This window comes from Mobula hypostoma, chromosome 14 (assembly GCF_963921235.1).
Source record: "Mobula hypostoma chromosome 14, sMobHyp1.1, whole genome shotgun sequence".
Classification (NCBI taxonomy): Eukaryota; Metazoa; Chordata; class Chondrichthyes; order Myliobatiformes; family Myliobatidae; genus Mobula; species Mobula hypostoma.
This window is the reverse complement of record NC_086110.1, coordinates 14,474,441-14,618,619: the sequence shown is the minus strand read 5'-3', so window position 1 is coordinate 14,618,619 and position 144,179 is coordinate 14,474,441. Positions and strand designations below refer to the sequence as shown.

Genomic DNA, 144,179 nt, shown 5'->3' with positions numbered 1-144,179 from the left:
GTGCAGAGTTGTGCATCATTGCATTTGGGATGGGATAAATATTTCAAGTAAGATGTTCAAAGATCAAAGTAAATTTATTATTGAAGCACATAATATGTCACCAAATATAGCACTGAAATTCATTTTGTTGTGGGCATTCACATAAGTGCAAAGAAACACCATAGAATCAATGAAAAACCACACACAACAAGATGGACATACAGTCAATGTGCAAAAGACAACAGACTGTGCAAATACAAAAAAAAGAATAAATAAGCAATAAATATCAAGAACATGAGATGAAGAGCCTTGGAAGTGAGTTGTGTAGGTTGTGGGAACAGTTCAGTGTTGGGGTGAGTGAAGTTATCCCTTCTGGTTCAAGAGCCTGATGGTTGAGGAGTAATAACTGTTCCTGAACCTGGTGGTGTGTGTCCTGAGGTTCCTGTACCTCATTCATGATGGCAGCAGCAAGAAGAGAGCATGGCCTGGATGGTGGGGATCCTTGATGATGGATGCTGCTTTCCTGTGATACCGCTGCTTGTATACGTATGTGGAGAGAGTTTTACCTGTGATGGACTGGGCTGTATCCACCACTTTTGTAGGCTTTCTGTTCAAGGGCATTGGTATTCCCATACCAAGCTGGGATACAACCAGTCAATATACTCTCCAACACACATCTATAGAAGCTTGTCAAACTCTTAGATCTCACGCTGAATCTTAGCAAAGTTCCAAGGAAGTAGAGGTACTGTCATGCTTTCTTTGTAATTACGTTATGTGCTGGGCCCAGGACAGATGCTTTGAAATGATAACACCATCTCCATCTCTGATTCCGTGATGAGGAACGCCCCATCTTCTCCTTCTGCAGTAAATAATCAACTCCTTGGTCTTGCCGGCATTGACTGAGAGATTATTGTTGTGGCACCACTCAGCCAGGTTTTCAATCTTCCTCCTATATGCAGAATCATTGCCACCTTTCATTCCACCAACGACAGTGGTGTTGTCAGCAAACTTAAGTATGGCATTCGAGCTGTACTTAGACTCACAATCAAAAGTACAAAGATTACTTCATTGATTAGTTTTGAAGGGATGATAGTGTTGAATACAGAGTTGTAGTCAATGAAAAGCATCCAGATGTTTGCATCTTCACTGTCTAGATGATCCAGGGTTGAGTGAAGAGCTAATGAAATAGCATCTGCTGTTGACCTGTTGTGACATTAACCAAGTTTTTTTGTCATTGTTAAGTGGTTTGTATCAAATATTGTTGGGCAATCACATGAAATAGTTCAGGATATTTTGCTTTGTTAAAGGTAATAAATGGATGCAGATGTTTGGTAATATTTTCAGATTTTGTTAGAATATTTCAAGTTGCATGATCATGCAACTTCATGCAATAAAATTAACTTTATTTTGAAGGGGAAGACGTGCGGGAAAATTAGAAATTTAAGATTTTCATTTATAAAGAGAAACCGAGACCAAATTCCCAATGTTATCTATTGAGGATGATGGGCATTTCTATTTTAACAGTTTTGCTTTCAGAGTTTGCATTACAAAATAGAAAGTGTGAGTGAAAATTTAGTTCAAAGCAATATTATAAATAATCTACTGAACTGCTTTTTCCCTCAATAACTGCCCAATTAAGAATTGGCAGTCACTTATTAAGTCTGATTTTTGGCCTTTCCTGTATCAAACCTCTGAATCTTTGATCAACCATCTGTGCTGCAATGACAAAAAATAATCCATCCTGGTGCAGTGTGAGCAAGATATCATTAACGTAGAATAGGCCATACCTGCTGAGCTTATAAATAATCCTATTTGCCATAATGTGCTATAAACCCAACAGAAAACCTTCCTCTGCAACTGATCCTCATCTTCCAAACCAGAAGACCTCTTTCTGTGTGGATTGGAAATAATATCTCCTCTTTGCTGACGATCGGCACTGTGCACCACAGGGATGTGTGCTTAGCCCACTGCTCTACTCTCTCTACATCCATGTCTGCATGGCTAGGAATAGCTCAAACAGCATCTATAAGTTTGCTGATGATACAACCATTGCAAGATCTCAGATGGTGACGAGAGGGCGTACAGGAGCAGTTAGTTGAGTGGTGCTGCAGCAACAATCTTACACTCAATGTCAGCGAGACCAAAGAGCTGATTGTGGACTTCAGAGATGGTAAGACGAAGGAACACAAACCAACCCTCATCAGGGGATCAGCAGTGCAGAGAGTGAGCAATTTCAAGTTCCTGGGTGTCAATATTTCTGAGGATTTAACCTGATCTCAACATATTGTTGCAGCTATGAAGGGTACAAGACAGCGGATATATTTCATTAGCAGTTTGAGAGGATTTAGTTTGTCAGCTAAAACACTCGAAAACTTCCACAAATGTACTGTGGACAGCATTCTGACTGGCTGTATCACCATTTGGTATTGGGGGGGAACTACTGCACAAGATCAAAATAAGTTGCAGAAACTTGTAAAATTCCATCATAGGTTCCAGCCTCCGTAGTATCCAAGACATCTTCAAGGAGCGGTGCCTTAGGAAGGCGACGTCCATTACTTAGGATCCCCACCACCCAGGACATGCTCTCTTCTCATTGTTACCGTTAGGTAGGAGCTACAGAAGCCTGAAGGCACACACTCAGCGATTCAGGAACAGCTTCTTCCCCTCTGCCATCTGATCTCTAAATGGACATTGGACAATGTAACTCAGTTTTATTTTCTCTATATTTATTAATGATGTACTTCAATGTTCTGCTGCCGTAAAGTTAACAAATTTCATGACGTGGGCCGGTGATATTAAACCTGATTCTGATTCTGATCCTGAGACTTGTTTGAGGGCCAGGCCTCCCAGCCTGTGAATTGTGCCATTCATCTGAGGAGACCTGAGTCAGTGTCTTGGGATCGAGGATGATTTGCTTCCACTCTCCTCTCTGGTGTTCATAAGGTCAATGGAAGAATTGATGACCAACAGATGGGGCTGCTGATAGCTAAGCAGATAGGTAATTTTGTAAGGTGGTGCACTCCTGCATTTTGAATGGGACCAGTACATTGAAAGGTACCATGGTTGTAATGCTTCGATTGTGATTTGAAGTGGACTGAATTAAAGTTTGATATTGGCAGGGGCATTTGGAAGAATGTCTCCTTGAATAGGTCTGTGGAACCTCTTGTCTCCACCTGAAAGATCCCTGTAGGTTATTGATATTTTTACCCACTGAGGTAATTAGGGATTCATTCATTTATTCATTTCCGCTGATGATGAAGTGGAATAAAAGAGCCGAAGATAACATTATCTATCAAGATACATTTGCACATTGCTATGGGAAAGTTGAGCAACCAAATATAAAATTTAGTAAGTTGCATGGGTTTTTTCTTGTTTTGTCTTAATTTTGCATGTTTAGTTTAAATTAATTAAGCTGCTTCTATCAAAGCTATGTCTTTTGATGTTAAGTAATCATTAGCCAGCAAGCTTTGTGGCATTAGAGTGCAATTTAAGTAATTAAACAGAGTATGAACATTGTTCCTGATAACATTTGTAACATAAAGTGCTATACTCATTATTTTAAAATGTTATCACAATTTGCTAAATGTTAAGCGCACAAGACATTCCCATATTCAGTCAGCCAACACTTATCCAAAACAGGATGCTGAACTTTATTACACTCTGCATGCATTGCTGACATTCCAAAGTGCCCTGGAAAATGTGGTGGCAAGCGCATTTTTTTAGTCTCAAGTCTTACTGGCGACAGTATTATTATACTCCAATTGGGTAGTGAATTCAAGGATTTAGTCCACCGGTAATGACCAAAACAGTATTATTTTTAAGTCAGGATAACATATGATTTAAAGGAGAATCTGTAAGTACTTGTGTTCCTACGCATCTGTTGCCCTTAGAAGTTGAGTGTGCGGGAGGTGCTGTCATTATTTATATCATACATACCTGTGCTGTGCTGGAGGGTCTGAATGTTTAGGAATATCAATCAAATAGTATACTTCGTATTGAATTCTGTTGTAGCTGGACCTACCAAGGCAGGAGGAGAGTGTTACATCACTTTTGTGCTTGTAGGTGGTGATAAGGCATTGAAGAGTCAGGGAAAGGCAGATGTAGGTTCAGTAACTCGCTACAGTATAGCAACATCAAAAGTTTACAGTAATTTATTATTAGAGCACATATATGTTACCATATACTAGCTTGAGATTCATTTTCTTGCAGGCATTTGCAGGAAAAAGACACAATAGAATTTTATATTGTTACGAGAATACACATGAAATTAAGATGTTTGCTGGCCTGGGCTAGCATCAGTGGCATCAGCAGTTGGTCTGCCACCTGCCCTCAGGGGAAGGAGAGATAAGGAACAATGGAGCAGCGTCTGGAGATGTGTAATGAAGGGATGTGGGAGGAAGAGCTGTCTGGAGCGGCTCCCCCCTTTGAAGCCTGAACTGTTTGAAGTGATGGACAGGCGATACCCCAGCAGGGGGATAAAAAGGGACAGGTTCGCTAAGACAGACACACACGCCACCCGAGGTAACGAGACCCTGGAAGCGGTGCGCTTCTCATGAGTGGGTGGAAAGGTACGATCAGCGGGAACCCGGTGTGTGTCCGCCCTTGCCTGGGTGCCGGGTTCACTGCAGAGGATCGACCGCATCTGGAGGAGGGGTCACAGTCGGTGACCTCAGGTGACATCACCAAGGACCCGCCCAAAAGCTGTTTGTGAACCATCTCGCTGGTCTGTGAGCCATCTTGCTGGTCTGTGAGTGAAGCCGTTCTGAATGATGAGTTGTTCCTATTCTATCTCTCTCTTCCCCCACGTTGTCCACCGCCATGGCAACGATTACTGCGAACTGAACTACAAACTGGACTGAACTTTGAGTCATTTTGAAATTGGTCATTTACCCCTAGACAACGATAGAGCTTGATTGATGCTGTTATCTTAATTCTGTGCACATGTGTGGTTATCATTGTTGAATTGTTGCATTTATTATCCTTTCGATTACTGTGTTGCTTGTTTCTTTAATAAAACTTTCTTAGTTCTAGTACTCCAGACTCCAACTGAGTGATCCATTTCTGCTGGTTTGGCAACCCAGTTACGGGGTAGGTAACATAAGTGGGGTTCTCGTCCGCGATTTTGAACGCTAAATTTGGGACGGAGTAAATTGATTGGGTTAAAATTCCCGAAAGAAAGAAAAGACAAACAGCAGAAATGGAGGTTGAGGAATTTATAAAGGCGCCGACCTTGGAGGCATTAGAGGATGCCAGGAAATCGGAATTGATAGCTGTGGCAAAACGGGTGAATCTTGCTAAGGTGAAGTCGACAATGAGGAGAGAGGAGATACACAGAGCTATTGTAGAGCACTATGTATCTAAAGGTGTGTTTCCCCAAGGTGAGCTGGGGGAGGTGTCTATTGAAAAACCTGCTGGAGACGCGGTACACAGGTACAGCTTGAAAAACTGAGACTCGAGCACGAGTTCCGGGTACGGCAGTTAGAAAGGCAGGAGAAAGAGAGAGAGTTAGAAAGGCAGGAGAAAGAGAGAGAGTTAGAAAGGCAGGAGAAAGAGAGAGAGTTAGAAAGGCAGGAGAAAGAGAGAGAGTTAGAAAGGCGGGAGAGAGAGAAAGAGGTAGAAAGGCAAGAGAGAGAAAGACAGTTGGAGAGAGAAGAGAGAGAGAGGGACAGACAGTTGGAGAGAGAGGAGAAACAGAGGGAAAGGGAATTTGAGCTGGAGAAGTTAAAGATAAGGGCCGAGCAGGGGCTCGTGCCGAACCAAGGTGGAGGGTTCCGGGCGACCCAGGAGGTTAGGCTGGTTCCCCCATTTGACGATACCGATGTGGATCGGTACTTTCTCCACTTCGAAAAAGTAGCTATAAGTCAGGACTGGCCGAGGGATAAGTGGGTTGTTTTACTTCAGAGTGTACTGAAAGGGAAAGCCCAACAAGCTTACTCCGCTTTATCCCCGGAAGATGCCCAGAAGTATGAGGTGGTGAAGGAGGCCATCCTCAGGATTTATGAGTTGGTCCCGGAGGCATACCGGCAGAGGTTCCGGAATGCGAGGAAGCGGTGGGACCGCACGTATTTGGAGTTTGCTCGTGAGATGCAAACATATTGTGAGCGTTGGTGCGCCTCGAAAGGGGTAGAGGGGGATTATGACAGACTGCTGCAACTGGTTCTGATTGAGCAGTTTAAAGGTTGTGTCCCTGAGGGTATGAGACCCTACCTCGATGAGAAAGAGGCAGCCACGTTAGCCGCAACTGCTAAGTTAGCGGATGAGTATGCGTTGACGCATAAAATGAAGGTTGCCCCGAGTAAAGGCTACCAGAAGGGTAGTCAGGACGGCGGGGAGAGTCCACCGGAAAAGTCAGAAAGTAAGCCGGGGACTAGTGAAAAGGATAAGGTAGACCGGGAGCAGTCTGGTAGGAAGTCTCCTGGAGTCGTCTGTTATAATTGTGGGAAAGTCGGACACTTTGCGTCCAGGTGCTTTGCCCCAAGGAAGGAGACGGGGAAAGGAAAAGCGGAAATTTTGAATGGCTGTATTGAGCTGTTAAGCGAACCGCTAGGGAAGGACAGGTCTGAAAAAGTCCAGGAAGGGCGCGAGAGGTTTATCTCGGCCGGACTGGTGTCAGTGAAAAAGAGGTTAAGACCAGTTCCAGTGCGGATCTGGAGAGACACGGGAGCGTGTCAGTCATTGATATTGAAGAGTGTATTAGAGTTTAGCTCAGAGACCCAGACTGGGGAGGTAGAGGTCAAAGGTGTTGGGGAAGGGACAGAGTCAGTCCCTTTGCACCAGATACATTTACAGAGCAACCTGGTCTCTGGACTAGTCACGATCGGGGTGAGGTCCGAATTACCGATGAAAGACGTGGAAGTCTTGCTCGGTAATGACATCGCCGGAGGAATCGTGTTCCCAGTCGTGAGATTGACGGGTCAGCCTGCCAGCATGGAGGCCCCGCCCGCGATGGTGAATTTGGCTGAAACATTTCTGCCAACCTTGTATGAGACAGGGTGTAGTGAGATAAGAGGTAGTGAGGGAGCTGGGACGGACGTAGCAGTAGCCAGGAAAGAATTTGTGCAGACGCAAGAGCGAGACGAGGGGCTGATGGTTTTGGCCGAGACCGCTCTCTCTGACACAGCCTTGACAAGCTATTGTGCGGATGAGGAAGTGCTAAGGAAGAAAGGGAAATCAAGTACAGCATCCGCAGATGAGGAGTGGGGGGTGGTGCAAAAGAGTTATGGGGATGAGGTTTTTAACATGGCCCACGAGGTACCCCCCGGTGGACATTTTGCGGTGCTGGAGGAAACAGTTGGTGGAATCATGAAAGAGAGTTACCGGCTGCCCAGGGGGAAAAATGTTATTGATCATGACCGACGCGAACTGAGACGGTCACCGGCTTTTGATATGCTAACAAACCTAGTCGGTGTTAGCGTGGAAATCAATGAAGCGAGGGGCCCCCTGCTAAGAGGAAAAAACCATTTTGAAAAGATTAGGATGGGATCGGTCAGATGGGAGAAGGCTATTGTTTTGGCCAGGTCTACTGATAAGGTCTCTCCCTTAATCCCCGAAGGAGTAATTAAACGACTCGCACCCATGTGTTTGATTGTCCCGAGGAAATGCAAAGAACTGGGACGTTGGGTTATGTCGGTTACAATAGGGCGGCCAAGCAAACAACACCCATATTTTTCGAGTAATTCAGTGACTAAAGGGCTGATGAACACAGAGGTGTGTATTGGCAATTTAATACGGCTGTCTGAAGCCAGCGTGATAGTGAGCCTTGGAAAAAATGAATTCGGCCACACGAATGTCACTTACCTGGGAATTGTGGTGACACAGGGGCAGCTGGCAGTGATGCAAGCTACAGTGCAGGCTATCGCTGACCTCCCAACCCCGACAGACAAGAGGGCCCTCAGAAGGCTTTTGGAGATGGTGGGGTACTGCAGGAAGTTTTGCAATAACTGCGGTCAATACCCGTCCCCCTCCTACTAAGCCCTTGCGAGAGAAAATTGAGTCGGAATGGGACGACCCTTGTTGTTGTGGTCCGGGACAAAAACCAAATGAGAGGTTACATTGGTCGCAATTCATCAGTGTTTTTGGCCACTATGAAGTTTGCTGAGTTGGAGCCTGGTCTAAGGGATTATTAATAACACGTGTAAAAGGAACAGAAAATGTGATGACTGTCTGTCAAGGTGTTGACAGCTTCAAATTCTCTGTATTAGCTAAATAACTGTTAAAGATGTATATTGTGTAGGTATCAGATAATGTAGTCATGTTTGTAATTTTTACCTCCCGGTAAAAATCCTTAAAGGGGGGAAGTGTTACGAGAATACACATGAAATTAAGATGTTTGCTGGCCTGGGCTAGCATCAGTGGCATCAGCAGTTGGTCTGCCACCTGCCCTCAGGGGAAGGAGAGATAAGGAACAATGGAGCAGCGTCTGGAGATGTGTAATGAAGGGATGTGGGAGGAAGAGCTGTCTGGAGCGGCTCCCCCCTTTGAAGCCTGAACTGTTTGAAGTGATGGACAGGCGATACCCCAGCAGGGGGATAAAAAGGGACAGGTTCGCTAAGACAGACACACACGCCACCCGAGGTAACGAGACCCTGGAAGCGGTGCGCTTCTCATGAGTGGGTGGAAAGGTACGATCAGCGGGAACCCGGTGTGTGTCCGCCCTTGCCTGGGTGCCGGGTTCACTGCAGAGGATCGACCGCATCTGGAGGAGGGGTCACAGTCGGTGACCTCAGGTGACATCACCAAGGACCCGCCCAAAAGCTGTTTGTGAACCATCTCGCTGGTCTGTGAGCCATCTTGCTGGTCTGTGAGTGAAGCCGTTCTGAATGATGAGTTGTTCCTATTCTATCTCTCTCTTCCCCCACGTTGTCCACCGCCATGGCAACGATTACTGCGAACTGAACTACAAACTGGACTGAACTTTGAGTCATTTTGAAATTGGTCATTTACCCCTAGACAACGATAGAGCTTGATTGATGCTGTTATCTTAATTCTGTGCACATGTGTGGTTATCATTGTTGAATTGTTGCATTTATTATCCTTTCGATTACTGTGTTGCTTGTTTCTTTAATAAAACTTTCTTAGTTCTAGTACTCCAGACTCCAACTGAGTGATCCATTTCTGCTGGTTTGGCAACCCAGTTACGGGGTACGTAACAATATTAAAAAATACATAGACCAACTGTTATGCAAATAAAAATACTGAGAAAGTGAGTTGTAGAATCAGTTTAGTGTAGTGATGGCATGAACATCAGTTTCTCAAACCTGGTAATGCCCCCCACCCCACCATTCCCCATTCCCATTTCCCTCTCTCATCTTATCTGCCTATCAGCTTCTTCTGGGGCTCCCCCTTCCCTTTCTTCCATGGCTTCTGCCCTCTCCTATCAGATCCCCTCTTCTCCAGCCCTGTATCTCGTTCACCAATCAATTTCCCAGCTCTTTATTCACCCCCTCCCCCTCCCCCTCCCGGTTTCACCTGTCACTTTGTGTCTCTTCCTCCCCTCCCCCCACCTTCTAACTCTGCCTCCTCATCATTTTTCCAGTCCTGATGAAGGGTCTCAGCCTGAAACGTCGACTGTGCTCTTCTCCATAGATGCTGCCTGGTCTGCTGAGTTCCTCCTGCATTGTGTGTGGATAATTACACTCACCTGCCCATCCATTGAGATGTTCCCACAACCAATGATCTCACTTTGAGGACTCTTTACCCGGTTATTTCATGTCCTCGTTAATTTATTTATATTTGCATTTGCACAGTTTGTTGTCTTCTGCACTCTGGTTGATCTTTTATTGATCCTATTATAATTACTATTCTATAGATTTGCTGAGTATGCCCTCAGTATGTGGTGACATACTGTATATGTACTCTGGTAATAAAATTTACTTGGAACTTTGAACTTGGAGCCTGAATGTTATTCTGGGCCTTGCTGCATGCCTGGGCTGTTTAATTTATTGATGAGTGCTTCTCCATAGTACATTAACATTTTACCTTTTATTATTTTGTTCATGGTTGAGAGTGATTAGCTCTCTTAAATTTGTCCTTCTGCTTAAGGTCAGTGTGTGCCTGGGCAATTTCATGTTGTTAAATGCTTTTGTTCTGGTGTTATAACTGCAGAGGTACATTGGTGAGCTTTTGTAATTTTTTTTTTGCTTTTCTTTTTAAAAGTGAAGTTGTACATTTGTTATTCACTCACAGCTCTATTTGTTCTGATCTCTAATGCACATTCTGTGTGACTGATTCATGCTATTAATAAGCCATGGGAATTTCTATATAGTCTAAATAGCAATGCCGATCCTCCCTGTATTAGTTTGTCTGTCTTCAAAGATTCAAAGTAGATTTATTATCAAAGTACGTATGCAGTACGCAGCCCTGAGTTCGTCTTTCTGCAGACAGCCACGAAACAAAGGAACACCATGGAACCTATTCAAAGAAAGCATCAAACACCCAACATGCAAAAAAAATGAACAAATCGCGCAAATGGTACAAAAGGAGCAAATAACTCAAGAGAATACTAAGCATCGAACTGCAGAGTCCTTAGTGCTGTTGCAATGATATAGCAAGTGAAAGAGCAGCAATTCTCCTCTGAAGTACCTCCTCTCAGTTTTCTGTATATAAACACAGCACCTTTTAAATACTGTGTATGCTCTGTTAATTGTATCTGTATATAAACTCAGCACCTTTTAAATACTGTGGATGCTCTGTTAATTGTATCTCATTTTAACTGGAAGACAAGCATGAGAAGCAATTTAAAGGAGGAACATTTGAAATGAAACATTTATTGAGCTGATTACAGAAACACTGTCAATAGCAAAATGAAAAATGGTACTCAACTTTAATAAAATAATAGGAAGGAGGCCAAAATAGTTATCATTATAACTTACGTCTGCTCTGAATAAGGGCTTTAAATATTTATGTGCATTTTATTGAGGACTGGACAGATTGCAGAACTGGGGTGCAATTCTGAAGACAATTAATCTTGGAAAATTAGTTGCGTCCTTAATCCACAATCCATTTATATGCAATGGATTGTTGGATTAAGGACACAACCAAATAATGTACAGCAACGTCCATTTCAGAACATTAACCTGGCCTGTCCTTTAATGTGATTATGAATAATGCTCTTTGAAAAACATTTCTGAATAACTAATGTCTAATTATGTCTATTTTGCGGAACGGTATAGATTAAGGCAAGACTGGGAATTAAACATGGCCATGTCTATTATTCCAGAATAGTCTGTTTAGGTAGCAATTGGCTATAGCAAGCGTAATAGATTAGTTTTTATTTAGTGGTGAAGAAAAGTACAGGGCAAAGAAATTGTGGGTAAAAATGATTTAATTTATTGTGACCTGTGTTGACTACAACAATTGTTTTACTCAACGAGTAACAGAGATTAAATAAGGGCAAGTGTTTTGGACAGATTAGGGGTGAGCTAATGGTCATGAAGTGGAAAGAAATATTGGACAAATCACAAACAAGAGAGAATCTGCAGATGCTGGAAATCCGAGCAACACACACAAAATGCTGGGGGAACTCAGCAGGCCAGCCAGTATCTATGGAAAAAAGTACAGTCGATGTTTCAGGCTGAGACCCTTCAGCACGACTGGAGAAAAAGAGATGAGTAGATTTAAAAGGTGGTGGAGGGGAGAGAGAAACACTGGAAATTCCAAAGAATTGTGTGCTGGACACAGAGGTTGGTGGGGTGGCAGGTGAAATATTGAACGCTGTGGTTCATCTCCAGGACTGTGGAATAATAGCAGGATTTTTAGAATTTAAAATGGTAATTGTAATGCCACTGTAACTAAACATATTTTTAAAATGTAAAGCAAAGTTGCACATTCAGTATGCCATGATTTAGCACAGAGATAAGAACCTATTCCTCTGTGCTGATATTTAATGAGTACACAGTTGTTAAAATAAGCCTTAAATTGTTCAAAAGACCCTAAACTTGAAACTGAGAAGAGTAACGTTATGACAAATAAAAGGAAATGTTGAATTAAGTTAGGCTAAAGGAAGACCCAGCACTAGGGCTACAATTTGAGATTCTAAGCAAATTTCCCATAAATAACATGTGAGTGCTTTTGAGGTCAGATGTGTGTGTGTGACAGCAAGAGAATGAAATTCTGAAAGCTAAAAGATTGCAGTCTTCTGAATTTTCTTGTTACCTGACTAACAGTGTATGTGTGAATACTGTACTCACACCTCCGTTGCACTTTCAAGGATCAGGGGCATGTGTAATTCCTGCCTCAACTAAACAGAATCTTGCTCTGCTTTCATTTCAAATGTTCTCTTTTGATCATGACATTGTAAATGTTCTGCTAGTAAAAGATAAAATGTATTAATAATAGAACATAGTTCCTTTGATTTTTTTTATATTCTAAGCCTATCCCCAAAAATACAGTAAATTAGAACCCTTCTATTTTTAAATTTATCACACTACAAATGTAATTATATTGTCTTTCCAACCTCCAAATGTTTAATGATAGTAGGAAAACATCTGTTTTAAAGCTTTTATTAAGACATGTTAGTTTGCAAAGCATGCTTATCCCAGAGCTATTTAAACACAATATACACTGGTTTGCAGCCTGCCTAGGACCTTGAGGTACACTGGTTTGCCCAGACTCTCTTCCTCTCATGTGAACGATCCAACACAGCACTAGTTAACTGTGTACAATACTGAATTCAATAAAATCTTGAAATAAGTGATGAATTAAAAACAATTAAATCAGAAACCAGTGGTGAGAAATAAGGAGCTATCTGGATGCAAGATTAAAGTAGAGAATAAAATGAAAATAATTAAATAGGATAAGAGTTCAATGTAGCTGAAATTTCCAATTAGTGTTGGTATGAATTTTGTTTCCCACACCCATGTTTAATTTATCAGGTGGTTTAGTTTAACCCATTATTTTGTCGGTCCATAAATGGATTCACTCAAGACATGAATGGCAGGTCTGGGAAATGGAATTTCATACATTGGTAGAGATGGTATTAGATTGTGGAGAGGTTTGTCCTACATGTAATACGTGTGCTGTCTGGTAACAGTTTATACAGAATAAATGTATTCAGTGAAGGGACGTTAACCTTCTTCAAATAGATAAGAACACATTTGTTTGTGCTGATCAAAAATTCGCAGATGTTTAAACATGAATTTTTGTGTACCCCACCCCCATGACTGTAAAACTGAAATTTGTACAGTTTTTTCTGCCATATATACAAAGGCAGCAAAAACTGTACAAAGAGTCAGAGTAATGTACCATGTTTAAAGAAATAAAACTAATTAAAAATTATCATTTGCAAAATTGACTATGTATTACCGCAGTGGAGCAGCTTTTAAGTCTGCTGTAATAATAGAGAGAGCATGTCCAAGTTTAGCCAGAAAGGCTGTACAGTTTACTAATCCAGTGCTCCTACAAAATATACATCTGTCCTCAATTAAATGAAATTAACTTAAATTAAAAAGCAACAGTAGAGTGGATGAAGAACTATCTTCCAAAGATTTGAGGCTTTCAGCAGTCTGTTCAATTCCAAACAATCTTAGAGGGATTGGACTTTGATTCGGGATGGATGAGCCTCTCTGTCTTTGCTTTTTATCAGGTAATTTAAGGTATGAGGAGGTAGCACTGACTCACTCTCTTGCAGGGAGCTTCTGGATACTGGGCCATCTGATAGAGAACCGTAAGGTCCAAAACGAAGCCTAAAATGGAACAGTCAGAAACAGTGCCAATCATATGAAGATTTATTTGTAAAATCGAATACATGATTCTTTGTAAACTGGTATCTTTCAGTTTGCTTCAAGGCCCCATATGAAGCAAAGGGATTATCCTGTATGGATTTACTGGTATTTTATCTGCTATGTTACAGTTGCACACAATTCTTTTTAAAGGTAATTTCAAGTTTAATATGCTCCAAAATTGGATCTAAGTTCTGTTTAATATTTTAAAAGTTACTTAAAATTACTTCCTGATTTCCATTCTGCATTTTTTTAAAATGGGATTCGTTATTCAGCCAGCTTGATGATATTCCCAAAAGAGCAGACTACAGGTAAGTGGCTCAAAATTCCCATTGGACCAGCACCTGACAGTTGCAAGTAAAAGCAAGGTTACAAGGGATCTTTATGAGATGATTCTTCTAACTACTAGCAGAGCCCAGCGTACTGTTGCCTTGCAATTCAGCTTGAAAAAAACAATGTTTAAAATCTTAAACCACTGTTTCAACTGTGTGAAAATTTGATTCCTTATTTAAGTAAAGACATAGTAGCATGGAGGCAGTCCAGAAGAGAATAGCTAGGCTAATTATTCAGAAGAAGGGTTTGCCCAAATACAAATGGCTAAAGATATTAAATATTTATTTTGGAGTTCCCAAGAATGAGTGGTGGTCATACTGAAACTTAAAATATTCAGGATGCATAACTTAGAGATATTTCCACTCGTAGAAGAGTCTTCAACAAATGTATGTCGTTGCAAGATTAATAGGCAGTTACTTCAAACAGAGATACATAGAAATTTTTCTTGGAAACAGTGATGAATTTCTTGAATATTCTTGCCCACAGTGTAGTGAAGGTCATTTCACTGGGTATTAATACTCTATCCCACAGTGTAGTGAGGGTCATTTCACTGGGTGGTAAAACTCAACCCAACAGTGTAGTGAGGGTCATTTCACTTGGTGTTAATACTCTACCCCACAGTGTAGTGAGGGTCAGTTCACTGGGTGTTAATACTCTACCCCACAGTGTAGTGAGGGTCAGTTCACTGGGTTTTAATACTCTTCCCCACAGTGTAGTGAGGGTAATTTCACTGGGTGGTAAAACTCTACCCAACAGTGTAGTGAGGGTCAGTTCACTGGGTGGTAAAACTCAACCCAACAGTGTAGTGAGGGTCATTTCACTTGGTGTTAATACTCTACCCCACAGTGTAGTGAGGGTCAGTTCACTGGGTGTTAATACTCTACCCCACAGTGTAGTGAGGGTCATTTCACTGGGTGTTAGTACTCTACCTCACAGTGTAGTGAAAGTCATTTCACTGGGTGTTGATACTCTACCCCACAGTATAGTGAAGGTCATTTCACTGAGTGTTAATACTCTACCCCACAGTGTAGTGAGGGTCAGTTCACTGGGTTTTAATACTCTTCCCCACAGTGTAGTGAGGGTAATTTCACTGGGTGGTAAAACTCTACCCAACAGTGTAGTGAGGGTCAGTTCACTGGGTGGTAAAACTCAACCCAACAGTGTAGTGAGGGTCATTTCACTTGGTGTTAATACTCTACCCCACAGTGTAGTGAGGGTCATTTCACTGGGTGGTAAAACTCTACCCAACAGTGTAGTGAGAGTCAGTTCACTGGGTGTTAATACTCTTCCCCACAGTGTAGTGAGGGTAATTTCACTGGGTATTAATACTCTACCCTACAGTGTAGTGAGGGTCAGTTCACTGGGTGTTAATACTCTACCTCACAGTGTAGTGAGGGTAATTTCACTGGGTATTAATACTCTACCCCACAGTGTCGTGAAGGTCAGTTCACTGGGTATGAATACTCTACCACACAGTGTAGTGAGGGTCATTTCACTGGCTGTTAATACTCTACTTCACAGTGTAGTGAGGGTCATTTCACTGGGTGTTAATACTCTACCTCACAGTGTAATGAGGGTCATTTCACTGGGTGTTAATACTCTACCCAACAGTGTAGTGAGGGTCATTTCACTGGGTGTTAATACTCTACCTCACAGTGTAATGAGGGTCATTTCACTGGGTGTTAATACTCTACCCAACAGTGTAGTGAGGGTCAGTTCACTGGGTGTTAATACTCTTCCTCACATAACCAGAAGTTCGAGAAATTGGCATTCATGCCATCAAGTTGGAGGCTATCCAGAAGGAATATAAGGTGTTGCTCTCCAACCTGAGTGCAGCCTCACTGTGACAGTATTGGAGGCCATGGATGGACATATCGGAATGGGAATGGGAAGTGGAATTAAAATGGGTGGCCACTGGGAGATCCCTCTTTTTCCGATGGACAAAGTGTAGGTGCTCAGTGAAGCAGTCTCCAAATCCATGTCAGGTCTCACCGATATACAGGAGGCCACACCAGGAGCACCAGACACAGTATGTGACCCCAATAGACCCCTTCAGTGTAGTGTTTGTGCTGTCTTCACATGTCGACTTTGCAGCTGTCCAGTTTTTTCTGGTAGCTGTGGGAAACTCCCGAGAGGAGCGAGGTGGGGTCGCTGATCAGATGTCCGCCGGAGGGCGTGTTGGTGTGCCAATATTGGTGGCATTTGGTGTGTTTGTCATAGGAGACGAGATTTTTCAAGTTGTAGAAAGGTTTTTGGGATTAGATCAAGAAGCTGAAGGAGCATTTTCACTAAGTTTATGAATTGGAATGTTGTTGGGGCATACATTGGATACACTTGTAGAATTTTGCTGAAGCTGTTTTTCTACAGATCTCCGGGGGTGCTATTGCATTCATTGTTGGGAGCCTTTGGACAGGTGTGGATTTTAGGCCTCTTGAGATTATTCTCACAGAAGTATGGAGCTGTGTATTGATGATATTTGTGTGAGTGCTTCTCTCTCAGATGGGTGTGCAATATTCAGCGACTGAGAAACATAGTGCTAGGCTAGATGTTCGTAGGACTGACTGGTTAGTACCCATTTGGTTCCTGTTATCTTCCTGATCATGGCCATTCTGGATTTTAGTTTCTTTGCGACATTTTGAAGGTGGATCTTGTATGAAAGAGTTTGATCTAGTGTGACTCCCAAGTACTTTTTGCTCATTAAACTTGTTGGAATGGAAAATGTATTTCGTATTCAAAGTATGTGGTTGGACTACTTAAGGTTCTTTCAGATAACTTCCCTTCTCATTTGAATCATAAAAATATATGCATGGAAACGTCTGTTCAAGAATCTATTCTGTACCAAGAGTAGGGTATAGCTCTACATGATTGTAAGGTTCACGGTGACCACATTCTGTTTGAGGCTATAATTTTCTGTGTTTCCAACATATAATCCATCTTGACCTTTCTATTTACAATCTGCATTCTGTCTCTTTAGTTTTATCCTCCTAGTCTGATTTAGATTTCTTCATAACTCACAATGGTATTTATTTGGCCATAGGTATTTTGGGATCTTGTGTAAGTGACATAAGAAGTGTCAGAGAATTTTAGTTTTTGCTGTTTTATACAGATCCATCAATGAATGTACGTTCATTAAATGTTAAGTTACTAGAGCACTTATTGATGTCAACCAACAGGTTGCGATATAGATACAACATGGAGCTATAGCTCTTGCTTTGAACTGCCAATCTATCTTGTTGTGTGCCTTGCACTTTGTGTTTAACTGCAACACTGTATTCTACAAAGAAGACAGAGGCTGAAGATGCTGGAAATCAAAGGAATGCTCGAAGAATTCAGAAGGCCAGGCAGCACATATGGAAAAGAGTGAACAGTCAATGTTTCAGGCTGAAACCCTTCATCAGGAATGATGAAGTGCCTAGATGGCTGTCTTTCAGTAAATCAATAAAATATTAGTGACAAGAGCTGGACAGGTGATTGGCAAAGGGGATATGAGAGGATCATGGGACAGGAGACCCAGGGAGAAGGAAAAGGGTGGGGGGAACCCAGAGGATGGGCAAGGGGTATAGTCAGAGAGACACCAGCTCTTGGCTCCATCCCTCCCCCTCCTGTCTTCTCCTATCATTTTGGATCTCCCCCTCCCCCTCCCACTTTCAAATCTCTTACTAACTCTTCCTTCAGTTAGTCCTGACGAAGGGTCTCGGCCTGAAAATTCGACTGTACCTCTTCCTAGAGATGCTGCCTGGCCTGCTGCATTCACCAGCAACTTTGATAAAGTGTGTTGCTTGAATATCCAGCAGCTGCAGAATTCCTCTTGTTTGCGTATGATTCCAAATTGCATTCCTATCCCTCTGACCAAATCCCGACCTTGGATGTTCCAGTTTCATGGATGTATCTCAGTGAGTTCCCTTTCCTACCTGTATCAGGTTGCTATATCACTACAACAGCTGCCACACATCAGCTGCCCTTGAACCTCTGTCAAATTTTGTTTCATGTTTTCTATCAATTGTGTTTTCTATTCAGTTTAATTAATTTGTTAATACAACATAGATCTTAACTTATAAATATTAATTAGTCTGTTTTACTTGCATCTCCCTCTACATTTAGAAATTACATGAACGCATTCAAGCAGACTAAATTTTGAATGGTGACTGTCTGGGGCTATGTGAATCAAGCCAACATACAGTGTAACTGGGACTATTTGTGTGGATTTAAAACTGGGAACATAGTACTAATTTTTATACACTTGTCAGATGTTCTTTCTTAACTTGCGATATTGGAACAGTATCTTTATAATAAAATTATCATTTCCTTTAGGAAACTAAACATTTGAGAAGTGAACAAAATCACATTCATCTCAGTGAAGGTAAAGCCTTCTGGATTTATATTTAAAAATATATGTACATTAGTACTGGTACAGCTTGAATTCTAACTGGCAGCTGGAGGGTTAACTCCGCAGCAACACCCAGGAGCAGTGTTCCTTTTTTCATTCAGCTGAGATATGAAGCACACCGGAGGCAAAGATTTTCAATAAAGAAATGGTCACTGAGATCTGCCTGTCTGTTACAGGTCAAATGCTTATGCCTGGAGTGTGCCACTGACAATGTGTAAACCGCGAGCTAAATTACTAAAACTGCTGTCCGTTTCTGCATCTACAAATAGTACCTAACATCTCCCAAAACATTCTCCTGCATTTGCAAATATGCATATGTTGTTGTGGTGGTTCCTTTTTACGCCTTGTGGCACATTGGGTGACATTGCTTGCTGTTTCCTCAGCACTTGTCGTCTTTTTATGAGTCCAAATTGCTAGCTGGACATTCAACCCAATAGGGATGGAAACTGTGCAAGCAGCCGGCCATATTGAATCCCGGGAACATTCGCCTCGAAGTCCAGTGCTGATGTCATTTCACCAACAACCGGAAAATATGCTTATAACTATCACCAACATATCCTCCCTGACAAAACCTTGCACTGTGTTTTCAAGACCCATTCATTCAGAAATAGTCCTGTGCTGTAATATTTCAGTCACCATACTGAAGCAGCATATGGCTCCTTGCAGACAAATGCTGTCACTGAATTCATAACTCTTCTCTACTGAAAGTCTAAAGGACACACTTAAACCAAAGCCTCTTGGCAATTATGGAAGCAACCATCAAAGCGCTGTCAGATGTTTCTTCACTAGAGCCAGCGCAAACTCCATGGAGCATCGCCACACAACAACTCCTGGGAAAGGACGAGGAGGAGGAGAGGAAGAAACATGAAGAACAAAGCAAGTGGTAGCAAGGATCTTTCTGCTCAATTTGGGAAGTGTTTTTAATTCCTGCACCTCAAGTATTTTTTCCACTTCACTGAATAAGGGTTCCAAAAATTTACTCCACGGCCACTGATGATGTGCCAAATACATCATCCAGAAATATGAATTCATGATGATCTCTTCTTGAATGTGAATGTATAAACAAAGTAGTGTTATCCTCATTGACAGAAACAAATGGATGATAAATGTCGAAGCTGTACCTCGCTAATGAAAAAGAACCTCTGTAATACTTGGATCCCAAAGTTCTGGCCTGTAAAGCACAAGATCCATTATAACTGAGTATCCATCCTCTGCCCCCATCAGCATGAAATGTGAAAGTAATGAAGGGTCTGAGTAAATAGTACAAGAACAGTATCACTTCCAATTATTTTAATTGTATGTCCATGTGGCACTGACTATATATTAGGTATATTTGCACTGTCAAAACATATATACTCTATTCAACCTTGAGATTCATATTTTAACAGGCAGCCATGAAAGGAAAGAAATCTCCCCCCCAAAAATTTTAAGACTGTCAAACACTGTACAGAGATAAAAGAAAATCATGCAAACAGTAAATGTGAGCAAATAGTGATCTGAACTGAAGTCCACAACAAGAGCCTGTCCATTGAGCCTTCGTTCAACACAGAGCAGAACAGTGAGCTGAATCGGCCCGTCCCTTGTCTCCGGTCCTGCACCCTGACCTTTTCAATCTGGCCCAGAGACTAAATCATCATCCAAACGTCAGGTTCTGTTGCTCCGGAACCTGAATCCAGGATCCGATAGCCGGCCACCTTGATGAGGCCAGTACCCGACTTTTCCGATTTGGCACAGAGCTTAAATCGATCGAACTTCAGTCCTTTCTTGCCCTCGGTGATCAGCCCACTGCCTCACCTCGCTTCAGTTCTGTTGCATGAAAAGTCTCCAAATCCAAAGGGAAGTTTCTATCTTTCGTAGCTTTGAAACATTAAACTCATTGAAGGAAAAACATGGAATCCGAAAATACGGGTGTAACTTTGAGTTTACTTTGAGTGAGGTGTGTGTATATCATGCAGCGTGATGAGGTCTGCATAGTTTTTCATATAAATTAATTACTTAAATAAACAGGAATACTTAACAATGTATATACAAGGTCACTGAAATATTATTGAGATATTAAATACATAACAGAAGTTACACATTATGCTTGTGAAGATCCTTTATCAGAAAAAATGATGAAGTTTTATAGTTAAACACAATATTCCTTTGCAGTTTCAGTTACATTTTTAAAGACAATATTAAAGATAAATATCCAATTAACCTACTTAATCATTCTCAGGAGTTAGACATTGAACAAAGTGTGTTTACTTTCAACACAACTATTTTGTAACATATTTGCCTTTCAGGTGATTACAGAATTTACCAATCCTCTTTCTGTTCTGTTGGGAAGAATGTTTGTAATCGATCCAGGGGAGGATCAGGAGTATCATTTTCAGATGAAATTCCGATTAAAAATAATAACCTAAGCAGTAGAAGTATCCCTGAAGACGATAGTGCCAGCTGTCACAAATTGAGAATGCCTTCCACCAGCCAAATGCCGCACCAAGAAACATCATCTTGTGACCAACATAACATAGCATCAGCCGGCTTTACTGAGCACATCAATACAGAAATTATGGGGAATAAGAATTCAGAAAGACAATCAAAATTAACCAGAGCCACAAGGAATATATTGACTATAAATTAGAAGTGACAAAAACAAGCAGTTTAAATTCCTTGCAGCCAAGTCATAATTGAAAAGTAACAAACACAGTTTATTTAACAAAGTTAATTTTTCAAAAGTCCAGTTGTCTTCAGCCTATACTAGACAATAAGGTTGTCTTCAACATTAGAAGACTGATGTGGTGTTGTGTAAATGAGAAATACTCCAAGATTTGATTGTATTCATGTTCATACCCCAGTCCCTCAATTCAGACAATGTGAGACACTACACTTCTCATCATGTTTTTACAATAACTTGGAGAGTTTTTGAAACCAGGAGGTAACCTGTGTACATCACATAACCAAAGCCACAGGTTGGACTGATTCTAGTGATTTTTGTTTTCAACAAAACTTCAAAGGTGACTTTAGGCAAAATCTTGATTGGCTGATATTCATTGGCACTTTTTGATGTCATGAAAAATTCCTTAAACTCCCTTTTGTGAAAACAAGAAATGTTGAAAATTCACATGACATCACCAGAGCAAATATGATGGATTCTGAGGAACTGGGAGAATGGATTATAGTCCTTATAGGAGACGGGGTAGGTGAAGAATCATCAAAGTAGCTGTTGGAGTCAGGAGGCTTCTGATTGATGTTAGTAGATGGTTTTTCTCCAGAAATTGAGACAGAAAGACTCAGAAAAGGAAGAAAGAGTTAAATGTTGATCTTGTGAAGTTGAACCTGTGGTGGTAAATGGCAATAAGAAGAAAGTCTGTGGCAAGTATAGAGAACTAAAAATCAGAGGCTTTTCAAAGAGTAAGAAAAGTATTGGGGGTTTCATAAAGGAAGCAGAGGGTAAGAAGAGGCCATGAAATGTCATTCATAGGTGAGATCCTCAAGCACTTTATTTGTATATGAAAGGCAGAGGGCTTGTTAGAGTGATGTCTGGGGTTAGCACATGTGGTAAAGAACTTTAAATGACTTCAGCAAACAGCCTTCATTACACAATACTGATCCCATTATACTTTAACATGCTTTTCACAGCTTTCTGTACACTTGTAATTTCTGTTGTTTCTTCTCTCTGAATTGCCACATGCAACTTCCAGTGAGTGCAACTTTTGACAAAATGCGCTATTTCTCCCCGGGGGTGATGGGTTCATGAATGGTTGTAGTCACGGTTGAGGATTGGCTTGGGTCTCCAGGGTTCATGACCTGATGTTGCCTGACCTCAACAGCTGCCCTCTGGACAGATACATCTCTGTAAAACCTCACCCTGAAATATCTCCTCTCTAATTCCCACACAACATGAAACATAAGTGACGGCTACAAGTTAAACAGTACACACTTAAAACCGCAGAGTAAGTACAATGCAATGTGCATCTAAGCTCATAATGCCTACTGAATTCCTTTGCCTGTAACTGTTACACTAAGGTACACACACTCGCAAATGCGTATGCTAAATTACAGTTCTTGGATTCAATATACACAACCCCAGTAGCCTCTTGAACCTTCAGAAACCACCCTCCGTAACTGGTGGTCCCACCTTACCAAATTACCACACAAAGTTTAGTTTCTTACATTAACACACAAGCACACACTCAAACATTACTTTAATATCTACCAGTTCACCTCTTCGGCGTGTTCATGATACCTAGCGATTCCATAACCACTGATCTGAACAGCTCCAAGTGTGAGTGCTAATTTTAAAATTACTCACCCACTTCAACTGCAGAGATTGCTGGTCCACATGATGGATTGCAAGAACGAATCCTTCTCCTGACACCAAATGTTGCGTAAATGTCGTCACCAGAGGGAAGTACTGGTCGGTATGAAGCAGTTGCTTTATTTGATAAACTATCACAAGTAGGCTGACAGCTTTTGGAGTCACAAGAGAGAGAGGAGAGAGAAAGAGAGAGACCCTTTCGGAGCAAGAGATTTGCTTGACCCAGTAATACACAACATTTTATGTGCCAAACATCACAGAAATTTCTGGACAATTCTAACAAATCGCTATTTACAATGCTTCCTTTGAACTACATTTAACAGTTTCAAATAGCTGGATCTTCCCACCAACATACTCCCTGCTCACAACTGTATTACACACACCCAAATGCACATCAGTCACAAATTTAAATTAGCATGTCCGTTCTTCCAATTAACTTGGTTCACGAACCTCTGTGTGAAGCTTTAGTGGATTACTGTACATGGGTCTGATTCCCACAACTAAGGAAGGATGTGATTGTACTGGAGAAGGTGCAAAGGAAATCCATTGGGATATTGTCGGACGGAATCGGCTAGGTTTGCTTTCTTAAGAGGGCAAGGGCTGGGCTGAAGGAGTAGGTTGCTGGTAAGCGTATACAAAATTAAAAGACTATAGCTCATATGAAGAACTTTTAATCTTTGGAGAGGTGTGAGGGCATTGATTTAAGAACAAGGATAACAGGTTTGAGGAAGAACTTTTACCCGAAATCTGGAACACACCACCTGAGAGGATGATAGAGGCAAGTACAATCATAGCGTATAAGAGGTATTTTGATAGGCACTTGAGCCATCAAAGGGCACTGAATGGTACGGCTGGATGCTAGGAAATGGGTTTAGTAAAGATGGGAAAGTAATGACTGGCATAGACATGATGAGTGAAGGGGCTTATTTCCATGCTGTGTGACAGTATATTGTCAAACAGACTGCCTCTTGCTTAAAAATTAACAGTTCATGGAGAAATTCTTTTCTTCATTTTGGAGAATTTTAAAAATCAACTGAAAATGTATTTCATTTCCTTTTCTAAATTCATTCTGTACTTGATTTTGCAATGACTTCACTATTCTGACTTACTCTTCCTGAGATGTTTATTTAACTATTTTTTCAGTGCGATTGGTTCAGGAGTTAAACAATGTTTGATCTGTTGACATAAATCCCAAGAATCCATATTGTGCTGGATTTTCCCCCTTTTAAAATATCTTACTGTGCATGAGCTCATGGGAACAAAGTGAATATTCGATATTGCGGCTAAAGATAGGCTTTTCTTCACAGTGGTCATATAAATTAAAATTTGCCATGTTTCAAAACTGATATTATTTGAATATATCTGGCAAACTAAGTATACTTGATCTATATTGTGAACACCACTCACAGTGTTATTATTTTGATTTGAATGGGTAATTTACAACTAGAAAAAAAAACACAAATTGAATTTGGCACAGGATACACTAGAGGAAATTTTTTAAAATTAGGAATGAAATTAATAGTTTGGCTACACAGAAATTAGAAAAAAATTAATGTTTCTGAAACAGAGACACTATGAAAGTGGATCTTAATCTATGAAAATACTGGTGTGGAAACTGAAAAAAATTAACAGAAAATACGATTCATAGAATTAGGGATCCAAGAACAAAAGTGATTTAAAAAAAATAAGCTAAGTGAAATTCAAGAAGCTTTTGAAATGTTTTACAAAACTCTGTATTCCAAAGTTCCGGAGGAAGCATAACCCAAGTTGACACCTTCTTGAATTCTTTACAGTTACCCACTTTAAGCAAAGAACAAAATAGAACGATGACTGCTGACATAATTGAAGCTGAACTAAAAACTGCAATTAGTAGGCTTAAATTAAGCAAGTCACCAGGATCAGATGGATATACAGCAGAGTGATACAGGTGTCCCCCGCTTTTCGAATGTTCGCTTTACGAAACCTCACTGTTACGAAAGACCTACATTAGTACCCTGTTTTCGCTTTCAGAAGATGTTTTCACTGTTACGAAAAAAAAGCAGCGCGCACCCCAAGCAGCCACTCTCCCCCGGATTCGGAACGGCATTGCCTAAACACGTGCCTGTGAGCAGCCATTTGCAAGATGAGTTCTATGGTATCGGAAAAGCTTAAAAGAGCTCGTAAGGGTGTTACACTTAGCGTAAAACTAGACATAATTAAGCATTTTGATCGTGGTGAACGAAGTAAGGACAAAGTGAGTTTGACTTGTGGAAGCTGACGAAGATGATGTTGAAGGGGTTTTGGCATCCCATGACCAAGAACTGATAGATGAAGAGCTGATGCAATTGGAAGAGGAAAGGATCACAATCAAAACCGAATGCAGTAGCGAACGGACCGAAAGTGAAGTCGTCCAGGAACTGAACGCGAAGCAACTGCATGAGATTTTCGCTGCAATGATAAAGTACGACTTTAATTTTGAAAGGGTACGTAGGTCTAGGGGATATTTGCAGGATGGTTTGAGTGCTTACAAAGAACTGTGTGATAGAAAAATGTGCGAGGCTGAGCAGTCAAGCAAGCTTTCCACATCAGCCACAGCGGACGACGAACCTCAACCTTCGACATTGAGGCAGGCAGAGATAGAAGATGACCTACCTGCCCTAATGGAAACAGACGATGACGAGATGACACCCCAGCGTCCCACCACCCCAACCCCCAGGCCACGGACAGATACCGATTCGCAGAAAATGCAGCTGTAGCCAGGAGGCACACAGCACATCTTTAAGAAAAAAGCCGAAATAAACATGCTAATTAATTAGTTGCCGCCCAACACATAATTCTCGGCCCAGATCAGAGACGACGCAATCAGAAATCGGCACTGATCTGGGCCGACAATTACTTGTTGGGCGGCACCTAATTAATTAGCATGTTTGTTTCGGCTTTTTTCTTAAAGATGTGCTGTGTGCCTCCTGGCTACCTCTGGACCCCTGCGTGCTTCGCGGCAATGTATCAGTCGGCGGCCCGGAGGGAGGGGGCCACTGCACCACCTCAACCTGCGACGACTCAGTCTAACACACCATCATCAGCGTGCTCGGCGCTGCCCCAATTCTGGTAAGTGATGCTACACTGTACATACATTATTTCTACTTTATATCGGCTGTGTATTTTTACGTGTTATTTGATATGATTTGGCAGCTTCATAGCTTAAAGGTTACTGGAGAGAGTGTTTTTGCCAACAGCGCTTGCGTGAGATTTTCGCTACGGAGAACAGTGCAGTAATGATTGTGGAAAAATATTTCTACTTTATATAGGCTGTGTATTTATCATATCATTCCTGCTTTTGCTATATATTACTGTTGTTTTAGGTTTTATGTGTTATTTGGCATGATTTTGTAGGTTATTTTTGGGTCTGCGAATGCTCACAAAATTTTCCAATATAAATAAATGGTAATTGCTTCTTCGCTTTACGACATTTCGGCTTACGAACCGTTTCATAGGAACGCTCTACCTTCGGATGGCGGGGGAAACCTGTATAGGGAATTTAGAAATGAGTTAATCCCTGTTTTACTCCCCACACTGAACTGGGCTCTAAGAAAGGCACAAATGCCACCCAGCTGGAAGGAGGCGATAATCTCAGCTATACCGAAAGGTAAGGATAAAATGGAATGTGGGTCATTTAGACCAGTATCTGTTCTTAATGTGGATTATAGAATATTTACCTCCATCATGGCCAAATGTTTAGAAGAGTTTCTACCCACACTGATACATAATGATCAGACAGGTTTTACACAACAAAGCCAAACACAAGACAATATACGAAGGACACTTCACATTATGGATCATATAAAAAAAATGAAATTGAAGCAATAGTGATAAGCGTGGACGCTGAAAAGGCATTTGATTCAGTTAATTGGAATTTTCTTTACAGAGTTTTACATAGAATTGGTCTACATGACACAATTATTAAAACTATACAGACACTATATGACAGTCCTACTGCCAGGATTAAAATCAATGGATATTTATCTAAGAGTTTTACCCTAGGAAGGGGCAGGAGACAGGGTTGTGCATGGTCACCACTACTCTTTGCATTATATCTGGAACCATTAGCTCAACACATCAGACAAAATAAAGATATCAGGGGAATTACTATTAAAGGGACAGAGCATAAATTGGCCTGTCATGCGGATGTGTCATAAGGAGGAGGCTGGGAATGGACCCGAGTGCAAGACACAGACACTGAAGTACTAGGGACAGGACCAGGATACAGGGTGAGGGCTAGGACATGGACACAAAAACCGGGAACCCGGAACAGGACTGGACAAGAGGGCTAGGAGCCAGGGTTTGGACTCCAAGCCAGAGACTGGACAAGGACCCAGAACCTGGGTCTTGCCTCTGGCTTGGACCCCAGAACTAGGCAAGGATGACACTGGGCTGGCAGGCAGGATGAGGCTGGAGTCTTCAGACTTGAGGCGAAGCTTGAGACAAGATACTTGAGGCGAGGCTGGAGACCAGAGACTTGAGGCTTGGGGTCTTGAAGCTTGGCTTGGGTCAAGGCTCAGCAAGTGACTTGAGACGAGGCTTGGCTAGAGGCTTGGGGGCTTGAAGCTCCTCCTGGGCAGGGAGCGGATCTCCACCTGACAGAGGCAAGGGGCAGAACCCGCCGCAGGGTAATGGCAATCTGGCCTGGCTTACCCGACGGAGGCAAGGGACAGGAAGGGACAGGACCTACTGCAGGGTAACGGCAATCTGGCCTGGCTTACCCGACGGAGGCAAGGGCAGGAAGGAACAGAACCCACCGCAGGGTAACGGCAATCTGGCCTGGCTTACCCAACAGAGGCACGGGACAGGAAGGGAGCTAGGTATAGGGTGGCTCCAAGACGAGACTTCAGGCGAGGCGAGGCGAGAGTTACCGGCAAGACAAGGCAAGGCTTCAGTCAAGGAAACAGAAGACAGGGGAAGGGATACAAGGAGTAAGGACAAGAACAATCCAGCAGCCACACCCTGGTCTCTGGAGGTATTCATGCAGCCAGCCCCGAGAATCAGCTGCCTCAATTAGTGCTCAACAGGAACAGAAGCAGGGTAGACAGGAAAACCTAGAGCAAGGGTCCATGGACCAGACCGTGAACCGGAATGCTGACTTCACGGACCAGACCATGACAGGATGACATTTTGATCTAACTAGGGCAACCAACATACTCTTTACCTAAATTGATGCAATCCTTTGAACATTATGGCCAATTATCAGGATACAAAATCAACACAGATAAAACCCAACTGCTTTCATATAACTATAGCCCACCAAGAGAGGTTGAAAGTAGATATCCTTGGGCATGGCAAACAGAGTCCGTCAAATACTTGGGCATCATTATGCCAAAAGATTTGGCAAAATTATCAGAATGCAATTATCAGCCTATATATAAAAAATTAACAAAGATATAACAAGATGGAACCTAATTCCTTTTCTTGGTCTCAGTTCAAGGATTGAATCTATTAAAATGAATATACTGCTCAACTATACCAATAGAGATTAAACAAAATCAATTAAATGAATGGAACAAGATGCTATCAAGATATATATGGCAAGGTAAAAGGCCTAGGGTTCATCTCAAAACTTTGCAATTAGCCAAGGAAAAGGGGGGATGGGGCTACCTTGTCTTAGATATTATTATTTTGCAGCACAGTTGAGAGCCGTGATATGCTGGTGCAACCCATGTTATGATGCTCAATGGAAAAACATTGAGGAGAGGATACTTTCCATCCGCATACAGGCAATTTTGGCTGATAACCACCTACAAAGTTATATAAATAATATTAGCAACCCGTGGGTGAAATGGACTCTTAAAATACGGAAAACTATTATAAAAGAATATAAACTAGAGAGAGACATTGCAATTCTTAAATGGTGTGCATATGACTCAGATCTTACGCCAAACAAACTGGATGCTAGATTTAAGGATTGGACAGCTAAAGGAATAACAGCTATTTGCAATATAATGAAAGAAGGAACACTGTTCAGTTTTGAAATACTCAAAGAGAAACACTTGTTAGAAAAACAAGACTTTTGCCGGTATTTACAGATGCGACAGTATGTTAATAGGACAGTTAAAAATGTAACCAAGGCAAGTACATGTCTGATAGAGCTATTTAGAAAAGCATATAATTCAGACAACGGTAGTAGAATAATTTCAAGCGTGTATAAAGGTTTGTCAAATCTTAAAACACATTCAACTTCATACATTAAAACAAAATGGGAGAAGGAAGGAGGGATAATAATATCTGAGGAAGACTGGACAATAACATGGAGGTATCAATGGAAGTGTACCAGTTCACAGAAATGGAGGGAGTTCGGGTGGAAAAACTTGATAAGATATTTTATTACACCCTCTCAGAAATCCCATTGTGATAGTAACCCCACTGTCTGCTGGAGAAATTGTGGAAATCAAAATGCAAACCATTATCATATTTTCTGGGAATACTCCGTTATCAAAGACTATTGGAGTGGGATACATGATGCCCTACAAGACATCTTTAAAAGTGAAATACCCTTAGAAAGACAGACCATATATTTTGGGTTTATACCTCAAGAATGTTTGCAAAGAGATAAATCTTTAATGTATGTACTGCTAGTGGCTGGTAAAAAGACCCTTACCAGGAAATGGTTATCACAGGACAGCCCAACTTTAAATGCATGGATGGAAATTACAATGGACATTTATGAAAAGGAGAAGACAACAGCATCTGTTAATCATAAGTTGGAACAATTTTATTCATACTGGAAAAATGGTTTAACTACATAACACCTCATAGGCCTGAGTTTATTCTCACAAGTCAATGAATATGTTGTAAAAAAAATCACTCCCTACTCTGTACATAGTTTTCTTCTTTCGATTGTTCTTTCTTTCCTCTCCTTTCTATAAGTGTATACCTCAGATAAATATTATGCAGAGATTTGTGACAAATATGTTTATATGATATATATGTACAGTATCTGAAATACATCTTACGGAAATGTTTGTTTGATGATGAAATTCAATAAAAAATAAATTACAATAAAAAATGAATGGGTAATTTCCATCAGATGACAGGCTTATCAACTGTGGCTATTCCTCACATTTGCAAAAAAGGTCCAAATGATCTAACATAAATTGGAAATGGTGATTTTTAAATGAACTCTGAATCTGTTGTACATGTAAACACATTGTAACTATATTTCTCCTTTTACCAGCAGGCAACTTTGGATAAATTGCCTGAAGTAATCAATGTGGTGATTATCATCCTCGAATTCCATTGGGTCTCAGATCTGGCAGTTCTGCAAACGTTTCCCCACACTTGCAGAATTTACTTGATCTGGTGGACCGATACTGGAGTGATTCAAATTCACTGCACACAAACCAGAGGTTTCTTAGTAAGTTGTCTTCCTTAATGAACCATGAGGCAATCCCCCAGGGTTGAGATCAAGAGATAAAATTCACAAATTATCAATTCTGGGTAATATTGATTAGACCTTAAATGAAGCATGATTTTGAGGCAACAAATTTTTATTGAATATTTGAATAAAAATAGCTTGTAAAGTTCATTCAGCAAACTAAAACTAGGTAAGCAGATGATAAGGAGAAACCAGAGATGACCAGAAGTTTGTTCATGGTTGTTTTTTTGAAGAACTTATAAAAGGAGAAAAAAAGAAAATGCTAGGTTTAGGGTTAGAGTTACAATTGTCTTGCCTCATCGATGCAACTAAGTAACATTTATAATGCTACTCCATATCTTATTTATCAGCTAATCTTAAAAGATACTGGATGTATCGAATGACAACTGAAGTGCTATCCCAGAACTTCCAAACCACTGCAAGTTTATGTTGGACCAGTGATTCATTTTTTCTTTGTTGCAACAAACTCTCCTATAGATTCTGTTGAAGAACTGTTCTTCAATGCGCTGGACACAATGGCCGTTACAAAAATTCAAAGCCTGGAAGAAAAGGTTAAAGTGTTAACAGAAGAGAACAGATCTCTGCTGACCAGAACAGTGTCTGGCCTAGATTCTGCAGTTACTTCATATTAAACATCAATTGACTCAGAAAGATGATGATTTGGTGAGCATCATTTAATCTTGCGTCTACCACTTCCATTGCCACAAATCAATTTGTAAAATATAATCTGATGTTACAGAAACTTGTTAACTCATCTTATTTAAAACAAATGTGCAATAAATCCAAGAGTGGTTCTGTGGAAAAAACAATGGATAATTTTTAAGGAGAGATTTTTCAGTCAACCTCTAAAATTCTTCAGCTCTTTCTCCACACTGAGATGCCTGTGTTGTGGTAATTCTGATCCTTGTGCAATATCTTCTTCATTCATTCCATTAGTAGTTTTCAGCTCCCTGTTACAAAAATGCAGGAACTCCCTCGCTAAGCTTGTCAGCACCTTTAACTTTTTATTTCTTTCGTAACCACATTCTCTAAAATCTACCTTTTGACCTAGCTTTTGGTCTGTTGTCAAACATCTACAGATTAAATTTTGTTTGATAATTCTCCTTTTAAGAGGCTTGGGATGTGTTATTGTGGTGTAGTTTCAACTTGTTATGAAACAAATGTTTCAACTTTGGAACTACTTTATTTCATAAAAGCTTAAACTTCCCAAGAAGCATGCTAATTTCAAATCTTCTTTCAGAAATCTCCTTTGCAATCTGAGGCACAGTGGTAAAGCAAATTATATAGGATTTGCACCAAAATTTTAAAGGGTAGTGGAGGTATAATTTGTCCATCTGTGCCGATCACCCCATCCTTGACTAAGCTGTTCCACCGTGAACATGATCTGTTATGAGTCAACATGATGCTTTCAGATCAGGTCATGCATAGTACATACCTCTGCCACACCGCTCAGGTGTGTTTCTGGGGTACAGGGGCTAGCGACCCTTGTGCCTGTTTTATGTTCTATCGCTGAGCAGCAGTGAACCATCTGTTTGGTTCTCTTCGGGAACTAGTTGACTTGATCAGCATTTCCGATCTGGCTATTGTTCACAATTGCACTTATTAAAAAAAATCTATTTGATGTTTAAAATATTGATAACGTATGTATGTCATTGAGAAGAATGAAAATATATATTTTTCTGCACTGCAAAAAGGTGTTTCTTTTCATATCTCAAGCTTGTCCAATCACATTAGAAAAAATTCTAAAGATTGATTTGACATTTGCTGTTGATGAAGGGAATGGTGACATCTTGTTTTAATACCTTTTGAAGGAATCTTTAAATGGAAAGTTTGAGAAACTGATAGGGGAAAACGACAAGCTGCACTCTCAGTTAAAGAGTTTAGAACCTGTGAATTGTGCTGGACATCAACAACGTAACGGTAGGTTTCTTCTTAACATGTTTCCGTAGATGTGTTATGAAATGAAAATAGAAAATGCAGGAAATATCTCAGCAAGTTAAGCAGCTTCAATGGATAGAGAGAAGGAGTCATACTGGCTAATGATTCATCATTATAATTGGAAAATTGTGGAATCATATGTTTTAAGTTGTGGAGCAAGTGAATGGGTGGAGCTAAAGGACGTGTTTGTGATCGGGTGGAGTTGGAAAGTGTCTGAAGTGACACAATTATTAGTGATGTCATCTGAGAAAAGGCAGTAAAAACTCATTAATAACAGATCTGGCTGCCGGACAATAAATATTCCAGTAACAATGGAAAATGAGGAAAAGTGAAGGACAGTTGAGGAAAACAATGCTGCAAATACACATCACTCAGATAGTATTTGTGGAGGGTTTATGGTTGTACACAGAATGAATGATTCCATTTGATGACTAGTAATGAAAAATTCTCTTTTGAATTCAGTGTTAATCCTAAGGTTGCAATATACCAAGTTGCAAAATGGTATGATTTGTTTTTAAAGCTTTCAATTGGCATTGTTGGCAAGTTGTGAGAGGTTGAATACAGGACCCCATCCTATCATACAAATTATTCTCACCACCTGCCTTTCTATGCAGCATAAAATATATTTGATGCAGGTGATATGTGTTGCTTATTTAAAATGTCATTAAGATTTGAGTAATATTGTACATATATTGTTTAATTAAGCATTCTTTGTTGTTTACATAATGCATTGCAAATTATCAGTAAGAGTACGTAAATAGCATACATCTTCACACCATCACATGATAGGTGCGCGATGGAAGAGCATGAAGATTGAATATTAAGAGATTATTCAATTATGCAAAGTTGATATTCTAACAGTTTGTGTTGTAATGAAATCAGAAAATGGTGAAAATATGCAGGTCAGGTTCCATCTCTGGAGGTAAAACAAGTTAAACTTACAGGTGATTACCTGATTTGATTAAATATTTACCTTTTTTCCACCTTCCACAGATGTTTCGTACAAGCAGATTTTTCTATTCTGTTTTTATATCAGCTTTCAAACATCGGCAATGTTTCGCTTGCAAAAGTTTGCCAACTTACATATTAGAAGAAGAAGAAAGCCCTTAACTCTCAGTGGAGTTATCGGGATGCCGTCATGATGGCGTTTTTTTTCAGCAGGCTTTCTTATTTTTACGAGGCTGAGTTGCTGTCTCGACGCTCAACCCAGCATGGATGGAAAGCGAGCAAGGGAGCCGGCTGGATTCGAACTCGGGAGCCTTCGCTTCGAAGGCTGGTGCCACCACGCCACCAGTTGGCAGAACTTACATATTATATCCCTGTATTTTGATGATCTTATATATAAATCCAGATATCCCATTTGGTTTTGTCAACCACCTACTCAGGAATTGGAATATTCAGGGAAAAATTTAAAATATTAAGGATTTAGGAGCTAATTATTGCAGAGAAAATGTTAATGTATAATAACCCTGTCACTTCAAAACCTTTGATGCTGTTTGTTATTTTAATGTTTACCCACCAAATATCAAAGTTGCTTGACAGAGATTTAACCTGAATATAAACCAAAATATTCAATAATTCTTGTAAAATGATGAAGCATTTTCTGTTTATCTGTTTTCTTAGAGGAACCTCACAGAGAAAATGACAGACTAAATTTGCAAGTGGAATATTTGAATCAGCAAATTAAACAACGCAACAAATTAAAGGACACTATCATGATGTTACAAGAGAGTCATAGGTAATAAAAACATAGAAAACTATTGTGGTATGTCAGCAAAACCATCTTATTTGAAAATCGGAAGATATATTAATATCTAATATTTCATTCAGAATCCAGTGTATCAAATTTAGCAAGCAATGTAATGGCATGTCAATATATATTACCTTATGTTTTCTTAACCTCTCTGCTACTTAAAATACCGCACCTAAAAACTATTCAAATTCCTATATTTCAAAATTTCCTGGTAATATTTTTGTTACCTGCAATGTTGTGAAAATAATTTAAAACTGCTCTTTCATACTGCAGCAGAAAATCGCCCCAAAATGGTATAATTTGCTTGTTTAAAAAGTTGAAATCAACAATGTGAAGACATCACTGCTATTTAAATTCTAATCAGAGGTGCTATTCTATTTTGAAACACCTTTCTCCTCAAAGCATTTACTTTACAGAAACCAGCAGTCCCACCAGAGTAATTTTTAAGGCAGGTTGAGTACAATAAACGGTAGAAATGAAAATGAAAATAAGACAGGAGCAGGAGAACAAGCAAATAGAATATTCCAGTTTAAAAGGGAACCAAAAATCTAATCTCATCTCATTTGCCATTACATCGCTGGCATTTAGAGCAGCAATGAATGTCCTTCATCTCTGGGGTGCTCATGGCTTCCTTCATCACAGAGAAGCTTCCTTCTGGTTTTCACTACTGACAGTCATTCAAGTCCCTGGTGGAGACTCAGGAATACCTTCACACTCAGATGGAGGATTCTTCATTGCTGTTTCCATAATAATTATGTTTTACCAGTCAGGGTGTTAGATCTGAGTGGAATTCCTCACCCTGGAGGACCAGTGGACCATTCTTAGTCTGGACTCTGTCCTTTGACCTGTCTGGCCTGGACAATCCTGCCAAAAGCCAAAGCTTAACTCTCCAACCCCAGCCAACATACTGTAGCCCTCAGGGTAATTGAGGTTGTGGTCTTCTTCGAGGAAAATCTAGCAGGCTCAGGGATAAAGAGGGAACATTTGCTTGGAGAATGTGAGTGAAAGATTTAATGAGTACTTTGCTTCAGTATTTACCAAGGAAAAGCATATGGAGGACCAGGAGATCAGTGCTGAGTGTATCAGCACGTTAGGCTGTTTAGAGGTCAAGGAGGAGAAAGTGTTGTTCCTCCAAATGAGTATAAACGTGGAAATGTCCCCAGGGTCTGGTGGGTTTTTCACCAGTTTATTGAAGTAAGCAAGGGATGAGATTGCTGGAGCCTTAACCACTATCTTCGTGTCCTCTGTAGCCACAGGAGAGGTCCCGGAGGACTGGCTTACGTTGTCCCTCTATTTAAGGAAACAAGGGAAAATCCTGGGAACTATAGGTCAGTCTCAGGTCAGTTGTTGGGAAATTGCTGGAGAATATTCTTTGTGATAGGGTATATGAGTATTTGGAAATCCATGCTTAGATCAGGAGAGCCAGCATGACAGAGGGAAATGGATCAGCCATGATGAAATTGTGGGGCAAACTCTTTGGGCCAAATTCCCTATATCTGCTCCAAAATCTTGTGGTTATATGTGGAATATTTGAGTGTTTCATTCTCCATCATGGAGGTCTTGGATGACAGCAGATAGGAGAGTCTGGACTAGCAACTGATCCTGGAGGAACTGACTGACTCCATCTCATCCTACAATTTGAGCAAAACTCTCGGAAGCGATGGCTGACTGGCTGAGTTATGTTGGGCTCAGAGGCACTGGATGACTCCAGAGCTGCTGGAAGTGTACGATGTTATGTGTTTGACTGGCAGTGTATCAGACTCCATTTCCCTCATTTACAAGCAGAAGGGGGGCAGGGATAGCATCAGGAATTGGAGACCCATCCTGTTGTTATATGTAGACTGCAAGATGCAGTTGAAGAGCATCGTCAACAGGGTCAAGCCCATTGATTCCAGAGGACTGGAATAAAGGATGGGAGATTCGGATAAATCGGATTGCTGTTCTGTAGAACCACCACTGAACATGACGAATCAAATAGCAGCTGGTGTTGTTACCCTTTTGTGATCAGCTTCAGCTTTTCTGATTAAAGTAAACTTTATATTTGGAACTACAGTTATAAGTTTCTCATAAGCTCTTTCTGCTTTGTTATTCTGTTCATTTATTTGTTATCTGTTTTTTAGAGCCATCATATCCTCCAATAATTACTTACAAGAGCTGCTGAACGCAACTCGCCAGAAGATAGGCATGTCAAATCTTGGCTCTCAGCACACTGCAGCATGGAACAAACTGTCAGCTTCAGGAATCTCAGATCAACTCTCATCGTTCAAATACAGCCATCATAGTAATAGAGATATAGTGTAATGAAAGTGCATTTAGTACAGGAACTCATTTTAGTAGTGTAACTTCATCAAAAATACCCAATGCTAAATAAATTAATTTTTGTTGGAAATAGTACATGAGCAAATCCTAAGTTATTTTTTGTACAAATAAACGCTTAGTTTGACAAAATTAAGAGTTGGTCTGGAATAAATATGCTGTGTTAATGCTAGACCACCTGGATCTAAATACATTGAATTGGACAATAGGCAGGGTTAACATTGGAATCAGTTTGTCATGCGGAGAGACCTCAACTGATCTGTGTGTGTTCATAACCTTTTTAAAATCAGAAGTATTATGTGTAATGCTTACAACATGAAGCCTTAGTTTGCTTTTTATGTGTAAACTGTTGGTAATGTGCAATGAGTTGGCGATAAGTTTCTGGAATGTAATAAATGTTTCTATCTGGTTTGCTAAAATAGGCAGTTTTTCATGCACATGAACAAGCTTGTAATCTAGTTTCCAATCTTTACATGTAGCTTGCGATATACAGAAGTGGAGTTTACACCAAATTGTATTCCACGTAGTAATATTGTCTCAGGAATTATAAAACTGTAATAATAGCTTTGAGAATAAGCTCGGAATGACAATTGAAATGAGAACCAGTGTCGGTGGAATCACTTAACAGGGCCGCCAGTATCATCGACCTGAACCTGGGCGGCAGTGTTAGCTGTGAGAAGGATGCTAAGAGGGTGCAGGGTGACTTGGATAGGTTAGGTGAGTGTGCAAATTCATGGCAGATGCAATTTAATGTGGATAAATGTGAGGTTATCCAGTTTGGTGGCAAAAACAGGAAAACAGATTATTATTTGAATGGTGGCCGATTAGGAAAAGGGGAGGTGCCACGAGACTTGGGCGTCATTGTACACCAGTCATTGAAAGTGGGCATGCAGGTACAGCAGGCGGTGAAAAAGGCGAATGGTATGCTGGCATTCATAGCAAGAGGATTCGAGTACAGGAGCAGGGAGGTACTACTGCGGTTGTACAAGGCCTTGGTGAGACCACACCTGCAGTATTGTGTGCAGTTTTGGTCCCCTAATCTGAGGAAAGACATCCTTTTAGGACCGAGATGAGGAAAAATTTCTTCACACAGAGAGTGGTGAATCTGTGGAATTCTCTGCCACAGGAAACAGTTGAGGTCAGTTCATTGGCTATATTTAAGAGGGAGTTAGATATGGCCCTTGTGGCTAAAGGGATCGGGGTTACGGAGAGAAGGCTGGTACAGGGTTCTGAGTTGGATGATCAGCCATGATCATACTGAATGGCGGTGCAGGCTCGAAGGGCTGAGTGGCCTAGTCCTGCACCTATTTTCTATGTTTCTATGAATCATTAACACTTCTTTTTAGTTTACCAACCTGCTGAGCGCTTCAGTGTTTTTCATTTTAGCTTTCCAGCATCTGAAGTACTTTAGAAAAACATAAAAATACAGGTGCTGGAAATGTAAAATTTAATAAGCAGTTACAGCACCAGTTTTACAGCATCAGTGAATACTGATGGGATTCGATCCCTACCACATTCTCCCTGCGACTGTGTGGGTTTCCTCTGCATGTTCCACTTTCTGTCCACATTCCTAAGCTGTACGGTGAGGGTGAGGAAGTTGTGGCCATGCAATGTTGGGACTGGAAGAATGCTGACATTTGTGGGCTGTCACCAGCAGAACCCTCGCTGATTTCCTTTGACACAAATGACACAGTTCACTAAGTACATGTGACAAATAAAGCTAACCTTTAAACTTTAAGTATTGAAGCACCTTAAAACAAAACAGTAAAATTGTGGAAGTGTACAGCAGGGGTCAGGCAGTATCTACAGGACAAAAGCAGAGTTGATGCTCACTCAGGTAGATAAGTTTTCATAAACTTTTAGAATGTTCTGGAACTGATCCTTTTATTCTCTTTACAGGAAGCGCTGACCTATTTTCTGTTTCTGTGTCAGTTGTGTTTTTGTAGCCCTTATTTTGACTATCTATTTAGAAAGATTAGGTGTTGATCATGTTCCTAGTGGTTTCAATTGCCATTCCGTACTCAGGGAATGGAATGGAAGGTGTTTAAGAGAATGTGTTTTGATCATTATGCATTTTGACAGATATACATTTAATTTATGAATCTGTCTCGTCACAAAACATGGTGGTACATAGCTACAAATTTAAATTTACATTTCGATCTACCTTATCTTCATAGTATTACCTACAATGGAAATGTTGAAATATGATGAAGTGTACTTTTACAATGGTGTTTGTTGGTATCCCACAGGATTCGTTTTGGGACTGTTGGTATTCCCTCTATATATTGATGATGAAACCCCGAGATTTAATAATTGGAAAAAGACACATAAATAATAAGAGGATTGTTGTGTTCTTGTGCAGCGTGTTGAAACTCTGACTAAACATCTAGTTAAACCAGAGCCAATGAAGAGAGAGTCGTAGTAAGGTTAACCATTTACTGTGCACTCTTCCACATTAACATCGTATGGTGAAAACTGTTGATAACAAAAATACAAAAATATACAGGGTCTGTTTCATTCTGGAGATCACCCACGCTCTCTTCTTTTAGCGAGTGTCTCCAGCCGCCCCGAGTAGGGAGGGAGGGGTCGCGTCAAACCACCGCCGGGCCCGAGCCCACCCCGCGTTTGAAAATGAAAACCCAACACACGTGCCACCCGGACTGCCCCTACCGTGTTAATATTTTTACTTCAAATACTTTCATAGGAACTTACGGCGTTGCTTCTATAACATTTCTTTCTGGGTAGACACAGAGCTCTTCATGATCCCGCTGCACGCATGGCACCCACCTTCTCACCTTCTCCGAACCGGAAGTTCCACACCAGACGCGGCAAAACCGGAGGTGACGTCATCACTTGCCGCGATGTGCCATAGACAATGAATTTACCTTTGTTATACTGTAACTTAATAATCAACCTTTAACTTTCACTAGAAAATAGTTACAAGCAAATAATTTAAAGCATAGACCCAACAAAGTCGAATAAATGCCTTAAGGGCAACACGAGGATAATTAGTTTCCAACTTACTGTGAACTAGATTACATCGACTGAAAGTTACATGAAAGCAGATTCACTTGATCTTTCAAAACCAGAACAAATGAAATAATAGAATGTCTAAATATGAATATTTCAAGTTCTATGCACAATGTAAATAGAATTAAGATTGCCGTGCTGATGAATCGGCTGGGGTGATATACTGCGTCCGGTGCTCCCGATGTGGCCTTCTATATATTGGCGAGACCCAACGCAGACTGGGAGACCGCTTTGCTGAACACCTACGCTCTGTCCGCCAGAGAAAGCAGGATCTCCCAGTGGCCACACATTTTAATTCCACATCCCATTCCCATTCTGACATGTCTATCCATGGCCTCCTCTACTGTAAAGATGAAGCCACACTCAGGTTGGAGGAACAACACCTTATATTCCATCTGGGTAGCCTCCAACCTGATGGCATGAACATCGACTTCTCTAACTTCCGCTAATACCCCACCTCCCCCTCGTACCCCATCCGTTACTTATTTTTATACACACATTCTTTCTTTCACTCTCCTTTTTCTCCCTCTGTTCCTCTGACTATACCCCTTGCCCAATCTGGGTTCCCCCCCTCTTGTCTTTCTCCCCGGACCTCCTGTCCCATGGTCCTCTCATATCCCCTTTACCAATCACCTGTACAGCTCTTGGCTCCATCCCTCCCCCTCCTGTCTTCTCCTATCATTTTGAATCTCCCCCTCCCCCTCCCACTTTCAAATCCCTTACTAACTCTTCCTTCAGTTAGTCCTGACGAAGGGTCTCGGCCTGAAACGTCGACTGTACCTCTTCCTAGAGATGCTGCCTGGCCTGCTGCATTCACCAGCGACTTTGATGTGCTTTGCTTGAATTTCCAGCATCTGCAGAATTCCTGTTGTTTGCTACTTTAAGATATTTTTTAGTTTTGAATTTGACTTATACTTTGTGTTGCCATTACATGTAAGCGTAACATCTTACAACATTGATATTGCTGCTTCATCTACTTTTTATAAAGCATTATGCTTTTCAAGAATACCTTCTAGAACCAACGAGGGAATGTTTTTGGCTAATAATGTGATGAGCTAACTTTAATTAGCAGCTTAGTGTGACGTGGTGTGAATCTTTACCTATTACAGATCAAACTATAGTCATCTTCACTGCAGATTTTGCAGGGAAGAAACATTTGTTGAATGTTTATATTCAAATAAGACTGATGAGAGATTGAAGCTGTGATTGTAATCTGGGGAAACTAGAAATGGCACATCAACAGAAACTCTTGCATATTACTGTGAACAGTCTTGTTCATAGAACTTTTTTTTACCAAATCCTGTATGAACTTGATCAAAAGTATATCGAGAAAAGGATCTTGTATACTATATAGATGATGGCATAATCTGCTATGTGTTATGTTGAATACAGTAAAATGTGGATTCTTCATGACCTAAAAATTGATTTGTGGAATATTACATTCACTTTGTGATTACTTTACATTTAAACATCAATATTAATCAAATTATTTTAACAAAGCCATATTTGAATTAAGTTTGTAAACCACTATTTTCAAACTTAAAATATCTTATTTTCACAGAAGGAATTATATTTTCCCTGGAAACCTGAATTACATTTAGATTTTGAAAACTGTACCAAATAGAATAAAAAATCAATTTTTTTCCATGAGAATGTGCATGGAGATAATTTCCTTTTAGAACATTTATAAATAGTGTATTATTTAGTGCCAGTGTTGGAAGATTGAAAAGATGAGTTCAATTTATTTTAGTAGGAATTGGTTAAAAAGAGAGACATCTGTATATGCAACTTAATGATTAACAGTAAACAAAACAGCAAGTAGGAAATAAATTAAATTTTCCAATTTAAAAGTTCAGCATTCAAAGACAGTCAAAAATGGGTTATAATTTCCAAAAGAGATGAATGTAAAGAGAGGCCAGGCAGCATCTCTAGGAAGAGGTGCAGTCGAACTTTCAGGCCGAGACCCTTCGTCAGGACTAACTGAAGGAAGAGTGAGTAAGGGATTTGAAAGTTGGAGGGGGAGGGGGAGATCCAAAATGATAGCAGAAGACAGGAGGGGGAGGGATGGAGCCAAGAGCTGGACAGGTGATAGGCAAAAGGGATACGAGAGGATCATGGGACAGGAGGTCCGGGAAGAAAGACAAGGTGGGGGGACCCAGAGGATGGGCAAGGGGTATATTCAGAGGGACAGAGGGAGAAAAAGGAGAGTGAGAGAAAGAATGTGTGTAAAAAAAAGGTAACAGATAGGGTACGAGGGGGAGGTGGGGCTTTAGCGGAAGTTAGAGAAGTCGATGTTCATGCCATCAGGTTGGAGGCTACCCTAATCATTTACACGTCTGTACATTATCCTCAATTCTGTCATTTTAATTTTGCACATGAACTCTTACATAGCAGTTATATCAAGTTTTGACAGGAGATTTGAATTTGCCCTACAGAGACGTTCATTAGTCCACTCAAGATTCTACATCAAGGCTGAAGGTTCAGAGGGGAGATAGCCATATAAAGAGGTGTGAGAGACAGTATAGCAAAGTTTGGCAGGCAATAGGTAGTAATGATAGCCAAATGGAGCCAAGTAGAGATGGAGAGGTGTGAAGCAGCTGGTGGGTCAGAGTTCAAAACAAACGAGAAAAAGGAGCAAATGGAGCTAGGTGGTGGTGGGGGGGGGAGATCAGAAGGGGAGATGGAGACAGAGGCTGGAAGGTGATCATTAGAAACAGGAGAGGATGTAGTTACTGAAGGTGAAAGTGGAACCAGATATGGGAGGGGTTGCAAGCAGATGAAATGATTTGGGGGTAGTATAAGATCAAAAAATATAGGAATGGAATTAGGCTATTTGGCCTACTCAGTTTGCTCCACCATTTCATCATGGTTGATCCATTTTCTTGTCTTTACCCTGTATCCCATCAAGCCCTGAACAATCAAGAATCTATCTACCTCTGCCTAAAATATACATAAAGACTTGGTCTCCACAACTGCCATTGCAAACAAACCAAAAGCAGTCACTTTACACTGACGTCATTACGTCAGACACCGTCTCATAAAAACGAGTACAACTCAATGGCGGTGTTTCATTATTATTTAGTACAGCATGAACAGTATGTGCCATTTGTCACCTATTTCATCACCCTACAAGATATTTTATCTTTAATTATTGATGTTCAGCATCACAAATGCTTCACAGCCCCAGCTCCACCAACTGTATCTGCAGACATTTCCTACAGACAAAGTCAACACCAACACTGGAAGTTTCACTAGTTCCCATGCAGCGCAGGAGGATTGCAAACAGAACAATTGGAAGGCCAAAGCTTTGGTTTTCCAGCATCTACAGTTTTTTTTTGTGTTTGGGAATAATTGGAATAATTGGATGCCTACCGTTCCATCCCACGACCTCACTTCAGAAAATCGGACCATCAGGCTGTACGCCTCCTCCCGGCTTACAAGCAGAAACTGAAGCAGGAGGTCACGGTGTCAAAAGTAGTGTCACGTTGGACGGAGGAAACGGATGAGGTCCTCTGTGACTGCATCGAATCAGTGGACTGGTTAGTATTCAAGGACTCGACAGCTAACCTCGACGAGTATGCCTCAGCTGTCACAGACTTTATTTGGAAATGTACAGAGGGCTGTGTGTCTCGCAAGATGATCCAGGTATTCCCAAACCGGAAACCTTGGATGAATTATGAGGTCAAGTCCCTTTTAAAAGCTAGAGTTGCGGTTTTTAGGTGTGAGGATACTAATCATGCATGGAATCCAGGCGTGAACTCTGGAAAGCTATTAAGGGTGCCAAGAAGCAATATTGAGCCAAGTTGGAAACCCAGGCTAACCAGAGGGATGCCAGTAGACTATGGGAGGGTCTAAATGAGATCACTGGATGCACAGAAAAGGCTGGGAATATCAATAACTGTGGCGCTTCTCTTCCTGACAAACTTAACGTATTCTACGTAAGATTCGAACAGAAGAGGAGCTCCCTCCGGATGAATCGGACCTGGTGGCATCGAGATTCATCGTCACTGAGGAGGACGTTAGAAGGGCCTTCTTGAAGATAAATCCAAGGAAGGCAACGGGCCCAGATGGCGTCCCAGGACGGGTTCTCCGGACCTGTGAAAGCGAGCTAGCTGGAGTGTTTGCTGACATCTTCAACTGCTCCTTGCTTCAGTCTAAGATCCCCTCGTGTTTTAAGAAGGCAACGATAATCCCAGTGCCGAAGAAGAGCAAGGTGGCATGCCTGAATGACTATCGACCTGTGGCTCTGACATCAATTGCAATGAAGTGCTTCGAGAGACTGGTTTTGGCACACATCAACCACAGCCTACCGGTCAACCTCGACGCTTTGCAATTCGCCTACCGGAGCAACAGGTCAACGGCAGATGCCATCTCTCTGGCCCTATATTCCTCCTTAGAACACCTGGAGAATAAAGATGCATACGTAAGGCTCCTTTTCATTGACTACAGCTCTGCCTTTAATACCATCATTCCAAATAAACTGACTCCTAAGCTTTGGAACCTGGGCTTAGCACTCAGATCTGCAGCTGGATCTTCAACTTCCTCACAGACAGGACCCAGGCTGTTAAAACAAGGGACAAGCTCTCCTCTACAATCACTCTGAGCACCGGTGCCCCACAAGGCTGTGTACTCAGCCCCCTGCTGTACTCACTGTACACCCATGATTCTGTAGCCAAGTTTCCGTCAAACTCCATATATAAGTTTGCTGATGACACAACAATTGTAGGCCGTATCTCGGGTAATGATGAGTTTGAGTATAGAGAGGAAATTAAGAACCTGGTGGCATGGTGCTAAGACCATAACCTATCCCTCAACGTCAGCAAGACGAAGGAATTGATTGTTGACTTCAGAAGGAGTAGCGGACCGCACGACCCAAATTACATCGGTGGTGCGTAAGTGGAACAGGTCAAAAGCTTTAAGTTCCTCGGGGTCAATATCACAAATGACCTGACTTGGTCCAACCAAGCAGAGTTCACTGCCAAGAAGGCCCACCAGCGCCTTTACTTCCTGTGAAAACTAAAGAAATTTGGCCTGTCAAGCATTCTTCTAGGGTGCATCACAACCTAGTATGGAAGTTGTCCTGTCCAAGACCGAAAGAAGCTGCAGAAGATCGTGAACACGGCACAGCACATCACACAAACCAATCTTCCGTCCGTGGACTCACTTTACACTGCACACTGTTGGAGCAGTGCTGCCAGGATAATCAAGGACACGACCCACCCAGCCAACACAGTTTTCGTCCATCTTCCTTCCGGGAGAAGGCTCAGGAGCTTGAAGACTCGTATGGCCAGATTTGGGAACAGCTTCTTTCCAACTGTGATAAGACTGCTGAACGGATCCTGACCCGAATCTGGGCCATACCCTCCAAATATCCGGACCTGCCTCTCGGTTTTTTTGCACTACCTTACTTTCTATTTTTCTATTTTCTATTTATGATTTGTAATTTAAATTTTTATATTTACTAATTTTAAACTATTTTTAATATTTAATATTTGTAATCCAGGGAGCGGGAAGCGCAGAGTCAAATATTGCTGTGATGATTTACGTTCTAGCATCAATTGTTTGGCGACAATAAAGTATAAAGTAAAGTCAAGTCACGGGAGAAAGCCTGCCATTTCCTTGCCTACCTGTCTCAATGTTTGTTTCAGTAACACATATAGAACTGCAGAGCATAAGAGGGAACTTATTTTGCCATGCCATGCAAACCCTACAGTAACATCCATTTGCCCTATTCTTAACCCATGACCCCCTTCAGGCAACAGTTATACCAGTGCCCAAGAAAAGCAGTGGGAGCTGCCTTCATGACTATCATCCAGTTGCACTCCTATCTATGATGAAGAAATGCTTTGAGAGGTTGGTCCTGGCTAGAATCAACTCCTCCCTCAGCAAAGACCTGAATCCACTTCAGTTTGCCTAGCACCACAATAGGTCTACAGCAGACGCAATCTCAATGGCTCTTCGCGCGGCCTTAGATCATGGACAAACCTATGTCTGAGAGCTGTTCTTTGACTATAAGCTCAGTGTTCAACACCATTATTCCTGCAGTCCTGATCGAAAAGCTCCAGCAGCTGGGCCTCTACAGTTGGATCCTCCACTTCCTAACTGTAAGACCACTATCTGTGCGACTGGTATAACATCGCCTCCTCGCTGACAATCAACACTGGTGCACCTCAGGGATGTGTGCTTAGCCCACTGGTCAACTCATTCTATAACCATGACTGTGTGGCTAGGCATAGCTAAAATGCCGTCTATAAATTTGCTGACGATGCAATCGTTGTTGGCAGAATTTCGGATGGTGACGAGAGGGCATTCAGGAGCGAGATATACCAGCTATCGAGCGCTGTTGCAGCAACAACCTGGCACTCAACGTCAGCAAGACCAAAGAGCTGATTGTGGACTTCAGGAAGGGTAAGACAAGGGAACACGAACCAATCCCCAAAGAGGGATCAGAAGTGGAGAGAGTGAGCAATTTCAAGCTCCTGAGTGTCAATATCTCTGAGGATTTAACCTGATCCCAACATAATGATGCAGTTATAAAGACGGCAAGGCAGCAGCTATATTTCATTATGAGTTTGAGGAGATTTAGTAGGGGAGGGGAGGGGGGCAGGCGTGAGGGCAGAACTGGGACTCCTAATCGCACAAGCGTCAGGAGTGGAAAGCGGTTGCAAGAAACGGCGCGCGCAACTCAGGGGCGGCCATTGCGTAGATTAGATTAGATCAGATTCAACTTTATTGTCATTGTGCCGAGTACAGATACAAAGCCAATGAAATGCATTTAGCATCTGACCGGAATTGCTAGAAAAGAATAGTGTTATTTACAAAATAACCGTGAGTAAAAATAGTGCTACAGCACACAAATATAAAAGTACTGAGACAGTACAATACGGATGCAATACTGCTTAGCGCTGTGATGAGAGGTTCAGCAGTGTCACAGCCTCAGGGAAGAAGCCCTTCCTGTGCCTGCTGGTGTGGGAGCGGAGGCTCCTGTAGAGCCTACCGGATGGAAGGAGAGTAAAAAGTCCATGGTTAAGGAGAGATGCATCCCTGATGCACGCGCGTAGCGAGAGAGGTCGGTATTCCAAGGTGCACGTGCAGGGCGGGAGGCCGGTGGGCGAAGGGTGTGCGCGCAGGGCGGGAGTCCGGAGGGTCATGGGTGCACGCGCAGGGCAGGAGGCCGGTGGGCGAAGGGTGTGCGCGCAGGGCGGGAGCTCGGTGGGTCAAGGGTGCGCGCGCAGGGCGGGAGCTCAGTGGGTCAAGGGTGCGCGCGCAGGGCGGGAGTCCGGTGGGTCAAGGGTGCGGGCGCAGGGCGGGAGGCCGTTGGGTCATGGGTGCGCGCGCAGGGCGGGAGGCCGGTGGGCGAAGGGTGTGCGCGCAGGGCGGGAGGCCGGAGGGTCATGGTTGCGCGCGCAGGGCGGGAGTCCGGTGGGTCAAGGGTGCGCGCGCAGGGCGGGAGGCCGGTGGGTCAAGGGTGCGCGCGCAGGGCGGGAGTCCGGTGGGTCAAGGGTGCGCGCGCAGGGCGGGAGTCCGGTGGGTCAAGGGTGCGCGCGCAGGGCGGGAGTCCGGTGGGTCAAGGGTGCGCGCGCAGGGCGGCAGCTCGGTGGGTCAAGGGTGCGCGCGCAGGGCGGGAGCTCGGTGGGTCAAGGGTGCGCGCGCAGGGCGGCAGCTCGGTGGTCATGGGTGCACGCGCAGGGCGGGAGTCCGGTGGGTCAAGGGTGCGCGCGCAGGGCGGGAGTCCAGTGGGTCAAGGGTGCGCGCGCAGGGCGGCAGCTCGGTGGGTCAAGGGTGCGCGCGCAGGGCGGGAGCTCGGTGGGTCAAGGGTGCGCGCGCAGGGCGGGAGGCCGGAGGGTCATGGGTGCACGCGCAGGGCGGGAGTCCGGTGGGTCAAGGGTGCGCGCGCAGGGCGGGAGCCCGGTGGGTCAAGGGTGCGCGCGCAGGGCGGGAGCCCGGTGGGTCAAGGGTGCGCGCGCAGGGCGGGAGCTCAGTGGGTGCAGGGTGCGCGCGTATCTTCGAGATGGTTTTGTTCAAAATGTTTGGCGGGGTCGCGGGAGGGAAAATCAAACGGACATGGGACGTGAATTGATTCGGGCTGCGACGCTGAAGTAACCGGAGACTGAGGTAAAATAGCGGACCAAGGTGCGACTAGCATGATATAAAAGTGTTGTTCTAATTTTGTTTTAGGCACTGCTGATTAACACCTTGTCTGGTAGTGAATGATTCAAAAATCTCCTTCTTAAGCCTACCCTCCGCCACCTCCAGTTTAAATTCCATGCGGAATATTTTGGAGGATCAAGAACCAAGAACCAAGATTCTACAAAACTATTTTTGTCCATTCCAACCCGGGCTTAAACAAGGATATTCTTTAGGGAGAGAGATTGGTTGAGATCGTCTCTCAGTGGAGGAGCTCAGAAAAGCTGAAATGGAGATTGGTTCTTGGTTCTTGATCCTCCAAAATATTCCGCATGGAACTTAAACTGGAGGTGACGGGGGGGGGGGGGGTGAGTTTAAGAAGGAGATTTTTAAAGAAGAAAAGAGATCACTGACTTTTGGCAAAGAAAGATTTTCAGATGAATTCTCGAGTTTATAAAGGGGAGTAAGTAGGTGAGAAAGGTCCTCAATTCTACCATGAATATACAGAATTTCCACACAGGTCTTTGTGAAGTGCAGGCTATTATCAATGGTCCTTTGATCCTAGTCATCGGAAAGCATTAATGCCCAACCATCTGTTGCTTCTGAAGGCTTCATCGTCCTTACCACCACGAGATTTCCAAAAGGAAAATGTTTATGTTCTTTGTAGACGAAAGCAAGTCCAATATATGTCAAACTTGGGTAACCTTAAGGTTCAGCTAGCGGCGTTAGTCTAGGGGAAGACAGTCTCTGGCCCCGCCAAACTTGTGAAATCTAAAGCAACACACATAAAAGTTGCTGGTGAACGCAGCAGGCCAGGCAGCATCTCTAGGAAGAGGTGCAGTCGACGTTTCAGACCGAGACCCTTTGTCAGGACTCTCAGCCTGAAACGTCGACTGTACCTCTTCCTAGAGATGCTGCCTGGCCTGCTGCGTTTACCAGCAACTTTTATGTGTGTTGCTTGAATTTCCAGCATCTGCAGAATTCCTGTTGTTTGTGAAATCTCGTTTGTTTGGATGCTGCGTGGTGTGTTACCCTTGGTTCTTGATCCTTCAAAATATTCCGCATGGAATTTAAACTGGAGGTGGTGGAGGATGGGGTTAAGAAACAGGGCTTAACCCTGTTACAAATCAGTGCCATGAAATATCAGATATATGCAATTAAACGATTGAACTTTATAATTTGTAATAGGGTTAGTAAAGAAAACAAAAAAGAAAAAGGGGCCCATTTTAATGGAACAGTCTAATGTTCATGTTGGAGCTCACGGTTTTCCCGTCCGTTAATTCTCCATCGATTTCCTTTGAGCGTCGTTGACTCCTGATCCCATTCCAAGTCCACTCCTTCCTGCTGTTTACAACCTCTCAGTTCTGACATCTTCTCTCTCCATCTTCCGCCAAACAAAAGATCTCAAACAACTTGCTTCTCAGGCACACAACAAGAAAAAAACAATCCCTTCATTGGATGGCAGAACATTCCACAGCCCCAGTTATCTCTGATCATAACCCAAACACTGCTGCTGCAGAACAACCCTTACGTTAGCAGTGAAACCTTTCCCAGGGCGTTACACTTGTTTTGGAAATGGTGGGTCAAGGAGTAACTAAGTAACCAAAAGGCAGAGGTTTGAGGAGCTACAGTTCTGGAAGCTTCGTAATTTTGATTTGACTTACTGACTTGACAGAGTAGTGGTAAAGATCACTCTGTACTGGGCTAAATACTGGTACCATCTGGCCTAGATGACTGTTGCAGGACTTATCTGGAAGAAGAAAGAGGACACTTGTATGAATGTTAGCATTTCATGGCGTAATTTACATATTACTATTTAACTCCTGGCATAATTTACATATTACTATTTAACTATTTATGGTTTTATTACTATTTATTATTTATGGTGCAACTGTAACGAAAGCCAATTTCCCCCGGGATCAATAAAGTATGACTATGACTATGTCTCCTATTTTTCAGTAGTATATAGTTGTAATTATTATAGTTTAATAAAACTAAACAACAAAGATTTTGCTTCCTGAATATCTTTGGGTGTATCTTATTGATTTGGGGCTGCTCATCATGAAAATCACCATGAAATTTCCCTTTTGCACACCATTGTTTTGAAATCGTCTATGTATGTTATTTCAATTCATAACGCAAATCAATTAAATTGTTGCCTACAATGTAAGCTGAAAAGTTGAGGCAGGATGTATGCTGCATGTTAGGGCAGGTTTTCAAAAACAGGACATGGAGTCAAGAGGAGGCAGACAAAGATGCCACGATGCTTGAACAGGAATGGAAACTGACACTGATACACAGATTTTGAATGTCTAGTGAGACTCAGGTAACTTAATCTGAGTTAAGTGACCTGGTCAGAGACTTGAGTTTTTCAATGGCAAAAGCAGAATTACTGGGTTCAAGGCTGCAGGGATGGAATCTGCTGTCACCAGGCACAAAAATCTCCATGAAGGATTTTATTTATGACTTATGTATCCCAGAATAACTAATGCTAAGATTAAGGAAGGATTTTTTGTTGGTCTACAAATCAAACAGGTCATCAATAACAGGCAATTCAAAGAACTTCTAGTAGGACTGGAGTAAATTGTATGGAAGGCATTCAAGGATGTTGTTGAAAATTTTCTTGACAATGACGGAGCACCAAACTACATGTAGCTGGTTGACAATATGCTTCAAACATACAAAACCATGAAGTGCAACTTGTCACTAAAAATTAATTTTCTGTATTCCATTTAGACTTCTTCCCTGCAAATCTTTATGCTGTCAGTGATGAGAATGGTGAAAGGTTTCACCAGGAGATTGCGATCATGTAAAAGCAGTATCAGGGCATCTGGAATCCAAGAGTGCTGGCAGATTATTGTTGGACACTTAAGTGAGAAGCCTCAGACACTGAATACAAATAAAAATCATCAACAAAACATTTTAGCTTAGTTGAACTATTGCAAAGCGTCAGCAACGTCATGCAATTAAAATCATTATATTCATCAAAAGTTAATTTATTCTTTCTCCAAATTCCTATATGATATAAGTAGTCTGAAATTTTGTACTTGTGTTCAGCTCCAAGCAGTCTACCATAAACAGAAAACAAAATTCTGATGAAGCAACACTTTCAAAAATATCTGTTACCCTGTGTAATTAAGGACTAGGGTATAGGGGCCATGTATCTATTTTCTGTCTGTCCATATTGTATTTTGTATTGCACATTTTTTGAGTGAAGAGTATAGTTACATATTTGTGCTTTGTCTTTCAGTTTTAGTCTGGTTAGAGTAGGGAGTAAAGGGAATTATAATTTTTTTATTGACTGCTTATCATTTAAATATGTTTAAGAATGCTTAAGTACATTTGAAGAAACTTAGAATGTTTATTTTGTTATATCATTAGTGTTATTGTTACAAAACAATTTGTTTTTGCTGGTTTTCTTATTAAAGAAATGAGCCTAATTTCTTCAAGTTAGAATTTCGTTTTTGGAGCGCATCATACAGTGTCAACCCGCACCCCCCTCCCACCCCCCATGCTTAGTCGCTGAGTGGTTTTGAATTGTTTTTAAATTACCTGCTACTGGAGAATTAAAGCGTTAACATCTCTGCATTATGTGGGAGCAATCTTGATTATGTTTAGGTATTTTGCGCTGAAGGGACAAGGGGCTATAAGACATTTGAATGGTTCTTAGTGCAATAAGATGAATTCTTGACCTTATAATCCACCTAATTTTGATTTTGCATCTGCACTGCACTTTCTCTGTAGCTGTTGCACTTTATTCTGTATTCTGTAATTGTTTTTATCTTGTACTATCTCAATGCTCTGTATAATTGGTCTCTATGAATCGTATGCAGGACAAGTTTTGCACTGTACCTCAGTACATGACGATAATAACCCAGTTCCAATTCTAAACAAATATTCATCTGTCTATCATGAGTAAACTGTTTCTAAGTTCTGTTTGTTTAATCTAGAGTATATGTGGTACAAAGTACTTAAATAATTTGATACAGGAGCTAACTGTAATGTGCTTCAGAAGAATAACTAAACATTATTTTCTGTTTAATTTTAAAGCAATTCCACAAAAGGGAAGAAATATAATGGCACCAGGAGACTATCAAGAAGAAGATTCTGTGTATTTCAATGTAGGAGGCTGGTTCTTTTCAAATCTAAAGTCAAAACTTTTACAGTTCCGTGACTCAGTATTGTGGCAAGAAGCTTCCAGCCTTCTTCATTCTGAAGATGCCAGACTTTTTATTGACCAAGATGGATGTTCCGCCATGTTCACTATTATTTGCATACATCAAAGCTGTCTTCTTCTTGCCTTTCTGAAATTGGTTTCTTGTCATAGTCATACTTTATTAATCCGGGGGGAAATTAGTTTTCGTTACAGTTGCTCCATAAATAATAAATAGTAATAGAACCATAAATAGTTAAATAGTAATATGTAAATTATGCCAGTAAATTATGAAATAAGTCCAGGACCAGCCTATCGGCTCAGGGTGTCTGACCCTCCAAGGGAGGAGTTGTAAAGTTTGATAGCCGCAGGCAGGAATGACTTCCTGTGATGCTCAGTGCTGCATCTCAGTTGTATGAACAAGCTACAGCAATGTGTCTAACACCTTTGCAACAAGTATTAGTAACAGATAATATGTAGAGCAGTGCATGATTGCAAGCCCAATAGAACAATGTTTGTATCCTTGTGGACAGTAATATCTCTACCCTGTAAAGGTCATCCCCAGGTTAAGAACTCCCAACTTACAGGTTCCCTTGCACTCAAGTAAGATCCAATGATATTAAGTTCAAAAGTCTGACTTGCGTATGTACGTTTGTTCCTATGAGAACCAAAATTACTGTTATTTCCCATTTCTTTCCACTCTTAGAAATGTTTTCTCAACAGTCATGTGCTTTTCATGCCATTCATTACAATATTGTAGAGCTATGGTTATCATAATGAATTTTTTTTGTGCATTTTCTGACTTATGAACATAATTGGTTAAAAATGGAACCTGTGGTTACCTGGGGACATCTTGTATTGTGCTTTGTTGCAGAAGGCATGATCAAAAAATAGTTGAGTTGGTTCATCAGACATCTAATATTCCCATCAATATGGTGAGCAACTAAAATATGGTAATTATGAAATCATTCATATACAAGTCTGTAGATGTGGATTTGAACAAACAAAGATGGTCCAAAAATTTAGCAAGATTTATAGCGATATTAATTGATTTGTCATAGAAAATATGTTCAACCTGAATTTGGATTTAATTACTAAAAATTCCTTAGAATTGGAAAGGCTGGTTTAGTTTCTTTGGATTTGCTTGGGAGCAACAGGTATTTTATAATAAACAACATAGCCCTACAAACATGTGAACTCCACAAATTTCAGGAGTTTAGATTTTATTGTTCAGATTAACATTAAAAACCAGCTGTTTATACGTTCCACGTACAATTAAAAGTGATAAGGTTGAATGGTGTAATTTTCACATTCATTAATAATTCACGTTAGTCAGCACCATTTTTATTTATTTTTAAAATAACATTCTCACGTTTGGTAACAGGGACATTGAGTTCATTGCCATGCCTAATTTCCTGAAACAAATGGTGAATAGTACAATTTTGTGTTTTTTTTACAAAAAGATTGAATCAGTTTGTGATAAGATGTACTAAATTAGAGGTAGTCCTGCACATTGTGGTTTGGCTGCATCAAACCATACCAGTGCACCTGGATGAAAGAAAACTGCCTGAGATCCTTTGTAAAAGGACGGGTATTTGCAGTGTTTGGTGGTACCCTTGATAATTTGCATTGTAACGTAGTACAGCTGCTAGCACTTTGCTTAGTTACTTGACATTGGAACTCCAGCCCTCAAAATCAATACTCTACTAAGTCAATAGAACAGTGGTGCGAATACTTACAGGGAAGAGAATATACACACTTTCCTTGACATGGGCCTCCTTAACAGGGATGTGTTGGAGCACAAATTATTTATCCTCTTTACCAAAACAGAATTGAAAAGGAGGTGGCAGAGAATTTCAGCTGGAGTGTCCTCTGGAATTTTAAGAGTAATGGCTCAAGAAATTCCATGATTTTCCAAGATATGCCAAGTTAAGTGCTGCAACATTTTGAACCTGCGCCATATTTATACTGATTTCAAATACAATGAGGTTACATAGAAACATAGAAAACCTACAGCATAATATAGCCCCTTTGGCTCACAATGCTGTGCCGAACATGTACTTACTTTAGAAATTACTTGGGGTTACCCATAGCCCTCTATTTTTCTAAGCTCCATGTACCTATCCTAGAGCCTCTTAAAAGACCCTATTGTATCCACCTCCATCACCGTCACCAGCAGCCCATTCCATGCACTCACCACTCTCTGCATTTAAAAACGAACCTAACCCTAATATCTCCTCTGTACCTACTTCCAAGTACCTTAAAACTGTTCCCTCTCGTGTTAGCCATCTCAGCCCTGGGAAAAGTCTCCGACTATTCACACAATCAATGCCTCTCATCATCTTATACACCTCTATCAGGTCACCTCTAATCCTCAGTTGCTCCAAGGAGAAAAGGCCAAGTTCACTCAACCTATTATCATAAGACATGCTCCCTAATCCAGGCTACATCCTTGTAAATTTCCTCTGCACCCTTTCTATAGTTTCCACAACCTTCCTGCAGTGAGGTGACCAGAACTGAGCACAGTACATAGTTACTTGAAAGTTGCAACAGAGGGATGAAGGTTTGCTTTTCCGGTGAAAATATTGGGGTGGCAGGGTGGAGATTCATCTCTACCAAAGGAGGTGTAAGGTGCTCATTCCCTCCGCTGGCCTGCAGGTCACCTTTGGGGGGGGTGCAGCAGCTGCTTAGCCACCTGATCATGTTCATGTAAAGCCATGGGAGCAGGTGGTGGATGGTTATATGGGTAGCTGGAGCATATCAGAAGTCCTGGTTATGTGATCCACTGATGCCAGGTGATCTCTGAAGTGTATTGATAATAGCTGGGCCGCCTGTCTTGTAAGAGCACTGCCTAGAAGATGATGATGCCCAAAAAATTCCTTTGGAAAAATTTGACAAGAACAATCATGATCATGAAAAGACCATGATCACCTATGTCATACAAGATGATATATAACAAATGAATGAGTCAGGATATTGAGTACAGGAGTTGGGACATGGTGTTGCAGCTGTACAAGACATTGGTAAGGCCACATTTGGAGTCTATCTGCATTTGTGGTCACCTGTTATAGGAAGGATGTCATTAAACTGGAGAGGGTATAAACAGGATGTTTCTGGGACTGGAAGGCTTGGGTTTATGAGAAGAGTCTGGATAGGCTCAGACTGTTTCCTCTGGAGTGTGAAAGGCTGTGGGGTGACCAAACAGAGGTTCATAAAGTCATTAAGGGTGTTGGCACGTTTATATATAGGATGCTTAAAACCTCTGCACGATACTGCAGTAATTCTTAAAGATTAAAGTATGTCACGATACTTGTGGCGCATCAGGCCGGTGCTTATGCGGGTTTCCGTGGCGTGAAGTGACTGAAAGTACAATACTCTTCCCTCCCCCCCCCCACCCCGATAGGACGCCACTCTATCACAAGGTTAACACCCAGCATTTTTGCCGGTACCCATTCACAGCTGGGTAGACTGGAGCATTGTGTGGTAAGTGCCTTGCTCAAGGACACACACGCTACCTTGGCCGAGGCTCAAACCCACGACCTTCAGATCACTAGTCCAACGCCCTAACCACTTGGCCACGCACCACATACTGCAGTAATTTAATGTATTTCAATGTACTGTTGTCGGAAAAAGAAGCAAATGTCATGACGTGTGAGTGACGATAAATCTGATTCTGATATGGGTCTCTATTGTGGACTGAGAGTGGGAAATGAGCAGCGAGAGGGGAGTCATAGTTGGGAAAAGGAGAAGGGAGTGGGGAGTGAGTGGGAGGCACCAGAGAGACATTCTGTAATGATCAATAAACCAATTGTTTGGCCTGGTATCTCAGGGCCGGGTGTAACTGCACCTGCACCACCCCCTGAGATGGCACTCCTCTATCAGTTTTCCTGCACCCCTTCTGCAGTGCTCCATTCTCACCATTCCCAAAGTCCTTTGCTCTCTCGCGATTTACCTGTGCAAGTACAGTACTGGGCAACAGTCTTAAGCACCCTAGCTATAAATATGTACCCAAGGCTTTTGCATAAAACAGATGGTGTTGTGTGAAATAAGCTGCCAGAGAAAATGATAGAGGTGGGTACCATTACAGCATTTAAAAGGCATTTAGACAGGTGCGCAGATCGGAAAGGCTTAAGAGGGATAAGGCCAAAGGCAGGCAAATAGGATTAGTTCAGTTTGGCAACTTGTCTGTGCAGGTGTGTTGTGTCCATTTCTCTGCATCCAACTCTATGATAACCAGTGGCAAACTCAAATTTTGCATAGGCTGCCATCTTTCTTCTCTGGCAGTCAGTATCCTGCGTTTGGTAAGTCAAGGTTTAAGCTCTCCTTGGTGTTTTTACAGCAACACTGCATGTAGAAATGTTTTTTAAGTTTACTAATTAGTATATTCTTGTACTTCTGTGGCAGGCAATGCTTTCTGCATTTTTTTATGCTTTGTAAATATCAGCATTTTGGTTTTTAAATTCCTCATGCGTCTCACTGTGTGAATTAATACTTGATGCCTACCTAATAATGGCTATCCAACTGCAGAATCTGTTGTACTGTAGATCTGGGTCACAGAATTATAACTTCCCTGGCTTTGTCAGTAGTGATATTGAGAGAATTATGAATATCATTGTTTTCATAAAGTATCACAGGTTAGTGCAGCTCATAGAATTTCATCCTGAGGATGCTGATAGTGTTCTCTTGTTGGATCTTTGGTGATCCCTTTGCAATAATTAAATTGGCACTCTGATTAACATGGATTGGAAGTGGATGGCAAGGAAGAAGCCTTTGTCCACAAAACTCTCAAGTATTCTCATGGGCAACTGCAAATTGTATATTCAAAGTATGTAAGCCTCTGAAATTCATAAAGAGTTCCTGATTCATAGTTGTAATGTATTTTAAGTAAACAGTGAGGTCTGATTTACCTCACCTTGAAAATCAGCAGAAATGTTTACTTGTGCCCGAACTCTGGATATGTTGTTGCCTAATATAGAATATGCCATTCTTGTAGAAATAACAGTCTGACTGTAGAACATGAAAGAACCATCACAATCTCCCACATCCCCTGATGATCTCATGATTTCAGTGTCTGAAGCTGACGTGCGAGCTGCCTTCAGGAAGGTCCGTCCACGGAAATCATCCAGGCTGGGTGGAGTACCTGGCCACGTAATACAGACATTCTGATCAAATGGCTGGTGTATTCACTGAGATATTTAACTTCGCATTTTATCAGTGTGTGGTATTCACCTGCTTGAAGCAAGCTTCAATTATACTGGTGCTCAAGATGAGTGTTGTGACCTGCCTTAACGACTATTGCCCAGTTGCACTTACATACACGGTGATAAAGTGTTTTGCCTGAGAGGCAACTTAGGTCTACTCCAAATTGTCTACCGGAGTAACAGGCCCACATAAGATACCATCTCCTTGGTTCTTCACTGAATCCTGGAACATTTAGTCAGCAAAAATGCAAACATCAGGAGGCTCTTTATTGACTACAGCTCAGCATTCAATGCTATTATCCTCAAAATGAATCAATAAGCTCCAAGACTTGACCTCAATACCCCCTTGACCAATTGGATCCTGGATTTCCTCACCTGTAGATCCCAGTCTCTTCGAATTGACAACAACATAGCCTCTATATTCTCCATCAGCACATGTATGCCTAAGGCTGTTTGCTTAGCCCCCTACTCTACTGGATTTACACATATGACATTGTGGCCAAGTACAGCTCCAATGCCATATTCCAAATTTGCTGAGAAAACCACTGTTGGTTAAATCAAAAGTAGTGATGAATAAGCATATAGATGGGAGATTGAAAATCTGGCTGAATGGTATCAGCACAACAACCTCTGACTCAATGTCAGACCAAGGAACTGATTATAGACTCCAGGAGAGGGAAACCAGAGGTCCATGAACCAGTCCTCATCAGAGAATCAGAAGTGGAGAGGGTTAACAACTTTAAATTCCTGGTGTTACTATTTCAGAGGACCTATCCTGTGCCCGGCACATAAGTGCAATTGTGAACAAAGCACTGCAGTGCCTCCACTTCATTAGGATTTTGTGAAGATTTCGGGCTGACATTTAAAACTTTGATAAACTTCTGTATCTGTGTAGTGGTGAGTATATTGATTGGCTGCATCACAGCCTGATATGGAAACAACAGTGCCTTTGAACAGAAGATCCGAGAAAAACTTGTGGATTTGGCCCGGTACATTATAAGTAAAGCCTTCCAGACCATTGAGCACATTGACTTGAAAGGCTGTCACAGGAAAACAGCATTCATCATCAGAGATCCCCACCACCCAGGTCATGCTCTCCTTGCACTGCTGCCATCAGGAAGAAGGTACAAGAGCCTCATGACTTACACCAACAAGTTCAAGAATAGTTACTACCCCTCAACCATCAGGCTCTTGAACAAAAGGAGATAATGACACGCAACTTCACTTGCCAGAGCATTGAAATGTTCCCACAGCCAATGAACTCACTTTCAAGGACTGTTCATCTCATGTTCTCATTATTTTTTGCTATTTATTTATATTTATATTTACAGAGTTTGTTGTCTTCTGCACTCTGCTCAATCTTTTGTTGATCCTGTTATAGTTAATATTCTATAGATTGTTGAATATGCCCATAAAAAATGAATCCCAGGGTTGTATATAGTGACATGTATGTACTTTGATAATAAAATTAACTTTGAAATAATGTGAATATGATAAAAGAGTACAGAAAGATAAAATTTGCATTTGACATTTAGAAATTGTGTTTTGCAAAATGTATTTCCAATTTTTCCTATTTTCTCAACCATTGGTGTATTTTTGGTGACATATTTTGACAAGCAGAAAACTATACAACGATGCAGCAAAAGCTATAAAAATTAGCTTTACTGTTAATAAAGATTAACGACCTTGTATGAAAATATCTGTAAATATGTGGTAATATATCAAATTGCAAGTAGTTCTGTTATAATGCAAGAATTTTATTCCAAAGAAACTTTGCATTATAGCAAGTCAAGTTATTGGCAGAACAAAGCACAAACCTTAAACTAGTTTTCCCAATCATGATGGTGCTGTAATCAATTCAGTCCCACATAATGCTGTAACAGTTGTCCCAAATCCATCAATCACCTTATAACTAATTTGCATTATGGAAATGGACATTAGCAGAACTATGTATGCTAATACATAGCAGCTGAATGTCAAGGTGTGTTCTTTAAATTGGCACTCGAAGTGCTCAAGTATTAAGATTTCACATATTGTGATCCTGATGAAGGGTCTCGGCCCAGAAGTCAACTGTTTACTCTTTTCTATTGATACTGCCTGACCTGCTGAGGTCCTTCAGCATTTTATGTGTTTTGCTTTGGATTTCCAACATCTGCAGATTTTCCTCTTGTTTGTCATATAGTCATAGTTATAGTCATACTTTATTGATCCCAAGGGAAATTGGTTTTCGTTACAGTTGCACCAATCAAGAATAGAGTATAAATATAGCAATATAAAACCATAAATAATTAAATAGTAATATGTAAATTATGGCAGGAAATAAGTCCAGGACCAGCCCATTGGCTCAGGGTGTCTGACCCTCCAAGGGAGGAGCTGTAAAGTTTGATGGCCACAGGCAGGAATGACTTCCTATCATGCTCAGTGTTGCATCTCGGTGGATTGGTCTCTGGCTGAATGTACTCCTGTGCCCAACCATATATTTTAGATGTTGCTTTAAGGATGAGCTTTACATGTGTCACTTGATATGAGTCATTTGTTGCCAGATCAGGAAGAAAATGTATGCCAAGTTACTAGCTCCCCAGAAAGCTGAAGTTGCAATGTGTTTTGTTGCTGAGGACCTGAATGAGGGCTTCAGTGGAGGAGCCAGAGGTACAAGCCCAGTAAGTGCACAGAAGATGTATGCTGTAGTATTGAGCCTCTGTGACAAGAAGCATGGATGATCCAGCTCCAAATTTATAACTGGCTTTACACAGTGTAAGTGTTGGCTGGTCTTTTTCAACACTTGCAGATGAGCAAATCATACAGTTGCTATGATGAAGGATTTGGCTTTCATTGCAGTATAAATGGAAAACTGTAGAAGAACCTGTGTTCATGCCTCAATTCATTATGCCTCCCGGAAGGTTAACCTGCAGGTTGAGTTGGTGGTGAGGAAGGCAAATGCCATGTTAGCATTCATTTCAAGAGGTCTAGAATACAATGTGATGTTGAGGCTTTATAAGGCAGTGCTGAGGCCTCACCTTGAGTATTGTGAACAGTCTTGGGCCCCTCATCTTAGAAAAGATGTGCTGGCGTTTGTGAGGGTCCAGAGGAGATTCACAAAGATGATTCCAGGAATGAAAGGGTTATCATACGAGAAACGTTTGATGGCTCTGGGTCTGTACTCACTGGAATTCAGAAGGATGAGTGGGGAATCTCATCAAAACCTTTCGAATGTTGAAAATCCAAGACAGAGTAGATGTGGAAAGGATGTTTCCCATGGTGGGAGAGTCCAGGACAAGAGGGCACAGCCTCAGGACAGAGCGGTGCCCTTTCTAAACAGAGATGCTGAGAAATTTCTTCAGCCAAAGGGTGGTGAATTTGTGGAATTTGTTGCCATGTGTAGCTGTGGAGGCCAGGTCATTGGATGTACTTAAGGCAGAGATTGATGGGTTCTTGATTGGACATGGCACGGGAAGAAGGCCGGGAACTGGGGTTGAGGAGGAGATAAAAAAGAGGATCAGGCATGATTGAATGGTGGAGCAGACTTGATGGACCAGATGGCCTAATTCTGCTCCTATGTCTTATGGTTTTATTATGTGCTGCATTGTAGGATGTGGATGATCATGGTCTTTCCATGACCATGATTGTTCTTGGCAAATCTTTTTACATAAGTGGTTTGCCATTACCTTCTACTGTGGACTATGTTTACAAAACAAAGTAACCCAGCCATTATCAATAGTCTTCAGAGATTGTTTATAACTGGAACTTATGGTATACACCAGCTGCTCATGCGACCAGCCAAAATCTCTTCCCATAGCTTCATATGACCCTGATCGGTGGGGGGGGGGGGGGGAGGGGCGAAACAGCTGCTACACTTTGTCCAAGGGTGACCTGCAGGCTAGTAGATGGAAGGAGCACCGTGCACCTCTTTTGAGATGTATCTTCACCCCACCACCCTCATGCTTCTAATACTAGTGTTTAAATGTGACTTGGCATTTCCAGAGGGATCTGGCAATGCAGTGCACTGGCTTCATATACTGGTAGTATATGTTGGAAAACTGAGCATACTTCCCACAGTTTATTTATCTTGCATTTATGTATGAGTAAGCTGCCTAGTGTCCAGCAAGTACTCAGAAATACCTCAGCGGTAATCAACCTCACCAAGCAGACTGTTTTGCAGATAAAAGCAATCCACTGCTTTCAATAATATTGAAACATCAGGCTATAGAGGGACACCTAGCTAGCAAAAATTCTAATCTTCAATTTTTAGTAATGGAAGAAAGAGCTAACTGATTTGTGCTACTTGCATAATTTTAGTTTGATTACTAAGCAGCAAGCACTGTATGGTGTTACTAGAATCAATCACTTGCTTGATTTCTTGGCTCAAGAATGATGTAATTGGTTGCAAAAGTCAAAGCAGGAAAAGTGTTCACACAAAATGCTGGAGGAACTCAGCATGCCAGGTAGCATCTCTGGAAAAGAGTACAGTTGATGTTTTGGGCTGAGACCCTTCAGCAGGACAGTTTCGGCCCAAAACGTCAACTGTAATCTTTTCCGTAGACGCTGCCTAGCCTGCTGATTTCCTCCAGCATTTTGTGTGTGTTGCTGGGATTCCCAGCATCTGCAGATTTTCTCCTCTTTGTGGAAGGAAAAATGTTAACTGTTAATTTGCAAGGTTTTATTGCAGGGAAAAGTGTTCTGAGAATGTATAGAAATATCTGTTACAAATAGCAACTTGTGTAAGATGTACTGATCTGCAAATATATTAATAGGCTTTGGATAATTTGAAAGAAAGTAAACATCATTTGCCTGTACGACATGAAGATGTACCAGTCACTCAAAGAGCCTATAGGAATTACTGGAGAACAAAATGTAACAGTAAGCCTTCAGATTTTCAAACTAAAAGTCCAGCAGGTAGATAAAACCAGTAAATTTTTCAAGATATTTGTTGTCAACAGTTAGATCATTGTTGACTTTTGATAATTGTGAAGAAAATTATTTGTAATGCCTTGGGTAAGATTTCTACTGCTATGCTGTGAGGTATTTTTATTTTAGCAGTTTTCTTTAAAAGCAGTGTGTCTTGCTTTAAAAGAGTGTTTTGGCTTCGGCTAAGCATAAGGAGCCATGTTGCTCAACTTAAGAAAGTTGTGTCAGCCAATTAGGACTGTCTGTGTACATGTTGTAACTTTCTGCCCAGTGGGATATGAGAGAAGATTCTAGAGAACTGGGTGGGATGAGATTTCTGAAGGACAGTAGTCTGGTTTGGGTTTTTTTGGGTGGGAGATGTAGAGAACACCAGGGAAGATGCCTGGAGGATCCTATCCAAAGGGGACACCATAATGTAAGAAGTGCTTTGAGAATCGAAGGATTCCAAGAAAGGAAGTTCTACCTGTGGTTGGTGATGGGAATTCAGCGCCGTGAGTAAAGCGATACACCTATCTTCTATGGAAATGAGCTGCAATGTTTATGTGCACATTTAGACTGGTTTAATTGTCATGGGCCCCTTTATCTTTCTTTTCTTTCCTGTTAACCATTTGATAAAGTTGAAAAATTGGTGAATATATTTTCTTTATAATTTTATACTGCTGTACAATCTGTCATTTCTTGGCAACTGATAATTGTGTGTGAGCAGTATTTGCACAGCATTTGCTACAATCAATGTTCCTTGGTTGGAACATCCTAACTTTCCTATTTGGTTGAACCCCAAATCATACCAACCCTAGACATAGGTTGTTTATGAAAGGTGGCCTTCTCACCACTGAGTCACGTGGCTGTTAGCAGAATTAGTTAATGAGCCAAGTTTGTATATGAGTCCGGTGAGAGAGTTGCATTGGTGGGGTGGTCATTCAGGTTTTGGATGCTGTGTGAATGCTTTATAAGGATTCATTAAGTACTTTATTTGTGTGTTTATTTAAGTCAAAGTTTAAACTAGTGTTTATGGAAGATAAGGTGTGTTGTAATTAAGGTACTTCATTATGAATGCTGCAGGGATAAAGGTTTGGTGCGATTCAAAGAGGTTATCCATAAGTAATGCTTGTGTTGTGAGTGGGGTGAGTATTTGAACACCCGACGAACTGCTACTTAGAGTGCTGAATTCTGTAAAAGTATTGAGGAAAGTTACCCTTGTTGAACAATGTTTTGACTAATCAGCTGGTGAGAATGTCATGTTAGTCCAGGCTACCCATGATATGACTGAAGTTGTGCTGTCTGATAGATGGGCAGGGCCATGGGAAGTCCATATTTTTTAAAGGGAGAGGGGAATAGCTGAGGGTGAAGAATTTAAAGTGAAGTGTTCTTGTTTCTGTGAAGTCAAGGAAAAGAATTGTCTGATGTGAAAGATCTAAAAGAGTCCTTCAGCGATTGATTTAAATTCTGAGCTGATTTCAGCTACTATATCACCAGTTGATAAATGCCAAAGTGTACCTGTGGAGAGCCAAACTTATTGAAGACTGAGAGTGTTCTGTACAGGAAGAAGAATATGAGGCTTTGGCGGAGCAGACAATTCAGTTACTGGATGAGTGATGGTGCTCAGTTAATATGAAAAAACAATGACTGTAGAGAGTTTCAAAAGTTAAACTGCTGAGGTGGTGAGGTCCTTAAAACAGAAAACTCGTTGGCCGCGTCTGTGGACTACATGCATGCATTAGAAAATGTTTTTGGCACGATGGCCCAACTGATCTTATGGTGAGGTTTAGACACACGTTCCAGGAGAAAGGAGAGAAACCTTCACCTATCTTTTCAGGTTAGAGATTCAGCTGCATTGCTTGTGCTGTAAAGGGGGCCATGCAACTGGCTGAGATAAATCAATTAAGGATGGAGCAAGTTGTGAAGGGTGCACAGTCACATGAGGTGATTGCTTTAAGTATTCAAATATCTCATAAGATGTGCCCCTCTCTTGTTTGTTGAACTGTTCAGAAAAGTAAAAGAGGAGGAAAATATGTTGGAGGAGTGGAAGGCCATCACTAGTCGGGCAATGTCCTCAGTGGTAGCCCCTGTTGCTGAAGCAACTCCTGATGCCACACAAGTGGAGATTTTGTAAGATGAAGTGGAAAAACCTGCAAGTCAAGGTATCTCGGCTGACGTCAGCTAATGCTGCAACCAAGTGTGACAAGTCCGATAGGAAACCTGACCCAACCGTAGGACGTGCAAAACAAAGGAGTGGTGCTGAAAGGAGTCTTTTGATGGGGGAAATGACCAGTATTTTCTGTTACATCTGTGGAGAGGACGGACACTTCAAGTGGGTATTTATGCCAGAGCTATACTTGGCACAGGTTCTCAAGTTACTTTACAAATCCTTTTACAACTGGTATTTGATGTATTTACCATTGACTCCACTCAGTGCCCTAGAAATTTGGGGCCTTGGTACTGATGATTATCCATATAAAGGTTACTTGTAGTTAGAACTGGAGTTTTTGGAAGCAGATGTTAGAGTAGCTGAGACCCTTGATACACTAGTGTTGGTCTGTCTGGATCCAGTTGAAAAAGGGGAAGCTTCCATTCTTGTGGGAACAGATGCCTCCATCGTGAGAACGCTCTTGTGAGCATGCAAAAAGAGAGAGGGAGGAAATTTTTTGAAAACCATTCACTCGATGAGCTGTTTTTGAGAAGGTCCAAGTTCCTTCTAAGCAGGATGATGAGTATAGACGAGGAACTGTGTGGTTCACCTAGTCCAAACCCATCATGTTATGTCCAGGGGAAGTAGCTAGAGTGATGGGAATCCCCAAGTTCCCTGGAATGCCCAACACCGAGTCCCTCCTGGTGAATACTCCAGAGAATCACGAAGAAGAGTTGTATTTACCTGTTGGAGTGCTGGTGAGACCTGAACCGCAGAAACCTTTGGCTGTCCGTCAAAACAGGATGACAGTGATTGTCAGGAATACCTGAGAGAGAGAATTTGCCCTCAGACAGAAGATGCTGATGGCAGATCTTTTCCCTGTGATGGTAATGTTTTGTTTTCCGGTGAGAAAACAGGGAGAGAGACAGTGTTTTGGATTGGGAAGGTTAATAGTAAAGTTATTCAACTTTAGTGTCTCCCTGGTAGCAAGGAATGGAAAAGGAGACTGTCTGAGAAGCTGCTGAAGCTCGAAGATGTCCTTTCTACTGACAAGTTTTATGGTGGGTGCTCCAAGAGTACTTGCCACACTATTAGAGTGACAGAGGACTCCCCTTTCAGAGAAACGTCTCGATGGTTATTACCAGTGGAGATTGAAGGTGCTCAGCAGCACCTGCTGAAACTGAAGGAAGCTGGCATTATCACTGAGTCCAGAAGTCCCTATTGGTCACCCATAGTGGTGAGGAAGAAGAATGGGAAGGAACGGATGTGTGTTGACTATTGGACACTGAACAGACGTACAGTCCTTGACCAATATACTGTTTCATGGATCAAGGATGCTCTGGCCTGCCTGAGTGTGTTGGATCTAAGGAGTAGGTACGCATGAGTGAAGCTGATAAAGAGAAGACTGCATTCATATGTCCACTTGGATTCTTTCAGTTGAAAGAATGCCCCAGGGCATATCAGGAGCACCAGCTACTTTTCAATGTGTTATTAAGAAGACTGTTGGAGATATGAACCTGTTTAAGGTACTCATGTACTTGGATGGTCTCATAGTGTTCAGGACCACACTGGAGGAGCATGAAGTGAAGCTACTGAAGCTATTAGACCATCTGAAAGCTGAAGGTTTAAATCTGTCACTGGACAAGTGCCAGTTCTGTAAAACGTCAGTTATGCAGACACATAGTCTCTCAGGATGGAGTGGCTATGGATCTGTCCAAGATAGAGGTGGTAACCACATGGCCAAGGCCCAAGAATGTGAGTGTCCTATGTTCATTTCCTCTTTGTGTACTACCTGAGATTTGGGAAGAGCTACTCCAGAGTAAACCACCCTTTGAATCAGCTTCTGTGTGGTTACTCTCCCTTGGGAAAGAAAGGGAGAAGAAGGTAAGGTTTATCTTAGACCTTCGGAGCCTTTTGGGGAAAGATGGGATGCCAGTTTTCCACAGTGGGGAAATCAGAGGCAAGGCTATGGCCTGATAGAGCTGTGGATCATTTGGGGGCTTCTAGTCATGCCATTCCTGAAGCTTATTGCAATTTGACTGTTCTGAATACAAAGCAGTTGTCCACAATGATGTGCCAACCCAGCTAAAAAGCAAATCAAAAATACCCAAACACTAATCCCTCCAAATACACAATGTCGATATTCCTCCATCTCCCTTACATCCATATGCATATCCAGACGTCTCTTAAAATCCTCTAACGTATTTGCAAATGTCAATAATCAAACTTCAGTAAACATGAACATATGAACAGATTCAATAATTATCAACAGAACAAGGAGAGCAGGGAAGACCATTTATTTAACAGATGTTGGGTTGGGACATTTGGGATTTTATACCTGAGTGAGATTTGTTGAGAAGCTGGATAGCTACAGGAAAGAAGCCTCGGAGATGATGTGTAGTGCTGGTGGTGATGGACTTGTAGCATCTTCATGATGGCAGATTGGTGAATGTATGACCGGTGAATGGAGTCAGCAGTATTTTTTTAGCTCCTCTCTTTGCTCGGTCGAGGAACAGGTTTTTAACTGTCAATAAAGTTCAACGTAAAATTTATTATCAGAACCATATGATTAGGAATAGTCAGCATGGCTTTGTCAAAGGCAGGTCGTGTCTTAGGAGCTCAATTGAATTTTTTAAGGATGTGACAAAACACATTGATAAAGGTAGAGCAGTAGATGTATATGGGTTTCAGCAAGGCATTTGATAAGGTACCCCATGCAAGTCTTATTGAGAAAGTAAGAAGGCATGGGATCCAGGGGGACATTACAATGTGGATCCACAATTGATTTACTCACAGGAGGCAAAGTAAAGAGTGGTTGTAGATGGGTCATATTCTGCATGGAGGTCGGTGACCAGTGGTGTGCCTTAGGGATCTGTTCTGGGACTGTCTCTCTTCGAGATTTTTATAAACTACCTAGATGAGGAAGTGGAGGGATGGGTTAGTAAATTTTCTGACACAAAGGTCAGGGTGTTGTGGATAGTGTGGAGGGCTGTCAGAGGTTACAGCAGGGCATCGATAGGATGCAAAACTGGGCAGAGAAGTGGCAGATAAAGTTCAACCCAGATAAGTGTGAGGTGGTTCACTTTGGTGGTCAAATATGATGGCAGAATATAGTATTAATGGTAAGAATCTTGGGAGTGTGAAGGATCAGAAGAATCTTGAGGTCTGAGTCCATAGGACACTCAAAGCTGCTGAGCAGGTTGACTCCGTGGCATTGGCCTTCATCAACCGTGGAATTGAGTATAAGAGCCAAGAGGTAATGTTACAGCTATATAGGACCCTAGTCAGACCCCACTTGGAGTACTGTGCTCAGTTCTCGTCACCTCACTACAGGATGGATGTGGAAACTCTAGAAAGGGTGCAGAGGAGATTTACAAGGATGTTGCCTGGATTAGGGAGCATGCCTTACGAGAATAGGTTGAGTGAACTTGGCCTTTACTCCTTGGAGTGACAGAGGATGAGTAGTCCTCAGGAATTGGAATGACTTGTTCAGACACCGCCTGGACATTAATTTCCAAGGTGAGAGTAGGGTGTTGTCGACGTCCTCTGTCTTTATACATGAGGCTCTGAGTTGTTACGAGCACACCATGCAGCAAAGTGGTCTACCTCTCTTTGATAGCCAACTACAGTCCTGTCATCAGCAGACTTCAGAATTTTAATGGATTTGTGTGTGGAGGTACAATCACTTGTATAAAGTGAGAACAGGAGGGGTAAAGAACACAGCCCTGGGGACAGCCTGTGCTTACAGACATTGGATTGGACAAGTTGGACCTCAGCTTTTCTAATTGCTTACTTTCTGTCAGTATGTTTGCAATCTACTGACAGATGCTGTAGGGTTAGCTTGGTGTGGAGCCGCTCCGGGATAATAGAATAAAATAGACACTAGACAATAGGTGCAGGAGTAGGACATTCACCCCTTTGAGCCAGCACTGTCATTCACTGTGATCATGGCTGATCATCCACAATCAGTACCCTGTTCCTGCCTTCCTCCCATATCCCTATCGCTATCTTTAAGAGCTCTATCTAACTCTTTCTTGAAAGAATCCAGAGAATTGGCCTCCACTGCCTTCTGAGGCAGAGCATTCCACAGATCCACAACCCTCTGTGTGAAAAAGTTTTTCCTCAACTTCGTTCTAAATGGTCTACCCCTTATTCTTAAACTGTGGCCTCTGGTTCTGGACTCCCCCAACATCGGGAACATGTTTCCTGCCTCTAGCGTGTCCAATCCCTTAATAATCTTATATGTTTCAATCAGATCCCCTCTCATCCTTCTAAATTCTAGTGTATACAAGCCCAGTCGCTCCAATCTTTCAACATATGAGATTCCCACCATCCCTAGAATTAACCCAGTGAAACTACGCTGCACTGCCTCCATAGTAAGAATGTCCTTCCTCAAATTTGGAGACCAAAACTGCACACAATACTCCAAGTGGGGTCTCACCAGGGCCTTGTACAACTGCAGAAGGACCTCTTTGCTCCTATATTCAACTCCCCTTGTTATGAAGACCAACATGCCATTAGCTTTCTTCACTAAATAAAACATTAAAGAGAAGGCGGCGGAAAGGTTTAAACAAGCAGCTGGTTAGTACTTTATCTATTACTCAGCCTGCTCTGGCTAAATCAGTGAGCGAGAGGGAAACGAGCAGTAGGAGGTCATGGCCTGGTATGTGCTAGGAAGTGGTCTCCAGAAGTTGCTGGATGAAAATCAGATTTAGCTGTGGTGGAACGCTTAGACCAGTGATTCCCAGTGGGGGCGGTACCACTCCACATGAGGGTGGCTACCTGTCCTAAGGATTCTTGGGTGGGTGGGGGGGGTGGTAAGCGGCGCCCAACTTGAGGCACTTCCAAACAAAAGGATGAGCCACTGGAGCACGGGAAGAACCACAGCTCTGCAGGCGGTGAGCACTCGTCGTCACAACGCGTCTGAAACTCGGTAATCTCATCCGACCTTACCGACCAAACACGTTATTGGTGATGCATAAATTAGCAACCACGGTGCCCAACAGTTCTGCTTGACTCGCGGCACTGAACTAGTTCATGCAATTTAACATTTGCTAAGTGAAGTACAGATCTACCGGAAACAGGTGAAATAGAACCTGCCTACCCTGAGGATTCCTCTTGAGGTGTTCAAAGCGACCTCGGCTGCATACGTGCGGTCAACGACCATCTTATGGTTTTATGAGACCTTACGTGATTGATCAATCGCGCTAATTGGAGTGGTAGAAAGGTAGCTTGCCGAACTCCAGCTCTGTCCCGACTAACATTCAGATTCCAATCTGAATCCTCGTCAATGTAATTTTCACTGTTGTGATCATCTTCAACTTCGCCTCGCCGTTCCTTTGCATGCCGCTACCATCGTTTCGTCCATGTCAACCCGCTGCTGTCGTCAACATCCAATAGGCATTTCCAGATTGTGTTCATTTTTTAATTTTAGCTTATTCCTGATAACGATGGATAAATATCCTGCTGAGAAATAGAAAGTGCGTCAATACAATGTTGGAGTACGGTTTTATTCGGTTCTCATCAGATCAGCAATGCTCCATGCGTCGTATTTGGATTGTCTAATGAAGGAATGAAACCATCAAGATTGTAGGAACACTTCTGTAAAAGACACCCTGAAAAGACCACTTATGGTATTACTCAGTTCTAGAGGATGAAATAAGCACTTGAAAAGCATTGCACTCTCAGTTAATTTCCCCAAAAAACTAAAAATGACCTTGATATTGGTCTCATTGCTTCTTATAACATTTCCAAGATTATAGCAAAATGTGGAAAATCTCATGCAATAGGTGAAAGGTTAATAATGCCACTGCATCAGAAATGCTCACCACTGTTCTCAAAATGGATACCAGTATTTTAAAATCAATTCCTCTGAGTAATAACTCTGTAGCTCGTTGTACTGACAAAATGAGTGACGACATTGAGAATCATTTATGCACAGAGGAACAAAAACAGTATTTGTGATACAGTTGGGTGAATAAACAGTGCGAGGCAATGAGGCATTGCTAATGGCATATGCACTGTTTGTCAAAATTGGAGAAGTTTATGAAGAGATTGTGTTTTGTAAAAAGTTAAAAACAAATATCAACAGAGAATCAATTTAGGACGAGTTCAAAATGTAAATTGAGGATAAAACTATTCCAATTAGGAACATGATTTCTTATGCATCGGATGGAGCACCATATATAACAGGGAAGCAATGCTGGGTTAGTGGCATTTATGAAGAAGGATATTCCAAGTAATTTGCAATCCATCGTGTAATTCATCGTCATCATATCGTAGCTAAAAACCTCAGCCAACTTTTTTTAAACCATTATCTGTTATCACAAAATTAAAGCTCATCCGTTAAACAGCAGAATATTTCACCAGTTACCCTAAGATAACGTGTTTGAACGCTTGCTTCTTCACATTGGCTGTCAAAAGGCTGCTGCTTAACACGTTTCTATGATCATTTTGACAGAGGTTCAATCTTTGCTCCAATTCAACAAGAGCTTGGGAAGCAAGATTAAACTTCTATATGGAGCTGTGGCATACCAAGCCGATCTGTGTGATGAAATGAACGTTCTAAATATGAAACGGTAGGGTGAGAATTTTAATTTAATCCAGGCAAAAAGCAGTGTCCACTATGGGTAAGGAGTTGGAAATTTGGAAACAAATAAGCAAAACAATGGGAGAAGAATGTTCTCATAGTTTCCCTGCATTGAAAGTCTGCCACCCTCTTTCACATATGGTGATTTGCAAAAGTACTGCTTACATCTGCCACCACTGAAGAAGGACTTTCAGAATTGATTCAAGGATTTGAACGATCTGGAAATTCTGGACTGGGTAATTAACCCATTTCTTTGCAAGGTGGAAGAACCGGGAGAGCGCTTGCAAGAAGAAATGATCAAAATTCAAAATGGTGAGTAATTTTTTTTCAAAAATGTTGGCTTTTGTGGTGTGTGGTTACACTGTCATACAAAGTTTTCTGGTCTTTGGAGAAGAGCCAAACTGCTCTTCATGGCATTTCCATCCTCCTACCTTGTTGAAAGGTTTCAGTGCAGTGAACCACATACAAAAAAAAGAGAAACCGCTTGGACATTGTAACGCGTGGGGACTTAAGCCTTTTGCTACCGCAACTTGAACCAGATATTTCAACTCTTGCTAAAAACCTTCAAGTTCAAAGGTCACAATGATAGCGAAGATGCTGTACAACGTAGTGTGTAAGATAGGTTTAAAGACCGATAAAAATTTAAAGCAGAATCACTTTAGCCTAGGGTAGACTTGTTTTTACACTATGGGGGCGCCGGAAAGTATATTGTGCCTAAGAGGGGCGTTGGCAAGTATGAAAGTGCTCAAGGGTTAAGAAAGGGCCGGAAAACACTGGGACTATTTGGGAAGCAGAGGAGCGGGCAGACGATCAGAGAGGGTAAGGAGTTGGAAGAAGAAAACATCCTTTCTCAGCACAATCCCTCTCCCACGCCCCGCGAGCGTAGGGACGCGCAGGCGCAGTCCGCTGTATTGTCGCGTCACGATGGAAGGAAGTTTGAGACGTAGACAGTGGTGACCGTGGGTGTTTACCGTCCTAATGGCTCAGAACACCGTTGAGAGGTATGGAGGTTGGATGTGTTTTCCACTTGGGGAGTAGAGAGGGCGGGCAGTCACTGTCCGCTGTGCCAGGGTTCATGCCAGGTGAAATCATTGCTGGTCATTTAACCCGCCCTCCGGGATGGTGCGGGTGGCCGTCCGGCCGGTTCGATTGCAATCAGTGCCGAGCCCCGGGTCGGGCTGCCTGTCCGTGGGAAGGGGATGGTTGTGTATTGCTGAACCGAGTTATTTTTCACGGTAACGGATTTAACCATAATGATCCGCTTCGCGCTTTGTAAGGATATCAGACCCAGAGCCAATGTCACGGCCCAAGGTAGGAGTGTCGCACTTTGTAAACTTGCATTGCAATTGCCTTGTCGCCAACCTCGTCTAGTATAATACTTTCCCGAACGCGTGAAGAAGTGACCAGGTATGACGTTCACAGAAACAGTGTAAAACTACCCTAGCCAGTTTTCTTTCAATTGTCAGCACAAGTATTCATCTTCATCATCGTTATATGCCGTGTCAGCCAAAGTATTAGTGTTGTCATATGGGACAATCTCCCGTAACCTGGGCTTGGGTGCCCATGCCTGGTTTTGCCTGGATCACACAGTCTAGGTGCAAATGTAATGAGACAGCAATTTTCCAGTAGTGATGTGAGAGTGACCAACATTGAGGCACTTCAGGGTCTGCGATGGCTTGTGGTATCAAGGAGTCCTGGTACATTTGAAGCCTGCTGGCATCACTCTTCTGGCCCAGATAGTGCCAGTGAACAATGCCACCTCAGGTTGATGTCCAGTCACAGACTGGAGAAAATCTGCAGATGCTGGAAATCCAAGCCACACACAAAACGCTGGAGGAACTCAGCAGGCCAGGCAGTGAGTACAGTTGACGTTTCTGGCCCACTGTACTCTTTTCCATAGATACTGCCTGACCTGCTGAGTTCCTCCAGCATTTTGTGTATGTTGCTCAGGTTGATGTTCTTGTTGCTGTTTGCAGGATTTGTTTGTTGTGCGGTGGGGGGGGTGATGTTCTTGTTGCTGTTCAAGGGATTTTTTTGCAGGGGGAATGTTTGTTTTTTTTTTGAATGGGTTTTGTGGCTGTCTGTGGAGAATTTAAGTCTCAGGGTTGACTACTGCATGCAATCTTTATATAAATATACTTTGACCTTTGATCAAAGGGACAGTAGAGAGATAGTAGAGATTAGGAGTGCTGGAAATCTGCAGCAACACGCGTGCTGGATGCTGGAGGGATTCAGAGGTCAGGCAGCAGCTCGGAGGGAAATGGACAATCCCTTCATCAGGGCTGGAAGGGAGGAGGACATGAGCCAGAAGGAAAGGGCCAGAGGGGAGGAGGTGTTGATGGGTGATGGGCAAATCCAGGTGGAAGGTAGGTAAGTGGGGTTACTGTCAGGTGATGGGCGGAAGAGGCAAAGGGTTGATCAAGATGGAATCTGATAGGAGAGGGCAGTTGTGGAATAAAGGGAAGGAGGTGAGGAATCAGAGGGAGGAATATGAAGGTGGTGGGCTGTGATGTTGATGCAGGTTGGAGTCTATCAGGATGGTATTGCTTCTAGCAAGCCTAACACTCTAACGTGGTAGTCGAGGAGGCTGTAGACAGATACATCAGTGTGAGAATTGGAAGTGGAATTGAATGGCTGCTCATGAGGATATCCTGACCGTTGGGGCAGCTGGAGAGAAGGTGCTCAATGCAGTGGTCCCCCAGTCTGCTTCGGGTCTCTGCAATGTAGAGGAGGTCGCACTGGGAGCACTAGATGCAATAAATGGTGCTGATGGAGTCACATGTGAAAAGCTGCCTCTCCTGGAAAGATCGTTTAGGGCCCTGAATGCTGGCGAGGGATGATGAGTAGGAGCAGGTTGCTGGGATAAGAGCCTGGAGGGGAATTAGCGAGGGATGAGCAGACAAGGGAGTTGTGGTGAGTGATCGCTGCAGAAAGTGGAGAGGGGAGGAATATGTGCCCTGTAGTGGAACTCTTGTAGTTCTTCACTCACATTTTGGACTGGGTCGGGAGTTTGCCTTTTCATTGCAGTGCTTCTAAATCTATGAGATTCTCCATTGTCCCAATGCATTGGAGCTGATCGACTATCTTCATAGCCGAGACTGACAGCTTTTGGCAGAATGATTACATGTTATAGCTCTTCAGGCTTTATATCAACTGTTCAATCTCAGCAGTCTTCAGAAAGAATTTTAAATTACTTTATATATTTAAAACAGTTTCCAGTTGCTACCTACATGATAATATCGTAGTTACCTTCCATTTCAAAAAGCTATCAGTCACACTGAGTGCCTACAAGCTGATGGGCTGGGAAATTTCAAACATTTTTTACCCTCGCAGTGAAAAGGTCTTTGTCACTCAGTCCTAAGTGATCGTCATCTCCTTAGATTTAGGTCTTTATTTTCAGAATAACATCAAGGCTCATAGATTCTTAAAGCCTATTGCAAAAATGTTTCAGTGTGGTCACCACTCGCTTCTTTAAACTGAATGGGATGGGCCTGTTTGGATATATGGAGTAATTTCCTTATCTCCAGAAACAGGAAAGTGCTGGATGCTTTTGGAAAGAGGTTAAAGCTAAGGAGAAGGCACAGAAAAGAATGATTTGTCGGAATGAAAGGTTTTATATATTATGACAGACTTAAAAATAACTTGTTTTCACAAAGAGAATGTTAAATGAAATCTAAATATGTTGTTTGAATTTGGGAGGTTTTAGTAAAACAGGAGTGTGGCTGACTGAAAGATAAAAATTAGAATCAGGTTTATTGTCACTGACTGCTAAGTCATGAAGTTTGTTCTTTCATGGCAACAGTGCAACACAAAGATACAAACTACTATAAGTTACAAAATAAATAGTGCAAAAATAGAACTAATGAAGTTGTCTTTGTGGACTATTCAAAAATCTGATGGCAGAGGCAGGAGGCTCCTGTACCTCCTCTCTGGTGGTAATTAATAGAAGCGGGCATGCTTGAGTGGTGAGAGTCCTTAATGATAGATGCTGCTGCCTTCTTGGGACACCATCTCTTGAAGATATCCTTAATGGCGAGGTGGCCTGTGCCCATGATGGAGCTGGCTTAGTCTACATCTCTCCGTGTCCTCTATCGATCCTGTGCTATCAGTCAGAATGCTCTCCACCACACAACTATAGAAATTTGTGACATGCCAAATCTCTTCAAACTCCTAATGCAGTATAGCCACGAAGGTGCTTTATTTCAATATTTTGGGCCCAGGATAGATTCTCTGACACACAGAAGCTTGAAGCTGCGTACCCTTTTCCACTGCAGACCCCTCGTTGAGGACTGGTGTGGGTTCTCCCAGCTTCCCCTTCCTGATGTGCACAATTAATTCCCTGGTGTTGCTGACGTTGAGCACGAGGTTGCTGGACGTCACTTCTCAAACAGCTGGTGTACCTCACTCCCTCCTGCCTTTCATTTTCAGATTACTAAAAGAACATGGGGAGATTATACTAGATTCTTCTGCACAAAGGGCTGTTTGGTTAAGCATTCAGCCAGTTCTCAGTTTAACTTAATATCCCTTCATAACCTCTCTCCTCATTCCTGTAGTGCTGTCCAAAGGTCTTGGGTACCCTAGAGTTTTTTAATATAAATTTTGATTTAGATGTTTATTTTGTCTTCTGTATTAGTGTGCTAGTAGAAAAGAGAGAATTTTAGATTCATTTCCCCAAAAAATTAAAGGTTACACAGATTTTTTTTGGTGTCTTATTAACACAAGTACCATGTAAAAACTTAATTTGTAAGCATATAGCTCAGCACATGATTAAACAAAGATAATAACAGGGGCTAATGATCAATGACATAACGCGTTAAACAGAAATGGGTGTAGAAGGAATCAAACTGGGCGAAAGACAACCAAACTAGAAGGGAGGGTGTGACGGTTTGGCATAATCTGAACTGTGAGCGGGTCGGGCTGGCAGATAGTCTTTCTGGAATGGAAGAGAAGGATGTCAGGGACATGTGGAGTGGAAGAAAGTGCAGACAGATAGGAAAAGTGGAAGTAGAGGAGAAAATGATAAGGATGATGAGAACAATGATCAACTTGAAAGAAGGTGACAGGAGAGGAGTGTAAAGTAATGTGTAAGTCTAAACAAGGCAGTGAAGTAAATGCATTGAGTCCACTAGCAGTGACTAACAATCTAAAGAAGGTAACAGGAGATGTAAGTATTGCAAAGGTTCTGTGTGATGGAACAGAGGGACAAAGTAATGAAGGTACTAAATATTGTCAAAAAGAGAGGTTATGGAAAAGAGAGTGTAGTGGAAAAATGGTATTGAAGAGGTGACAACGTGAATACCAATTAGAGAAAACTTAGAGGTACTAAAGAAAAATATTAAAGCAGGATTGGTGACTGAAATTAAGAGATTAAAAGCAGTGAGGAATGGAGAAAAGGTCAATAGCACATCTGTTATATTAATATTTCAGGGTTCAATCTTAGCAGAAAAACTAACCATTGGATTCATATGCTTTAGTGTCAGAGCCTATGTTCCACTGCCACTTAGGTGTTATAAATGGGCATGTAGCAGCGGTATGTAAAGGAAGGCAGAGATGTGGTGGATGTGGAGGGGAACGCATGTATGAACTGTGCAGACAAGGTGAACTGGTAAAATGTCATTGTGGTGGGGCCCAGACAGTATCCAATGGGGGATGTGAAATTAGAAAAAAAGCAATGTATGTCCAACAATTGAAGGGACAGCGTAATATGTCGTATGTGGAAAAGGTTTGGATAGTGAACAACAAGTGAAGAATTAAAAAAGGAAATAATGCAAATGCAAGACAAGGTCAGTCAAATAATTCAGCATTAGTGATTAGTGCAGATAAATTAGTTTTCATGGTAAATGTTATTGTTATGAACAGCAAAAACTAAATTGGAGAAGAAAAAAAACAATGGTGAAGGCAGCAGTGAGGTTTTTGAATATAAGAGAGCTATCATGGGAGCAAGTGCAGGTAGAACTGGGTTGGAATGATCCAAGTTTTGAGGTTTATTTGCAAGGTAACTAATGCTCATCCTGTAAACTCTTCCAATGAATGCTGGAAGTTGAATAGCTGTTGGACAGGAATTTAAGAGTCATGTGAGAGATTTTGCTAAGACACCAGATGTGATATGTGTGCAAGAAAGTTGGCTTAACCCAACACTAGATTTTGTAATTAATGGTTATGATAGTGTAAGAAATGAGAGAGTTATTGCAAGGGGGGCAGGTGTGTGTGTGTGTGTGTGTGTGTGTGTGTGTGTGTGTGGTGTGTGTGTGTGCGCGCGCGACTTCTGTTAAAAAAGCTTTTACAAAATTGACAGCTGAAGAAAGGAGAAGAGCTGGAGTACCTAGTAACCAAAGAATGGCCAAAGGAAATTACAATTAAAATCGTTAATGTCAATAGTCCTTGTAAAAAATTAGGAAAAGGTTTGGAGAAGCAAATTGGTACCCAGGGAAGTACAGTATATGTGGGAAGCATGATAACGTTAATGGAGCAGTGATAGAGCTTATGGAAGAGGAAAATCTGGCATGATTAGATGTAGGAAGTGGGGCAAAAGTAAATTTTAATGCAGGTTCTGAATCAACAATCTATTTAACATTAGTTACAGCACCGTTATCAGGAAAATGTTGATGGGAGGATTTGAAAGAAACAACAATAGGCAGTTATCATTATGTCAAATCGAAATGGAGATCATGATAGATCAGGAAGTATGCTGGAACGCTGGCTTTTGAAAAGGCTGACTGGGGAAAATTTAAAGATTTAAGTGATAAAGAATTACAGAATATTGAAATCAATCAGCATGTAGATCTTTTATGTGACAAGATTGTAGAAGGGATAATGACAGCGGCAGCAATAAGTATACCAAGGAAGTAGAGTACAGCTCAAACGAAAGACATTGCAATAGACCAGTTAGAGTGTTTAAAGAGGAGGCACAATTTGCAGAAATTAACTCGAGTACAGAAAAATGCAAACAGTAGTAAAAAAAAATGGAAATTGGAGTAGGTTTTGCAACTTGAGGAATACAGACACATACTGAGAGAGTTTGGGAGGTGATAAAAGAATGAATAATCTGACCAGGGAAATTGGATTCCCAGTGTTTTATGATGGAGAGAGAGCTGTAGTATCAAAGGTAGAGAAAACTGAAATGCTAGTACATACTTTTGTTAAAATACACAGTTCTGACAATACGAGTAATGAAGGAAACGGAGAAGAGAGGAAAGATTATTAGAGAACTTGGGAGCATTAAGCACAAAAACATTAGAGATGGGTGGAAATTTTGAGGGTACATTAAATGTGATGTTCTCCATGACAGAATTTAATAGTGTTTTAGAAAGACAAAGGAAATATCCCCGGGAAGCATCAACTAAGTTATCTAATTACAGTGAGAAAGGGAAGGAAGTTATTTAGTCATGTATGGGGGAGAAGAGAAACTTCCTAAAGCATGGAAAGAAGCAATCATAGTTCCAATACATAAACTAAACAAAAATCCTAACTATACAGAAAGTTATAGAGCACAAACAAGAGAATATCTGCATTTGCTGGAAATCTGAGCAACACACATAAAATGCTGGAGGAACTCAGCAGGCTAGGAAAAAAAGTACAGTCAACATTTCGGCCAAAACCCTACAGCAAGGCTGGAGAAAAAAAGTTGAGGAGTAGATTTAAAAGGTGTGGGGAGGGGAGAGAGAACCACCAGGTGATAGTGAAACCTGGAGGGGGAGGACTGAGAAGTGGATTGGTGAGAGAGGGAAAAGGGGAGGGGGGTTGGGGGGCATTACTGGAAGTTAGAGAAATCAGGTTGAAGACTACCCAAATGGAATATAAGGTGTTGTTCCTCCAACCTAAGTGTGGCCTCATCCCAACAGTGGAGGAGGCCATGGATTAACATATTGGAATGGGAATGGGAAGTGGAATTAAAATGGGTGGCCACTGGGAGATCCCGCTTGTTCTGGCGGACAGAGTGTAGGTGCTCAACGAAGCGGTCTCCCTGATATACAGGAGGCCACACCGGGAGCACCGGGCACAGTAAATGACCCCCACAAACTCACAGGTGAAGTGTTGCCTCATGTGGAAGGACTGTTTAGGACCCTGGGTGGTAGTGAGGGAGGAGATGCGGGGGCAGGTGTGGCACTTGTTCCGGTTGCAAGGATAAGTGCCAGGAGGATGATCAGTTGAGGTGGACGAATGGACAAGGGAGTCACGTAGGGAGAGATCCCTGCAGAAAGCAGAAAGTGGGGCGGGGGGGGGGAGAAGTGTTTGGTGGTGGGATCCTGTTGGAGCTGGCGGAAATTTCGGAGAATTATGTCCTGGATGTGGAGGCTGGTGGGGTGGTAGGTGAGGACAAGAGGAACCTATCCCTGGTAGGGTGGCAGGAGAGAGGGGTAAGAGCAGATGTGTGTAAGATGGAAGAGATGCAGTTGAGGGCCGTGTTGACGGTGGAGGAGGGGATGCCCCTTTCTTGGAAAAAGGACAACATCTCCTTCATTCTAGAATGAAAAACCTCATCCTGAGAGCAGATGTGGTGGAGACGGAGGTATTAAGAAAAGGGGATGGCGTTTTTACAAGTAGTAGGGTGGGACAAGGTGTAGTCTAGGTAGCTGTGAGAGTCTGTGTGTTTGTAATGGACATCAGTGGATAAGCTGTCTCCAGAGATCGAGAAAGGGAAGGGAGTTGTCAGAAGTGGACCAGGTGAATTTGAGGGCAGGGTGGAAGTGCCCAGAAAAGAACAAACAGTTTGAGGCCTTCCTTGTGGGGGATAGAGGTGTATAGGGTCTAGATGTCCATAGTGAAAATGACCAATAGGATTAACCTCATGTTTATGTAAAACCATGGAAAAATCATTAATAAGAGATTGACATATAACATTGAAACAAGATGGGGTAGTTGTAAATATCAGAGTGTATTTAGGAGTGGAAGAGGAGCCATGGATTCAGTTTGATGCCTAAAACATGAGGTGAGGAGGGCTCAGTTGAACAGAGAAAGCATAGGAGCAGTCTTTTCTGATGTAGAGCAAGCATATGAAGTGATGTGGAAGGAAGGTTTGGTCTTAAATTATATAAATTGGGAATTAGAAGTTGAATGCTAAATAGGATAGAAGGTTTTTTAATTAGTAGATCCATTGTGGTGCCGTAGGGAAATCTATGTCAGGTAAACAAATTAGAAAATAGAGCCCCTCAGGGAAGTGTTGTTAGTCCACTATTATTTGCTAGGGACATGCCCGTCCTAGCATGCAAAGTCAGCTGCAGCAGCCGGAGCAGATGAGATCTACAGTGAGATCCATCAGCTAGGAATGTGATACTGCAACACTCCATGGAGTGCAAAATGCATGACACAGCACAGAAGATGTGATGGTTGTCCACTACAACCAAGGAAGACCCCAGCTTATGACACTTATTTGTAGCACTGGACCCAGACTTCTGAGGTCAAGAGAGTAGAACTGTCCCAGTGCAACAGTTTTTCCATTTTCAAAACTCTCCTGCACAGGTTTCCTGTCATCATTGGATACGATGGACAACCACCATTATTTGCTATGATGATAAATGATATCTTTTCTAATATAAATAGTAGCATTGGAGTATTATTATTTGTGGATGATGGAGTGATGTGGAAAAGGGGTGGGAACGTAGAATTTATAACATAGAGACTTCAGGAGGCAAAAGTTAAGGTGGAAGATTGGGCATGAAAATGGGGATTCAGATTTCCAGCAGAGAAATCCAAAATAGTGTTTTTCATAGAGGATAAAACAACACTTAAAACTAAAACTTTTATGATACAGAATTTGAAAGTGTGAATGCCTTTAAATTTATAGGAATTTGGTTTGATAAAAGATTCGGATGGTCAACACATATTAAAGAATAACAACCAAAAGTAGGAAAGGGCTAAATGTTATGAGGTGTTTAATATGAAAGGAATGGGGAGCTGATTGGAAATCCTTGACAGTAAGCTATATGGGATTAATAAGATCAATACTGCACTATGGAAGTATGGTATATGGATCAGCATCACACTGTGTGCTCAATAAGCTGGATATAATTCAAAGTCAAGCATTAAGGTTAACCAGTGGGGCAATAAGGACAACACCAGTGGTGGCAATGTAGGTGGAGTTGGGAGAGACACCTCTGAAACTGAGAAGAACAGAGCTTGTGTTAACATATTGGGTACACCTACAAGAACCTGGAGAAAATCATCCAACTACAAAGCTTTTAGATTCATGCTGGGAAAAGGAAAGAAAGAAAATCAAAAGTTTTGCATGGATTATTGAAGGAAAAGCAGAAAGGACAGGGATTAGTAATAAGATTGTGAATGGTACAGTGCCTTTCCCTGGGGTGTGTGGTAAGCACCAGAGGTAGATCATAAATTATTCAAAAGCAAACAGGAAATAGCAAAGTGATTTTAAATCAAAATATAGTTGAATCTTCTGTAAGCAGGAATTGTTAATGGATATGTACACTGATACTTCAGAAATAGTAATAATTGTTGAGGGGTAGGACCCGTGGTGCCTGATTTTAACATGAAAAAGCAGGTAAGGATAGATGATGTTTTCTCAGTGTATACAGGTGAAATGACGGCTTTGCAGTGGGTAGAGGAAGTGCGACTAGGGAAAGTTGGAATATTGTCTGATTCTAGAACAACAATCAGCAGTCTAAGAGATTTACAGTTAGAGGCAGGACCAGACATTATGTGTGAAATAGTACAAACCTTGTTTAGACTTCAAATGATGGGACTCTGTGTATGTTTTATGTCAATTCCAGCACATGTTGGTATTACAGGGAACAAGCAGGTGCATAAATTAGCAAAGGAGGCAACTAGACGAGCTGAAGCGAACATTCAAATAAATTATAGTAAAGGAGAAATGAAAACATTATTAAAAATGAAGTTTAAAAAATGTGGAGAAAACAATTTGATGAGGAGAGAAGAGGAAGACATCCTTATAATATCCAGAAAGAAGTGGGATGGCTGAGGAATGCAGTGGGGAGGAGGTGATTATATCAAGATAAGGTTGAGGTTTGAGCACACAAGGTTAAGTAATACATTGTTTTTAATGAAGAAACCACAATAATGGGAGGTGTGAATATTGTAATCAGTAAGAAATAGTTGAGCATGTACTGGTGAGGTGTCCAGTTGTAGAATGTACCTTCTGGTGCTACTTGGACATGTCTTCAGTGATGAACCCAGGGTCATAGGGTGTTTTGGATCTTTAATCATCAGACACCCTCGCCCAGTCAACCCAGCCGGGGGTGATCAGCCCCTGACTTGTGTCCAAGAGGCCTTTTCAGCAGCCTCCAGAATGTTCTTGGTGGCTCTTCTGCACTGCAGTCCTTTGACTCCAGGGGGTTTAAGAGTCCGCTGTAATGAATGATCAGCAAAGCCGCGGCACCCAACTTCGACTGGCTCACAGCAAGCTCTCCAGCCATTGCTCCAGCATTCTGCAACAAGATCTGTGTATTTAGCCCTCTTGCACTCGTTGGCCTCTTCAATCCGGTCTTCCCAGGGGAGAGTAAGTTCCAGCAGGACACTTGCTTTGTATACCGATATTATCGTCATGTCTGGGCAGAGCATAGTAGCTGCAATGTTCTCTGGGAACTTGAGCTGCCTCTCTAGATCGACTCGGAGCTGCCAGTCTCGTGCAGTGGTAAGAAGCCCTCCCGAGGAGCTAGGCCGATGCTGAGCCTTCTCCCCCGCTCTAATAAAGGTGATGGGCTGTTTGGGAGCGTACTGATTTTTGCTGTCTTGAATAGCTGTGCTGATCGTATCTGCCATGGACCTTAGGACTTGCTCATAGCGCCAGCGGTATCACCCTTCCCCCAACGCCTTCGGGCAGCAACTGAGGATATGCTCCAAAGTGCCCCTCTTCTGGCACAGTTGGCATGCTGGAGTGTTTGCCATTCCCCACCTCTGCAGGTTGCCTGGGCTTGGGAGAACGTCATAAACTTATTGGATGAGAAACTTGATGCGCAATGGTTCGGCTCTCCAGAGCTCTGTCTAGGTGAACTTGCTCCCATCTAGTCCAGGCCGGCCATCTTGCTGTATCGTTCTTCCTCCACTTCTGCTCATATCTTGTCCTGAACAAGTTGATGCTTTTCCTTTCCGTGGGTTTTTTTGTAGCATGGTTTGGGAAAACAGCCCAGTCCTGCTCGCCCCACCGCCACAGTGCCCACCAAAATGTTGTGCTGCGGCTGTGCTTCCGCTCTGTCGACAGCTTCCTGTGCCTGCCACTTCCTTCCGGTCTTTACACGGATTTCTGCAGAAGCAACTTTAACGTCAGAGGTGTCTCGGTACATCATAACCTCCCTGGCTGAAGTGACTTTGAATTGCTCTGATAGGCCGCTGATGGGGAGCTACAGCGTGGTGGATTGCCCATACAGGGCAATGCTGCTCAAGGTCCGGGGCAGCGCCAACCACCTCCGGAGAAACTGACTGATGGTCTTCTCTAGAGCTTCCACTGTTGACATTGACACCTCGTAGACTAGAAGGGGCCAGGGTGGCCTTGGCAAGACTCCGCGTTGGTACATCCAGGCTTAGAATTTTCCTGGAAGCCCCGATTTGTCAATCGCAGGGAGCCAGGTTATCAAGTTGCTTCTAGTTTGCTGAAGTGCGGCTGTGTCCTTCAGGGAACTGTCAAAGATCCTGCCTAGGCTCTTGACTGGTTTTTCTGTCACCGTTGGAATCTGGCTCCCTCCCAGGGTAAAGCGGAACCGGTCAGCCTCTCTTTCCTTCTTCAGGACCAGAGACCTGGACTTGGCTGGTTTAAAGCTCATCCTTGCCCATGAGATGAGCCGTTCCAGCCCTTGAAAGAGCCATCTGCACCCAGGGACGGATGTTGCCATCACTGTCAGATTGTCCATGAATGCTCTTATGGGGGGCTGCTGAGTGCCAGATCTAGACTTGGGGCCTATATATATATGGTGTCCAATATACAATTAAGTGAGCATGGTTGATTTTAAAGTTATCATGGAATAAAATACAACAACATTAGCAGTATTTTGCAGAAAGGGTCTCAGGATTATTGATTTAAATATATAGTGCAGTTCCTTAGGATACAGGCCGAGTCTCCACTTGGCAGCTCATGGAGTAAGACGTTTTTGTCATAGCTCCATCTTTTACAACTTACTTTCCATTGCTAGATTCGTTTCAAGTTTGAAGATTTATTAATTTTGCTGAAGGATTTACAATTTAATTACGATGGCTGATATTCGATCTGGAACCAAATTAAGAAGTGGCAAAACTCTTCCCAAAGCTCAACAAACAAAGAAATCAGAGGAAGTTTCTACTTCAGAAAGAATGCTGTCTTTAATAGAAGCTATTAACGCAAAGATCGGTACGATGGATACCAAAATCGATAAATTGACAAACGGTAGTGAAATGCTTGAAAAAACTATTCTCGCTGTTCAGGAATCTTTGAAGAATCTGGAAGATCAATATCTGATGCTTAAGCAGAGCACTCACAGAATTGAAAGAGAACAGGAGTTAAAGTCTCAAACTATTAAAGAGCAGGATTTGAAGATGGCTTTTATGGAAAAGAAAATTAATGAGACTACTTCGGAGTTATCAAGAATTAAGAAGAAAACGATTGATCTGGAAAGCGGAAGTAGCAGGATCAATTTACGCATACTGGGTTTGCCTGAAAATACGGAATTCAGTGAGCCATTAAAGTTTTTTTCGAACATGTTATACTCACTCTTTAGTGACATTCTCGAAGCCTGTCCAATATTGGACAGAGCCCACCAAATTCCACGTCTTAAACCTTCAGCTGAAATGAAACCACGTCCTGTAATTCTGTGTTTGCATTATTTCACAACCAAAGAAGCTGTTCTTCGGGATGCAAGGAAAAGGGAAAGCTAATTTATAATGAAGTTAAGATTCGTATAGTTGAAAATTTTACCCCAGAGATTTATGCTGAAAGAATTAAATAGCAGGAAGTTATGGCTGAACTTTTTAAGATTAACTGTTGCCCTTCTCTGCATTATACAGCTCGTCTAAGATGTATTGGCTCTCCAGAAGACGGTTGGAAATTTATAAAGGAGTTTAAGTCCATTTCGTAAGCAATTTGAAAAGTGGATCCTTAGCTGGGAGTTGTTTGTAACGGCTTTGATGAAAATCCGCTCCACGTTTTATGAGTGCCCAGACACGGACGTGGTTGACTCACTTAGATCTGTTGTTGTTTGCTTTAACAGTTAATATAGGTTTGGATTTAATGTATATAGATTTACTTTTTTTTCTTTGATTTGAGTTAATTTTTAGTTGGGAGTTGTTTGTTACGGTTTCGATGAAAGTCCACTATATGTTTTACGAGAGCTTAGATATGGATTTGGTTGACTTTAATAGTTAATGTAGTTTTGAATTTAACATATATGTATTCACTTATTTTTTTCTTTAATTTGTAAGCCTTTAAAATTAGTTGTATATTAGTTGGTTGGATTTATCCTTTTTTTGAATACATGGTTGCGTATTTTAAATGGATTTAAGATGGCCGTCGGTAATTTGGTCTTAACTGTTGTTAGACATAATATGAAAATATTTGGAATCTGTTTACTTTATGTATTCTTTGTTATGTCTTTTTCATGGTGGTAATGTGTTACTTTGTAAGCAGGGGCTGCTAGCTGGAAACAGGGGTTAAAGGTTATTAGAACAGCATGCCATTCACCTGTTGGATGGTTTTTGGGTTTCTGGGGGAGGAGGGTCCGTCTATTAAATTAGTTTTTTTTGACTGGGCAGTCCTGAGGGTTTTTTTGTCAATCATTTTGCTTTTCTTTCTGATCGAGTCATGCTTCTCCCTTTTTTCGGATTTAGTTGGCGCCTGCACATTAGCTTAGTTTATAAAATTTTTAAATTAAACTTTAAATATGGATCTTAATAAAATTAATATAATATCTTGGAATTTAAATGGTATGAAGCAACCTATTAAGCACAAAGATTTTTAAGAAATTAAAAACATTTTGTGTGGATATTATTTTGCGCAGGAGACTCATGTCCGCAGGCAGGATGAAACTCGTTTTTTTAAATTTTGGAAGGGACCCTTATTTCATTCTTTATCAGTAAATAAAATAAGAGGGGTATGTATTTTTATTAATTCTAAAATCTCTTTTGTTCATTTTAATACTGTTATTAATTTAATTGGAAGATATTTAATTGTCACTGGTCTGTTATGTGGTTAAATGGTGGCTTTGGCGTGTGTATATGCACCTAATATAGATAGCCCTGAATTTAAAAAAAAATTATTTTTTGTATTGCCGAATTTAAATGAATATAAGTCGATCATGGGCGGTGACTTTAACTGCTGTCTCAATCCGTCGATTGACAGATTGTCCACCAATCTGTCGCTTCCTAATAAAGCTGCGACTTGTATTAATTCTTTTTTATTAGAATACGGTTTGGTGGATATTTGGAGATTTAAATATCCTAAAGAAAAAGACTTCTTTTTTTCACATGTATACCACAAATATTCAAGAATTGATTATATTTTGCTGGACACGCGATTGGTGCCCTCTGTTGTTGAGTGTGCATATGATGTGATTGTGTTGTCAGAACCTATGAAACTAACTTTGAAGTTTTCTGAGAATATTCAGATACCTCAGTGGAGACTTAATGTTTCCTTGTTACAAGATTCAACCTTCGTAAATTTTATTAAAGAGCAAATTACTCTATTTTTTGAATTAAATACAACTGAGGGAATGTCAAATTTGGTTATTTGGGATTCGATGAAATCTTTTCTTAGGGGACAGATAATTTCATACTCAGTAGGTTTAATAAGGAAAACTAAGGCGGAACTTTTACTGAGTACTAATAGGATTAAAAAAACATAAGGTTTATTCAGTCATGCCTAGTGAAGATCTCTTTAAGGAAAGGGTGGAACAAATATGAATACATTAGATGCACCTATTAAACAAGAGGAAATAGCAAGAGTTATATCCTCTTTCCAATCAGCTAAGGCTCTGGGACCGGATGGATATACAGTGGAATTTTATAAGACTTTCACTGACATACTTACACTTCATTTATGTCAAATTTTCACTGATTCTATATCCTCTGGGACTCTACCGAAAACTTTTTATGAAGCTTCAATCTCTTTACTTTCTAAAAAAGATAAATATTATCTGAATGTGCTTCCAATAGACCAATCTCTCTATTGAATGTGGATTTTAAAATTCTTTCTGAGATTTTGACTAATAGACTTGAGAATATTTTACCTACTGTTATTATGTGTGTTGCTTGAATTTCCAGCATCTGCAGAATTCCTGTTGTTTGGATTTATTAAAAATAGATATTCACATTTTAACATTCGAAGATTATTAAACATTATTCACTCTTCTCCATCCAAAGAATCTGAATGTGTTGTTTCCCTTGATGCAGAAAAAGCCTTTGAAAGGGTGGAGTGGTTTTACTTATTTGACGTTTTGGAAAGATTTAATTTTGGCCCGGGATTTATTTCCTGGATCAATTTGATCTATCATGCCCCTATGGCTGCCATTATAACTAATAATCAAAAATCTCCCTATTTTAAATTATATAGGAGTACTCGGCAGGGATGTCCTCTTAGCCCTTTATTATTTAACTTGGCTTTAGAACCCCTTGCTATTGCTCTTAGAGATTCTAATACTGTTCAGGGTTTTAAGAGAGGGGACAAAATACACAAGGCTTCGTTATATGCAGATGACCTGTTAGTTTATATTTCAGATCCTAGGAAATCTATTCCTTCTATGTTATCTATATTTTCTGAATTCAGTAGATTTTCTGGGTATAAATTAAATTTACATAAAAATGAGTTATTTCCTATTAATAGTCACTCAGATCCAAATCATCAAGTATTGCTATAAATTACTTTACCTATCTTGGTATTAAAATTACTAAAAATTTTAGGGACCTCTATAAATATAATTTTTTTCCATTAATTGAATACACCAAATAAATGCTTTCTAAATGGTCGCCTATGACATTATCAGTAATAGGTTGAATTAATGCTATTAAAATGATAGTTTTACCGAAATTCTTATATATATTTCAGGCAGTTCCTTCCTTTGTTCCTAAAGTGTTTTTTGACAGAATAGAATCCATAATCTTATCTTATATTTGGAACAATAAAAATCCTAGATTGAGTAAACCCTTATTGCAGAAATTAAAAAAGGATGGTGGTATGGCTTTGCCAAATTTTAGAATGTATTACTGGGCAATTAATATTCGATATATTACTTTTTGGATTCACTATTCAGATATACATGAATGTCCTTCAAGGTTGGATTTGGAGGAAAACTCGGTGAAAGGGTTTTCTTTGGCCTCTTTACTGGGAGCTCCTCTTCCTTTTTTGTTTTCTAAGATCAGTAGACAAGATTTTAATCCCATTATTAAACATACATTAAGAATTTGGTTTCAGTTTCGTAGATTTTTTGAGTTAAGTAATTTTATTCTTTCTAGTAATATCCATCTTAATTTTTTTTAAACCATCAATTTTGGATAAGGCCTTTTTAATTTGAAAAACCAAGGGAATAATAATTTTTTCAGATTTGTTTTTAGGGGATTGTTTAATGTCTTTTTCTCAGTTAGTGGATAAATATGATTTATCTAACATACACTATTTTAGATATTTACAAATTAGGAATTTTTTATGTGGTTTGTTGCCAAATTACCCTTCTGCTTATCTACCTAATATGATAGATACCCTCTTTCAGTTTAAGCCATTTCAAAAAGGGTTGATAGCTATAATCTATAAAGTTATTGAATTCATGAATGATATCTAATGATAAAATTAAACGTGCTTGGGAATTGGAATTTCAAGAGTCATTTTCAGATAATCAATGGAGTAAAATATTTCATTTGGTTAATAATTCATCTATGTGTGCCCGTCAGTCCTGACACAGTTCAAGGTAGTCCATCGGGCCCATATGTCAAAGGATAAACTAGTGCGTATTTTTTCCAATATTAATCCTATTTGTGACAGATGTAATATTGAGGTGGCCGCTTTAACTCATATGTTTTGGTCTTGTATAAAGCTAGATAACTTTTGGAGAGATGTTTTTAAAATGCTATCAAAAGTCTTGGATCTTGTTGTACAGCTACAGATTGGCAGGTATGATATTGTGGCCATCACTGAGACCTGGCTAAAGGATGCACATCTCTGGGAGCTGAACATCCAAGGATACACAGTGTATTGGAAGGATAGGAAGGTAGGCAGAGGGGGAGGTGTGGCTTTATTAGTGATAAATGATATTAAATCATTAAAAAGAGGTGATATAGGATCGGAAGGTGCAGAATCTTTATGGGTTGAGCTAAGAAATAGCAGGGGTAAAAGGACCCTGATGGCAGTTATTTATAGGCCTCCAAACAGCTGCAGGGATGTGGACTACAAATTACAACAGGAAATAGAAAAGGCTTGTCAGAAGGGCAGTGTTATGATAATTGTGGGGGATTTTAACATGCGAGTAGATTGGGAAAATCGGGTCAGCACTGGATCTCAAGAGAGAGAATTTGTAGAAAGTCTGCGAGATGGCTTTTTGGAACAGCTTGTTGTTGAGCCCACTAAGGGATCGGCTGTACTGGATTGGATATTGTGTAATGAACCGGAGGTGATTAGAGAGATTGGGGTGAAGGAACCCTTAGGAGGCAGTGATCATAACATGATTGAGTTCACTGTGAAATTAGAAATAGAGAAGCGGAAATCTGATGTGTCGGAATTTCAGTGGAGTAAAGGAAATTACAGTGGCATGAGAGAGGAACTGGCCAAAGTGGACTGGAAAGGGACACTGGCGGGAAAGACAGCAGAGCAGCAGTGGCTGGAGTTTATGTGAGAAATGAGGAAGGTGCAAGACAGGTATATTCCAAAGAAGAAGAAATTTTCGAGTGGAAAAAGGATGCAACCGTGGTTGACAAGAGAAGTCAAAGCCAAAGTTAAAGCAAAAGAGAGGGCATACATGGAAGCAAAAATTAGTGGGAAGACAGAGGATTGGGAAGTTTTTAAAACCTTACAAGAGGAAACCAAGAAGGTCATTAAGAGAGAAAAGATTAACTATGAAAGGAAGCTAGCAAATAATGTCAAAGAGGATAATAAAAGCTTTTTCAAGTATATGAAGAGTAAAAGACGGGTGAGAGTAGATATAGGACCGATAGAAAATGATGCTGCAGAAATTGTAATGGGAGATACAGAGATGGCAGAGGAACTGAACGAGTATTTTGCATCAGTCTTCACTGAGGAAGACATCAGCAGTATACCGGGCACTCAAGGGTGGCAGGGAAGAGAAGTGTGCACAGTCACAATTACGACAGAGAAAGTACTCAGGAAGCTGAATAGTCTAAAGGTAGATAAATCTCCTGGACCAGATGAAATGCACCCTTGTGTTCTGAAGGAAGTAGCTGTGGAGATTGCAGAGGCATTAACAATGATCTTTCAAAAGTCGATAGATTCTGGCATGGTTCCGGAAGACTGGAAGATTGCAAATGTCACTCCGCTATTTAAGAAAGGGGCAAGGAAGCAAAAAGGAAATTATAGACCTGTTAGCTTAACATCGGTGGTTGGGAAGTTGTTGGAGTCGATTGTCAAGGATGAGGTTACAGAGTACCTGGAGGCATATGACGAGATAGGCAGAACTCAGCATGGATTCCTTACCTATTACAACTTTTTGAGGAAATTACCAGTAGGCTAGACAAGGGAGATGCAGTGGATGTTGTATATTTGGATTTTCAGAAGGCCTTTGACAAGGTGCCACACATGAGGCTACTTAACAAGATAAGAGCCCATGGAATTCGGGAAAGTTACATACGTGGATAGAGCGTTGGCTGATTGGCAGGAAACAGAGAGTGGGAATAAAGGGATCCTATTCTGGTTGGCTGCCGGTTACCAGTGGTGTTCCACAGGGGTCAGTGTTGGGGCCGCTTCTTTTTACATTGTACATCAACAATTTGGATTATGGAATAGATGGCTTTGTGGCTAAGTTTGCTGACGATACGAAGATAGGTGGAGGGGCCGGTAGTGCTGAGGAAATGGAGAGTCGGCGGAGAGACTTGGATAGATTGGAAGAATGGGCAGAGAAGTGGCAAATGAAGTACAATGTTGGAAAGTGTATGGTTATGCACTTCGGCAGAAAAAATAAACGGGCAGACTATTATTTAAATGGGGAAAGAATTCAAAGTTTTGAGATGCAACGGGACTTGCGAGTCCTTATACAGGATACCCTTAAAGTTAACCTCCAGGTTGAGTCAGTAGTGAAGAAGGCGAATGCAATGTTGGCATTCATTTCTAGAGGAATAGAGTATAGGAGCAGGGATGAGATGTTGAGGCTCTATAAGGTGCTGGTGAGACCTCACTTGGAGTACTGTGGGCAGTTTTGGTCTCCTTATTTAAGAAAGGATGTGCTGATGTTGGAGAGGGTACAGAGAAGATTCACGAGAATGATTCCGGGAATGAGAGGGTTAACGTATGAGGAACGTTTGTCCGCTCTTAGACTGTATTCCTTGGAGTTTAGAAGGATGAGGGGAGACCTCATAGAAACATTTCGAATGTTGAAAGGCATGGACAGAGTGGATGTGGCAAAGTTGTTTCCCATGATAGGGGAGTCTAGTACAAGAGGGCATGGCTTAAGGATTGAAGGGCGCCCATTCAGAACAGAAATGCGAAGAAATTTTTTTAGTCAGATGGTGGTGAATCTATGGAATTTATTGCCACGGGCAGCAGTGGAGGTCAAGTCACTGGGTGTATTTAAGGCAGAGATTGATAGGTATCGGAGTAGCCAGGGCATCAAAGGTTATGGTGAGAAGGCGGGGGAGTGGGACTAAATAGGAGAATGGATCAGCTCATGATAAAATGGCGGAGCAGACTTGATGGGCCGAATGGCCTACTTCTGCTCCTTTGTCTTATGGTCTTATAGAAAGTGAATTGAAACTACATAAGAACTACTATGAGAATTCATTTTACACTCATGACTGGGTATAAAGTTAACGCAGTGTAAACTGAATTGCCTCGACAGTGGAACTACATAACCTTCATTGCTATTTCAACGTTAGCTTAGATATGACTTTTTGATGTTACATTGCAGATGGAGGGTAGTGAAACTGCACCAGAGGAAAATCGTCGTACTCAAAGACGTTGCACCCCCAGGCGCCCAAAGATCAACGGTTGGAACTGGCCACCACATCCCTATCAGATGTTGGCTTGGTCAGCCTACCTGTATTTTCTTATCGTTGTAGTTGGTGTACTTATCCCTCTTCTTCCACGGCATTGGATACCTGCTGGCTACATTGTATCCTTTTTAACAGGACTGTAAGACCTTACTAGTACACGTTTAAGGAAGTAATTGTGTGGTTTAATCTGTTTCCTTGCAGAGATTTTATTTGCAAGTTGCATCATGCAAAGATGCTGGTTTCAGTTTTGGTGAGCATGGAAATGTAGGTGCATTTGAACTGATAAAGAACTGTAGTGGAAGTGGGTATTAATCATTGTGTAAAAATATACTGCATGAATTTTATAATTAAGTTTATTCTTCTGATTTAGCACATTTTTCTGTAATAAAGTAGAGTCTAAAGTATTAAAGTAACTACAAGACCAGGAAATGTTATTGCAAATGGCGAGCAAGGACTACCTGTCCCTGCAGGCAAACAGACAAGGGTACTCTATCATAGAATGGTTACAGCATAGGAGGAGATCATTTGGAGAATTGTGTTCATACTCGTTTTCCATTCGAGTAGCTTGTTAGTTCTACACATTGGCCATTTCTCTGCAGCCTTACAAGATTTTCCTCACCATTTATTGATATTAAGGGAGAGGAGGTGTTGGAGTTGTTAAAATACATTAGGACAGATAATTCTCCGGGGCCTGACGGAATATTCCCCAGGCTGCTCCATGAGGTGAGGGAAGAGATTGCTGAGCTTCTGGCTAGGATCTTAATGTTCTCGTTGTCCACGGGAATGGTACCGGAGGATTGGAGGGAGGCGAATGTTGTCCCCTTGTTCAAAAAAGGTAGTAGGGATAGTCCGGGTATTTATAGACCAGTGAGCCTTACATCTGTGGTGGGAAAGCTGTTGGAAAAGATTCTTAGAGATAGGATCTATGGGCATTTAGAGAATCATGGTCTGATCAGGGACAGTTAGCATGGCTTTGTGAAGGGCAGATCGTGTCTCATAAGCCTGATAGAGTTCTTTGAGGAGGTGACCAGGCATATAGATGAGGGTAGTGCAGTGGATGTGATCTATATGGATTATAGTAAGGCATTTGACAAGGTTGCACACGATAGGCTTATTCAGAAAGTCAGAAGGCATGGGATCCAGGGAAGTTTGGCCAGGTGGATTCAGAATTGGCTTGCCTGCAGAAGGCACAGGGTCACGGTGGAGGCAGTACATTCGGATTGGAGGGTTGTGACTAGTGGTGTCCCACAAGGATCTGTTCTGGGACCTCTACTTTTCGTGATTTTTATTAATGACCTGGATGTGGGGGTAGAAGGATGGGTTGGCAAGTTTGCAGACGACACAAAGGTTGGTGGTGTTGTAGATAGTGTAGAGGATTGTTGAAGATTGCAGAGGGACATTGATAGGATGCAGAAGTGGGCTGAGAAGAGGCAGATGGAGTTCAACCCGGAGAAGTGTGAGGTGGTACAATCTGGAAGGACAAACTCCAAGGCAGAGTACAAAGTAAATGGCAGGATACTTGGTAGTGTGGAGGAACAGAGGGATCTAGGGGTACATGTTCACAGATCCCTGAAAGTTGCCTCACAGATAGATAGAGTAGTTAAGAAAGCTTATGGGGCGTTAGCTTTCATAAGTCGAGGGATAGAGTTTTAAGAGTCGTGAGGTAATTATGCAGCTCTATAAAACCCTGGTTAGGCCACACTTGGAGTGCTGTGTCCCATTCTGGTCACCTCACCATAGGAAGGATGTGGAAGCATTGGGAAGGGTTCAGAGGAGATTTACCAGGATGCTGCCTGGTTTAGAGACTATGGATTATGATCAGAGATTAAGGGAGCTAGGGCTTTACTCTTTGGAGAGAAGGAGGATGAGAGGAGACTTGCTAGCGGTATAGAAGATATTAAGAGGAATAGATAGAGTGGATAGCCAGCGCCTCTTCCCCAGGGCACCACTGCTCAATACAAGAGGACATGACTTTAAGGTAAGGGGTGGGAAGTTCAAGGGGGATATTAGAGGAAGGTTTTATTCAGAGAGTGGTTGGTGCGTGGAATGCTTTGCCTAAGTCAGTGGTGGAGGCAGATACACTAATGAAATTTAAGAGACTACTAGACAGGTATATGGAGGAATTTAAGGTGGGGTGTTATATGGGAGGCAGGGTTTGAGGGTCGGCATAACATTGTGGGCCAAAGGGCCTGTACTATGCTGTACTATTCTATGTTCTATTTATTTATGCAAGGACAGAATGGAAGCTGCCTGTATCACATATGCAGATTACTCTCATTCCAGATTCTCACTGGCCACTTTATTGATGACAGGAGTGGAACTTAGTGTGGCTTTCTGATGCTGGAGCCCATCCACTTCAAGGTTCAGACATGTTGTGCATTCAGAGATGCTCTTCTGCACACCACTGTTGTAATGCATGGTTACTTGAGTTACTGTCACATTCCTGTCAGCTTGAACCAGTCTGGCCATTCACATTTCTTCCCTTTTCTGATGTTTGGGCTAAGTGTCAACTTAATTGATTAATTAACTTAATTAACTCTGAATTGATTTTCCCTTAGTTATATACAGTTGAAGTCAGAAGTTTTCATACACTTTAGCCAAATACATTTAAACTCAGTTTTTTACAATTCCTGACATTTAATCCTAGAAAACGTTCCCTGTCTTAGGTCGGTTAGTATCACTACTTTAAGAATGTGAAATGTCAAGATAATAGTAGACAGAATGATTTATTTAAGCTTTTATTTCTTTCATCGCTTTCCCAGTAGGTCAGAAATTTACATACACTTTGTTAGTATTTGATAGCATTGCCTTTAAATTGTTTAACTTAGGTCAAACACTTTTGGTAGCCTTCCACAAGCTTCTCACAGTAAGTTGCTGGAATTTTGTTCCATTCCTCCAGACAGAACTGGTGTAACCGAGTCAGGTTTGCAGGCCTCCTTGCTCGCACACGCTTTTTCAGTTCTGCCCACAAAATTTCTATCAGATTGAGGTCAGAAAATGATGTCAAGTCTGGTTCATCCTTGGGAGCAATTTCCAAACACCTGAAGGTACCACATTCATCTGTGCAAACAATAGTACGCAAGTATAAACACCATGGGACCACGCAGCCGTCATACCGCTCAGGAAGGAGACGCATTCTGTCTCCTAGAGATGAACGTACTTTGGCGTGAAAAGTGCAAATCAATCCCAGAACAACAGCAAAGGACTTTGTGAGATGCTGGAGGAAACAGGTAGACAAGTATCTATATCCACAGTAAAATGAGTGCTGTATCAACATAACCTGAAAGGCTGCTCAGCAAGGAAGAAGCCACTGCTCAAAAACCGCCATCAAAAAGCCAGACTACAGTTTGCAAGTGCACATGGGGACAAAGATCTTACTTTTTGTAGAGATGTCCTCTGGTCTGATGAAACAAAAAACTGAACTGTTTGGCCATAATGTTTGGAGGTGTATGTAAACTTCTGACTTCAGCTGTACCTGTGACTTCTAGTTCTTTATCCCTTCACCAAAGGGGACAGCCTCCTACTATCCCCTCTGTCCAGACACCTCATCACTATCAAATCTACACTCAAGAGTCCTCTAAGAAAAGTGGTGCAAACTTTTGTAATATCTCTAATTGTTGTATCACATTCCAGGAATCACTCTCATAAATTTTTTTTATTGCACTCTGTAAAACCTTCACATCTTTGCTGTCATGGGATGACCAGTACTGAATGTGATGCATATGTTTATAAAGGGTCTGCATGACTTCTGAGTCCAGTGTAACTTTCATATCCCTCCATGGGTTTACTCCCTAAATTCATTCTGGTGAAACTTTGAACTTTGTTGCTCACTGTTTGTTGTACACCTTTAGTCCACCTAAAACGTGGTGTTCTAATTCTAAAACTCCCTCTCCCCCATTGTGGCGCTCTTAAACCGTACTACTTTAACTTGTTTAAATTTCGTCAGGTACAACACCATGAAATTTGATGATGCTCTGTTGAAGTATGTCTTACCAGTCTACTGGATCAGACACCTTCTCTCTGGAAGAAGGGGTTTTCTCGTTATTTTTCCCGCTGGTGTGAGTGTCGTGCAAACATATCAGCAGCATCAGCAATTTCTGAACCACAACTATACTTGTGTTTAACCCCTTAAGGCTGATCTAAATCCTACCCCTCCTCCTTATATGCAGCAACAGTTATAATATAATCATGGTGCACCTTCATTTGCATGTGGGTGGGCAAAGTGACTGAGCTGCAAAGACATGCAGGACAAATTTATGAATTATGAGAACCTTTAGATTGAAAAACCCACAAGGAAGTATGAATTAATGACAGAATATTAAGGAAGAATGGTCAGTATTATCAGAGATTTGCTTCAATATTAAATCTAAGCTTTATATCTGAATACACTACAAAACATGCAACATAAGTTGGGGGAAACTACATTAAAGAATATAATAGTAAATAAACAATGGGCCACCCCCCCCCCCCCGGGGGGGGAGGGACTCAACAAGCCATAAAGCATCTATAGAAAAGAATAAAGAGTTGATGCTTTGGGCCGAGGCCCTTAGTTAGGACTGAGACGTCGACTCTTTAGTAGAGCAGGGTTTAATACAAGCAGCCTAATGATTTTACCACCTTAGAAGAACTTACAAATGTTTTTTCAATATTCATGCATATATTTTGGAACTATTCACTTTTACAGTCCTAAGAAATATTAGCATGGATCAAATTGATTAAACTATTTTACTTGGGTGTTGGTTTGACCAGCTTAACACCAATAATGCAAGGCATTTAACTTGGATCAAAGCTGAAATAGCTGACTTGCGTGTCTTAATACGTGTATAAAACTACTGTATTTAGTAGTTCCAGCTTTAAAATTATAGGTGGTTGTTATTTGGCTTGGTCATGTCTAATTTTACTTCAGTGTTTTAAAACTGACGTGCAAAGAGTTACAAAATTTCATCCATAGCATTCAGAACATTTTAACCTTAACCCGTTTTAGTATTTTAGTGCTGCTTTTACTTGGCACTTAGGTTTTTATGTGATTGCGGCCACCGTTGACCCAGCTGATGATAGCGTTCGGGCCAAGGGATATAAAAAATTACCCCCAGTGTTTCGCCACAGAGCACACAAAACTAGTATCCGGAATCGTTACTGCCTGCTTTGTGAAGTTGATGTGTAAGTACCAAACCGAGTAATGCTTCTGTTGCTTAGAACTGAAAAATATACAAAGTAGAGGATCGGTGAGGCTCATTTGATCAATGGCAGTGTGACAGTTGGAGTAACACTTTATAGCACTAGCTGTAAGATGGGGTTCAATTCCCAACACTGTAAGGTGTTTGTATGCTCTCTCCGTGACTGCGTGGCTTCCCTCCAGGTACTCTGGTACCTCCTATATTCCAAAATGTATGGGCTAGGGTTACTAAATTGTGAGTATGCTATGTTTGTGTCCGAAGCATGCTGGTACTTGGGGGCTGCCCCCAGCACATGTGATGGAGTTGTTCTGACTGTGTTGGCCGCTGAGACAAAACAGTGCGTTTTACTGTATGGTTTGATGTTTCAATGTACATGTGACAAATAAAGCTGATCAGATCAGGTTTGAAGAACTTTATACCTAACCTCCGACCTTATGTCTTTGTAGACCTATGATGTCGTAAGCTATTAGAATAATACAAAATTAGGTATATTATTCAATGCAGATATAAAATTGTCTAAACTGATTTCTTTATGTCTACACCATTAATACTAACAGTTTTGGCCTCCAACCAGTAGTTATTTGATACCTTTCTAGTAACTGGAATTTATTGCATTGTAAAACTGATTGAAAAAACTTGCAACAAAGAAATTATTTCTTTAAGTTCACTGCACTACTGTTTCAAAGTTCAAATTAAATTTATTATCAAAGTGCATGCATATCCAGTATGTCACCATATACAACCCTGAGATTCGTTGTCTTGCCTGTATACACAGTAAATGCAAGAAACACAATAGAATCAATGAAAGATTGCAACCAATAGGATGGTCAAACAACCTTCCCACAAAAGGCAACAAGCTGTGCAAATATAAAAGAGAAAAGAAATATATAACTAAGCAATAAATGTCGAGAACATGAGATGAAAGAGTGTTTGAAAGTGAGCCCATAGGTTGTGTGGGAACAGTTCAGTGACGGTACGAGTGAAGTTGCCCCTGGTTCCAGAGCCTGATGGTTGAGGGGTAATATCTGTACCTGAATCTGGTGATGTGGACCCTGAGGCTCCTGCACCTTCCTGCTGGCAGCAGTGAGAAGAGAGCTTGTGCGAGGTGGTGGGGATCCTTGATGATGAGGCCGTTATCCTGCAACAATGCTCCACAGTTACTTTTGATATTGAAGAAAAAGATGCAAATACTAAGTAAGGTTTTAGAAAGTATGATATTCAGAACATCCAGAGTAAAACAGCACGGTACTGTATTATCTATCAAACATAATACATTGGAGCACAATTAGGCCATTTGGCCCATCAAGCCTGCTGTTCCATCCATCATGGCTGATTTATTATCCTGCTCAACCCCATTTTCCTGCCAACTCCCCATAAACTTTGACACCCTTACTAATCCAGAACTTGTCAACCTCTGACTTAAATATTACTTGGCCTCCATAGCTATCCGTAGCAATGAATTACACAGATTCACCACTCTCTGGCTGAACAAAAAGTTCCTTCTCATCTTTGTTCAAAATGGAGTCCTTCCATTCTGAGGCTAGACTCCCCCGCTACTGGAAACATCCTTTCCATGTCCAATCTATCTAGGCCTTCCAATATTTGAATGAGATTCCTCCTCATTCTTCTGGACTCGAATGAGTACAGGCCCAGAGCCATCAAACTCCTCTTCATTAACCCCTCCACTCCCAGGATCATTCTTATGAACTTCTTCTGACGCTCCTCAATGAATATTCTGATCTGTGCTCTGCTTGAGACTTTGACTGTTCATCTGTTACAACTTCCCGCCATGTAGTTTCATTACAGATGCTGTTTTAGAATGCTCTACAATTTGTAGGCTATTTGCACTGCAGTGTTAGTGCAATTTATTCGTATTTTGACGAAATCAGAAGTACACTAGGACCCTACAGTTATTCCTCTGTGGGAAAAGTATAGAAGTTCCTATTTTTTCATATTTATTATAATGTTAGGATGATAGATCATTATAGATTTTTTTTGTATATCTGATTCACAGGGGTAAAAAGTCCAAGCACTGCAAAAAATGCAACAAGTGTGTCTGTAATTTTGATCATCATTGTAAGTGGCTCAACAATTGTGTAGGAAGCAGAAATTACCGGTAAGTCAGATTTTTGTATGCTTGTCTTTTCTTTTTCAATATTTTTATTGATTTCTTACATAAAAGAATACAGAGTACAGTAGGTTATATAATATATCGATTACAATATATTGGAATCACAAATATAGTCTCATTACCCCATATCCATATTAATTAAATTTAAACATAATATTGAAAAGAGATAATTTTATTATACAAAAAATTCTAAACCCACTACTGGAAAAAAAACAGCTGTTTGGTTAAAAAAAAGAAAAGGAAAAAATCGTTATCATATATTAAAACATATTATTAGCCAACATCTGTGCTTAATAGCAAATCATAGATTTTGCAAATAAATCAAAAACGGTCCCCACAATGTTAAAAAAAAATCTTGTCTAGGTTCAGAGATTGAACAGCGAATCTTCTCTAAATGTGAGCCTGACGTAACATCATTTAACCATTGAGCATGAGTAGGTGGAGTGGCATCCTTCCAGTGAGGCAACAATGTCCTCCTGGCTGTAAGAGAAATAAAGGCCAAAATGTGCCAATCATGTGTCTCCAAAATAATATCATTTCCTCCAACAATACCAAATAAGGCAGTCAAAGGATTAGGTTTAAAATTTACTTTAAAAAGCACCAAAAAAGTTTGGAATACTTCCTTCCAATATTTTTCAAGACTCGGACAAGTCGAAAACATATGAATTAGTGAAGCGTCTCCATTGTTACATCTATCACAATAGAGAGATATATCTGAATAAAAACGAGACAGCTTATCTTTAGTCCTGTGGGCCCTATGAACCACTTTAAATTGTAGAAGGGAATGACAAGCACATAACGATGAGGTATTAACCAATTTAAAGATTTCATTCCAAGTATCCTCAGAAATTGGAATCTCTAAATCTTGTTCCCAGAGATTTTTAATTTTGTCTAAAGGAATATTTCTCATTCCCAACCACATACCATAAATATTAGATATAGATCCATTATGAAAGGGTTTCAAATTAAAAATTGTATCAAGTAAGTTCTTATCTGGACTTTTAGGAAATGTATGTACTTGAGAACACAAAAAGTCTCTAATTTGTAAATATCGAAAAATGTGGGTTTTAGCTGACAGTTGTTCAAATGAAGAGAGACTATCTCCAACAAACAAATCCTAAAAACATTTAATACCCAATCTATTCCACTCTTTAAAAACTACATCAGTCATAGAAGGTTTAAAAAAAAGTTAGAAAAAATGGGACCTGGAAGTGAAAAACTCAATAAACCAAAATATTTTCTAAATTGTACCCAAATAAATTACTTAAAGATAAAGGAATTGAGGATCCTTTTCCAAAATGATTCTGAGACGAGCAGGGTCACGAAGAGAGGGTTTAAAACCTTTATTATACAATTCCGACATAACCTTTTTAAACTTGAAGCGTTCACCCACAATTCTGATCTCTGGCCTTCATAATCAATCATACCTTTCCAACGAAATTCACAAATTAAAAGTTCCTTTGTTTGAAAGTCGTGAAGAAAAATTAACACTGAACGAGGCCGTTCTCCTGGAGGAGGTCTTGGTACTGGTGATCTATGAGCTCGGTCTATTTTAGGTGGAGATTTTAAAATATTCAGAAATAAGTTAGCCAAAAGGTTTGCAGAAAATTCCAAAGGCTGATTGCCTTCCATTAACTCTTTAAAACCCAGAATTTGTAAATTATTTCTTCTGCTTCTATTTTCTAAGTCAATAATTTTCTGTCTTAATTTTTCATTAACCTTTGACTGTTCATCACAGATCTTTTCCAGGTCATCAGTCTTCGTATCCAACATCTTCAAAGTGTCTTCATTCTCTTTTATCTGTTTATTGTGTTCACTTTAAGTTTTTTGAATAGAATCTAATTTTACATCCATTTGTTTAAATTCAGTGCTGAGTTGGCGGAATTTCTGCTGGAACTCCTCCGAAAGTTCATTTTTATGCTTCCGAAGTGTCTCCATAAAAGATTCGAAAGTTATAGGAGGGTCCTCTTCTTTTTTAGTAGCTTTGGCACCCCTCATAGTAAAACAATATTGCGTTTAAAAGTAAATTTTCAAAACAAGTTGGAAACAGTAAATTAAGTAGAGTAGGAGCAACTATAAAAATGCTGCTACTCCATCGGCAGCCAGTAGGTTTCTCATGCTTGTCAATAAGAAAAAATATACATAGCTATTTCCTAATATTTTTGAGTGGAACAAAAATGGAAATTAAACTGTGACTATACATTTAATTGAAATTAAATGTATAGTCACGTGGTCCTGTTTTAACATCAGTAAATTGAAACTTGGTCCAATCAGAACCCGTTCAAACACAAACCAAGCTAAAGTACTTAAATTTTCAACCAGACCCTGACCATCACTGTGAGTGTAAGTCTTGTATATGCTATTGATTGGAGGTATGATGTAATGGTCCTGATGTGCAGTAGTAAGTGGTGTATCGAGGGTTTTGCCTAATTCCAAGTGCTGACTTACGTAGAAATTTTATTTCAGTGCATCTGTTAAGGTTTTCATTCAGTAAGGTGCAGATGATTTAAACTAGTGTTACTGGACTCACTGCTGTCAGTCTTACTCACATTTGGGAGGTGCTGGGTACCAAATAGATCTCCAAAGTATGTTTAAAAATCGTGTAACTGTACTTTGCACCTTGACATTTAAAAGCTGTGTTTGTTGTGAGGATGTACAGAAATATAATGTAGAAGGAAATTTACAGAATGTACTATTCACTATGCACTGAACGCTTTGAATATTGGAAATCAGAGCTGGAAAATGAATGTCTCTTTGCTTTTGAGATCAGTTTTGCAGGTACCACTGGATGAGGATATTTAACCTCCTGTTTGATTGTGGGACAAGCATAACATTTCATTTTTCAGTTCAATATGTTTCAGTTCAGTCCAGTGGGAGAGGGGAGAAGAAAGAATGGCTGGGGTGTTGGAGTCTTTGATAATGCTGGCTGCTTTACAGAGGCAGCAAGAGGTATAGACAGAGTTCATAGAGATGAGACTGACTCCCGTGATGTGCTGAGCCCTGAACACAACTCTCTGCAGTTTCTGCAATCAAAGCCAAGACATGATGCATTCAGATGATCTGATGGCTCTGCTGTACAGCGACAGAAGGTTTTGGAGAATATTCACAGGCAATAACGAGCTGCTTAAAGGTTAACAGATTGGCTGCCATGTTGATTGTGTCAGGTGGACCTCACCACTGTAGACTCTTGCCAAAGACCAAAAGCTAAGGAAGGTGTTCCCATTTCCTCCCAAATGGCAAAGGTGGGTTAATGAGCTGCTGTAAATTGCCCCGAATGTGCAGGTGAGAGATTGATCCGGGGAGCTGGTGAGAATATGAGGAGGATCAACAGTGAGAGTACTGCAAGATTGGTGTCGATGGAGAGCGGCTGTAACTGGCAAAATGCCTGAGGAACTGGTCAGGTCAGGCAGCATCATGGTGAGAAATAAACAGTCAACTTTTCAGCCTGAGGCCCCTCAGGACTCGCTTGACTGTTTATTGAAGAAAAAGTTCATATTTTCTTAATCTTTGCTAGAATTGCTCAGCCATCCCTTCTGCACCACACCTGTTCAATAGGCTCTGAGGGCAGGAAATCAGTAGAATTTTAACAGTTCTGGTCACTGATGTCTTTACAGTGCGCATGCTTTAATACTCATTCACTTGATGTTTTGAATCTGCTTTCTCATGCAGGTACTTCCTGAACTGTGTTATCATTGCTCTCCTTGGTAGTGTGGTAATCGTCATCATTTCAGGCTTTGTGCTTGTTGCATTCTTCATCAATCCAAACCTGCTTCGAAGCAACCCAAAATTTGAATGTAAGTTTATTTGCTAAATTTTAATTTCAATGACGTTATATTTCGGATGCTTTGTACAAGGCAAGTTGTTTTGCTGCATGTTTGAATTGACTGTGTCTGAATGATGTGAGGATTCTTTCAGGAGTCAGTTCTGTTTTCAATCTTTTTCTTGTGTGTTCATGAATAGAGATGTCTGATGTTTTTGCCTCCTTTAGGCAGAAGCCCAAGACCATGTAGAAAGACACTGCAGTTCCATTGGCTTATTTTAGCTAATTTTCCAGAGATGATTTCAATTTCCCTATCAAGGGGTAGTGGTAGATGCAGGTACAATAGGGGCATTTAAACAACACTTAGAAAGGCACATGGATGGTTGAAGGAGGGAAGGGTTAGCTTGTGGTTCAATGGTTGACTCTGAAGAGCCTTTACTGTGCTGTAATTTCTATGAATCCCAAGTTACAAGTGGGGATGTATAGTCACACAATATTTGCTCTTGCATTAAGCCATTTTATCAGAGAGGACAAAATAACCCACTGCCGTTATTTATTAGTTGAGGCTAACATTAGACTCTGGGATTGGACAAGAATACTGTGGAAGAAACAACACTAATTGTCAGATTTCACTTCTGGTCACTGTGCTGTGGATCCATAAGATTTGGACATGAGTCACTGCTTTGAGTGGGTTAACATCCACAGGCCAGTCTCTCCTTTGCCACACTCTCTCTAATCCAAGGATGCGAAGATGAGAAGAGGTGGTTCCTAGTACTGTGTTCCCCTGTGAGGCACATTTTCCCTGGCGCATGAGTCTGGGGCATTAGGAAAAGGTTCAACAAATGGGGCTATCGGAAATGGATGAAATTCAAGGTTTGGGGATCATGGAAGAAATAGAAGCAGATTGGGGGGATAATGGGTTCAAACATTGTGACTGAGTGGAGGTGCAGTAAAGGCTTTGGGAACACAGGTTTCCCCCACCATCCGAAGGTAGAGCGTTCCTATGAAATGGTTCGTAAGCCGAAATGTCAAAAAGCGAAGAAGCAATTACCATTTATTTATATGGGAAAATTTTGTGAGCGTTCGCAGACCCAAAAATAACCTACCAAATCATGCCAAATAACACATAAAACCTAAAATAACAGTAACATATAGTAAAAGCAGGAATGATATGATAAATACACAGCCTATATAAAGTAGAAATACTTCTCCACAATCATTGCCGGCACTGTTCTCCGAGGCGGAAATCTCACGCAAGCACTCTCGGCAGAAAATCTCACACAAGCGCTGTTGGCAAAAACACTCTCTCCAGTAACCTTTAAGCTATGAAGCTGCCAAATTATACCAAATAACACGAAAAATACACAGCCGATGTAAAGTAGAAATAATGTATGTACAGTGTAGTATCACTTACCGGAATTGGGAAAGGGCGGAGCACACTGATGATCGTGTGTTAGGCTGAGTTGTCGGAGTTTGGCTAGTGCAGTGGCCCCCACCCTCCGGGCCACCGACCGATACCGATCCACGAAGTATGCAGGAATGCAGCGGTAGCCGGGAGGCACACAGCACATCTTTAAGAAAAAAGCCAAAATACACATGCTAATTAATTAGGTGCCGCCCGACACGTAATTGTCGGGCGACACCTAATTAATTAGCATGTTTATTTCGACTTTTTTCTTAAAGATGTGCTGTGTGCCTCCCGGCTACCGCTGCATTCCTGCATACTTCGCGGATCGGTATCGGTTGGCGGCCCGGGGATTGGGGTGGTGGGACACTGGGGTGTCGTCTGTTTCCATTGGAGCAGGCAGCTCATCTTCTCCTATGACTGCCCGCCTCGATGTTGAAGGTCAAGGTTGCTCGTCTGCTGTGGCTGATATGGAAGGCTTGCTTGACTGCTGAGCCTCACGCATTTTTCTATCATACAGTTCTTTGTAAGCACTCAAACCATCCTGCAAATATCCCCTAAACCGACGTACCCTTTCAAAATTAAAGTCGTACTTTATCATTGCAGCGAAAATCTCATGCAGTTGCTTCACTTTCGCTACTGCATTCGGTTTCGATCGTTATCCTTTCCTCTTACAATTGCATCAGCTCTTCATCTATCAGTTCTTGGTCATGGGATGCCAAAACCTCTTCAACATCATCTTCGTCAGCTTCCACAAGACAAACTCACGTTGTCCTTACTTCGTTCACTATGATCGAAACGCTTAATTATGTCTAGTTTTATGCTAAGTGTAACACCCTTACAAGCACTTTTAGGCTTTTCCGACACCTTAGAACTCATCTTGCAAATGGCTGCTCACAGGATGTGTTTCAGCAATGCCGGCGAGAATGCCGTTCCGAATCCGGGGGAGAGCGGCTGCTCGGGCCGCGCGCTGATTTTTTATCGTGTGCTGATTTTTTATCGTGTGCTGATTTTTTCGTAACAGTGAAAACGCCTTCTGAAAGCGAAAACAGGGTACTAATGTAGGTCTTTCATAACAGTGAGGTTTCATAAAGCGAACGTTCGAAAAGCGGGGGACACCTCTACTTTAAGGAGCTGGCCATGGTACTGCATCTTCCCACAATGCTTTGCAGGTGCTGAGCTTGGCAGCGCTGCACTCTGACCTGTGTGTTCCTGTGTCAGCTGACTGGAGGAACTCAGCAATAATTTTAAATGCAATTGACATTATACCAAATCTTATTCCCTCACTCCTTTGTGTGAATAAAAACTGACAATATTCTTTTGTTTCTTTTAAACATTTTGTTTTTTTCCTGACATAACTTCTGTATGAGTGAAATTTATTCTGTATCGCAAAATTTTTGGATACTGATTTGTGAAATCTGTAAGTGAATTTCTGTAACCTAAGTGGCTTGTAACCCAAATACAAGGTCACCTGTACATGTCAAAGAGAAGAGGTTCTAACTGTGGGATCTTTATAGATCCCTCAAGAAGGCAGCATCCATCATACGTACTGCCATCACCCAGGACATGCCCTCTTCTCATTGCTATCATCAAGAAGGAGGTACAGGAGCCTGAAGATACACACTCAACGTTTAAGCTTTTTTCCCTTTGTTACAATATTTCTGAATGAACAATGAATCCAAGAACCCTCCCTCACTTTTTACGCTACTGACGTAATTTAATTGTATAGGCAGCGAGACAGAGAGATATACTTACTACAGTACAGTGCAAAAGTCTTAGGCACACATGTATAGCTGGGGTGTCTGAGACTTTTGCACAGTACTGTAGTAAGCTTATTGCACTGTACTGCTGCCACAAAAATAAAAAATTTCATGACATATGTAAGTGCTGATAAAGCTGATTCTAACGTGAGTCCCTAGTGTGGACTGAGAGTGGGAAGGGGACGGGAAGAGCGGAATCATGATTGGGGAAAAGGGGAGGGGAAGGAGCAGGAAGCATGAGGGAGACATTCTGTAATGATCAATAAACCAATTGTTTGGAATCAAGTGACCTTGCCTAGTGTCTCAGGGCCGGGTGTGTCTGCACCCACATCACCGCCTGCCCCAGCACTCCTGCACTGCCACCTGTCCCAGACCCCTCCTGCCATACTCCCCGCTCACCATTTCCAGCGTCCTTTGCTTCTGTAGATTTACAAGTTTGCTCACCACTCCACGTTGACAAATTACAGCACTGTCCAAGAGTGTTAGGCACCCTATTTATATATTTATAAATACAAAGCCTTTTGCACAGTACTGTATATATACCTCATGTAAATTATAATTTTATAACGATGTATTGCAGTGTACTCCAGTGATATTAAACCTGATTCTAATTCTTATGGAAATATTTCTGGGAGAAGAGCAGTGAGTTCTATGGTTGGTGACTTTAAATTCAGACCATTATGTTTACAAAGGGAATGAGTGCATTGCAGCCCCATATAGGCAGCACTTGTTAGGTCAGTTTGGGTAATGGAAATTCTCCCTTGCAGAATTCTCCCTAAAATCCGATGCGGAGTAAGAATTTGTTCTTAAGAAATTTATGTATGGCGGGGATGGCAAACATATAAGCAATTATATTCATCTCTCAGTTCTTTATGCCTGTTTAGATAATGTGGCTTTGTATTATGTAGTATAGTCATGTGGATTGCTTTCTAGGAGCAGAACCCTAGCTCCACCACATCCCCACCAAATAACATAGGTTTGCTTGTATTCACCAGCTACAGATTTGGAAAAATAATAGTTTGATTGTCGATTCTAATGCATATTTATAATTTTCCAACTTTATCCCACAGTAGTGTCCTGGGTATGACTCTAAACTGCAACCGGTGATGAGGCTCTGATTGGGGATTTTCAGAGCTTTGCTAGATACTAGGTTTCCTAGAATCTATTTGCTAAGAAAAACATGGTCAAACTCACAAAATGTATCACACAACAACAGCGTCAAGAGGATCTTCAAGACAATTCTGAAGACGCTTTGCTCGATAGGGTTGATTCTGGTTAGCAGGGGATCCCTGACTGTCATCAAGCTAGTGCTCACAAAATTCAAGTAACACAAAAGAAAATTATTGCCAATTGGAATGTAAGAACCCTATATCAAGCAGGAAGATTGAACTATGTGATAAATGAAATGGAAAGACTAACATCATGGGAATTAGCGAAGTTCGTTGGATAGGTGCTGGAACATGTCAGAATAGAAATAAGACACTAATTTATTATTGTGGAACATCCCATACTAATGGAGTAGATATTCTTATAGATGAAAACATGGCAAAAAGTGTTTTAGGACATTGAGCAATATCAGAAAGAGTGCTCCTTGTTAGATTCAGAGGACAACCATTTGATTTAGCAATTATACAGGTATATGCACCAACAACAGATGGAACAAATGAGGATATAGATAAGTTCTATGAAGAGCTTGAACAAGCAAAGAATGGATGCAAATCTCAAGATAATGTTATTGTCATGGGAGAGCTAAATGCTAAAGTAGTACAAGTTGGTGATGGAAATAGCATAGGAAAATTTGGACTAGGGGAAAGAAATGAAAGAGGTGAGAAATGGGTAGAATGGTGCAAGATGAATAATCAGGTCATTATGAATACCTACTTTAAAAACCATCCAAGATGCTTGTGGACCTGGAAAAGTCCAGGTGATAACACTAGAAATTAAATTGACTTTATTACTGTAAACCAAAGATTCAGAAACTCAGTGACTCAATGCAAAACATATCCAGATGCAGACTGTAATAGTGACCATAACCCAGTAGTATGTCATGTAAAAGTAAAACTTAAAAAACTAAAGAAGCAAAAACCTGAACAATCCCTTGACTACTTGCAATTAATTAAAGAAGAAAACTTAAAGACAAAAATTTACAATTGAAGTAAGGAATAGATTTCAAAGTCTAGAAATAGAATCTGTTGAAGATGATAGCAATCATGTAGAAATGAAATTTAATTCCCTAAAAGATGCCTTGGTAGAATCAGCAAAGTCAGTGATTCCTAAAATAGAAAAAAGCACACAGAATAAATGGATGACAGATGAAATCAAAAAACTAATGGAAGAAAGGAGACCGAAGAAAGCAAATCCTATAGAATATAAGTCCTTAGATAAAAAAAGTTAAAAGCTTATGTCAAAAAGCTAAAGTAGAATTGTTAAACCAGGAATGTGCGCAAATAGAAAGAATCCCTATTACTGATCCAAAAAGGTTACATCAACAAATCAAGAATATCACTGGTAAAAAGCTCCTCTGTTCTTCAGGTGGATATTTGAAAGCAAAGGATAGTACCGCTATCATGGAAAAAGATGAGATGATGAACAGATGGACTGTGTATATTCAGGAATTGTTTGAAGATGATCAAGGCGAAAAACCAGAAATTAAGAAAAGCATTGAACGTCCAAGTATTTTAAAATCTGAAGTTCGTAATGTAATAAATAATATGAACAAAGGAAAGGCAGCAGGTCCTGATGAATTAGTAATAGAACAAATCATCGCCCTTGAAGATTATGGAATTGAAAAACTTACTGATTTAATCAATGACATTTTTGAGACTGGAATAATACCAGAAGAGATGAAAAAATCAGTATTTATCACTCTTCCTAAGAAACCTGGAGCAATAGAATGTGAATTACATAGGACCATGAGTTTAATGAGTCATATCATCAAGATACTTCTAAGAATTTTGATTTCAAAAGCTAAAAGTAAGATACAAGCTGAAATAGGTAAAGAACAATGTGGTTTTGTGAAAGACAAAGGACAAGAAACACAATATTGATGTTAAGGATACTATCAGAACGAGCTATTCAAGTGCAAAAAGATTTGTTTGTTTTATCAACTACACAAAAGCATCTGATAAAGTGAAGCACAATAAGTTATTTGAAATATTACAGAAAACTCTAGATCTAGATTCAAAACATCTCCACCTAATCAGGAATCTTTACTGGGAACAAACTGCCGCTGTAAGAACAGATGGAGAAGTGAGTCAGTTTACGAAATTCAAGAGAGGCGTTAGACGAGGGTGTGTTTTCTCCCCGATTTATTTAATGTGTACAGTGAAACAATATTACAAAAAATAAGAGACATCTTGGGAATCAAAGTTGGCGGTGAAAACATCAATAATTTCAGATATGCAGATGACACTGTGTTAATTGCAAGTCCAGAGGAAGAACTACAAAACTTAATTGATATAGTTGTTGAAGAAAGTGTAAAAATGGGTCTATCTGTCAATTGCAAAAAGACAGAATGTATGGTGATATAAAGAAGAAGGAGAATCCTATCTGCAGGCTGAGAATAAACGGGAAAGACATAAAACAAGTATAGAACTTTTGCTACTTAGGAAGCTGGGTGACATCAGATGGCAGGTGCGACATGGACATCAAAACAAGAATAGGGATGGCAAAAGACATCTTTACGAGAATGAAGAGTATACTGACCAATACTAAACTGAGCATGACAACCCGCCTCAGAGTACTGAAATGTTATGTTTATCCAGTTATGTTTTATGGCTCAGAATGTTGGACAATATCTAGTAACGAGGAAACGAATTGAAGCAGCAGAAATGTGGTTTTTGAGGAGGATGCAAAGAATATCATGGACAAAATGAATATCTAAGGAGGATGTCATGAACAGAGCAAGCACAAAAAGAGAAATAATGTATGAGATCATGAAAAGGCAACGTAACTTCATTGGACATGTGATTAGGAAAGAGGAGTTAGAATGCATGGTAATTATGGGAAAGATTGAAGGGAAGAAAGCAAAAGGAAGGCAAAGACAAATGATAATGGAGACAGCAGCCAGAGAACTGGAAATGAATACCAATGAATTGATCCGATTGACTCGAAACAGGAGTGTGTGGGCGATGGGAGTCAAAGCTCAAATTGGGCACGGCACCAGATGATGATGATGATGATGATCCCACAATAAATGAGGTTTTGAACAGGCTCTCATCTTGATAAACTCCAATTTGCTTGTATTTGCTAGATGCAACAGCTTTACTTTGCCATAGGATTAAACATTCAAAAATCAATATCAGTTCAAGTTTTTTTAAACACTTAATTCAAATGACTTGATAATTTGAATATAAACTGTAAAGACATAGGTATTTAAAATCCTGAATTGAAATTCTTAATTCTGTTAATGTTATGCGGAAAATATATGGTAAACTATACTCCTGCATCTTGATTTAAGTGTGTTTTGGAGATCCATATTAACTAAGGCATTAGGAGCTTCTGGCTTTCATGCAATTACTGTATGCACAAGAACACTACATTATCAATATTTATTTATACTCAGTTATTTCTCATTGTTATAATAATTCCTTGACTCTAAACAGAACATCAAAATATTGTATATTAGTGTATACAGTGTACACGCACCCCCACAGTGACTGAAATATTATTGTATATTAGTGCATACAGTGTACACACACCCCCACACAGTGACTAAAAAGCTTATGTTAGTGTATTTATTTTCTTCAAACATTTGTTAGTCTCATTGATTATATTGCTCTGATGGAATTATTTTATCACTTTAGGTAGTTTATAAAAATCAGAAAGTCATTGAGCTTTTAAAATGTTTGAAAACTTTAACGTTATGTTTGTGGAAATATGGATAAAAGGACATGCATTGCAGATCAAGTTTGTATAGTTTTATACCCCAAGCACATTTCACGAAAGAAACAATGAGGGCTTTTATCCAGTTTAAGTCCTTTAATGGAATCAGGCAGGCTGAATGTCAGTAGATCGTTCAGAGCAATTACTGCTCTGAATCTTCAGCATTATACCTCGAACCTTTAAATGAAGGGTAGATTGGGAGAGATCTGGTGGAACTTAAATCCAGTTTAAACTTGTACTCTTTATTCCAACAGCGGTAAATGATGCAAATACCTGGCTCGCATTTCTGCCATATTTTTCCGTTCGGATAAACGCACCTACTCTTCTTGTTCTCGCTGTGGTCACTATTGGACTAAGTCTGATTGCACTGATACTTTTGTGCTACCTTCTGTTCTTCCACTTCTACCTCAGTAAGTAATGTACCAAATGTCTGCTCCAGTTTTAACATCAGTAAGATTCAATGCTAGTATTGTTTTTTCTAAAAGAAATTAAGACTTCTTTAAGTTATGTCTCATTCTGTTACAAGCAAATGATTGTTTAAAAGTTGAACTTGATCAGTTCTCTACTATGGGAAGTATCTACTTTGACAGATCATAGAAATTATGACAGATGATAAAATAGGCTTGGCATACAGTATTTACACAGTCGAGCAAACTAATCCTATTTTTCCAATAGAGAACTCCATTTTTTTTTACTAAAACGTTGGTTGTCCTGGACTGTTCCTTGTAATTATCAGCACCAAGGTAATGCTCCATAGTTTTAGTTTTACTACTTCTGTTCTGTGTCAAGGGTGCAGACCTCAAACCTTGCATTTCTTTACATTTATTCTCATGAAATAATTGAAAGGAAGACGGGCATTTTGTTAACCTCACCCAGAGGGCAGCATAAATGTAATATTTAATTGGATTACTAATCTAGATGAATGGCAGGGTGGAGAAACGTCTCTACCAAAGCAGGTGTAGGACGCTCCTTGCCTCTGCTGATCTACAGGTCATCCTTGGGCAAGGTGTAGCACCTGCTTAGCAGCCCCCCAACCCAAGACCAGCGTGACATGAAGGCATGGGAGCAGTGATGGAAGGTCATATGAGCAGCTGGTGCGTAACATGTCCTGGTTATGCGACCGCTGACACCATATTGAATAATGATAATGGTTGGGGTCATCTGTCTTGTAAAGACACTGCCCAGAAGGTGGCAATGGCAAACCATGTCTGTAGAAAAATCTACCAAGAACAATTGTGGTCATAGACAAACCATGATGCCACAGGTCATACGACACAGTACAGAATAAATGAACTAGCAAACTAATCTAGAAGCCTGATGCCTGAACAAACACAGTTAATCATTCCTGATTCTGATAGGACAGGTTCAAAATTTGGAACAGATTCAAAGAATGTAGAAATGAAGGTAAATAGAAATGGCCTTTGCACTTCTCATACACATTCAATTGACCAACAGATCACTTGCGTCTCATAGTTCTGTGGCTCTTGGTTGTATTCAGATTGCAAAGCCAATTCATTATTAGCAAAGTGGACATTCTGAGATTGAGTTTTTTCAAATAAAGAAATTATTGTATTATAGAAATCAAAATATAGTAATTGAAGACAATAAGACACGGAAGCAGAATTAGGCCATTCAGCCAATGAGTCTGCTTGCCTTTGTATCATCACTGATTTATTTTCCATCTCAACCCCATTTTCTTGCTTTCTTCCCATAACCTTTGATGCCCCGATAATCAAGAACCATCAAACTACACTTTAAATATATCCATCTGTTGAGGCTACCCAGAAGGAATATGAGTTGTTGCTTCTCCAGTCTGAGAGTGGCCTCATGACAGTCTGTGAGGCCATGGTCTGACATTTCAGAATGGGAATGGGAAGTCAAATTGAAATGTGTGCCCACGGGGAAATCCCAACTTTTGTGGCAGACGGAGCAACAGTGCTCATCAAGTGGCCACCCAACCTACATCGGCTCTCACCAATGTAGGGGGGGGGCGTCACCAGATACAGTAGATGACCCTCACAGATTTGCAGGTGAAATGTCGCCTCACTTGGAAGGACTGTTTGGGACCCTAAATGGAGGTGAGGGAGGGGCAAGTATAGAACTGGTCATGCTTGCAGGGATAAGTGCCAGGAAGAAGATGGGTGGGGACGAGTAAGTGCCCCAGGGAGTCATGGAGAGTTGGGAGAGGTAAAGATGTGCCTAGTGCTCGGATCGTGTTGAAGAGGGCAGAAGTTAGGGAGAATGATCTGATGGATATGGAAAATCAGATGTTTTTTGTACCATCTTTTACAGCCTTGGGTTATAACTTGAAGACAATTGAATAATTCTAGATTGCAGTAGCTGTGGTAATTAAAGAAATACAAGTTTTATTTCAGAAAGGTTGTTGGATCCAACCTGAAGACATGGGCATTAATTTCTCTAACCTATGGTAATTTCTTCTGCTCTCCCACCCCTCTTGCATTCCCCAATCTGGCTCCCCATTGCCCCTTCTTTTCTCCTCACCTGCCCATTACTTCCCTCTGGTGTCTTTCCTCCTTTCCTTTCTCCCATGGTCCACTGCCCTCTCCGATCAGACTCTGTTTGCCTTTACCTCTTCCATGTATCACCTCCCACCTCTTCGTCTATCATTACCCTTCCCCAACCCATTTACTCTGTCCCTCCCCTTGTTTCACCTATCATCCCTCACCACCTTATTCTGCCGTCTCCCCCCCACCCCCACTTCTAATCCTGATGAAGAGTCTCAGCCTGAAACAGCAACTGTCTATTCTACTCCATTGATACTGCCTGGCCTGCTGACTTCCTCCAGCATTTATGTGCATTGTTCTAGATTTTCAGCACCTGCAGAATCTCTTCTGTGTTTCTGATTTACTGATGGCTCATATGTTTTGCCTGTGTTTCTTCTGTCCTTTAAATTAAGGCCAGAGTTACCTTTTTGTTTTTCGAGATATACCGCATGCACGTGTGCCAATTCTCCAGCCATAAGCATATAACCAGAAAATATCTTGCTAATATTCTGCCTAATTGTGTTTTTTATATGAAAGCAATGTGCTTGGCAATTCAGAAAGCAGGCTTTAAGAATAATTGCAAAAACAGTGCATTGCGTCCAAAACCACTGATATATCACATAGTAGCAAAAATGAACATTTTAGCGTTTATCAGATAAACTTCTCAATGTTTTCTTGATAAAAGTAGATTCTAATGGTGTTCAGCATTAAAAAATACATTTTGATTTTCTTTCTAAAGTATCAAAAGCTTTTAAAACATTTTACATGTATTTTTCAGTTGGCTATCTCAATAAATTTTACTTCTAAATTTGTTTTTCATTTATGTCTAAAGCCCAGCACTAACATCCAAAATGAACTTAATAGTATTACTCGTTTTGCAAGACATTGTTAGAGATTCAGTGTAGAATTTGCAGGCGGCACATAACTTGGACATGTTCTTTCTCTGACAGTGTGGAATCGACTAAGCACTTACGAATACATACTTTTGCACTCTCAACATCAAAGGTCGGAAGTCTCACCACAAAATGATGATGTAGATGCTCCACGATTGAGAGTTATTCAGGTAGCAAGGTGCCAGTTTTCTATAAATGATATGTGCATTTTATAACTTCTGATACTGTCCTGTGCCTGTTCAGAAAACCTTGCTTATGTTCTCGGGTTAAGCTGATTAAGATATTGACACTGGATTGTGAATCATGAAAGAGTGGCAGAAACAGGAAGAATTTTGTATGTAGAGAAATGAACAGAAGTTAATAGATTCTAACTATTAAACTTACAAGGGTTGGAAGTTAGGATATAAATAGTCTAGGAAGATTTGAGTAACAGTGAAAAAACAGTAACGTGGCGGTCTACTAAACATTGAGACATGGTGCTAGGAAACATGAAGACGTACAGTACATCTGTGCTCCAGTTATGGACAATGAGGAAGGTTGTCCAATGATTCAGCAGGATCTTAACCAATCAGGAATGTTCTCAGAGAAATGATGGCTGGAGCTTCATCTGGACCAGTGTGAGGTGCTACACTTTGGGAGTTTGCACGTAAGATGAAGAGATAGAGTTTCTGGGAGGATTGATGTACTGAGGGATTTTGGAGGACGTCCATAGCTCCCTAAAAGTAGCACCTATGGTGCGAAGGTGATAGAGCAGGCAGGACAGGTTTCCCGTCGTCGGCAGTGGTGCTCAGTGTACAAGAGGGGAAGTCACTTTGCAGCTGGTCTGCTACAATTTGCAGAATTGTGTGCAGGTCTGCTTGCCTCATTACAAGAAAGATGTAGAGGCTTTGAACAGGGTACAGATAAGTTCACCAGGATGTTGTCTGGATTAAAGAGATCAGCTATAAGGAGAGGATGAACAAGCTTGGACTAGGGAAGACCTGACTGAAGTATACGGTCTAAATGGAATGACGTGTTGGGACGGCACTGAAGCAAAAATGTTGCATTGTATCTCAGTACATGGGGTAATCATAAACCGATTTCCAATGTAAACTTGTCAAGCACAGATAATCTAGACAGTCAGAAGCATAAAGGAGTGTACGGTTGCTGGAAATCCTGAACAACACACAAAGTTCTGGAGAAACTCAATAGGTCAGGTGGCAGCTGTAGAAGGAATTAAACAGTCAACATTTCAGGCCACTTCCCTTCAACAGTCTTTGTTTCAGGGTGGAAATGTTAAATGCTAAGAGGGATAGCTTTAAGGTGATGGTAGGGGTGGAGGAGGAGAGTTCAGAAGAGTTTACATGGCAAGTTTCTTGTACAGTGGTGAGATCAGCACTGGGCTTGTGGTTGAATAATAAATTGAAGAGATGTTGACTGAGGAATGATTAGAGGAATTCTCCTTTTATGTCAGGGTATCTCTATTGTCTTAAAGATATTTTCAAAGTATCTTTTGTTGGTACTTTTGAGCGGGTGGATCAAATCTCCCTCACATAGCACCCCTTCCTCCAGTATTGCACCAATTACTGTCCAAGTTTATTTTGACAAAATTGATAATAAGATCACTCACCATTATATTCCTGAAATTACTTTAAATATGAAAATGTTTCCAAAGACGGGAGAGTGAAAATTATTAACCACTGATGGAGACGTGAATTCGATAAAATAATAGATCAGTTAGTTTCTGCTCATTATGGATGAACTTCAAGAGTTGATGGAAAAGGCACCAGCTGATGAAAGGTGGTCAGTGGTGTTTTAACTAATTCTATTTTGTGAGAAAAGAACATGAATTTCTAACAGGTTTCAAAGGGTGTTGATAAGTTGCTATGTAAGAGATGTGTTGATCTTGGGGAAAATAGCTGGGTAAATTTGTTGCTTTTTAGATTTGCTTAGTATGTGTATGGGCATTAGTGTCCCACAGTATTAATGCCGAGACTTTTTTTTATACGAGCATTGGTGTAAGTGAATATGATAAAAGCTTGTTAATGGCCATATAAGGACCATGTTAAGAAAAAAATTTAGAGTATGCCCTAAATGATACAGTTTTAAGGGGATGAGATTGGCAAACATATTTAAAGGTGAATGTACGAAAAGATAAAATCTGAAACAGGTCTACTTGTCACATAAACCCTCTCCACTCTGCAGAGGTACCTGCAGGTCCAGTCTCACTCTCTGCCAAAGCTGCAGGCCTCTTTATCCTTCACCTACCATAGACCCATCCAACATATCATCTTCCACCATATCTATGCCTTCAACTGCCAGTTCTTTGCCACCTTCGCTTCCACGAAGGATCAGATCTCAGTACTCCAGACCACAGATCTAGTTGTCTCCGACCCCGGTTCCGACAGTCCTGGACACCTTCATTCCGGGGATACAATCATCGCCAACTCCAGTTCCAGTGAACCCGGGCAGCACCAGACCTCAGACTCCACTGCCAACTCCAGTTCCAGTAAACCCGGGCAGCACCAGACCTCAGACCCCACTGCCAACTCCAGTTCCAGTAAACCCGGGCAGCACCAGACCTCAGACCCCACTGCCAACTCCAGTTCCAGTGAACCCAGGCAGCACCAGACCTCAGACCCCACTGCCAACTCCAGTTCCAGTAAACCCGGGCAGCACCAGACCTCAGACCCCACTGCCAACTCCAGTTCCAGTGAACCCGGGCAGCACCAGACCTCAGACTCCACTGCCAACTCCAGTTCCAGTGAACCCAGGCAGCACCAGACCTCAGACCCCACTGCCAACTCCAGTTCCAGTGAACCCGGGCAGCACCAGACCTCAGACTCCACCACTGCCAACTCCAGTTCCAGTGAACCCGGGCAGCACCAGACCTCAGATTCCACCACTGCCAACTCCAGTTCCAATGAACTCGGGCAGCACCAGACCTCAGACCCCACTGCCAACTCCAGTTCCAGTGAACCCGGGCAGCACCAGACCTCAGACCCCACTGCCAACTCCAGCTCCAGTGAACCCTGGCAGCACCAGACCTCAGACCCCACTGCCAACTCCAGTTCCAGTGAACCCGGGCAGCACCAGACCTCAGATTCCACCACTGCCAACTCCAGTTCCAGTGAACCCGGGCAGCACCAGTCCTCAGACTCCACCACTGCCAACTCCAGCTCCAGTGAACCCTGGCAGCACCAGACCTCAGACCCCACTGCCAACTCCAGTTCCAGTGAACCCGGGCAGCACCAGACCTCAGACCCCACTGCCAACTCCAGTTCCAGTGAACCCGGGCAGCACCAGATCTCAGACCCCACTGCCAACTCCAGTTCCAGTGAACCCGGGCAGCAGCAGACCTCAGAACCCACTGCCAACTCCAGTTCCAGTGAACCCGGGCAGCACCAGACCTCAGATTCCACCACTGCCAACTCCAGCTCCAGTGAACCCTGGCAGCACCAGACCTCAGACCCCACTGCCAACTCCAGTTCCAGTGAACCCGGGCAGCACCAGACCTCAGACCCCACTGCCAACTCCAGTTCCAGTGAACCCAGGCAGCACCAGACCTCAGACTCCACTGCCAACTCCAGTTCCAACAAACCCAGGGCCTCAAATTCCACCTGGCTTGACCTTTCCCCTTTTCCTTCCCTACTTTTTTATTCTGGCATCTTCCTGCTTCCATTCTAGTCCTGAGGAAGGGCTTCAGCTCGAAATATCAGCTGCTTGTTCATTTCCAGAGATGCTGCCTGATCTGCCAAGTTCCTGCAGCATTTTGTGTGCGTTGCTTTGGATTTCCAGCATCTGCAGAATTTCTTGTATTCACTAATTACATTACTTGTTTTCCTTGAATACAACATAATAGGCAATCTGCTTGAGACGTTAGTTGAAAGTAAAGTAGAAGCAACAATCATTAAGAATTCAAGAATAAAAGGTTTTAATATTAGAGATCAACCATTTAAAGGCAAAATAAAAGTTTCTCTTATACAATCTGTAACTCAGTTTAAAAGTAAATTGGATAAGCTTCTTGGAGGAAGTGGCCAAAGGAAATTCAACAGAATAAAAGTAATTTTCTCTATCCAAGGAAGCACTATCATTGGCTGAAATTATATGTTGTACTTTTATTTTCAGATTTTGGCCATTGATAAAGCAGTTACTGGTTCTGAACTTGATATTTAATTTTCAAATATTGACAGTTATGTTCCAGTATAACAATTTGAATTGGCCAAATTACTCTTATCCCCTTTAATCCATTTCTAAAGAGAATGACTCGATGAGAATTCAGTTTCGAGGGTAAATATTCTTTAATTTGGACAAGTTGCACCCAATGTCAGCCGTCCAAACATGTGCATCTTCCAGCAGAGCTTCTTCAGATTGACAGTTTAGCTTTGAGCTTCGCAGGCTTGGTTTATGACTTTACAAATGTGTACCAATCCTAGCGTTATATTTATCATTAAACCATAAACAAAACTGAAATTCTGCCATTTTTACCTTTAATTGTATAATCATTAACCTTCAGTTGTACTGATGAAAAGTTTTGCTTCCATCCCGAGAGACCAGCTTATTGGCAAAAATGTGTGTTTCTACTTGGGCCACTGTGAAAGAAGCATGTCTTTAGTGAAGATTGTATTTTTAAAAAAACAGAAGCTCAAATGGTATGGTAACCTGTCTGTTTTCCAGAGGATAAAAAACATGGCATCTCGTCGAAAGGGTAGTGTTCACGTTCACTTTGAAAGCACCTCAACAAATGGGTCAGTAACAAATGAATAATTCCTCATTTTAACTTTTCTCAGCATCCAAAGCTAAATTGATAATCATTTTAAAAGAAGTGTTAGAAGAAGTGTATAAAATAGCATTATGTTAATTTACAACATTAAATCAAATCAATTCAAATTAATTTGATGGCGGAGGAGAGGGAAGTATTCCTGAAACATTGAGTGTGTGTCTTTAGGCTCCTGTGCCTCCCCCTGGATAGTAGCAATGAGAAGAGGGCATGTCCTGGGTGATGGGAACCCTTAATGATGGATGTCTCCTTTCTGAGGCATCACGTTTTGAAGATATCCTCGATGCTGGGGAGGTGAGTGCCACATGATGGAGCTGGCTGAGTTTGCAGTATTCGACAGCTCTTTTCCATCCTGTGTGGTGGCCCCTCCATTCAACCATATACCACCAAGTTGAGTCTTAACATACAACATTCATTTATACCAGCATGTAGTATCTTAATTTGCTCACATTATCTAACTATAACCCTGCAGTAGTTGTATTATTGAAATTGGGTGTATAATTTTACAACAAAGTATTCTTTTAAATAGGTTTGTTGGAATTCAAATATATCTAAATCTGAGGACATGTTTATAGTGAATGCCCGATTTGGTATACAGTACATGATAGTCCTTAGATAAATATTGGTACTGGACCAGGAAGCAGATATATTTTTTTAAATTTGGAGGTGTTAGGGGTTTTCTGCAATCAAAATCAGTTATGAAAAATATACGGGGAACCATGGTAGAGTGTAGAAGAACTGATTTTGTTCTGTTTCCTAAGTGCTTGAGATTTTGTGTACATCAGAAGAACAATACAGTGAGATACCTAAATGGAGCGTGATATAAATAGCAAGATAGACTTTTGTCGATGGGAAGAGAGAAAACTCAGAAACCAACCTTGTTAGCCTAACATCAGTAGTTGGGAAAATGCTGGACTCTATAATAAAGCTTGTGATACCAAGACTCAGAAATAATAATAAGATTGAACAAAGTCAACAGCAAAAGAATGCTTGACTGATGTCTGCATATCAGTAAAGTTAGACCAGACACAGGATTACAGGTGTATATAGATAACTATCAGACAACAAGGTGAATTTATCTGTTGTTTCTCTCTTTACTAGTGTGAAGAATCTTGCACCTCACCACTGACTGTCTGTACCCCATTTTGTTTTACTTTGTATCCTGTCATCTGTTTCACAGGTCAGGATCAGAGAATCACAGGGATGGCTTCAGGATAGAGGATAAAATTTTGCCAACAGTTCCTTCTAATCATAAACAAGTCAAGATAAAGAAGATTTCGCAGGTGAAGGAGGCTGATGCACAGAACATACAAAGTATTTGTAATTCATGAATTCAGGATCGATCTTCAGAGATATTGATTAGGATCAGGTTCATTATCACCAGCGTGTGTTGTCAAATTTGTTCACTTAGCAGCAGTTCAATGCAATATATAACACAGAACAAGAAAAAATAATAAAATAATAATAATAATAAATAAATTACAGTACACGTATGTTGAATAGATTAAAAATTGTACAAAAAACAAATAATCTGTATTTTAAAAAAGTGAGGTAGTGTTCGTGGGTTCAATGTCCATTTAGGACTCGGATAGCAGAGGGGAAAAAGCTGTTCCTGAATCGCTGTTCCTGTGCGCCTTCAGGCTTCTGTACCTCCTACCTTATGGTAACGGTGAGAAAAGGGCACGCCCTGGGTGCTGGAGGTCCTTAATAATGGACACTACCTTTCTGAAACACCGCTCCTTGAAGATGTCCTGGTTACTTTGTAGGCTAATACCCAAGATGGAGCTGACTGGATTTACAACCCTCTGCAGCTTCTGTCAGTCCTGTGCTGTAGCATCCCCACCCACACCCCCACCGTATCAGATAGTGATGCAGCCTGTCAGAATCCTCTCCATGGTACATCTATAGAAGTTTTTGAGGGTATCTGTTGACACACCAAATCTCTTTAGACTCCTGATGAAGCATAGTCGCAGTCTTGCTGTCTTTATAACTACATCGATATGTTGGGACCAGGTTAGATCCTCAGAGATCTTGACACCCAGGAACTTGAAACTGCTCACTCTCCCCACTTCTGATCCCTCCTCCATGAGGATTGATGTTATGTTGTGCTGACTTCCCCTTTCTAAAGTCCACATTTAATCCTTGGTCTTACTGACGTTGAGTGCAAGGTTGTTGTCACACCCCCCTCATCAGCATCTGAAATTCTGCCAACAGTAGTTGTGTCTGCAGCAGATTTATAGCTGGGATTTGAGTTGTGCTTGGTCACACACAGTTGTGTATGTAGAGAGAGTGAGCACCTGTCCCTGAAGTGCTCCAGTTTTGATTTTCATTGAGGTAGAAATGTTATTTCTGATCTGCACAGACTGTGGTCTCTTGGTGAGGAAGTTGCAGGGGGAGGTACAGAGGCCCAAGTTTTGGAGTTTGTTTATTAGAACAGAAAGTGCAATAACATTGAGCTATTGTACCAAGAGCCAGTGAAATTGCATCTGCTGTAGACCTATTGTGGTGATAGGCCAATTGTACTGGATCCAGATCCTTGCTGAGGCAGGAGTTGGTTCTAGCCATGAGCAAGCTCTCAAAGCGTTTCATCACAGTAAATGTGAGTGTCAGTGGTTGATAGTCATTGAGGCAGCTCACTCTGCTCTTCTTGAATATTGCTGTGATTATCACCCTTTTGTAGCTTGAACCAGTTTGGCTATTCTCCTCTGACCTCTCTCGTTAACAAGATGTTTTTGCCTGCAGACCTGCTGCTCACTGTATGCTTATTGTGTTTTGCACCATTCTCTGTAAATTCTAGGGACTGTTGTGTGCGAAAATCTCAGGGGATTAGCAGTTTCTGAAATGCTCAAACCACCTCATCTGGCACCAACAATCGTTCCATGGTCAAAGTGACTTAAATCACATTTCTTGCCCATTCTGATGTTTGGCCTTAACAACTGAACCTCTTGACCATGTCTGCATGCTTTTATGCATTGAGTTGTTGCCACACGATTGGCTGATTAGATATTTGTATTTACAAGCTGGTGTACAGATGTATCTAATAAAGCACCTACTGGATGTAATTAAAGTAGTACTTTGCATGTGAACAGCTCTGTCGATTTCTGAATGCAATGTATATATCCTTCTGGCAGAGTTTTACATTCGACGAATAACTGATATTAATCTTTCTGTAGTTGAAGAAAAAACGAAGACGTAAAATGGCTGCAGGTAGAATTAGACACAAGGCTGCAATCTGCACCACTAAAGGACCATTTCCACCTTCTCAACTACCACCAGGTAAGGATTAAATTGTTATTACCTAAAGTAAAGTTTTAAAAAAAGTTTGTACTTAGAATAAATTGAAGGAATTGTGAACTACTATACTGTCCTAATGGCCTGATTTTCTAAATTTTCATAATTTGAAATGAACTAATCTATTTATCAAAAGAAAAACAATTTTTTAAATGGTATCAACGTATTGCAACAAAGCTAATGTAAAATTCTATTGATTTTAGTTAATAGATACCTAAAGCATCATATTTACTGCACTTTATTTCAGTCTTCTGAAATATATTCAGCTGTTTGAGTCATGTTGATATTCATCTCGTGCTGAATTACTCAACTAGTTTCTTTCACTGTCCTTTTACTGACCTTCATCCACTGTAGGTCAGGGGCAAGAAATCACTCTGGCTCCCCACGTTCCAGATAGCCCCTTCCCTTATACTTGTGCTATACTCTCCCACCCACTGCTGGAAGCTTTTCTATCGTGGCCACTTTCTCCTCGGGGTTCTGGGGCATTCTTGATCGTTCTAATTGTAGGTGATCTTTGAGGCGAGGGTCTGTTTCTCAGGCTCTGTAAACCTTGAGTTGGTACAGCCAGCTTCCCCCGTAGGGTGTAGGTTGGTTTTAAGAGGCAGTTTTGTTTCTTCAAAGGTCTATTCATCCTCTTAATCAGCCCTGATGCTTAGGCAGTAATGGAGCATGTGATACACCTTTGCTAGTGGCCCAGTCTTTCAGGCTCTTGTTATTTAGAGATACAGTGTAGAACAGGCCCTCTGGCCCAGCAAGCTACACCAGCCAGCAACCCACCTATTTAACACCAGCTTAATCACAGGACGATTTACAATGACCAATTAACCTGCTGACTGGTACCTCTTTAGACTGTGGGAGGAAACCCGAGCACCCCTATCCTGCAAGATGAGACCCGTTATCCCATTGTATTTCTTGTGGGTCCCCATAACAACGGATGGACTTCTGCCATCCCTTCAGTGTGTGGTCCTGATCAGACTGGAGTACGTCTCGGCCATGGAGAGCAAGTATTTACGTCGTCGCTGCTGTGGTATCCATCTGCCATATTAGGGCTGAACCAGTTTCCCTTTTAGTGGGGTGGGGGTAGTGGTCTTTTAGGAAGAGCTGTCCTTTTAACCTGCTGGCACTGAAGCATGTAGCGACAGCTTCCTTCGTTATGCCCACGGGTTGCAAGCCCATTTAGTGGTGTCAAGTGACCAGCCATGTTCCTTTTCCCCAGGCACTCAGCAAGGTTCATTAGGCTATACTCTTATTCTCCTTTCGTTTAGGAAACCCTATCTCATTTAACAGAGTGACTTCCTTAGTCAAGAGGCTGTCACTAGTGCTTTTCATCAACATGTGGGAGAATACCTTCATAAATAGGGGCATCAGAGCTTAAAAATTCAACATAACCCCTCTGTACAAAAGATCACATCTGAAGTATAGCATCCAGTTTTGGTTACTGTACTGGGGAAAATATGTGAAGGCCTTCGAAGGCAAAGAAAAGATTTACTGGAAAATTTCCAGGAATGAGTGATTTTTGCTTCAAGATTAGATAGGAGAAGCTGGAGTCATTTTCCTTACACTAAAGAAGATTGACTGGACATTTGATTGACCTGTACAAGACTATGACCCGTCGGACATTTGATCGACCTGTACAGGATAATGACCTGTTGGACATTTGATCGACCTGTACAAGACAATGACCACGTGGACATTTGATGGACCTGTACCAGACGATGACCAGTTGGACGTTTGATTAACCTGTACAAGACTATGACCCGTTGGACATTTGATTGACCTGTACAGGATAATGACCCGTTGGACATTTGATCGAGCTGTACAAGACTATCACCGATTTTAGGGTAAAACCAAGAAAAGCGCTCTCACTGAAATATGATTTAAGGATCTTATTTTGGGGGGGGGGGTTGTTGGAGCACAGAGATATCGTGGAAATGAAAGGGAAATACAGTGAAGGAGAGGTATAAGGAGAAACACTATCACATAGATGGTGTTGGATCTGGAACTCTGTGCCTGGAAGAGTCCTAGAAGCAGAATCAGTCAGGGGTGAGAGAAATGGATAGGTGCTTTGGAGAAAATATTCTTCAGAGCTCCGGTGAAAGGAGATAGTTGGGACCAAATAAGTTGCTCTTTGGGTACCCACAGTGGACAATGTGCTGACAGGCACGCTCCTGTGAAGCAACTGATCTGTGATTCTGCAACAAGCCAAGAAGGCGGGGGGGGGGGAGAGAGAGAGACAGACAGACACGCTTAGGACTTTGACAGCTCAAAGCATTGATATTAAGCGTGGAGAATTTAATACAGAGATCCTCAAAGGGCTAGACTTAGAAGAGCGCAGATATGGTAAATTATTCATGAGCTTACAAGAGATATAAATATGAAAAACAAACGTTTATGAAATTGAGATATTGCTTTACCATAAATCAACAAGCAAGAGCAGAGGGTGTATGAAATACAGACAACAGAATTCTGAATGATTATATTTATGGAGAAGAAAAGGAGAAAGTCAGGCCAGGAATTCTTTGGGCTTCATCAAGTGTACAGATAACAAAAAAAGAGGTTTGAGTGGTAGAGCCTTGGCAGGGACAAGGGGATGTCCATAAATAGAGGGGAATACAGGAGATCTTACTAATGGCTTGCACAAGACCAGTCTATTAATTTTGAGGAAGTTTAGGATCAAGAGAAGTTGTCAAGTGGTAAAAGTGAGTATCATCTGTGTATAAGCTGAGGCTGTCATTTCAAATAATGTTGTCAAGAAGATGCACATAGAGAGAGAAGGGGGAGATGCGATCACCAGAGGTAACGGTGCAAATGATGCAAGTGCTGTACAAAATTCTGCTGATGGCAGTCTGGTGAGAGCAGGTGAATGTGATTCCATTCATCCAGAAAACACTGAATAGATAGAGGAAAAGGAAAGTGAGATCGACATTGAAGGTTGCAGACAAGTTGGGAAGGAAGGACAGAAGTTCTTGTTTCAATCAAATCGAATGATAGTAGTGATCAGAACTTTAGCAATAGTGTGGCACAGGTGGCAATTTGATTTGGTGGATAATGAGATCTGAATGAGATCGACAGAGATGTAGGAAGCCCAAATATCCTCATAAACTTTGAAAAGGAAAGGGCAATTGGAGCTGTTCTACAAAGAAAGAGTGAGGGACTTGTAATTATGACTATCATGTTTTAATGAAAGAGCGTGGTACCTGAGTGACCAGAACGATCCACAAAAGACCAGCACTAGAAGCAGGAGGGGTGATTCCGTATTTATTAGTTTACTGCAAATAAAATCAGAGTGGGGGGTGCGCTGCGGTCCCACACCACCAGGTTCAGAGTGGGGGGTGCGCTGGGGTCGCACACCACCAGCTTCACAGTGGGGGGTGCACTGGGGTCCCACACCACCAGGTTCACAGTGGGGGGTGCGCTGGGGTCCCACACCACCAGGTTCACAGTGGGGGGGTGCGCTGGGGTCCCACACCACCAGGTTCACAGTGGGGGGTGCGCTGGGGTCCCACACCACCAGGTTCAGAGTGGGGGGGTGGGTGCGCTGGGGTCCCACACCACCAGGTTCAGAGTGGGGGGGTGGGTGCGCTGGGGTCCCACACCACCAGGTTCAGAGTGGAGGGGGTGTGCTGGGGTCCCACACAACCAGGTTCAGAGTGGGAGGTGCGCTGGGGCCCACACCACCAGGTTCAGAGTGGGGGGTGCGCTGCGGTCCCACACCACCAGGTTCACAGTGGGGGGTGCGCTGGGGTCCCATACCACCCAGTTCACAGTGCGGGGTGCACTGAGGTCCCACACCACCAGGTCAAGAGTGGGAGTTGCGCTGGGGTCCCACACCACCAGGTTCAGAGTGGGGGGTGCGCTGCGGTCCCACACCGCCAGGTTCACAGTGGTGGGTGCGCTGCGGTCCCACACCGCCAGGTTCAGAGTGGGGGGTGCGCTGCGGTCCCACACCGCCAGGTGCACAGTGGGGGGTGCGCTGGGGCCCCACACCACCAGGTTCAGAGTGGGAGGTGCGCTGGGGTCCCACACCACCAGGTTCAGAGTGGGGGGGGTGCGCTGGGGTCCCACACCGCCAGGTTCAGAGTGGGGGGGTGCGCTGGGGTCCCACACCGCCAGGTTCAGAGTGGGGGGGTGCGCTGGGGTCCCACACCACCAGGTTCAGAGTGGGGGGGTGCGCTGGGGTCCCACACCACCAGGTCAAGAGTGGGAGTTGCGCTGGGGTCCCAGAGTGGGGGGGTGCACTGGGGTCCCACACCACCAGGTTCACGGTGGGAGGTGCGCTGGGGTCCCACACCGCCAGGTTCAGGGTGGGGGGTGCGCTGGGGTCCCACACCACCAGGTTCAGAGTGGGAGGGTGCGCTGGGGTCCCACACCACCAGGTTCAGAGTGGGAGGTGCGCTGGGGTCCCACACCACCAGGTTCAGAGTGGGAGGGTGCGCTGGGGTCCCACACCACCAGGTTCAGAGTGGGAGGTGCGCTGGGGTCCCACACCACCAGGTTCAGAGTGGGGGGGTGCGCTGGGGTTCCACACCACCAGGTTCACAGTGGTGGGTGCGCTGCGGTCCCACACCACCAGGTTCAGAGTGGGGGGTGCGCTGCGGTCCCACACCGCCAGGTGCACAGTGGGGGGTGCGCTGGAGCCCCACACCACCAGGTTCAGAGTGGGAGGTGCGCTGGGGTCCCACACCACCAGGTTCAGAGTGGGGGGGGTGCGCTGGGGTCCCACACCGCCAGGTTCAGAGTGGGGGGGTGCGCTGGGGTCCCACACCGCCAGGTTCAGAGTGGGGGGGTGCGCTGGGGTCCCACACCACCAGGTTCAGAGTGGGGGGGTGCGCTGGGGTCCCACACCACCAGGTCAAGAGTGGGAGTTGCGCTGGGGTCCCACACCGCCAGGTTCAGAGTGGGGGGGGGTGCGCTGGGGTCCCACACCACCAGGTTCACAGTGGGGGGGGGTGCGCTGGGGTCCCACACCGCCAAGTTCAGGGTGGGGGGTGCACTGGGGTCCCACACCACCAGGTTCACAGTGGGAGGTGCGCTGGGGTCCCACACCACCAGGTTCACAGTGGGGGGTGCGCTGGGGTCCCACACCACCAGGTTCAGAGTGGGGGGAGTGCGCTGGGGTCCCACACCACCAGGTTCAGAGTGGGGGGAGTGCGCTGGGGTCCCACACCACCAGGTTCAGAGTGGGGGGAGTGCGCTGGGGTCCCACACCACCAGGTTCAGAGTGGGGGGGGTGCGCTGGGGCCCCACACCACCAGGTTTACAGTGGGGGGTGTGCTGGGGTCCCACACCACCAGGTTCAGAGTGGGCGGGGGGGTGCGCTGGGGTCCCACACCGCCAGGTTCAGAGTGGGGGGGGTGCGCTGGGGTCCCACACCACCAGGTTCAGAGTGGGGGGGTGTGCTGGGGTCCCACACCGCCAGGTTCAGAGTGGTGGGGGTGCGCTGGGGTCCCACACCGCCAGGTTCAGAGTGGTGGGGGTGCGCTGGGGTCCCACACCGCCAGGTTCAGAGTGGGAGGATGCGCTGGGGTCCCACACTGCCAGGTTCAGAGTGGGGGGGGTGCGCTGGGGTCCCACACCACCAGGTTCACAGTGGGAGGTGTGCTGGGGTCCCACACCACCAGGTTCAGAGTGGTGGGGGGTGCGCTGGGGTCCCACACCACCAGGTTCAGAGTGGTGGGGGGTGCGCTGGGTCCCACACCATCAGGTTCAGAGTTTTGAGAAATAAGATATGGAGGATTAGGTGGGGTGGAGGGCCCAGGTGGGCAGAGGCATGAGCATATGACCCACATACCCATCCCTGACTATCATTATCCCCGGGCCTGACCATAATCATGCCAATTCCTGAAGGTTAAAGCTGTCATGTGACATCCTTCAGCTTTTCAGCCATATTCTATATCAGAACAAGCACAGTTTTCGTGCAGGATTTCTGTTGGTGTTTGAGAACTTTGCGATGATTTGTCCCATTAATATGATGAACTGAACACCGAGGCTTTGGGCCGACTCGGGGCTGCTCTGGAGATTTGGATCAGGGACTCAGTTTGGTTCAGAATGCTGTTGTTGTTGCTGCCATTGTTTCCATGATTTGTGTTATTTTTTTCTCTGGTGGTTGGTCTTTATTTTTTTTCAATTGGGTTCTTTCGGTTTTGTCTCTTTGTGGCTGCCTGCAAGCAGACAATTCTCAAGATTGTATTATTTATACATTCTTTGATGATAAATGTACTTTGAATCTTTAATTCCACTTGCTTCTTCCATTCCACAGCTCTTGTGCCTGCTTTTCAGACTTCAGTGCTCTCTCTCCAAACCTTCCCATCGATGGATTATCTGTCTGCGTTATCAATGAGCACTGTCCGCTCCGTGCGGGCTGCAGGACCTCCAGGTGAGTACCATTCAGATTCTGCAGAGTCCATGAATGAAATCCCGGTGGTCCAGACAAGACTAGGCAGTGCAGCCATGGCCATGCAGACCAGCACAACCTTCCACAACACAGAGGACTCCTTTGGAAATTCCCTTCAGACTGCGATTTCCGAAGAGCGCCATGAGAAAACACCAGATCAGCCAACTACAGGCAAAACATCGAACGGCTTGGATCCAAGAGATCCGCCTGTGAATGACAGGCACAAGAGTGATGAAATGCCTCTTCCTGAATAAGGATAGGGCCTAAACCTGGATCTGTGAACCGGAGACCGTCCAGATTCTTTCCCCATGTCAAGGATAACTTGGCTGAAAAAGCAAACACAGCATCTGAATGAATGTTATGTTCAATTGGTTTCAAGGTACGCATGTTAAAGCTGGGTCCCAGTGTTGGTTAACGATGGGGCAACTGCGGGAAGTGGTTTGTGATACTGCAGATCCATTGTGGATTAAAGTTGCTCATGACTTTGGAATTTAAATAATTAGCATATTTTTTTCCTTTTTTATATACATATATAAATGAGTTGATGTTTTCTGCAGAGATTATAATATATTTCATTCTGGTATTTTTGTATGGATGCTATTTATCACAGCATGGATCTATATACATGTAACGTTCCGTTATATTGGCTCGTATGTGTCTCGGGGAAATCTCACCCATCACCCGCCTCAACACTCCCCACAGGTTCGGTTGCCGCCCGAATCAAGCCCAAACATCAATCCTCAGCCAGCACACCCAGTAAATTTGAACAAGTACACTTTATAGATATTACTAATTCTATGACATTAATATAAATTCGATACAGAAAGGGAAGCAATGAAAAAAAGGCGCCAACACTTATCAAAGTCCAAGTTCTTCGCGCGCTACCGTTGGAGCTCAATCGAATCCGGACGACCACCCGGATCCTGTCGACTCACGGCTCGGGACCACCCGGAGTGATCAACCGGAGCCTCTCCGCACGTCCGCCGTCCTCCCGTCTCTGCCCCGACTCCCCGTCTCTCCCCCGACTCCCCACCAAAACCCCGTCCACCGTCCTCCCCGTCTCTCCTCCGACTCCCCGCCAAAAACCCCTGCATATCCGTCGTCCTCCCTGTCTCTCCTCCGACTCCCCATCAAAAACCCCCGCACGTCCGCCGTCCTCCCCGTCTCTCCTCCGACTCCCCGCCAAAAACCCCATCCGCCGTCCTCTCTCCTCCGACTCCCCGTCAAAAACCCCCGCATGTCCGCCGTCCTCCCCGTCTCTCCTCCGACTCCCCGCCAAAAACCCCGTCCACCGTCCTCCCCGTATCCCTGCCAAAAACCCCCGCACGGCCACCGTCCTCCCCGTCTCCCCGCCAAAAACCCCCGCACGTCCACCGTCCTCCCCATCTCTCCTCCGACTCCCCGTCAAAAACCCCCGCACGTCCGCCGTCCTCCGTCTCTCCTCTGACTCCCCCCAAAAACCCCTGCACGTCCACCGTCCTCCCTGTCTCTCCTCTGACTCCCCCCAAAACCCCCCGCATGTCCACCGTCCTCCTTGTCTCTCCTCTGACTCCCCGCCAAAAACCCCCGCACGTCCGCCGTCCTCCCCGTCTCTCCTCTGACTCCCCCCAAAACCCCCCGCACGTCCACCGTCCTCCTTGTCTTTCCTCTGACTCCCCCCAAAAACCCTGTCCACCGTCCTCCCCGTCTCTCCTCCGACTCTCCCCAAAAACCCCCGCACGTCGGCCGTCCTCCTCGTCTCTCCTCCGACTCCCCCCAAAAACCCCGTCCCCAGTCATATGATGCAGCATTGTATCTGAAAACAAAATGATACATGACCATCCATTGGTTAATAGCACCCTGCTATCTGTATTAACCCAAGAACTGTCCAGTTAGAGACTTCCTCAGCATTCCCCAGTATAACATAACAAAAGAAGCCATTTTAAATTTAACAAGAAGAAAGACCCCGTACACTCTCCCCCCACCAATAAAAGTCATGCCCTCATGACATTAACAGAGTTCACCAGTGCTCCTTGTAAAACACAAAACCCAACCCAGGTGCATAAAGCAGTGACATAACTTTCCAGGGCAGTAGAGATCACACCCTGCTCTCCCGGCGCTGTATAAGTTAGACTTTCCGGGGGATGCCTACTCCTCTGAGGCCTCTGTACTTCCTCTGCTGACTCTCCCTGTTGAGACACCCCAGGTGACCCTCAAGGGGACCCCTCTGCCCCTGTGAGCCCTCTGCCTCGGGTTCTGGTTCCACCCTCTCTTCCCCCAATTCCGGCTGTATTACAGGTGGCTCCTCAACACCCTCCCTCAGTTCCCCTGACTCAGTGAGGGAAGGGCCAGGAGTCTCTTCTCCCAGCACCGGGGAATCAGCGAACGGAAACAGGTACCACACATCCAAATCATCATCTTCCGATGACGTATCCCTTTCCGGGGTGGGGACCGGCCCCGTCTCCTTAGTGGGCTCTCCCCTCGCCCCACGCCCTCGCAGAGTCCTCGTACTAGCCATAAACTCCCATTCGGGCTCTGGGTCTACCTGCACCTCTCGACCCAGAGGCAACAGGTGGTTCCGATGTAGTACCTTGACAGGCCCCTTCCCATCCTCGGGTCTCACCCGGTAAACCGGGAGATTCGGCATCCGGCTCTCCACCACGTAGGGGATGACTGCCCAACGGTCCGCCAACCTATGTTTACCAGGTAGTCCTAAATTCCGGATAAGGACTCGGTCTCCCGGCAATAGCTGGACGAACTTTACTTTCTGATCATACCTCCTCTTATTCCCTTGATTCTGCTTGGTGGCTGCTGCCTCAGCCGACTCATACGCCCTTTTCAACTCTCTCCTCATATTGGACCCGTACTTCAGATATGGCTTCAAAGGTAATTCACCCGCTTCAATCCCAAAACAAAGGTCAAAGGGCAACCTTGCTTCCCGTCCGAACATCCGATAATAAGGCGAGTACCCCGTAGCATCATTGAGTACAATTGTAACAGTGAACCAAACGGGCGATGTGCTGACTCCACTTACTCTTCTGTCCGATCTCCAAGGTGCCGAGCATGTCCAGCAGGGTCCGGTTAAACCTCTCGGGCTGAGGATCACCCTGCGGGTGATCAGGGGTGGTTCTGGATTTCTCAACCCCAAGTATATCTAGTAATTCATGGATAACCCTGCTCTCGAAGTCCCATCCCTGATCACTATGGATCCGCTGGGGAAGGCCATAATGAACAAAGTACTTCTCCCATAACACCTTCGCCACTGTAGTCGCTTTCTGGTCCTTAGTGGGAAAAGCCTGCGCGTATCTAGTGTAGTGATCCGTGATGACCAAGACATTGGCGGTGTTGCTGGTGTCGGTGTCCGGCTCAATAGACAGGAAATCCATACACACCAGGTCCATGGGTCCCGCACTCTGCAAGTGGGATAACGGAGCCGCCTGCGCAGGTAGGGTCTTCCTCCCGACGCAACGACTACAGGTCTTACAGTATTCTTCCACCTCCCCCCTCATCCGGGGCCAGTAAAACCGGTCCTTGACTAATCCATAGGTCTTCTCTACCCCTAAGTGCCCGGAATCATCATGTAGAGCCTGGAGCACAGACTTCTGATGCTTCTCAGGCATGACCAGCTGCCAGCGCCGGGGGTGGTCCGGAGGCGACGTGACCCAGTACAAGATTTGGTTCTTCAGCTTCAACCGAGGCCAGTCTTTCAGTAGTAGGGGCACGGAGGCGTGCTTCGCCTTCTCCACCTGCCCCATATCACCCTGTCCAACCACGTACCAGACAGTGCCAATGCTCGGGTCATCACGCTGAGCCGCCCCCACTTCCTGGGGGCTCAGCTCTGGCAGCTGCCTGTTCCTCAGAGCAGTCACATTAAAGTAAACAGTGGGTAGCACGTCATCGTCAGCCCCCAATTGATCCACTGCCCGATCCGGCCCCATCGGGGCTCCTGCTTCCCCGTCACTCCCAACTTGACACATGGCCTTTACTCCCTGGGCGGGGACACTCTTCCACTCCTCGGCCATGCCCGACTCGCCATGCGCCCAACGAGACAGGGCATCTGCATCGATGTTCCGACTCCCCGGGCGGTACTTCAGGCTGAGCTCATAGACAGACAAGGCCGCTAACCACCGGTGCCCAGTAGCATCCAGCTTCGCCAAGGTCAGGATATAAGTGAGGGGGTTGTTATCAGTTCTCACCTCAAACTGGGCCCCATATAGGTAGTCACTCAACTTGTCCACCACCGCCCATTTCAACGCCAAGAACTCCAGCTTGTGAGTGGGATAGTTTCTCTCAGATGGCGGCAAACTCCGACTGACAAACGCCACCGGCCTCAATCCGTTTCCCTGTTCCTGGCACAGGACAGCCCCCAGACCCTCTCGGCTGGTATCAGTGTGTAGAACATACGGCTCCCGGGGATCAGCAAAAACCAACACTGGGGCCTGAGTCAGCGCCCTTTTTAGAGATTGGAACGCCTCCTCACATTTAGCATCCCACCTCAATCCAAAAGGCTCCCCTAGGTTCAAGTATCCTCCTACCTCCGGCCCTTGGTCTCCCTTCCTCTTCCTCCCCACAGGTGGATAACCACACAACAGCTGGTTCAATGGGTGACTCATTTTCGCATATCCTTTCAGGAACCGCCGGTAATATCCGCAAAACCCCCAAAACGAGCGTAAGGCGCTCACCTTCTGAGGTCTCGGCCGGGTGGTCACCGCTGCTATCTTAGCCGGATCAGTGGCCACTCCATTTCGCGAGATTATGTGCCCGGCATAACTGACCGACGTCTTGCAGAACTGACATTTATCCGGGGAAAGTTTTAACCCTTCCTCCTCCAGCCGACTCAGCACCTTCAGCAGCCGCTCCTCATGTTCCTCCAACGTAGATCCAAACACTATCAGGTCGTCCAGGTACACCAATACCTCCAGCAGGTTCATGTCCCCCACTGTCCGCTCCATGAGCCGCTGGAAGGTGGCTGGGGCCCCTGAGATGCCTTGGGGCATTCGTTCGAACTGGAAAAATCCCAGGGGGCAGATAAAGGCCGTCTTCTCTTTATCGGTCTCACTCATCGGAATCTGGTAATACCCACTCCGCAAATCCAATACACTAAACCACTGCGCCCCACTCAAACAGGCCAATGTGTCTTCCATCCTCGGGACCGTATATTGGTCGGGAACAGTGCGCCGGTTCAGTGTCCTGTAGACCACGCACATGCGTACCTTCCCATTTTTCTTCCTTGCCACCACTATGGGGGACGCATAGGGCTTCGGGACTCCACGATAATCCCTGCATCCTTCAACTGCCGCACATCTTCCACATCTGCTGGGGCCAACCGCCGCGACCTTTCTCTAAACGGGGTGTCATTTGTCACCCGGATAGTGTGCCGAGTGCTCTTGGAACAGCCCACATCGAACTCGCCCTGAGAAAAGACATCCCCTAGCTTCAGCATCTTCTCCACCAGCCTGCTCTTATACGCCGGCGGTACAGGGGAGTCTTCAAAATTAAAGGCTTCCTCGGTCGGCCGCCCCCCGTTTCCCAATAGTTTCCCTCCAGTGGGCTTCACGGGGGCGCTGGACATCACCGTCACCGGGAACAAGTGCGCGAGGGGCATCCCGCGCTTAAAGGTGATCTCTCTCTCCGTTATGTTCCCTACCATCACCCCCATCCGCCGTGCCTGTACAGCTGAGGGCCTCTGCAATTCAGGTCTCACCAGCGCCCCAGCCGGGAACCGGGACTCCCTTTCCAGGTCATCGGGGGCGTCTAGTAGCAGGACCTCGCCCGCCGGTACTCCGGGGAATCTGGGGGTCCCCATCACTAATGCCGCCTCCCCTGGCCGTATCACCTTAGGCTTCGCCTGAGTGCACCACACCGTCCCTCGTTTGCACTCAGGATCCAGCCCCGGGGGGTCACCCACTCCTTCGTACACCGCTCGGAACACGGGATGGACCGAGAGGGTCTCCAGAAAGTTCTCCCCCGCCTTCTCCTTTCAGGCTCCCAAGAGCCGTCGCACCAGAGGGGAGTTAGTCCCCACCAGCAGAGCACTACCACCGGTTTCCACCGGGTCCGGACAAACCAACACCAACGTCTCAAGGGCTTCCGACACTCCCACATTGCCCTCCGAGAATTCCAATCTCACTGACAGGTACCCATCGTACGGGTAATCACCGTCACTTATGCCCCAAGTCTCCAGTGCATTAAACGGAGTTACTGGCAAATGCTTCAGATATTTGTTGTAGAACGACCGGTACAGTAAGGTAACCTGCGACCCAGTGTCAAGGATGGCTCTCGCAAAGATTCCCTCTATCCGTAGGGACACGCTGGAACGGGGTCCCAACAGTCCATCCGGAATAAGGGCTTGTACTTTCTGGGGTTTCATAGCTGTTTTCTGGGAACGTGTTCCTCCCGAGACTCCAGTCCGTTCCCTCACTGAGCCTCTCCTAAGTTTCCCAACACCTTTCCCTTCTTAGTGGCCTGGGGGTCCTCCCCCCTCGGAGCATCTCGTCTCTCACAATCCCTCCGCAAGTGACCCGCTCCCCATAGCTGTAGCACACCCCCGGCCACTCACATTCCCGCCGGAAATGCCCCTCCCTCCCACAGTTATAGCACCCTCTACCCGCCGCCTCTCTCCTCCCGGTACGCACCCCCCCCCCCCCCCGGGACCCCTTGGATTCTCTGATGTCACCCCGGCTACCACCTCCTGAATCGCTGAAGACCGTCCCCGGGGGTCCGAGCCCCCGGTCGGCCCGAAGCACTCTCCTCCGCCCGTACCTCTCTAATCAGCTGCCCGAATGATGGAGGGGGCTCCTCTTATATGACTGCCGGATACTCCAAGCCACCCTGTCATCCTCCCGGGGGCCTCTGCATATCTGGCTCATCCTCAACTTCGCCACTTCGTCCGCCCTCACTACCCCCGGCGCCGCAGTCTCGTAAGCTTCCCTTCCAGCCGGAAAATGTATCCTGAGCGCTTTTACCCGCTTCTCTGCCCCATCTCTTGAAACTCCGCTAAATGTTGCCAGGGATCTCCTGACAGTCCAAACACTTCCTCCAAAACGTCAAAACACTCCACCAGGAAAGCCGAAGGGCGTTCCGCTCTCAAATCTCGGACCACACGGACCGCCCCACCCCTTAAACTTTCCACCAATCGCTGTCTCTTTTCCTCATCCGAAACTGGCCACACCTCAAGCAACACACATCAAAGTTGCTGGTGAACGCAGCAGGCCAGGCAGCATCTATAGGAAGAGGTACAGTCGACATTTCAGGCCGAGACCCTTCGTCAGGACTAACTGAAGGAAGAGTGAGTAAGGGATTTGAAAGTGGGGGGGGAGGGGGAGATCCAAAATGATAGGAGAAGACAGGAGAGGGAGGGATGGAGCCAAGAGCTGGACAGGTGATTGGTAAAAGGGATATGAGAGGATCATGGGACAGGAGGTACGGGAAGAAAGACAATGGGGGGAACCCAGAGGATGGGCAAGGGGTATAGTCAGAGGGACAGAGGGAGAGAAAGGAGAGTGAGAGAAAGAATGCGTGTATAAAAATAAATAACCGATGGGGTACGAGGGGGAGGTGGGGCATTAGCGGAAGTTAGAGAAGTCTATGTTCATGCCATCAGGTTGGAGGCTACCCAGACGGAATATAAGGTGTTGTTCCTCCAACCTGAGTGTGGCTTCATCTTTACAGTAGAGGAGGCTGTGGGTAGACATATCAGAATGGGAATGGGATGTGGAATTAAAATGTGTGGCCACTGGGTGATCCTGCTTTCTCTGGCGGACAGAGCGTAGGTGTTCAGCAAAGAGATGCTGCCCGGCCTGCTGCGTTCACCAGTCTGCGTCAGGTCTCGCCAGTATATAGAAGACCACATCGGGAGCACCGGACACTGTATATCACTCCAGTCGACTCACAGGTGAAGTGTCGCCCTACCTGGAAGGACTGTCTGGGGTCCTGAATGGTGGTAAGGGAGGAAGTGTAAGGGCACGTATAGCACTTGTTCACACCTCTAACAACTGGGACGTATCCTCAACCCAGGCCTCATATTTGTAATGGCAGCCGCTAACTCAGAGGTCTCAGCCCTAACTGGGGGACGGGGCCTGGCCAAGCCTTCCCACTCTAACCCTCCACCACTGGCTACTGGCACCTCCCCTGGGGCCTCATCTAGCTCTTCCTCCAGCACCTCCTCACTTTCTTCCTCCGGGAGGGTGTGGAGCCTCCCCCTAGATGTGGACTGTCGCTGGTAGTTCCAATGTCATGACGTCGGCACTCGTCCATACCAACATCCAGCTGGACTCCAGTTCTTTCCCACCCCTTCTAGCTACAAGTTCTACCTGCCCGATAACCTTTAATCAAACTCAACCCTCGCACTAGTACATCTGCCGGAATGAGAAAATCGACCCCACTTAGCACGCACGCATGATTCACCGGTACCTCCTCTAATTCATACCAGCTTACAATTGTATCTCGATCCATCTTCGCACCACTTAACGCGACGACTATACAACTTTACCAAAAATCCAGATCCAGATCCAGACAGTCCTCCACTTGTAACGTTCCGTTATATTGGCTCGTATATGTCTAGGGGAAATCCCACCCAGCACCTGCCTCAACACTCCCCACAGGGTCGGTTGCCGCCCGAATCAAGCCCAAACATCAATCATCAGCCAGCACACCCGGTAAATTTTAACAAGTACACTTTATGACATTAATATAAATTTGATACAGAAAGGGAAGTAATGAAAAAAAAGGCGCCAACACTTATAAAAGTCCAAGTTCTTCGCGCGCAACCGTTGGAGCTCAATCGAATCCGGACAACCACCCGAATCCCGTCGACTCACGGATCAGAACCACCCGGAGTGATCGACCGGGGCCTCTCCGCACGTCCGCGGTCCTCCCCGTCTCTCCTCCGACTCCTCGTCTCTCCTCCGTCTCCCCGCCAAAACCCCGTCTCTCCTCCGACTCCCCGTCAAAAACCCCCACACGTCTGCTGTCCTCCCCGTCTGTCCTCCGACTCCCTGCCAAAAACCCGTCCACCGTCCTCCCCATCTCTCCTCCGACTCCTCGTCTCTCCACCGTCCTCCCCGCCTCTCCTCCGACTCCCCGCCAAAAACCCGTCCACCGTCCTCCCCGTCTCTCCTCTGACTCCCACCAAAAACCTCGTCCACTGTCCTCCTCGTCTCTCCTCCATCTCCCCGCCAAAACCCCGTCTCTCCTCCGACTCCCCGTCAAAAACCCCCACACGTCCGCCGTCCACCCCGTCTCTCCTCCGACTCCCCGCCAAAAACCCGTCCACCATCCTCCCCGTCTCTCCTCCGACTCCTCGTCTCTCCACCGTCCTCCCCGTCTCTCCTCCGACTCCCCGTCAAAACCCCGTCCACCATCCTCCCCATCTCTCCTCCGACTCCCCGCCAAAAACCCGTCCACCATCCTCCCCGTCTCTCCTCCGACTCCTCGTCTCTCCACCGTCCTCCCCGTCTCTCCTCCGACTCCCCGTCAAAACCCCGTCCACCATCCTCCCCGTCTCTCCTCCGACTCCCCGTCAAAACCCCGTCCACCATCCTCCCCGTCTCTCCTCCGACTCCCCGTCTCTCCACCGTCCTCCCCGTCCCTCCTCCGACTCCCCCCCCAAAAACCTTGTCCACCGTCCTCCTCGTCTCTCCTCCGACTCCCCCCAAAACCCCCCGCACGTCCACCGTCCTCCCCGTCTCTCCTCCAATTTCCCCCAAAAACCCCCGCACGTCGGCCGTCCTCCCCGTCTCTCCTCTGACTCCCTGCCAAAAACCCCATCCACCGTCCTCCCCGTCTCTCCTCCAACTCCCCCCAAAAACCCCCGCACGTCGGCTGTCCTCCCCGTCTCTCCTCCGACTCCCTGCCAAAAACCCCATCCACCGTCCTCCCCGTCTCTCCTCCGACTCCCCCCAAAAACCCCCGCACGTCGGCCGTCCTCCTTGTCTCTCCTACGACTCCCCCCAAAAACCCCGTCCCCAGTCATATGATACAGCATTGTATCTGAAAACAAAACGATACATGACCATCCATTGGTTAATAGCACCCTGCTAACTGTATTAACCCAAGAACTGTCTAGTTAGAGACTTTCTCAGCATTCCCCAGTATAACATAACAAAAGAAGCCATTTTAAATTTAACAAGAAGAGAGACCCCGTACACTTACATTATGAGGCTATTTCTTCAATGGAACTGCTTCTCAGGGACAGCAACACACATCAAAGTTGCTGGTGAATGCAGCAGGCCAGGCGGCATCTGCAGTCGACGTTTCGACAGGAGGGGGAGGGATGGAGCCAAGAGCTGGACAGGTGATTGGCAAAGGGGATATGAGAGGATTATGAGGCCTGCTGCATTAACCAGCAACTTTGATGTATGTTGCTTCAATTGCCAGCATCTGCAGAATTCCTCGTGTTTGCGTTCTCAGGGACAGGTTCAGTGTGACGATTTTTAACTATCACATCAGTTGTTTTTTAACATTCTGTTTACTGTCCAATTAACAAATTGTTCATTGTGACAATCTGAGAGGTAAAAGAAAACACCATTTAACAGCTTCTTTACAACACTTTTCTTAAAATCACAGCATTTATTTTGCATGGCCTTGGCAATCTTTTAATGGCAATGTGACATTTCTCTTGTTTTATTGCGATTTTATTGGTATGTTATTTAATAGCTAATCTCTTAAGTGCCAAAAGTATGACCTATCGGTATAATTTTAATTTTATTTTTTAAGACTACAACATTGTTCCTGTGCTAAAATAAACTTTTAAAATATACGTACCTCGTGAAGTTTATTTAAATATTACTGCAGAATACCTACATCATTAAAATGTCATGTCGTATGCACATCATTATGGTTATTTCCTCCTCTTGTTTTTTATTAAGCCTCCACACTGGAAGACCAGTTTAACACCTTCATCTCCTTACCACACACTGAAACCTTTTCCTCTGAACTCACGTTAGCAGAGATTAGTATTGCTCCATCACAAATGGTTGTGCAGCTCAACAGAAAGGCAGGCATCACTCCAAGATAGCACTTGTGGAGCTAAACAAGGGCACGTTACTGAGATCAGAGCCCTGCATTCAACAGCCACGGACCGTCTCCCAACAGTAACACACAGAGAATCCAGAAGTCAGGCATCTGTTTTCTGCTGCATTCATTATATCCCTGCAAACCCAGCACTCTTTTCCCATCGTAGGATGGAGAACAGACCAAATCAAAACAATGATGGTGCGAGAAATTCCAGCCTGATGTCCAATTTATTGGCGGTCTGTCTGGAACAACATCATGAATAAAATATAACCTGTTACAAACCTTACAAAGGGGATGTAACTCATTTATCCCAGCAGAAGCCCTACTAAGCCATTGTGATATGCAGTGGCTTTGTTTCCTTCCTATTACGAGCATTCTGGTTTTCTTCGCACAACCGAGTGGCAAGGTAGCGTAGTGGTTAGCCTGTTGTTTTGCACTGCCACAGACCCAAGTTCAGTTTACGGTGCTGTATGTAAGGACCATGTAGATTTCCTCCGGGGACTCTGGTTCCCTCCCACATTCCAAAGACACACAGTTTATGAGGTGAATTGGTCACGGGTGTAATTAGGCAGTGCAGGCTCATCGACTGGAAGGGGCTGTTACCATGCCCTGTCTCTAAATCTTAAAAAAAATCTAAATCTAACAACATAAGCAATGCTTGATTTCAAATGTTTCTTAGTACCTGAAGCATTGAATCTGTTTCTCCACAGATAAGACCATAAGACATAGGAGCAGAATTAGGCCATTCAGCCCATCGAGTCCGCTCCGCCATTCCATCGTGGCTGATCCTGTATCCCATTCAACCCCGTACACCTGCCCTCTCGCCATATCCCTTGATGCCCTGACTGATCAGGAATCTATCAATTCCTGCTTTGAATATACCCATGGACTTGGCCTCTACCACATCCTGTGGCAGAGCATTGCACAGATTCACCACTCTTTGGCTCAAAAAAAATCTTCCTCCTGTTCTAAAAGGTCACCCTTCAATTTTGAGGCTGTGCCCTCTAGTTCTGGATACCCCGACCATAGGAAACATCTGCTCTACATCCATGCCATCTAGTCCTATCAATATTCGGTAGCTTAACCCCTTCATTCCTGGAATAATGCTGCCTGACCTTCTGTATTTCCAGCGTTCTCTGTTTTCATTTCAATTTTGCAACAACAGGAGATTTTTTGAAAATGGTCCTGTTGTGATTGTAACAAAGAAAGTCAAACTTTTGACTATATCATCAAAGGTGGCTTCCTAAATCTTTCCCAGATCTCATGACCAGCATTCGGCAAACCAGATCTATGTTGTTATCACTGTCTGATAAGATGGGAAGAGATCTAGTTATGTCTCTTACCAACTATGGATAGTACCTAGCATCCTTGCTGAAATCTGTGCTGCTCCCAAGTGGTGGTGGATATTCTGAAATTTGCCTCTGTAGGATCAAATGGGTGGAACGGTAGGAGAAATCAGACAGGGTTTCTGATGTGCGCTGAAACTCTTGCTGGAAATGCAGCTTAAATAATAACTGCTGGAGTTGTTTGTAACAATACATTTCCTTTGGCAAGGAGGTCAAACTATGTATGAACAAAACTAAATGAATTGGGAAAAGAATTAAAGGATATTAGAAGAAAAGTTTGAGGGTAGGAGACTGGGACTTGGAATAAGTAACCTACAAGCTAGAGCTGCTGAACTGAAAAGTGAATTTGGGATGGGTATCTCTTTTACAGTGGATAAATGGCCAGACATTTCTATGAACCATTATTTTAGCAATCCAGCGTTCTGTCACACCAAGGGGCTGCGTGGCCTTTTGTTGCATACGTACTATCATATACCCAGAGATGCTTGGCTTGTTTCCAGAGTAATAGACTATGTGTTCTGCACGTAACAATTATTATCTACTCTTTGATTTCTCAAAATGCAGGTGGTAGTTTGCACTGAAGTGTCGGGAGATCAGAATCAAGTCTATTACCACTGACAAGTGACGTGAAATAAATTGTTTTGCTGCAGCAGGGCGGCAAGTGTTATCAGACAAAAGATCTTCCCCTGAACTGCATGCTGGTGCACTAAATGTTTGTGAATTGAGTAACTGAGTCACCCTTCAGTGTGGGAAATCAGCAACCCTCCCAGCAAGTACTGACTCTGCTTTGGCAAGACAGCATGAAATCTATTTAAATCCCTTTGCAAACAGAGGGGGAAGATATCAGAGGTGGGGAGGGGAGGTATTATTACACTGATAGTGGTGGGTGTAAGGAACCCACTGCTAGGTGTGATGATAGAGAGAAATTTAATAGACTCTTAGACAGGACCATGGATGAAGGAAAATTGAGAGCTATGCGGGAGAGAAGGGTTAGATTGATATTAGGGTAGTTTAAAAGGTCGACACAACATGGGCTGCACCGTTCTGTGTCCTATTATTGCTCTTGGAAGAAGGTTGCCCTCAAGGATCGGCCGAGTCTGTGATAGGGATTTTGCTTTTTCGTTTGATTTCATCCCTCTCGTCAGTTGCTGAAAGGAGCGCTCTACATGGAGTTCGCACAGTCTCTCTGCGATCGTGTGAGTTTCCCCGGCCACCGGGGTTTTCTAAGGGTATGGTGCGTGGTACGTTGATTGGCTTCCGCAGCTAGGTGGAATCGGGATAGAGTTGATCAGCATATAAAGAAAGAATAGTTTAAGGGGAAACATGGGGCATTCTCCGTGTTGTAAGAAAAATGTGATGTTCACAGTTGTCCTGCTGACAATCTGGCTGAGCAGCCAATGAATAATTCTCACAGGCAACTAACTGGCAAGTAAAAAGATGCACCTTAACTTTTTCGCAATGACTAAAGTAAATGTTAAACTGTGTTCATGGATGAAAGCTACAATGAATTCTCAAAATTCTTTAAAGATGTCAAAGCAATTATGAAGGATTCCACACATGTAAAATTAGTATTTTGAGCAGAGAGGTTTCCAAGCAGTAATTATGCCTTAGCAAACTATTGAAAATTCAGTTACATCTTATACAGAAATCACAGTATTGCAGTCAGAATCAGGTTTATTATTACTGTCCTGTATGTCAGATTTGTTGTTTTATGAAACTTAATGTTTGAATCATTGATATTCTTGTCAATCAACTGATTTCTCACGACACCAAAGAAATCCCCAACAAGACATTCAGTGGAAAAACAAGAAGTTGCCCACAGCAGCTTCTGTCTTCTCAGATTCAGTTATGCAAATACCAAGTCATTCAGCTGATGCTGGATTTTCTCTTTGTAGTGGTGAGTAGTGAATTCACACTGTAATCTTTATCACAAACCTTGGATGAATTCAAAAAGACCATATTGTACCACAGAACGAATACACAGAAACAATGGAATGGAAGCAGACCTTGTATCCTCAGTGTTATTTCTAATCCATATACTCATCTGATTCTTATTACAAACAGCAGAATTTCTGTTGACAAGATAAAGAGCATGTGAAGTGTCACGGATGTAGGTAGGAAGGGACTGAACCAGGGGAATAAAACCGAATCAAGCTCTGCTGATATAAGTTCGGAGGGGCAGGAACAGACCCCTGGCCCTGGTCATCTCATTTTCACTATGGATGTCCAGTCCCTTTACACCTCCATCCTCCACCAGGAAGGCATCAAAGCCCTCCGCTTCTTTTTGGGCACCACAGCCAACCAGTTCCCCTCCACCAGCTCACTTCTCCGTCTTTCTCTGTTTTTTCTCACTGTGAACCTTTGTCTTGTACTTGGTGCAGAGCGCAGTGGTTAGTGCAGCTCTTTACATGACCCAACAGGATCTACCACTCCCTGTAAGACATTTGTGCCTTCTCCCTGTGACCATGTGGGTTTCTAACAGCTGCTCTGGTTTCACCTCACATTCCAAAAAAGGCGTCGACTTAGGGTCTGCTATGATCATTACAAAAAGCATGAAATACCACAAACTGTCATTATGATGTCCATGTTCTAACAACCTTACAGAGCTTTAACCATGAGCTGTTACTCTGCCTTCTGCTCATTTGTGCTTCTCTTCAATGAATTGAATAAAGTCAATCAAGCATTCACCTAGTCCTAAAGGAATACTTCAAAGTTCAAACTAAATAGTACAACCTTGAGATTATTCTTGTTGCAAACACCCACACAGAACAAAGAAACACAATAGAATCCATGGAAAACCATGTAAAACTAAGATTGGCAAACATCGAGTGTGCAAAAAAAAGAACAGATCATGCAAAAAATATAAGCAAGTAACCAAATACAGGGCGACACACTGGAGGAACTCAGCAACTAAGACAACATCCATGGAGATTAATAATAGTCGATGGTTCAGCTGAGACCCTTCTTCGGGACTGGAAAGGAAGAGGGAAGACGCCAGAATTAAAAGGTGAAGGGAGGGGAAGGAGGTGAGCTAGAAGGTGGCAGGTGAAGCCAGGTAAAGGGCTGAAGATAAAGGAATCTGACAGGAGAGGAGAGTGGACCACAGGATAAAGGGAAGGAGGTGATAAGTGAGAAGAGGTAAGAGGCCAGAGTGGGGAATAGAGGGAGGGGAGGAGGGAGTTTTTTTTTTACTAGAAGGAGAAACCGATATTCGTGCCATCAGGTTGGAGGTTACCCAGACAGAATATAAAGTGTTGCTCTTCCTCCTCATCGTGGCACAAGAGGAGGTCATGGACGACATGTCGGAACGAGAATGGGAATCAGAATTAAAATGCTTGGCCACTGGGAATTTCCACTTTCAGCAGATGGAGCAGAGGTGCTCGACGAATCTGTCCTCTCCAATTTCCGATGGGTCTCACCAATGCAGAGCAGGCTGCATCGGGAGGACCAGACCCATTAGACGATGCCAGCAGATTCGCAGGTGAAGTCTTGCCTCACCTGGAAGGACTGTTTGGAGCCCTGAATGGAGGTGAG

General features: G+C 42.7%; 1 protein-coding gene across 2 annotated transcripts; it reads left to right on the top strand.

Annotated features, from left to right (window-relative positions):
• The first annotated feature begins 71,168 nt into the window (after positions 1-71,168).
• On the top strand, positions 71,169-129,544 carry LOC134356448 (palmitoyltransferase ZDHHC1-like). Of its 2 annotated transcripts, XM_063067399.1 has the most exons (11): positions 71,169-71,266; positions 91,262-91,465; positions 96,331-96,506; positions 98,538-98,639; positions 102,324-102,448; positions 110,718-110,873; positions 113,918-114,030; positions 118,517-118,587; positions 119,800-119,902; positions 121,793-121,895; positions 128,170-129,544. In XM_063067399.1, exons 2-11 carry the CDS (start codon positions 91,262-91,264, stop codon positions 128,556-128,558), a joined length of 1,542 nt encoding a protein of 513 aa, XP_062923469.1. In that variant the 5' UTR covers positions 71,169-71,266; the 3' UTR covers positions 128,559-129,544. The 2 variants fall into 2 exon arrangements, with proteins under 2 accessions (XP_062923469.1, XP_062923470.1); XM_063067400.1 differs by lacking the exon at positions 110,718-110,873.
• Positions 129,545-144,179: the final 14,635 nt, after the last annotated feature.

Excerpts from the sequence above, each read along its gene's own strand:
- LOC134356448 (XM_063067399.1), top strand. The coding sequence starts at position 91,262 with ATGGAGGGTAGTGAAACTGCACCAGAGGAAAATCGTCGTACTCAAAGA. Across the intron at positions 91,466-96,330 it reads GGATACCTGCTGGCTACATT|TATTTTAGTGCTGCTTTTAC; the intron begins GTATCCTTTTTA and ends AACCCGTTTTAG. Across the intron at positions 102,449-110,717 it reads AAGCAACCCAAAATTTGAAT|CGGTAAATGATGCAAATACC; the intron begins GTAAGTTTATTT and ends TTATTCCAACAG.